This window comes from Equus caballus, chromosome 8 (assembly GCF_041296265.1).
Source record: "Equus caballus isolate H_3958 breed thoroughbred chromosome 8, TB-T2T, whole genome shotgun sequence".
NCBI classification, from domain to species: domain Eukaryota; kingdom Metazoa; phylum Chordata; class Mammalia; order Perissodactyla; family Equidae; genus Equus; species Equus caballus.
Window position 1 is genome coordinate 42,609,458 of NC_091691.1, and position 116,564 is coordinate 42,726,021.

The following is a 116,564-nucleotide window of genomic DNA, read 5'->3' on the forward strand; positions in this document are numbered from 1 at the left end:
GTCTCACAAGAACTATCTCATGGTTGGAAGGAGTGACAGAGTTAAGGAGGAAGGGAGGAAGATAACATTCTCAGCCCTCCCGCAGTGATTCTCACAGGACGACGTTATTAGAATTGAGGGCCACAGGCTGTACACTCATGATAAACTCAGTGTTATTTCACAGTCTCCGTTTTGACAGCCTAGTGGAGGGGGATCCAGAGAGGGAAAAGTTCAAGAGGACAGGTTGCCAGCTTGAGTGGCTTAAAGGGAGTGACAGATCTGAGGAATTCCGGGAGTAGAATTAGTTTCAAGAACGATACTACATTTGATGAGGAAAGTTGTTCCTTTGCTGAAGGTGTCCAGTGGCAGGCAGTTCTGTGGAGCTGAGAGGCAGAGGGGTCAGTGTGGAGCTGCAGAGTCGGAGGGAAGATCTCCGAGTCGAGGGAGCAGACAGCGGGCGGGCGGTGGGGCAGCCGGCCCCATCAGGCTGCTCCACACCTGGCAGGTTTTGAGTTCAAGTCGACAGACACGCCACTGGCTTGTAGGTGTTAGCATGACTCTTAGACCTTTTAGACTTTTCCTAACCAATTAAAAAATTCATTTTATATCCTTTTGTTTTGAAGTCTGTGCTTAAAGGATGGAGTCGGCAAAAACTCCAAGGTCCAGCTTTTGAGATGAACATTTTCAGTGCAGAAGCAGAGAAAGATTTCTGTTGTCCTGCGATGGTGCTGTGGCTCATTGAATGAAGCCTGGAAAAGTGCAGAACCCTCCCCAATCAGGGTGACATAAATTCCCTGATTTGATTGAAGATAGCCACTGAAGTTAGACACAGTCACCACTGAAATATCTTTATGGCAAAAATGACTATTTCCTGCCCTCCTAACTTACGTACTTCACGCTGCAGCCAGTGATGGTTCTAAAACACAAGTGCAGATGATTCATCCCTGACCCCAGTTCCATCCCAGCAAATAGCAAGGTCTTTGTGCTCCTTTGCCTGAGAGGGTTGAGTTACCCAGTAGGAAACAGGAGACAAAGACAACCTGCCTTTGGTTTTCCAGCAGCCTCACCTGCTCCAGCGATTCAGCTGGGGGAGGGGGGAGAGCCAGTGCCTTTGGGGCCCTGAGAGAGGATAGGAAGAAGCCTGGGTCTCCCAGGCCCTGGGGACTGTGCCCTGGGTCCTCGACATGCCCTAGACGAGGCTCGAGCTCTAGGACTGGCCCTGCAGCCCGCGCAGGAGGCCTGGCTCCTGAGCCTGCAGCTGCCTCCTTCTAGAGGTTTCGACTTACGGATATTAGCACTCCAGCACAGCCCAGCCCTCACTGACCTCAAACTTGCCTCTAGGAGTCCGTGACACCCAGGATAGGTGAGAGAGCCTCTCTCATGGCAGATGTTGAATGGGATGGGGCTCAGAGTCAGACGTTTGATTTAAAGAACATTAATGGGATGTGACACGTTGCACCCCGGGGTTTGCAGAATGGCATCTTTGTTCCCCAGCCTCATCACCTGGCAGCCCTGGCAGCCACACTGCCTCACACCTCCCTCTTTGTTTCCCTCCGCTCTGCTCGCTGCTGCCTGTCCCCTCCCTCAGCACACCAAGTTCGTTCTACCCTTGGGTTTTGCATGAGTTGCTTCCTCTGCTGTGTCTGCTTTTGTGCAGATTTTGGTTCCTTGTGCTTATTCAGGTCTCAGTTCAAACATCATCTCCACCACCATTTCTAAAGAAGCCGTTCCCTAGTCACCCCAATCCTATTATCCTGTTTTAATTTTTAATATCAGGTAACTCTCCAAAAGTACTTATCAGTTACTTGTTTATCATCTCCTCTCCTCTGCTAGCATGTGAAGCCCGTGAGGGCAGCGAGGAAGATTGGCCCTAAACTAACATCTGTTGCCAATCTTCCTCTTTTTGCTTGAGGAAGATTTACCCTGAGCTAACATCTGTGCCCATCCTCTTCTATCTTCTACATGGGTCCCCACAGAGCATGGCCACCAACAAGTGGTGTAGGTCCACGCCTGGGATCTGAACCTGGGCTGCTTAAGTGGAGCGCACTGAACTTAACCACTAGGCCATGGGGCTGGCCCCGGGACCTTGTTGCTCTTGTTTGTCACTGCCTTTCATGCAGCTACCCCAGCACGCTAAAGTGTGTGACCCTGGCAGGCACAAACTGCTGTGTGGGTGAATGAGTGATAGCAGATCCTGTCGTACTTGTGCTTCAAATGGCAGCTCCTCTTTGAACTTGGATCAAGGCCCAACTCCTCAGGGCCCGCAGTCTGGTCCTCTCATCCTGCAGGCCCGCCGCAGACCTCCACCTCACAGCCCAGACTGCAGCCCTCTGACCTGCTCTCAGTTCCCCTGTAAGTGCTGCCTGCTCAGCCTGGGGTGCATTTCACTCTGTGCCGACCCTCACCTCTTTCACTGACCAACTCACAAGGTTCTCAGCTTAGCCTTAAGTTGGTGAAAAACAGTCTACAAATATTTCCGTCTAACAGTTTAACAAGCCAACTCTCTAACGACACCTTAACAGGGCCCTCATTCAATGGTGGCTGAGTACTTAGACAACCAGTAAATTCACCAATAAGATGAACCAATTGAAAGTTCCAATTCTGCACATAAACTTAGGAAGATTGCAACTTAAAATCAAGTCTAATTCAGTTTCTCAACTATGTGCTTTAAATTGGATTTATGAGGCTTCACTCTAAGAAGCCAAATCCTCTGTAATGTTCAAACATGCCAATTCTTAAAAACACTGATAATGGGGTTTTGATTCTCTTACCCTAGATTCTCTAAATCATTCCAAGGTTGAAAAACAGGTTCCTATTAAGCAAAACAGTTAACTGGTTTCCTATGACCTCAGTAAGAATGGATACCAGAGAACTTGAAAAACGATAGAGGACAGATTAGAGAATAAGACTTGAGGCAAAATTTAGGCAGACATGGGGCTGGCCCCGTGGCCGAGCGGTTAGGTTCGCGCGCTCCGCTGCAGGCGGCCCAGTGTTTCGTTGGTTCAAATCCTGGGCGCGGACATGACACTGCTCATCAAGCCACGCTGGGGCGGCGTCCCACATGCCACAACTGGAAGGACCCACAGCGAAGAATATACAACTGTGTACTGGGGGGCTTTGGGGAGAAAAAGGAAAAAATAAAATCTTAAAAAAAAAAAAAAATTTAGGCAGACGTGCCCCCCCAAACATATGGCCTCCAGGAGGGCCTTCCCCTGGCAGAGCAGGACAAAGTATGTGTTCTTTATGGTCAACTCACTACTGAGAGGTGCAAGTTATTCCTCTGCCCCGGGGCAGAATGAATAGAGGCAGAGAAAAGCCCAGAGGTACACTAAATGATTTCCTACTCAGGAAGGAAATGTGAGGCTTAGGGAAAAAGTGTTCTCAACAAGTCACCCCATAACCCAAGTCCTTTAGGTTCAAATTATACACATTACCTACATCCCCCAACTTCCCAGAGAAGAGAAGTCTGCACTTCCCACCTAAGTCAATGACTGAATTGGACTTTGCATATCTTTCACTGGTAACATAGGTTTTTGTGTTTTTCTCCAAATACCCCTTGATGAAATCCTCAAGTAGGGAAATAGCTTTTGGGAAAACTCTCAAGAACCTTGAACCTGATGGAATCTTGCATCTTTTCCTATTCCAAAGATCAAACAACTCTTACAATGATACCATACAGAATTTGGGTTATCTCAGATGGCTTTGCCTAACTGGTGGTCCAACTTTGAGCTCTTTCTATAGAAACCTGTTACCACTGGGGATTTCCGGCGTTCTTTATTCTCAGGACTTTGTCTTGGCTGACCACAGCACACTGATTTTCTCCTTCCGTCCCTATTTGGGGCCTCTCATTTTTTTAGCAGCTAATGATAGAGACCTGAAGTAATTGTAGTTTAAACAACTAGGGTTTGTTTTTTGCTTTTCTCACATAACATGACGTCTGAAAATAGGTACACCAGGGCTGGAATGGGGGCTCCGCAATGTCACCAGGAAATAGTCTCCCGCTTTTTTCTCTGCCATCCTCAAGCTTGTTTCATGGTCTCAAGATGCCTTTTGGATCTCCAACCATCATATATACTTTCCAAGAAGGAGGAAGCAGATTAATGCAGAAAAGCTACACCTCCAAACCAAGTCAACGTTCAGGAAGCCCATCCAACAACTTCTGCTTGCATCTCACTGGCAACCACTAATTGCAAGAGTGACTAGGAAATAGCAACTGAATAAAAATCAGATTTCTGTTAGAAAGGAGAGAATGAAGTTGGGGAGAATGATAGGCACCAGTCAGTCTCTGCTGTGTGTGGGCAGCTACAGCATCCTAAACACCTCCCATTCACAGTACTTACCACTCTGTGTGGTAATTTCCTGTTTAGTTGGCTTTATACCCCCTCACCAGAATTAGGTTGTGTGTCTAGCATGAAAACACAAAACTAGCCCCTGGACCGGCTAGGAAAGCACTGGGTCTAGACAGAGTGGCAGGTGAAGAAAAATGAGATTTTTATGATTATCAAAAGGGGCATGACTGAAAATGCTCTAGGATCAAGCTAGCTAATAGCAATTTCTGAGTAGTTTGGTTCTGAAGAAGTACATATGAGTTGGGTAACTTTTTTCAAATGTTACCAAAGTGCCCTTTTTAATGGAGTTTCTTATTTAATACAGTTAGATTTTTCTCTGGCTGAATTTCTCTAGAAAATATCAGTGTTTTCTCATTTTCTCTGCTTGATTTGGAGGTGAAGTAAATTATTTCTTTTGAGCCAGAAAGCATATGTAATCCACAACTGGACCAGTTTGCTAAAGCTTCATTGCTTAATCTGTAGTGACTTTCATCCCGGAACAAGAGAGCCCAGCCTTGAGATATTTCCGTGTTAAGATCATGGACCAAGGACTTCTCTTTTGTTTCCGAAGTAGTCATGCAGGACAGAATTATCTAGAGTACTACTGTCTGATAGAAATATAATGCAAGACACAATGTAAATCACATATGTAATTTAACATTTTTTGGTAACAACATTAAAAAAGGTAAAAAGAGGAGCCAGCCTGGAGGCGTAGTGTTTAGTTCTCATGCTCTGCTTCAGCAGCCTGTGGTTCATGGGTTCACATCCCAGGCATGGACCTATACGCTGCTCTTCAAGCCATGCTGTGGCAGTGTCCCCCATACAAAAAATAGAGGAAGATTGCCACAGATGTTAGCTCAGTGACAGTCTTCCTCACACAGGTACACACCAAAAAAGTAAAAAGAAACAGGTAAAATTAATTTTAATAATATATTTTCTTTAACCCAATATATTCAAATTAGCATTTCAACATGGAATTCGTATAAAATTATTAGATATATTTTACATTCTTTTTTTGTATTAAATCTTTTAAGTCCAATGTATATGTTACATTTACAACACATCCCAATTTGGGCTAGCCACATTTCAAGTGTTCGATAGCCACGTGGCTAATGGCTACCATATTGGACAGCACAGATCTAGAGGAGTTAAACCACGTTAATACATTCTGTCATTTAGCTTGTTGATCTTCTGTCTAGTTGTTCTATACATTATTGGAAATTAGATATTGAAGTCTCCAACCATTATTGTTGTGTTGTCTATTTCTCCTTTCAGTTCTATCAGTTTTTGCTTAATGTATTTTGGGGCTTTGTTGTCAGATGCATATATGTATGTATATAATTGTTGTATCTCCTTAATGGATGGACCCTTTTATCATTATATAATTGCCTTCTTTTCTGTAATAGTAATTTTTGTCTTAAAGGCTATTTTTTCTGATGTTAGTATAGCTACTTCAGTTCTTTTTTGGTTACTCTTTGCATGGTATATCTTTTTCCATTCTTTTACTTTCAACCTATTTATGTCTTTAAATCTGATGTGTGTCTCTTGTAGACACCATATGGATGGGTCATGATTTTTTATCCATTCTGCCAGTCTCTACCTTTTAATTGGATTTTTTAAGCCATTTACTTTTTTTTTTTTTTTTTTTTTGCTGAGGAAGACTGGCCCTGAGCTAACATCTGTGCCCATCTTCCTCTACTTTATATGTGGGACGCCTCCCACAGCATGGCTTGTCAAGCGGTGCCATGTCTGCACCCAGGACCTAAACCAGCAAACCTGGGCCGCTGAAGCAGAACATATGCACTTAACCGCTGCACCGTGGGGCCAGCCCCCTAATCCATTTACTTTTAATTAAATTACTAATAAGGAAGGATTTATGTCTACCATTTTTCTATTTGTTTTCCATATGTTTTATGTCTTTTTTTCTTCCTATATTCCTCCATCACTGTCCTTTTATTTTTTGCGTTAAATATATATTTTCTAGTGTCCCATTTTAATTCTCTTGTTGTTTCTTTTACTATATATTCTTCTGAGTTACTTTCTTAGTGGTTGCCCTGGAGATTACAGTTAACATCTTAATTTATAACAATCTAGTTCAAATTAATGCCAATTTAATTTCAATAGTATATAACTCCATTTCTACCCACCTTGTAAAGAAAACGGGTATTTCCTTAACTCACTACTCTACTCCACTCTCTGTACTTCACTTCTGATACCAGATCCTACAGGTTAAGGGCTCAGTCCCACAGATTGTCCCTACTTCAAGTCCAGGTTGTCACCTGTGCTGACTGACCAGCTATAAATCAGAGGTTTCAACCACCCTCTCTTTGGGTCTATTAATTTGCTAAAGCACCTCGCAGAACTCAGGAAAACAGTTTACCTACTAGATTACCAGTTTATTTATAGAAGATATTAAAAGATAGGCAGCCTCAAGCTGCTATTGAAAGGCAGATGTTAAAAGAACCAGACTTAGGCTGGCCCCATGGCCGAGTGGTTAAGTTTGCGCTCCGCTGCAGGTGGCCCAGTGTTTCGTTGGTTTGAATCCTGGGCGCAGACATGGCACTGCTCATCAAACCACGCTGAGGCAGCGTCCCACATGCCACAACTAGAAGGACCCACAACGAAGAATATGCAACTATGTACCGGGGGGGTTTGGGGAGAAAAAGGAAAAAATAAAATCTTTAAAACAAACAAACAAACTAAAAAAATAAAAAAAACCAGACTCAGAGATACATATGGTGAGGTCTGGAGGTCCTCGACACAGGAGCTTTTGTCCCTGGGAAGGGTGGGAAGCACCACCCTCCTGGCACACGGATGCATTCTTATTCCCCAACCTGGAAGCTCTCTGAACCTTGTCCTTTTGGGTTTTTATGGAAGTTTTATTACATAGGCATGATTGATAAAATCATTGGCCATTGGTGATTGAACTCGGTGTCCAGTGCCTCTTTCCTCCCCGGAGGTTGGGGAGTGGGGCTGAAAGTTGCACCTCTCTTATCATAGGGTTGCCTCCCCTGGTAACTAGCCCACATCTTAAGGGGCTTTCCAAAAGTCACCTCATTGTCATAAACTCAGGTGTGGTTGAAAGGGGCCTGTTATGAATAATAAAAGACACAGTTAGTGCTCTTGTCACTTAGGAAATTCCAAGGGTCTTAAGAACAAATATCTATTTCTTATTGTATATCACACCCCTCCTTTGTGATTTTATTGTCATACAAATTACATCTTTATCCTTTGTATGCCCATCAACAGAGATTTATAATTATTCCTTTGTGCAGTTGTCTTTTAAATCAGATAGGAGAAAAAAAGGCATTTATGCTGTTTTTTATATTTACCTCTTTAGTACCTTTACCAGTGTTCTTTATTTCTTCATGTGGATTCTAGTTACTGTCTAGTGTCCTCTCATGTCAGCCTAAAGGACTTCCTTTAGTATTTCTTACAGGGCAGGTTAGGTTTGCAAACAGCAGAAACCCAATTTAAACCAGCTCAAGCAAAAAAAAAACCTGAAAAGCTCAGGGATACCTCGGCCGGAGCCTGGAGGAAGGCAGGGAATGGTCCCTCCTGCTTGCAGCTCTGTGGCACTCTGCACTGGGTGGGGCACCCCTGGAGCCTCCCCCACCGCAGGCTCCCTCCTGCAGTTGGCACTACCGGCAGATCATCACTATGCGGGTAACTCCAGAAGAGGCCCAGGTTGGGCTCACGATGGTCCAGGGGGTCCTCCCAAATCACATGGACAGAGTGGGGAGTAGTGGGTCTCCAAAGGAAGTACAGAAATTACTCCCAAAAGGGGGGCTTTGTGTAGAGCACAAGTGAAGACGAAAGGTCTCCACAAGGCCCACTGGAGGAAAAGCTTCAGCTTCGTTAGGTGTTCTCCTGACAGCGCCACTTCTCTACCAGGCCGACTTTAGAACATCTCTAGCTCAAGAACTTGAGACTGGAAGGTAGTGACCCGGAAGCCCAGTCACAGTAACGGCACCACTCTGGAGAGAAGCTCTATCAGTGGATTTCTCTGGAGTTGACCTACTTCCTGCCCTTCCCCATTTGACTCGTTTGATTCGCAGAGCTACCCCGACCACCTTCCAGCTCAATGCTTTTTCTTGCTTAAGAACCTGTTTCTGTTGCTTGCATCAAAAGAACACCATCTAATACTAAATTGCTTACAAAATGCATTTAAAATCAGGGTAGGGATACTAAAACATGTTATCAATGGTATAGTAACTAAAACATATTACTGGCATATTAACAGATATATCTATGTCATAAATAAGTCCAGGAATAGTTCCAAATGCATAAAATGTGAAGTATAAGATGTTACATGCCAGCAGGGAATTGTTATTAAATAAATGTGGGAACAACTGGATACCTGTCTTAGTTCAGCTGCTATAGCAAATACCATAGACTGGGTGGCATAGGCAACAAACATTTATTTCTCACAGCTCTGGAGGCTGGGAAGTCCGAGATCAGGTGGTGTATAGTCAGGTTCCTCGTAAGGGCCCCCGTCCTGGTTATGTGCTCACGTGGTCTTGCCTGGTGTGTACACACAGGAGAAGAGGTCTCCTGTCTCTTCCTTTCTTCTACAGGGCCATCCTTCTCATCATGGAGGCTCTGCTCTCACGACCTCACCTAAACCCAGTTCCCTCCCAAAGCCCATCCCCAAACACCATCACATTGAGAATCAGGGCTTCAAAATGAACTTTGGGGAGGTCACAAACATTCAATCCATAGTGTTAACCCTCTGAAAATGAATAAACTGGAATCATACCTCACACCTGATACCAAAATAAATTCCGTATCACTCAAAGATTTCAATATAAAAATCACACCACAAAACTACCCAGAAAAAGAGAATTATTTTTTAATCCTAGTGTGGGAGAGACTTTTCTAATTACAATTTAAAAATTTAAAAGCCAGCAAAGAGAAGATTGACATATTTACTACAAAGTCAAAATTTGAGTTTTGGAATTAAAAAAACGTAATAAACAATGAAAAAGACATATGATAAATTGGGAATTTGTTTTGATACGTCAGTAAGGTAGGGATTCAGAGCAAGTTGCCCCAACATGTGCCACTCTGCATGCAGATTATTATGAGCTGAAAACAATCAAGGCCGAGTCTCAGGAAGGACCTTTGGCCTTCTCCCTAACTGCCTAAAAGAATTTAGATTGAGGACCTGTTCCAGAAAGGGAGATACCACTGTAGATAACTACGGTAGACCTGAACTAGGTGTGGTAGACAGGGAGGAACCTAGCAAGGCCTGTTTGACCAAAGTCCACTCTGTGTCCAGTTGGCTTTAGATGGCCCAGCAAACATTGTTTACCAAACATTTACTCTTTTCATTCTTCTTTTGAATTGCCATCTTTCCCACTGAAATCCCAGATCCTTGCTCCCTTCTCCTGAGTCCAGAATGATGTGTTTCCTCATTTTGCCTGACTGTCTTTGGAATCTTTCATGGTAATGTGGATTTCTCTTATGTATGTAATTAAATTTGATTTTCTCCTGTTAGTCTGCCTTATGTCATTTTAATTATTCAATCAGCCAAAAGAATCAAGAAGGGAAGGGGGGAAATTTCCCCTTCCTGACAGTAAAAAAAGAATAACAATCTGATAAAAATAATAGTTGAAGTATATAAATGGACTATTTAAAGAACAGGAAATGCCAATGACTATTAAAAATTCTCAGCCTCTCTCGAAATTTGAGAAATGCAAATTAGAATATGAACAGATAAAATAAAAACATGAAATACCATTTTTCTCCTATCAAATTGACAATGATCAACATTTTTCATGTATGAAATTGACAGTGTTCAGTCATATAACAGGGGGCTGGCCCCATGGCCAAGCGGTTAAATTCACACACTCCTCTTCAGCCGCCCAGGGTTCTTTGATTTGGATCCTGGGCATAGACCTACACATTGCTCATCAAGCCATGCTGTGGCGGCGTCCCACATAGAAGAACTAAAATGACTTACAACCAGAATATACAACTATGTACTGGGGCTTCAGGAAGAAAAAAAAGTCATATAACATAACATGAAGGAGGGTGTGGGAAAACCAGTCATGTGCCATTTGTGGGAAGGCAATTTTCCACAGCCTCTTTGAAGGGAGGGTACATCTGGCACGTCTGCATTGACCTGGCTATTTCATGTCTAGGAATCTATCCTACAGACACTACTCACACGTGCGGTACAAGGTCATCCACTCAGCATTGTTTATAATGCAAAATACTGCATCTAAGTGTCTAACAGAAAGTTGACTAAATTACGGTACATTCTTATAATGGAATACTATGCAGAATAATGGGCAATTTCCAAGATATATTGTTAACAGAAAAAAGCAAGGTGTAGAACTATGGAGAATAGTCTAGAATTTGTTTAAAGCACAGAAAAATTTATGTACATATTTTCTTGTATACAAATAAAATGTCTGGAAGGATTCACAAGAAAACGAAAACATCGGCTGCGTCCAGGGAGGGGAAATGAGAGGCTAAGGGACGTGATAGGAGGAAACTTTCACTCTATGCTGTTTGGTATCTTTGAATTGTGAACCATGAGAAGGTATTACCTTTTCAAAAAATAACTACAGTTCAAATTTTAAAAAGACAACAAGTATTTTTCCTATAAAAATAAATTTTGCAGCATCCTCAAAATGGGTCCCTATGAGTGACTAGATACCCACAGTCTCTAATAAAAATGTTAACAGACGATGGGGTCAAAACGCTGTATCACCGGGAGTCTTGATCAGAACTGATAACTTCCACACTGTCGATCTAGTCATGTTTTTGATGGACAATGACATATATTCAGTTCTCAAATTCTAATAAATAGTTCCCAAATAGAATTTAAGACCTGAGGGATAAGATTTTAGGACAGACAGTCCTGTCGTTTTTGCCCTTTACTATAATGAGATTTACTTCTTTGTCCTTATAGAGAAGTTCAAGAGTGTAAATTCAGTTTATAGCACTCCTTTAAACAGCTGTGTTCCACTTCCTTAAACTAATCAGAACCATTAAAACCCTGGCAAGAAACGCCAAACCTTGATGTTAAAATTCCATGAGGATGACCTTTAAGAAGAATGTATGTGTGATCACGTAGAACACACTGACCGACGGCTCCCATCTGTTGCTGCATTTATAATCTGTGAACCTTCTGCCTTTCATGGCTTTTCTACATCCCTGTTCCTCCCGCCCCGGTAACGGGGCCTCCATTACATTCTTGACCTGGAATCTCCTTGCTATTGCCAGTTTTTAAAGAGCTCAGGACATTTGGCAGGACCCAGTGCTCCCAGGTGGGGAGGAGGAAGCCTGAGAGTGTAATCATTTCAAGGCAGTTGTTAATTTATTGAAGCAAACCTTGTCTATCGGAGTGTTTACAACTCTCCCTTTTGTGAGTTGCTCTGAATAGACATACCAGATTTCCTCCAAGGGACCTTTTTACACAAGCACAGAGTTCAGAACAAAGAGCTCCTTCCAGAAAGGCCCAGAGCACAGACTCTCAAGTGATTCCTGGGGCCAATGCACGACGCCAGGCATGCTCATGCTCCAGGCTCCAGAAATGGATCTGATCTCTTGAAAGAACACATTCTCTTTTTGATTCTTGAATGAAATTCAAGAAGTGCAGGTGTTCCACTATTCCGGAGACGAAACCCAACAGCAGAGCCTCTGCCTTCGCCTGTCGCTGCGTAGAGGTGTATACTGGAGAAATGAGGGCCACTCGCCCTGGCAGGGCGGCTCGTCTCCTACACATGGACCACCTCACATCTATGTCTTTGTGTTGAAGACTCCCCCATTCTTTCTCTCTCTGTGATTTTCAGATAAAAAGAAAAATAAACATCCCCACTGAAAGTAAGGGAAAAGAGAAAACTATTCTTCATTCAATGCTTGATTTTCCTGATAAGAATGGATTCGTAAAACAGATTGAAAAAACAACTCATAATTCAATCATTTTCATACTCAGATGTTTCTGCTGGGAAACCAGAGCACTGAGAGCAAGGCTGACAGTCAGGGAGGGGGACGCATCTCTGGATACCTCAAGCCCACAGCTGGGAGCACGCCATCGCTGTGCATTCTGCCAGACGTGTGTCCCTCGGGGTGCCTGCAGCGGATCTAGCGCCTGCCAGTGACGACCGCACTCCAAGGAGGGGTGCCGTGTCACTAGTGTGGAACTGCATTCTTTCTCGTCAGTCGCATTTTAGTTAGGTTAACATGTTGTGTGTGTTGTCTGATTACACCTTAAATTGCCCCACCGGCCACAGCACTGAGGAACTAAGTCAAAGTAATCCATGTGACCTTGGTCCCTTGCTAGTAGGACCCAGGAGCACAGCTATCCCAAAGCAGCCCAAGTTCCATTGACGGGGCTCAAAACGAGGCTAGGCACTAACAAGGCCGTGGATATTATCTCTTGGGTAGTAGAACCAGGAGCTGCTGAGAGAATGGTGGCTGGCAGTGGGGACCAGGCTGAAAGAATTACGTTGGGAGGACCAGCGCAGCCCTGATGGGTCCCTTGTAAGCAGCAATTGTGAAGGGACAGAAAATCTACATAGAAGCTGTGAGAGAGGGAATATACAGAAAGGGGTGTGACAAAGCTGGCCAGTCGCAATGGCAAAGCCAAGCCTCAATAGCACCGGCTCCTGCTGCTGAGACTTCTAGACCTGCCTTGATTCCAGAATAATCCTCAGTCCTGATGGTTCATGGCTCTTCTATATCCTTGTATTTCTTAACCTCTCTTTTTTCTTGAAAAATTTGTGTGTTTCTGTTCTTAAAGCCCCAAATGCTAAGTAATACAGTGTTCTCCTGGTCTCTTTTTCTCTACACAAATGGACTTACATACTTTTTCTTGGATCAGACTGAAATGCTATATTTTTAACTTGACAATGTATTGTGAGAATTCTCCTAAATATCACTAAAACTTTATAGAATTTCCTTGCAAAGTACCCAAACTTCTGAATAGCTGTCATCACAAAGCAAAGTCCAATGTCCTGCCATCCTACCGAAAAAATACCACATGCCACAGAAACCCACCATGAAGTTAGGTTCTTTCCAGGTCTGCCTTCCCTGGAGCCCCACCAGCTCCAGCCCTTGGGCACTTACTGCCTTCCCAGCAGGGCCCCGGTGAGTTCCAGCAACAGTTCTGGCTTTCTCAGTCGAAAACCAATTTTTCAATAGCAGATGCATATTGGAACTGTCAAAAGAACATAAAATGAGCCACAAAAAAAGCATGAGACATAACTTACAGTTCTACATGTTCTGTGACATTTTACAAGCAGCAAATCTGTCACGAAGATAAAAAACTGAAACAAAAACTCCGAGCATCTCATCTAACTCAAGCGAAGATGACCCCGCAGTCGGCCATCTCATAGGGCTGTCAAGAAATTGGCCTTTCAAACATTTTGTCACCTTCTGCCTACAGCTTTCATGCTCCTGTGACTTTATACGTCTGCTCCTGGAGCATTTATGGATGGCAGCTGCAGCCAGGAGGTGCTTTACTGCCCCTGCAGCCTTGCACCCAAGGCCCCTAAATCGGGGAGCCCCAGACCCTTTCAGACTGCATGGAGGCACCCCTGCCCCTCGAGCCCTCCGCGACCCAGCAGCATTCCTCGCATGAGCTGTGCATGGCCTCTCTCTCTGGCCATTGTGGACCTGCGCCAAGCTCCATTCTGATCTCTTTGTGGATGGGATGTGACCAGCATCGCTGCCTCACTGTTTCAGAGTTCCTTGATGGGAATGCACATGGGTGAATGCTGTGAACTAGGAGTTTCTAAAAACTGTCCGTTGTACTTGACCTGTGGCTGTTTGCTGCCGGCTGCTCAGGAGGCTCCTTCCTTTGCTTTGTCTAATGACACACGTGGCCCCCGACACGCAGCTTCTCCATCATTCCTATTTCATGGTTTGGTTGGGAGGCTGTCGCTGGGAGGGTTAAAATGCCATGATCCTTGTCACCATCCATGCAGTTTCTGCTGGTGTTCAACCCATACTTGTTCCTATCTCTTCTCCCTTTGTAATCTCTCTAGGGTCACCCAGAAGATTGCAGGAAATAAAGAAATCTGAAGGCTGTAATGCTGGCATTGTGCCATGGCAGCATGTCTTAGGTATACAGCAGGAAAGAAAAGAAAGAAAAAAGTTGCTCACTTCTCACAGTGTGCGCATCTGGAGTTACCTGTCAGCCACACATCCTGGTGGTCAGACGGGTTATACAATTATCAAAACTCCTCAGAATGAACACCTAATCCCTGTGCATTTGGCCATATGTTCCTCATGTCTGAAATTATTTTCAATTAAAATGTGAAACCAGACAACAATGCCACATCCTACTTACAACATTAGGAGAGGACGCAAGTAAATTAGCCTTTCCCATGGGCTCCAGACCCTGGGGCCATGTGTCCCTTCCCTCCCACTCCCTACTTCTCGCCATCTCTCACTTGGCCGATGCGTGGCCTGCCAGCTAGTCCTTCTGCCTCTGGTCCTAGCACCTTTAATCCATCTTCCTAGTGGCCACCTGAATGACCTTTGTAAAAGGCAAATATTTCCATATTACTTCTTGCTTAAAATCCTCAATCACTCCTCACCTGCAACCTAGAGGATAAAATTCTAGCTCTTAAGGGTGTACAAACCCTTCCTCCGTGAGCTGGCTCCTGCCCGCTCCTCTACCTCTTCTCCATCAGTGTCTGACCCCCATTTCATGCTCCAGGATGTAAACTGCTTATAATTCCCCACACGCCCAATTTGCCCCCTGCTGAAATGCCCTTTCCAAAATTATTAAATTAAAATTGGTGCCAGGATAAACACGTACTGTGCTTATGGGCTTCTATTAGTGACATTTTATATATTCTCATTAAATAGGGACATTTATCAAGTATTTTCTTTTTTTTAGGAGGACTAGCCCTGAGCTAACATCTGCTGCCAATCCTCCTCTTTTTGCTGAGGATGGCTGGCCCTGACCTAACATCTGTGCCCATCTTCCTCTACTTTATATGTGGGCTGCCTACCACAGCATGGCGTGTGAAGCGGTGCCATGTCCACACCCGGGATCCGAACCGGCAAACCCCGGGCCGCACAAATACTAATGTGCGCACTTAACCGCTGCGCCACCAGGCCGGCCCCTGTCAAGTTTTGTATTTGAGCCAGCTGTGATGTGAAGACGGAGGACTGGACTGGGCCACAGGCCATCATTTAAGCCCTAACTGTGCCCCTTACTGACTGAATGTCCCTGGGCTGGTCACTGAGGATATCTGAATTTCATTTTTTTTTTAATGTGAAACCAGGCTTACAAATATTTGCCTTAGAGGGGGAGGAACACATGAACCATTGGATGTAAGCATATTTTATAAACTCTTTGGTGCTACACCAATACATGCTAACTTAAGATGACTTGCATGCAGTGAGCAGAGAGGAGCAGAGTCCATTATGGGGCCTGGCAATGTTTTCTTGGGTGGGTTCTGTTCAAGAATGTCTTGGGGGCTGACCTCATGGCTGAGTGGTTAAGTTTTCATGTTCCGCTTCAGCAGCCCAAGGTTCGCCAGTTTGGATCCTGGGCACAGACCTACACACTGCTCATCAAGCCATGCTGTGGTAGCACCCCACATAGAAGAAGTAGAATGACTTACAACTAGGATATACAACTGTGTACTGGGGCTTTGGGGAGAAAATTTTAAAAAATAGGAAGGTTGGCAACAGATGTTGGCTCAGGGCCAATCTTCCTCACCCCGAAAAAAGCATAAAAAGTTTTTTAAAAGAAGAAAATGTCTTGAATCCTGGGAAGAATTTTCCACGGCCAGCTCTGGCATATCAAACACACTCTTAGCTGCTCTACCAAACACCATAAGGATTCCTTCTCCAGGGACAAATTTAAGAGCATGAAGCATCTGCCTTCAATTGTGGATAATGACTCATCTAACACGGGCACAATGTGCTCTAATGTGGACAGGTTGTGGGAAGAATTTAGGAGCCACAGTGAACAGAGTGCTGAACACAGGAGAACTAGATTCTTCTCTACCACTAGCTTGACCTCCCTGGTCTCGATTCCCTGCCTCCCAGGGCTTTACTAAATTAGTGCTTAGGGCCCTTCCAGTTCTTACATTCTGTATACGGCCAGATAGAATGGTGCAAAATAAGCACTTTGAAAGCTGAGTTTTGATTAACATCTATCTTAGGTGGCTCCAGCATCAACCAAGCCACAAATATTAATTGATCTACAATGTGCTCAGTATGTAGTCCAATCTGACCATTCTCACCAGAGATGGCATCAGTGAAATATACCAAGCTCAGTCTATCTATTTGGACGCTGATTTCTTAGGAGAACGCTCCCTTTTGTGGTACTAAGGGGTGCCTCCATTTAAAAGAACTAGTTATAAGATAGTGGCAGTCATTGCCTCTGGGCAGCAGGACTTGACTGGAGGGGGACAGAGAAGCATCATGACTTATTTCTTCCTAACTTTACTTTCTACCTTTTGAATTTTGTGCTTTCTTTTTTTTTACCAGCTATTCTTTAAAATAATCACATAAGTATTTACTGATGAAATGATTTGGTGTCTGGGACTTGCTTTCAAATATTCCAGAGGTGCAGGGTGAGGGGATGAAGCAGGGTCGGCCATGTACGGATAATTGTTGAAGATGGGTGATGGCTGCACGGGTGTTTCTTACGCTGTTCTTCCTACTTTGGAATATGTTTGAGATGTCCCATAATGAACATTTCAATTTGTTGAAAAGAACAATCAAAATAAAATCATATTCTGCAAAATTTTGCTTTATTTTCCCTTTTCCTTGAAAATTTTACTATATTGAAAACAAAAAGAAAGTTCCCTATGATGAATCAGTTAAATTATTCCAAGAGGGATTAGTGTGAGAAAACAGGAATGAGACTGGAGTCAGAGTTTGGCCCTTGCTATAGACAGAACGTTTGTGTCCCGCAAAATTCATATGTTGAAATCCTAACCCGGACGCAACGGTGTAAGGAGGTGGGGCATTCAGGAGGCATTTTGGTTGTGAGGGCCGAGCCTCATGGCTGGGATTAGTGCTCTTATAAAAGAGACCCCAGCAGGGCGCCCTCGCTCCTTTTCCATGTGAGGACGCAGTGAAAAGACGGCCGTCTGTGAACCAGGAAATGGGTCCTCACCAGAGACTGAATCTGCAGGAACCCTGGTCTCGGACTTCCAGCCTCCACACCTGTGAGAAATGAATGTCTGCTGTTTATAAGCCACGCAGTCCGTGGTGTTGTTCTGCAGCCTGCTTAATTCCTGCTGAGTGGCAAAGCCACTTAAGACAATCACTCTGGGACACGATCAGTCTGTGCCAAGGTGACGCCCAGGTCAGTGGAGGAACCCGTCCTCAGACATGCCAGGGCTGCCCGGGGTCACTGACCAAACAAGTATCTTCATTTGCTAGCACTTTTCTTGTCTTACTGACTCTTCCTTTAGGCAAAGAATGAAAGAGATTGGGCATTAATTGGATGGGGACAATAAAGTGAGATCAGACAAGCACCCAGGAAGTGCGTTCTCCTCTCTGAATTGAGAAAATGGGCTTCACACCCAACCGGAAGCTGCTTTTGTTTTTCTGACTTACTTGGCAGTGGGTGAAGGACAAGTATATAAACAAGGATTTGTGGCACTGGGGGAAACCGCTGAAATAACCCGGGCTTTGATACCAATTGTGTTAGTTTCCCATTGCTGTTGTTAACAAATTGCCACCACAATCTCAGCAGCTTAAAACAACATAAACCTGTTCTTCATAGTGCTAGAGGTCAGAAGTTCAAAATCGATTTCACTGGGTTAAGGGCAAGGTGTCAGCAGGGCAGGTTTTTCTGGAGGCTCTGAGGGGAGAATCCCTTTCCCGGGCTTTGTCAGCTTCCAGTGGATGCCCACATTCCTGTCTCGCAGTCCCTCCCTCCATCTTCAAAGGGCATCACTCCAGTCTCTGCCTCCTTCATCACGTGCCTCCCCCCCTGCCTCCCTTTTATAAGACACTTCAGTGATATCAGGTCCACCCAGATAATCCAGGATCATTTCAAAACCCTTAATTTAATCACCCCTGCAAAGCCCCTTTTCCATAGGAGGTAACATTCACAGGGAATTAGGGCGTGGACCTCTTTTGGGTCATCATTCAGCGACCAAACCAACCACAGCGCAGCATCTCCAGAAGCCCCTCGCTGGGGATGCAGATGAGTCACCCTTCTCAAACCGAGGTGTGTGCGCCCAGGGCCACTAGGGGCAGGGGCTGCCTCTCTTCTACCACTGTGGACACTGCATGGGAAAGACTGAGAGGCCTTGCTGGAGCCATTCCTCGCTTACAGGTGAGGAAGTGGAGGCCTAATGGCTGGCAACTTCTAATAACACGCAGTGGCAGAGCAGGCACCAGGTCGCAGCTCCCCTGACTCGTAGTAGTTTGCTGTGTGTTTGCGCCGGATGCTCCAGCGCATAGGACTGAAACAGCAAGAGCCGCCGGGTCTGACTTGGCTGCAGGAGCTGCGTCCCTGTGCTGTCTGGTCTGGTACTTCTCAGGTACCATTGCCTCAAAGACCTCAGTGGTGCCATAGGATCTCGGAAAGGCATATTTTATCTCATGGGAAATGAACAGGCATTTAGGGCCCAATTTGCCCATCTGCTAAATGCTTGATTCTGTTTCCCTTGGAAAAATGTTCAGCATTGTTATGGGATGAATATTTGTGTCCTTTAAAGATTCATTGGTTGAAGCCCTAACCTCCGATGGGATGGTGTTAGGAGGTGGGACCTCTGGGAGGTGATTAGGTTTAGATGCAGTCATGAGGGTGGAGCCCCCATGATGAGATTAGTGTCCTTCCAAGAAGAGGGAGAGACAGAACTCTTTCTCTCTCTCATGTGAGGACAGAGCAAGAAGGTGGCCTGCACCAGACAGCGAAGCTGCCGGCACCTTGATCTTGGACTTCCATCCTCCAGAAGCGTGAGAAAGAAATGCTTTTTAAGCCACCCCGGGGATCTATGGTATTTGTTATAACAGCTCGAGCAGGCTACGGCAAGAGGATTCTGATAAGACAAACGTTGACGTGTTTACAGGCATGCATATGGGAAAGCCATTGGTAACACTTACGTGAAAACAGTGCATTTGAATCTAATATCAGTTTTCCTTTGGAAGATGACGTCCTTCAGGATTTGACTCACTTGAGAAAGCAGGAAATCGACATTCTGGGTCTCCTCAAAAACTCAAAACTGAAAACGTGGACATTGGCAAATGGCCAAAAGAAAAAACTGTTGGAAGCAGACGCACAAAGGAGAATTGACAAGCTGCCTTATTTAACAGCACGAGCCATTTCGGAATTCACAAGGTCCCCAGAACTAGGTTTGCTTGACGAGTAATCAAAGCATCTGTGAAGCAGCAAACGTTGAAATCATGTCCAGAGCAAAAACGACATTTGCATGACGAACGCTGGAACGTTGCTTTAAACAAAGGCCAGTCCCCGGAACTTGACAGGAGCCCAGGAATGCAGAACAAGGCGGATACTTGGAGCAAGTGGGACCAGCGGCAAGATGGTGAACAGTCCAAGGGAACAAGTCTTCCACCTCTAAATACATTTTGCATTCTTAGCCCAGGGAATTTGGCCGTCCCTGTCTAACCTTCTGCGGACACTGTTGAAAAGGGAAGTCCCTTGTGCCGGGGTGTAAAACAGTGCCATCCAGTACATCTTCGAAGTGGCATATTGTGTCAGGTCTCATTTGTCTTAACTCTCTCCACGTGAGTAACATATAAACAGTTACTTTTTTCTTCTTTGCAATGTCTGATACAATCCATGACAATATTAAAAATGGCCACATTTGCAAATCACTGCTTCAGCCCTTTTTTTTCCCCCACTAAATTCATTTTCCTCACAAGGAGGTTAGATGTTCTGTCTGCATTTGATTTCACTACATTACCAGATGGAAGCTCAATATTTGCTTTCTAGGGGCCGGCCCGGTGGCACAGCGGTTAAGTTCACACGTTCCTCTTCTCGGTGGCCTGGGGTTCGCTGGTTCGGATCCCGGGTGAGGCCATGGCACCGCTTGGCACGCCATGCTGTGGTAGGCATCCCACATATAAAGTAGAGGAAGATGGGCACAGATGTTAGCTCAGGGCCATTCTTCCTCAGCAAAAAGAGGAGGATTGGCAGTAGTTAGCTCAGGCATAATCTTCCTCAAAAAAACCAAAACCAAACAAACAAACAAAATATTTGCTTTCTAGGGTCATACTCCTTAGATAGTATTTTTCATTTTTTTATTCAAATGTTGCCATATTAACAAAGAGTAACGATAAAAATATGCTTTGCAGGATACTTGTACATAGCTAATGGTTTCAGCAGCAACGATGATTGCCCCCCATTTTATATCCAAAGTTTCTAATTTTTCAGCTATTATATAAGATCTCTTTAATCCACATCACTCGACAGTGTAAACTAGAAAACTGATCATCTCTCAACATTTCAGTGTATGGTGCAGAAGTTTCTGTGTTGCTATTTTTCGAAAGCTGAGATAAGATTCCATGTTCTAAAACATGAACATGGACTACAAAGCTGTGTTCATATGCCATACGAGTTGGTCTCCCATCAGTTATCACCTCCCTGACCTCCTTTAGCCAGAGTTCGCTTGCGAGCAGATTCTTCTGACCACTGCTGAGCTTTGCAGAACTTCACAGCCGGTAAGACTAAATTGATCTGAGTGCTTTCCTTATATATATATATATTTTTTTTTTTTTTTTAAAGATTTTATTTTTTCCTTTTTCTCCCCAAAGCCCCCCGGTACATAGTTGTGTATTCTTCGTTGTGGGTTCCTCTAGTTGTGGCATGTGGGACGCTGCCTCAGCGTGGTCTGACGAGCAGTGCCATGTCCGCGCCCAGGATTCGAACCGACGAAACACTGGGCCGCCTGCAGCGGAGCGCGCGAACTTAACCACTCGGCCACGGGGCCAGCCCCTCCTTATATATTTATATATTTGAAGTGGTTCTGAAGACAGGCTGCCTCTAAACTTAATTATCTGGGGCGTAACCACCAAGGTGGAGAAAGCTATGTGCCTGCGTCAGGTCTCTCACATCGTTCTGCATTATTCTGCCTGATCTCTTCACTTCAGAGAGGATCCCCGGTCCAGGAAAGATGGCAAATTAAAAATTTATACATAAACCCACACACAGCTCATTTAACCAGCTAAGCCTCTATTTTTTTGTAATTACAAATTTAAAACACAAATTCATACTTGTAAAAAATGCAACAATATGGAAATACGTGGAATGAAAAGTGAAAGCTCCTTCACACACTCTCCTCTCATCTTGCTCTGCTCCCACAGATCCTTCCAGACCTCTCAGAGTATTTACAAATGTGGGAGAAAGACAACTCCCCACCCTAGCCCCATCCCTACCCTCCTGGGAAAACGGGCCCCGCCTTCCCTCGGCACTCTCCAAGGTCACGGAGCCAAAAGAATTTTATTCTGGAGCACTTCCTAGAGTGGAAAAGAGGTGCGATTTTACAAAGTAAGGGTCCGGTAGCAACCTCAGGACCAAAAGGAGAAAATCCCAAACACTGCTGCGCAATGGAGGGGCCAGTTTGGAGAAGCTGGGGGAGAGCGTTGTAATGGAGGGGCTGGAAGAGGCCATGAGAATCTGGGAGGAGTCTGCCTAGACAAAGAGGGGGCACCCGCGGACCACATCTTCCTAGGGAACAGACCCCTCCGCAGGACCAAGCTTTTCAAATTCAGGAGAAGAAGAGTTAGCAAGAACTTGAACCCTTCCGTACCTTATTTCCTTCTGTAATTGTGTCCATCCTACCCACCTTGGGTGGGGCTTGGAGAGACCCAAGGTGACCCTCTGTCACTGGGTCCTCTGGCAGGCTTCAGGAGACAGCCCCATGGCAACACTCTGGGAGAGGGAGAGCCACGCTGAGAATGTTCCCAAGCGGAACACGCTCGGAAGACAGTGTGGGGACCTTGGCTCCCTTGAGGGCGGGAGGACGCTGCCCTCTTTATGGGTTTACATATATACATGGGTGTATGTGTGTGTGTGTGATTCCATTCATTTTTTTAAAAACCATGCATACACATACATTTTTTAAAAAAAAACATGAATGAATTGATGTGGATCAAGGCTGCCCCAGGGAGAGAAGCCCAAGGCGTCCTGGCCCACGTGCTGATCTATATGACCCGATTCATGTCTAAAGTTATATGCCCACACAATAACCAGACCCCACCTGCACTGATACCGTTTTAATCACTTTTTACATGATCTTCCTTTTGTCTAGTAAAAATAAGCCACGTACCCATGCCTTATAAATTTAGCCCTGCCTTCAACACATTGTGGCCCTTCACTGCCCATGGGTCCTGCCCCCATGCTATTCTCTGAATAAAAGAGCACTGCTACCAGACCTTGAATTTCTTTTTCTGTGACTTGCTTTTTACGCTTAACATACTACACTGTTCCATGTCAGTGTATGCACAGCCATCTCATTCTTTTTAACATATATTGCCTGTCTTTTAAAATTAGAAGGTAGTTGTTTGTTTGTGCTCTTTTTGGGTTTTGTTGGTGGTGGTTTAGGATTAGGAGGCAGGCAATGAGAATGACCTGGAGAGGGCTGGAGAGACTACTGAGCCACCTACCTGCACATACTGTGACCTGTCCAGAAGGAGCCTTGCTACCAGCCAGGCTACGTCCTGGGAGGAGAAGAGCAGGACCTGATATTACTGGGTCTCAGCCTTGACATCTCTGCAAAAGAGGCTGGGGAAAATCTCCAAATTCCATCCTTCTGAGAGATGTTTCCGTTTCACTTTAGGTTTCCATAGCACAAGCCTATCAAACCTTCAAAGATGTTTTAATGCTGTTCAATGGCCTGCTCTTCCTTTATTTATTTCTTTTCTTTTCTTTTTTTTTGGTGAGGAAGATTGGCCCTTGAGCTAACATCTGTTGACAATCTTCCTCTTTTTTTCCCCCAGAACCCCAGTACATTGCTGTATATCCTAGCTGCAAATCATTCTAGCTCTTGTATGTGGGACACCTCCACAGCGTGGCCTGACGAGAGGTGTGTAGGTCCTCGCCCAGGATCTGAAGCCACAAACCCTAGGCCACTGAAGTGGAGCACGAGAACTTAACTACTTGGCCACAGGGCCAGCCCCACTACCTTTATTTCTTTTTTTCTTTTTTGAAAGAATGAAAGACAAACTTTAAGCATTGAGGATGTCAACTACATCCAGTTCAATGCCTTTATATGTGTTGCCAAGAAGCAAACACGTCAAAATGATCTTTGTGGAAGGAAAAAAAAACCTTACTTCAAATGTCAGTGGTGAGTAATGTTCTTGAAATATAATTATAGCCTTTGAAAATCATGTTTCTTAAAATTAATTGTCCCGAGGTCACAGTTGGGCTTCCCTTCCACAGAACTTTCAAACACCCTGAAGTATAATGCTAAGTGGCCACTGGTGTCCTGAGCGCGGCACTGACTCTGCTCCGGAGCCAGCCTGGGCGAGCTCCTCGGCGGCCGCGGGCCCAGCGCGGTGCCTTCTGTGCTCCTGCGTCCTGGCGGGAGCTTCTCCAGGGCAGATCGCTCTCCTGGCCTCAGAATCTGCTTGTTTTAACAACTGCAGAGACGTCAGGGGAGACCTACGAGCCAGAGGTTGCCAGTCGAGATTTGAATCTTCCTCAAGTTTGTGCAGAGGCCATTTCACCAAGTGCGGTTCTCTTGGTGAGAATGTTGATGTCCTTTTTAAATTGTAAGACTGTGTTTCCAAATTTTCCTCACCAGCCTGGCAGTAATGGAGGGCTCGTGTGAATGGCTCATCGCATGGAGTCTGAGATGGGGAAGTGGGAGGCCTGAAAATTCCACAGCAGCATTTCCCACTCCTGGGGAGGAAGCCCTCTGATGGGTCCAGGATGGTCTCAAAGCGGTGACTTCATGAATCAGATTTTTACAGAGGACGGTGTTTCCCAGCAGGGGGTTAACGTGGTTCTCTGTTAGAAGATAGAATGGTCGCTGTTTCTGTTTCAGTTTTTAAAAATAATGTAGTAATTGCTTTTTAAAATTTTCAACCTTAAAATAGAAAATTTGAGAGCCACCAAAGGTTTGTCCAGTGAGCAGATCAGATGCGCCGGCTCCCGCGGCAGCTGCCTGGGCTTTACCGCTGCGCAGGCGCAGTCGGCTCCTCGGGTGCCCTGGACCCTGATGCAGTTTTCATTCTGTTGTCCTTACTTCTGTACCTTTTAATTTAGTCTATATAAAGCTACTGCACAAAGTGGGGAGGCGGAGTGAAAAGGAAACTCATTGAATGGGGGAAAATATTTGCAAATCATATACCTAATAAGGGTTGACTATCCAGAACGTATAGAGAACTCCTAAAACTTAATAACAAAACAAAAAACTCCATTAAAAATGGGTAAAGGTCTTGAATAGCCATTTCTCCAAAGAAGATGTACAAATATCTTCCACTAGATCTATAATATGTATTTATCTGAGCACATCAAACTCTCTCTGATTCTTCAAAAATCAACATTAAAAGAGAAACAGTGAAAAAAAAAATCCAACTTGGCTTTTCACTGATGGAGAAAGAAAGTCTTCCATTCACAATGTATGATTTCTGAATAAATAATGACAAATGGCAGTTTGAAATCTTCTCTATCTTCTGATTTAGAAACTAAACAGAAAAATTATAAAAATAAACCACCTGGTGTTTTCTAACCAGAAACTGCAAGCATTTGAGATAACTCCTTTGGTCTATTTTTGATGCCATAATACAGATGCAGACAAGATTTTATCAACTTAATAGATATAAATTACTTTTTAAAAAATCGCAGAGTAAAGCGGGGTTTGTGTCACATCCCTCCCGTCCCAGGCCTCCTCTCAGAGGCAGGCTCTTGCCTGTCTTCTGTTCTGGTAGTTACCTTCATGATTCTAAATATTGCGTTCATATCGCTGCTTCTAGATTAGGTAGATATTATCTAACAACCCCCTGCTCCAAAAGATAAGGATTTAACCCACACTATTGCCCTTCTCTCCTCAATTTTTTTTTTTTTTATTTTTTTTTATTTTTTTTTATTTTTTTTTTTTTATTAATGTTATGATAGATTACAACCTTGTGAGATTTCAGTTGTACATTTTTGTTAGTCATGTTGTGGGTACACCACTTCCCCCTCCGTACCCTCCCCCCACCCCCCCTTTTCCCTGGTAACCACCGATCAGATCTCCTTATCAATATGCTAATTTCCACCTATGAGTGGAGTCATATAGAGTTCGTCTTTCTCTGACTGACTTATTTCGCTTAACATAATGCCCTCGAGGTCCATCCACATTGTTGTGAATGGGCCAATTTCGTCTTTTTTTATGGCTGAGTAGTATTCCATTGTGTATATATACCACATCTTCTTTATCCAATCATCAGTTTCTGGGCATGTAGGCTGGTTCCACGTCTTGGCTATTGTAAATAATGCTGCGATGAACATAGGGGTGCAACGGACTCTTGAGATATCTGATATCAGGTTCTTAGGATAGATACCCAGTAATGGGATGGCTGGGTCATAGGGTATTTCTATTTTTAACTTTTTGAGAAATCTCCATACTGTTTTCCATAGTGGCTGTACCAGTTTGCATTCCCACCAACAGTGTATGAGGGTTCCTCTTTCTCCACAACCTCTCCAACATTTGTCGTTCTTGGTTTTGGATGTTTTTGCCAATCTAACGGGGGTAAGGTGATATCTTAGTGTAGTTTTGATTTGCATTTCCCTGATGATTAGCGATGATGAACATCTTTTCATGTGTCTATTGGCCATATTCATATCTTCTTTTGAGAAATGTCTGTTCATGTCCTCTGCCCATTTTTTGATCGGGTTGTTTGTTTTTTTGTTGTTAAGCAGTGTGAGTTCTTTGTATATTATGGAGATTAACCCTTTGTCGGATAAGTGGCTTGTAAATATTTTTTCCCAATTAGTGAGCTGTTTTTTTGTTTCAATCCTGTTTTCCCTTGCCTTGAAGAAGCTCTTTAGTCTGATGAAGTCCCATTTGTTTATTCTTTCTATTGTTTCCCTCAACTGAGGAGTTACAGTGTCCGAAAAGATTCTTTTGAAACTGATGTCAAAGAGTGTACTGCCTATATTCTCTTCCAAAAGACTTATTGTCTCAGGCCTAATCTTTAGGTCTTTGATCCATTTTGAGTTTATTTTGGTGTGTGGTGAAAAAGAATGGTCAATTTTCAATCTTTTGCATGTGGCTGTCCAGTTTTCCCAGCACCATTTGTTGAAGAGACTTTCTTTTCTCCATTGTAGGCCCTCTGCTCCTTTGTCGAAGATTAGCTGTCCATAGATGTGTGGTTTTATCTCTGGGCTTTCAATTCTGTTCCATTGATCTGTGGACCTGTTTTTGTACCAGTACCATGCTGTTTTGATCACTGTAGCTTTGTAGTATGTTTTGAAATCGGGGATTGTGATTCCGCCAGCTTTGTTTTTCTTGCTCAGGATTGCTTTAGCAATTCGCGGTCTTTTGTTGCCCCATATGAATTTTAGGATTGTTTGTTCAATTTCTGTGAAGAATGTTCTTGGGATTCTGATTGGGATAGCATTGAACCTGTATATTGCTTTAGGTAGTATGGACATTTTAACTATGTTTATTCTTCCAATCCATGTGCAAGGAATGTTTTTCCATCTCTTTATGTCATCGCCTATTTCTTTCAAGAAAGTCTTGTAGTTTTCATTGTATAGATCCTTCACTTCCTTGGTTAAGTTTATCCCAAGGTATTTTATTCTTTTCGTTGCGATTGTGAATGGGATAGAGTTCTTGAGTTCTTTTTCTGTTAGTTTATTGTTAGTGTATAGAAATGCTACTGATTTATGCACGTTAATTTTATACCCTGCTACTTTGCTGTAGTTGTTGATTATTTCTAATAGTTTTTCTGTGGATTCTTTGGGGTTTTCTATGTATAAGATCATGTCGTCTGCAAACAACGAGAGTTTTACTTCTTCGTTACCTATTTGGATTCCTTTTATTTCTTTTTCCTGCCGAATTGCTCTGGCCAGCACCTCCAGAACTATGTTGAATAGGAGTGGTGAAAGTGGGCACCCTTGTCTTGTTCCTGTCCTCAGAGGGATGGCTTTCAGCTTTTGTCCATTGAGTATGATGTTGGCTGTGGGTCTATCATATATGGCCTTTATTATGTTGAGGTACTTTCCTTCTATACCCATTTTACTGAGGGTTTTTATCATAAATGGGTGTTGGATCTTGTCGAATGCTTTCTCTGCATCTATTGAGATGATCATGTGGTTTTTGGTTTTCATTTTGTTGATGTAGTGTATCACGTTGATTGACTTGCGGATGTTGAACCATCCCTGTGTCCCTGGTATAAATCCCACTTGATCATGGTGTATAATCTTTTTGATGTATTGCTGTAATCGGTTAGCCAAAATTTTGTTGAGGATTTTTGCATCTATGTTCATCAGTGATATCGGCCTGTAGTTCTCCTTCTTTGTGTTGTCCTTGTCAGGTTTGGGGATCAGAGTGATGTTGGCTTCATAGAATGTGTTAGGGAGTTCTCCATCTTTCTCAATTTTCTGGAACAGTTTGAGGAGAATAGGTATTAAGTCTTCTTTGAATGTTTGGTAGAATTCTCCAGAGAAGCCGTCTGGTCCTGGACTCTTATTTTTGGGGAGGTTTTTGATTACCGTTTCTATTTCCTTACTTGTGATTGGTCTATTCAGATTCTCCATTTCTTCCTGATTCAGTTTGGGGAGATTGTAGGAGTCTAGGAATTTGTCCATTTCTTCCAGGTTGTTCAATTTGTTGGCATATAGTTTTTCATAGTATTCTCTTATGATCTCTTGTATTTCATTGGTATCTGTTGTGATTTCTCCTCTGTCATTCCTGATTTTATTAATTTGCGATTTCTCTCTTCTTTTCTTGGTGAGTCTGGCTAGGGGTTTGTCAATTTTGTTAATTCTTTCGAAGAACCAACTCTTTGTTTCATTGATCCTTTCTATTGTCTTTTTTGTTTCAATATCGTTTATTTCTGCTCTTATTTTTATTATTTCCCTCCTTCTACTGACTCTGGGCCTTGTTTGTTCTTCTTTTTCTAGTTCTGTTAGGTGTCGTTTGAGGTTGCTTACGTGAGCTTTTTCTTGTTTAGTGAGGTGAGCCTGTATTGCGATGAATTTCCCTCTTAGGACTGCTTTTGCTGCATCCCAAATGATTTGGTATGTCGTGTTCTCATTTTCATTTGTCTCCAGATAATATTTGATTTCTTCTTTAATTTCTTCAATGATCCATTGTTTGTTGAGAAGCGTGTTGTTTAGTCTCCACATTTTTGCACCTTTCTCTGCTTTTTTCTTGTAGTTGATTTCTAGTTTAATAGCGTTATGATCAGAAAAGATGCTTGATATTATTTCAACTCTCTTGTATTTATTGATGTTTGCTTTGGTTCCCAAAATATGGTCAATCCTTGAGAATGTTCCATGTGCACTTGAGAAGAATGTGTAACCTGCTGTTTTTGGATGAAGTTTTCTATATATATCTATTAAGTCCATCTGGTCTAATTTTTCATTTAATTCTATTATTTCCTTGTTGATTTTCTGTCTGGATGTTCTGTCCATTGGTGTTAATGGTGTGTTGAGGTCCCCTACTATTATTGTATTGTTGTTGATGTCTTCTTTTAGTTCTATTAAGAGTTGCTTTACAAATTTTGGTGCTCCTGTGTTGGGTGCGTATATATTTATAAGTGTTATGTCTTCTTGGTGGAGAGTCCCTTTTATCATTATATACTGTCCCTCTTTGTCTTTCTTTATCTGTTTTGCTTTGAAATCTACCTTGTCTGATATTAGTATAGCGACACCTGCTTTCTTTTGTTCATTATTAGCTTGGAGTATTGTTCTCCATCCCTTCACTCTGAGTCTGTGTTTGTCTTTGGGGCTGAGGTGTGTTTCCTGGAGGCAGCATATTGTTGGATCTTGTTCTTTGATCCATCCTGCCACTCTGTGTCTTTTGATTGGGGAGTTCAATCCATTTACATTTAGAGTGATTATTGAGACGTGGGGACCTACCACTACCATTTTATGTCTTGTTTTCCGGTTTTCTTCAGTTTCCTTTGTTTCTCGTCCCATGGTTTAATCTGTTCTGATGTAGAGCTGCTACTCTCTGTTGTTGTCCTTCTACTTATCTCCTCTGCTCTTGGTTTTGTAGCCCCTTTCCTTTTTTGGATTTTTCAGGAATGAGGGTTTTCCTGAGGATTTCCTGAAGAGGAGGTTTTGTGGCAATGAACTCCCTTAATTTTTGTTTATCTGGGAAAGTTTTTATTTCTCCATCGTATTTGAAGGATATTTTCGCTGGGTAGAGAATTCTCGGCTGTAGGTTTTTGTCCTTCAGATTTTTGAATGTATCATTCCACTCTCTTCTAGCCTGTAAAGTTTCTGCTGAGAAATCTGCTGATAGCCTGATGGGGGTTCCTTTGTAGGTTAGTTTCTTTTGCCTGGCTGTCCTTAATATTTTCTCCTTGTCGTTGACTTTTGCTAGCTTCACTACTATATGCCGTGGAGTTGGTCTTCTTGCATTGATAAAGTTTGGAGATCTATTGGCTTCTGTCACCTGAAGATCCATCTCCCTCACCAGATTTGGGAAGTTCTCAGCCATTATTTCTTTGAATAGGTTTTCTGCCCCTTTCTCCTTCTCTTCTCCCTCTGGTATACCTATAATCCTTACGTTGCATCTCCTAATTGTGTCTGATAATTCTCGGAGAGTTTCTTCATTTCTTTTAAGTCTTGCTTCTCTCTCCTCCTCTGCCTGCAACAATTCTATATTGCCATCTTCCAAATTGCTAATTCTTTCCTCCATATTATCGGCCCTACTGTTCAGAGCATCTAGATTTTTCTTAATCTCCTCTATTGTGTTCTTCATTTCCAATATTTCTGTTTGGTTCTTCTTTATCGTATCAAACTCTTTTGTGACATAGCTCCTGAACTCGTTGAGTTGTCGGTCAGAATTCTCTCTTAACTCAGTGAGTATTTTAATGATGGCTGTTTTGAAGTCATCATCATTTAGGTTATATATCTCATTTTCTTTGGGATTGTTTTCTGTGTATTTGTTACTTTCTTTCTGTTCTGGAGATTTAATGTATTTTTTCATATTGCTTGATGATGTTGATTTGTGCCTCCGCATGGAGATAGAGTTTAGTTGCTCCTTTCACTTGTTTCAGCTGCTGCGGTGGGGGGAGCAGCTGTTTATACTTCACCAACCAGGAACCCTGTCCGTAGTTGCTAACTGGGCCTGGGCCCCTCTTCGTAGCCACAGTGGCCCTTTGGATTCCCTCCTCTGCCGTGGGGGCCGTCACGGGGGGCTTCAGGCTGCAGGGGCCTACTGTTGTTGCCCACCTAGATGCGCTCTCTCCTTGGGGTCTGCAACGGTGTTATGGGCTTTTCCAGCGGCCAGGGGTGGGATCACTTATATTTGTCGCTCCGTTGCTGTCGGCACCCACCAAATCTCACTTGTCCTCTATGGGTCGCAGGAGAGCTATTGGCATCTTCTACAGTCTGTGGTTAGTACACCTAGCTATGCAGCTTTTGCCCTGGGGTCTTCCAGCCTTGTGGCTGGCGGCTGGGTGCCTTCTACTGGTGCTGTGCAGAGGCTTTCCCTAAGGCTTCTGTGAGCCTGTAGGGTTTCCCCCTAGGCTACTAAGCTGGGTCTCTGGAACTCTCTCCAGCCCCAGTCCTCTCCGAGATCTCCGGCAATCCCTAGCCTCACCGGGTGGGCAACGGCAGCTGGGGGTCGCCCCGTCCTCTGGGCTTCTCTCCGGGCCTCTGCCGGGAGCTCTGAATGCTCAGCGTGGCCCCTCTGCTACCGGCAGACAGAGAGTTTTGTCTGCTGCCTGGCGGAGCTCCGGCGCTTCCCCTCCGGGTCGCCGGACCCGCCTTTGAAAGTTCCCCCGCCCCGGTCCTCTCCGAGATCTCCGGCAATCCCTAGTCCCACGGGGCGGGCAACAGCAGCTGGGGGACGCCCCGCCCTCTGGGCTTCTGTCCGAGCCTCTGCCAGGAGCCCTGAATGCTGGGCGTGGCCCCTCTGCTAATGGCAGACAGAGAGTTTTGTCTGCTGCCTGGCGGAGCTCCGGCGCTTCCCCTCCGGGTCGCCGGACCCGCCTTTGAAAGTTCCCCCGCCCCGGACCTCTCCGAGATCTCCGGCAATCCCTAGTCCCGCGGGGCGGGCAACGGCAGCTGGGGGTCGCCCCGCCCTCTGGGCTTCTCTCCGGGCCTCTGCCGGGAGCCCTGAGTGCTCAGCGTGGCCCCTCTGCTACCGGCAGACAGAGAGTTTTGTCTGCTGCCTGGCGGAGCTCCGGCGCTTCTCCACCGGGTCGCCGGACCCGCCTTTGAAAGTTCCCCCGCCCCGGTCCTCTCTGAGATCTCCGGCAATCCCTAGTCCCCCGGGGCGGGCAACGGCAGCTGGGGGTCGCCCCGCCCTCTGGGCTTCTCTCCGGGCCTCTGCCGGGAGCCCTGAGTGCTCAGCGTGGCCCCTCTGCTACCGGCAGACAGAGAGTTTTGTCTGTTGCCTGGCGGAGCTCCGGCGCTTCCCCTCCGGGTCGCCGGACCCGCCTTTGAAAGTTCCCCCGCCCCGGTCCTCTCCGAGATCTCCGGCAATCCCTAGTCCCACGGGGCGGGCAACGGCAGCTGGGGGTCGCCCCGCCCTCTGGGCTTCTCTCCGGGCCTCTGCCGGGAGCCCTGAGTGCTCAGCGTGGCCCCTCTGCTACCGGCAGACAGAGAGTTTTGTCTGCTGCCTGGCGGAGCTCCGGCGCTTCCCCTCCGGGTCGCCGGACCCGCCTTTGAAAGTTCCCCCGCCCCGGTCTTCTCCGAGATCTCCGGCAATCCCTAGTCCCCCGGGGCGGGCAATGGCAGCTGGGGGTCGCCCCGCCCTCTGGGCTTCTCTCCGGGCCTCTGCCGGGAGCCCTGAGTGCTCAGCGTGGCCCCTCTGCTACTGGCAGACAGAGAGTTTTGTCTGCTGCCTGGCGGAGCTCCGGCGCTTCCCCACCGGGTCGCCGGATGCGCCTTTGAAAGTTCCCCCGCCCCGGTCCTCTCCGAGATCTCCGGCAATCCCTAGTCCCCCGGGGCGGGCGTCTCTCTGGGACCCTCCGGGCGCCCCGAGCACCAGGCTGGGTCTCCCCGCCAATGGCGGGGAGAGACTCTCCCCGCGGGCTCAGGTGTGCAACTCCAAAGTTTCCCTCTGCGTTTAGGAGTAATTGCAGGGGGTTTAAGTAGGGTTCTGGTCACCTGTTTCCACCGTCGCTCCTCTGTTGTGTTCTCGCTCCTGCCCTAGATGTGTGTGGATCCTCTGGGGGCGTCCGTTGGAAGAAAGCCGCTTGCGGGTACTAGGCTGCCCGTCGGGGTCGGAGAGTTTTCACCTATTTCCACATCCTCCCGGAGGAAAGTCCGTCCGCCTTCCGATGTATAGTCGCGTGGGTGTCTCAGACGTCCTGAGATGCTGTCTGGATATCCTTTGTCAAGCGATAAGTGTCCAAATAATTGTAGACTCGAAGGGCGAGAGACAAAGAGGACTACTCACGGCGCCATCTTGGAATCCCCCTCCTCTCTCCTCAATTTTTGATAATTATTTTATTTTTAGTTTTTTAAAAATTTTTATTATCATTTGTTTTTTTGAGGAAGATTAGCCTGAGCTAACATCTGCTGCCAATCATCCTCTTTTTGCTGAGGAAGACTGGCCCTGAGCTAACATCCATGCCATCTTCCTCTACTTTATACATGGGATGCCTACCACAGCTTGGTTTGCAAGTGGTGCCATGTCTGCACCTGGGATCCGAACCGGGGAACCCCGGGCCGCCGAAGCGGAATGTGTGCACTTAACCGCTGCGCCACTGGGCCGGCCCATTTCTTCTTTTTTTAACTTTTGTAACTTGAAATAGTACACTTAGACATCTATTTCTTATTCTATTAATTTTATGAAATATTCCTTTCATCTCCAGGATGTAAGATTAGAATTCTCCAACTTTCACCTCTCAACTTAGGTTCCTTACTAAGGCTTCTGTGAATTGTCTATAAGTTAATTTTCAAAGTTGAAACCCATTAAACAGCATGTAAATTATTATCACTATGTAGGTATTATTAACTGCAGAGATTAAAAGAAGAAATGCTAGGGTTCTATTTTCTTCCGTATGTGGTCAGTGCCACACTCCAGTATCACCTGAAAGAAGTGTTCCTATAATCAGAAACAAAAAAGATTCTCTTCTCTAATACTCTACCAGCGGCTCAAAAATCACGCCTTCTGATTGTTGCTGTCTGACTGCAACTGTCCTCTACAACTTTCCGTTTCTCCTGAAGTTTCTAAGTGCCCTTCTTTTATCTTGTCAAAAAAAGAAACATGCCTTCTTCTTAATAGGCTTCTGGGTTAGTTTCACTCTTTCTTGTATCTCATGTCTTCCTTTTTCTTGGCTTTCCACTCACCTCAATGAAATATATCTTAAAAACTTCCTAAAAAGGCGTATGTGAGAGGTACATTTTAAAAATTCTTACATGTGTGCAAATGTCTTTATTTTATTTTCTCATTCAATTGATAGGTCGACTGTATATGGCATTTTAAATTGAAAATTATTTTTTAAATAATATGTCAGGATACTTTGACTTACCACTTCTTGCTCCAAAACAAGTTTGTCTGTTTATTTTCTTTATTTTTTATTCTTGATGAGGAAGATTTGCTCTGAGCTAACATCTGTTGCCAATCTTTCTCTTTTTTGCTTGAGGAAGATTAGCCCTGAGCATACATCTGTGCCAATCTTCCTCTATTTTGTATGTGGGTCACCACCACAGCATGGCCTGATGAGTGGTGTAGGTCGCTGCCCGGGATACGAACCCGCACGCCTGGGATCCAAAACCACAAATCCAGGCCACCAAAGTGGAGTGCACTGGACTCAACAACCATGCCATGGGGCCGGCCCCTGCTTATTTTCTTATATATCTGGAAATCCTTAATTGTTCATATTTACTCTCTGGCCAGCTACTATTCATGAAACTACCCTCCATGTAGGGTTCCATGACTACATGATGGCAGCAGGGACTTTTTGGCAGTCAGTCAGTTTCCCAGCAATGAGGTTCTCCGAAAGAAAGGAGAATCCTGAACCTGACATACTGGAAGCTTGGCAATCAGCAGGTCACAACTTCTTACCTCTGCATGTCACAACATTCTGTAGGTAGTAAAAGTGACAAACTTGTTAATGTATTAAAATCCCCAGAAACTTATAACATAACAAAAAGTGTTTTATGAGGATAAAAATTTTATTCAATAACAAGATAAATATAATAACTGAGAAATTTACTATTTCAAAACATTAGGCAAATGAATTAGTTTTCATGATAGAAATTTAAAAGTGACAAGGGAGAAAATATATATTAGGCAACTTTGGTAAAATAATAAATATTAAAACACTATGAAATGAGTGAAAAACTTTACATTGGCATTGTATTTTTGTATCTAGATCACTTTCTTAATGAGCCAACTTAATTGTTTGTATACCTGGTATTTATTCTAGATTTTTAATATTAGCCTATTAAATCTCTCATGATTTTCAGATAATTCCACTGTTAAACTTTCAAAAAGTACATATTTAGCTCCTAACAATTCTTCAAGGTTTTCCATAATTTTACTTTTTTATTTTTGTTTACGAATCGACAAATTCTTTAGTTAGAAGTGCTACTTTAGGTGGGAGATTCAAATTTGTGTCAGAATTAGATGAGCGTCAATAGTGTGATTGCTTAATCTGTTCTTCAATTTCTTTCCTTCTTACTCTTTCTAGAGCAAGACTGTTCTAATGAGGCCAATCCAATCAGTCTAGTCAGACCTAGCAGAATGTGCTATTCTAAAGAAGCAAAACGTAACAAACACACCACACTGTTTTTCTTACTTAATTAATGTTAACCAAATTACATGGCATATACCACTTGTTAAATTTTAAAAATCCAATTTGGCCGTATATTTAATGGATTTAGAAACTTAAAATAATTATGAAGGTTATAATATAGTTCTTAAAATTTTTTTCTTTATTGTTATACTTAAAATAACTTCTCTATTATACACCACACAAAAACTAAATTATCTATTTATCCATCTTCTTATCTAGCTAGCTAGCTACCTATTTATCTATATTCCAGGGCTGATTCTAGAATTTATATAAAAATGCAAATGACCTGGATTATCTAAAGGCATCCTGTAAAAGAAGAACAAGACTTAAGAACTTACTCTATCTGACTTTAAGATTACCATTAAGCTGTAGTAATCAGTGTGGTGCTGTCGTAATGACAGACGAATTAATGGAACTGAATAGAGAGCCTAGACATAGATCCACATTTATATAGTTACTTAATTTTACCAAAGCAGTTCAATGAGGAAGGGAAAGGCTTTTCAATAAATAATGCTGGAACAACTGGATATTCATATGGAAAAAAACTTCCACCTCTACCTCATCCTTATCCAATAAATAATTCAAAATGCACCATAAACCTAGCCTTAAGGGCTAAAACTATAGAGCTTTCAGAAGAAAACATAAAAAACGTCATGACCACGAGGTAGGCAAAGATTTCTTAGAACCCAGAAAGTAGTAACCTAGAAAGTAACAAAATCAAAAACGGATGAATTAGACGTCAGCAAAATTTTAAAAATCCTCCCTGAAAGGCACAGTTAAGAAGATAAATGAGGGGCCAGCCTGGTGGTGCAGCAGTTAAGTTTGCACGTTCCGCTCCGGCAGCCCAGGTGCATCCCAGGTGCAGACCTACGCACTGCTTGTCAAGCCATGGTGTGACAGGCATCCCACATAAAACAGAGGAAGATAGGCCAGATGTTAACTTAGGGCCAGTCTTCCTTAGCAAAAAGAGGAGGATTGGAGGCAGATGTTAGCTCAGGGCTAATTTCCCTCAAAAAAAAAAGAAGAAGATACATGAGCAAACAAGAAGACTATTTGCAGAAATATATATTCAATAAAGGATATCCATGCAGAATATATAGAGAATTCTTACAACCCAATAATAGAAAAACAAAAAACCTATTTTTTAAAAAAAGCAAGAGATTTGAGCAGACACTTTACAAAGGAAAATCTACTCATGGCCAATAAGCAAATGAAAAAGTGTTCAACATCATTAGTTATCAGGAAAATGCAAATTAAACTACAATTAAGTTACCACCACGACTACCCAAATGGCTAAAATTAAAAATACTGACCACGCCAACATGGCAAGTGATGAAATAACAGGAACTCTGGATCATCGTTGGTGGGTGTATTAAATGATTCAATCACTTTGGAAAAAGTGATAATAGTTAGACAAACATCTGCCTTATGACTCAGCAGTTCTACTCTTAGGATTCTACCCAAGACAGGTTCCAAATGTGTTCACAAGAACTTGTCCAAGAATGTTTTGTTGGGAGACAACTCTCCATGGGGCTCTGGTTTTTTGCACGTCGTGTGAGCAGCTGCCTTTGTTCTAAGCTGTCTGTGCACAGAGAACAGCCTTGGAAGATAATGTCCCTCCTGGGCAATCATAAAAAATTCAACTTCCCTGAGCTCCCGTCTGTCGGCGGGATGTAATTCCGTATGCAGATACCATTTGGCCCTGCTCCGTCACCCTGTGGAACTGGCGCTTAGGGAACTGGTGCAAATACTGATAGTCTGGCTACCACTACTGCTGGGAGCAGTAAAACCTTTTGCACCTGACTCAGGAGCCAGCATCCATGAAACTGCGAAGGGCTAGCTTGTTATTCTGCAAGTAGGGTGAAAACCTCAGACGCTGCACAGTTCTTGGCATGTTCATGGCAGCTTTTTTTCCTAATTGCCCTAAAGTGGAAACAACCCAAATGACCGTCAGAGGGAGAATGGATAAAACGTCTTGCGATATACTTAAATGATGAAATACCACCCAGCACTAAAAAGGAATGAACTGCTGAAACACACAACAGGAATGACTCTCAAAAACAGGCCGAGTGGAAGAAACCTTACACAAAATAGTACTAGCTGTATGATTGCACTTATGTTAAGTTCTAGCATAGGCACAACTCACCTACGGCGTGAGAAATGAGGACGGCAGGTCTTTCCTGGTGAGGCTGACGCTGGGGCTGACGAAGAAAAGGCATGAGGGAACTTTCCTGAGTGATGAAAATGCTTTCTACCTAGACAGGGGTTGGGTTGAGTGTTTCAGTTCTTGCAAATAAGCTATAAATCCAGAGAGAAAGAGAGAGAAATGAAAGATGATGGGAAATTTTCTAGCTTAGCATTAATAGAATTTTTTAAATGTGTCCGTTGGTTACATAAAACTTTACCAATAAAGAAAAAGGTATCTTTTAAAATTCTCATGGACAAGTTTATTAGTGACGTGACCGACACAAATCACTCCCTCAGTCCATCAAAATTCTAATAAGCCAATCAAAATTTTATTAAATAATTGACATTTATTATACATTGTCATTGTGCAAGTTTAAACAGTTCAAATTTATGACACTGTTGTTTATTATATTTTTTATATATGGTATATATATCTTTAAATTTATGGCATCATTTTGATCATATCTGTAATGCTTTTAATGTGGAAATAAATTATTACATTATTTCCTTTGGAAAAAATATAATTTACTTTGTATCACCATTCTCAGCAACACATTTTGGAAAAGAGAGGTACTCCTTGTATTTTTAAGTAAAGCATTATGTTAAATGAGTTTTTAAAGTGTCTTACACCTACATCATATGTGAGGAAATTGGACTAGAACACCATAGATCTCTTCAGCCCAATATTCTGCTCTTTGCTCTGTCTCTTGAGCAGTGAAAATACAAATTACAGCTGCTTTTTTTCCAAACTGAAAGCATCATTATTTTCCTCTTTCGTAATGCATCATTTTCATAAATTGTTCGAACAAGACAGAGACAGTGAACACATTCTCATACACATTCTGTGCAGATAACGAAGTTAGCTGTTTGCTGTATGTCATGGACATCTTTCATGCCAAAACATAAAGATACATAGTATTTTTTTAAAGATACATAGCATTCCACTGCCATGGCTGTATTATAATTGATTTAATCAGTCCCTTGTTGATGGACCTTTAGGTTCCAGTGTTTGCATTACAGAAATAGCAACATTATAAATATTCCTGTGTATGCCTCACTTGTCCTATTATAACCTTGGAATAAGTTTTTGGGTCACAGTTTATGTATATTACAAACTTTGTTAGATATCGAATTTCTCTCTTGGAAGGCTGTACCAATTTAGTCTCACCAAGAGCGTAAGCATTTTTTAGCTACTACTTCAGCTTCTAGAAACCTGCAGCTTCTAGCTTGCAAAGGAAAACATTTAACAAAGGAATTCTTAAATATTCATGAAAGGGACATTTCTTTCTTTCTTTCTTTCTTTCTTTTTGAGGAAGATTAGCCCTGAGCTAACATCTGCCACCAATCCTCCTCTTTTTGCTGAGGAAGACTGGCCCTGAGCTCACATCCATGCCCATCTTTCTCTACTTTATATGTGGGACGCCTGCCACAGCATGGCTTGCCAAGCGGTGCCATGTCCACACCCAGGATATGAACCAGTGAACCCTGGGCTGCTGAAGCAGAACGTGCAAACATAACCACCGTGCCACCGGGCTGGCCCAAAGGAACATTTCTGATGCTTTATTTACCAGACAGCCTCCCAGCCATTTCAAAGACTATAAAGGCTATTTCAGTTGATAACTCCTTTGTTGTTATTACACCCACACATAAACTTTCCAGGGAGATGGTAGCCACCTTATTTTTAAAAGTCTATCTAGTTTTAAAAGCTTTCAGCAGCCATTATAAGGAAATCTTTTTGATGGCAGACTTCAAAGCCTTGTTTTGGTTAGGGTTCTTTTCTTTTTGTTTCAGTTTCAGTGAAAAGATGGAATATCTGATTCCTTCACTTGAAAACTAGATTTTCAGTCATCAAAGGCATGTCTCTACAAGCATAGCTGACTCCAACAGGATTGAGTCACTGCGTTCATTAAGCAAGGGATGACGTCTCTCCTCCTGTTTGGAAAGTCCTGTGCTAGGCAGCAAAGGAAACAGGGAGAGAGAAGAGAAGGATTGGGAGACAGGGAGGGGCAGAAACCTAAGATCTATTTGAAAAAATGGCAAAACAAAACTGTTAAGAGCTTCAGGCAGACCAAGAGCTGAAAGGAACGTTTTCGGTTGAGTCACAAATGGCATATCCATGTGGCTGCAACCAGAACCATAGACACATCAATGAACCAGAAATTACAATGCTCCTTTAACGATCCTGTGCCAAGTAAACTAGTTTAGGCTTGGTCCAATCCAGGCAGAGCTTCGAGAGGTTTAGGAACGTGCCCAAGGTCACCTGTAAGCAGTTAGTGAACAGATTCCAGACTCAGCTCAAAAATCTCTCTGACTTTGGGGCTCATTTCACTGCCTTGGTTCTTTTTTTTCCCCCAACTTAAAATAGAAGTTTTATTTTATTTTACTTTTATTGAGATATAATTGACATATATAATATTATATTAGTTTAGGTGTACAACATGATTCGATATTGGTACATATTGCAAAATGGTCATCACAATAAGTCTAGTTAACATCTGTTTGGTTTTTTTTTTGAGGAAGATTAGCCCTGAGCTAACTGCTGCCCATCCTCCTCTTTTTGCTGAAGAAGACTGGCCCTGAGCTCACATCCATCCCCATCTTCCTCTACTTTATATGTGGGACGCCTACCACAGCATGGCTTGCCAAGCGGTGCCATGTCCGCACCCAGGATCCGAACTGGCGAACCCGGGCAGCCGAAGCAGAAGGCGCACACTTAACTGCCGCGCCAAAAGGCCGGCCCATAGTTAACATCTGTTGATGAAAATAATCCATAACCAATCATTAAATCAAAATTGCAGTGAGTTTATTATGAGCCAGATCTGAGGACTAGACTAGCCCAGGGTTTTCCTTCCTCAAGGAAGAAAGGGCACCAAAGAAGTGGGGTATACATAGTGGTTATATACCATTTTGGAACAAAGAGCATACATCACATATGATAGGAATATCCCTTTACAATGGCCACAAGATTGCCTAGCCGGCACAGCACAGCTATTCACACAGCAGGTAGCAGGTCTGCTGTCTCAGGTCTGTTGTCTCAAGCTGAGTGGTCACCGGTGAGCACAGCAATCAGTTCCTAGCCTAGGGAGAGATGCTTATCCTTAAGGAAATGCCAATGTGGGGGAAGTTGCATCTTTATCTTAAAGCCATTTGCTCCTGTCTTTGGGACACAGCAAATGCTTAAAGTAGATATGCAATGCATGCTCAATGGCCACATCAGGCCCTTTTGGAAAAACAAGGTCAGGCTGAATTAGTTTTACACCAAATGGCTTCCTCATATACTCCAATATATCCTATTGCTTGCCATTTGTTAATCAGATGCATCACCACATATAATACAATTGTTTTCTTGTGACGAGAACTTTTAAGATCTATCATATTAATTTATACGACTGCCAGAACAATCTTACAAAGTAGTTAGCATTAGGACCATTTCTGCAAATGACCTAATTGAGGTAAGAAAATATGTTCATGGAGTCGAAGTCAGCAAAGTATGGCCCATAGGTCAAATCCAATCCTTCATTTGTTCTTCTAAATAAAGAGTTCTTGGAACATAGCCACACTCATTTGTTTACATATTCCCTATGGCTGCTTTTGCATTACCACAGCAGAGTTGAGTGGTGCTAGCAGAGACCATGTGGCCCCCCAAAAATGTAATAAACTTACTCTCTGGCTCTTTGAGAAAAAGTTTCCTGACCCTGACATACGGTAGGAAGTAAAGCCTATGTTCAGACTCAGTTCTGTCAAATTCCAAATAATTTGTGCCCCATTACCTAGTCTAATTGTACCTGCTCATTGTGTATACAGATTTTTGCAAAGTTTTTGACAGTATTTCTCTTATCCTCGTGGACACGTTAGAGAGCTGTGGCTTGGATGATAGCACAATTACATGTTGATTCATGTCTGTGGGGAAAATGTCATCCCAACTGAGCCTGCCTTGTCAGTCACAGCTAGGTTTTATATATACATATTAAATACAGTTTATGTACATATTTATGTTATTTTGGTGGATCTTCTTAGAGTTGAGGGGAGGTTGCTTAAGGGACTGGCAGAAAACCTGAAGGAAATTCTTTCTTGATTGCCAATCAAAAGCTGGCCAAGCTCAGCCTTCCCATGAAAGCAGTATAACTTAATCAAGTTCTCTTGTTATAGGTTGAGGCAGGGAAAGCTTGAATAGGATTCTATGTGGTAATGTATTGGTCAACTTCCAATTAAAGGCAATAGCTTCTAATTCCTTCCTAAAATCCAATAAAATGGCAATGAAGGGATTTTTAAAAATAAAAACCATAAACCCACAAGGGCAAAGAGAATGAGAGAAGAGAAAACAATAATGACATTTGGAAGCTAGAAGACAGATTAACTGCCTTAGGAGACTCACGAAAGACGAAATCTAAGCTGCCAGTAGGAAAGCCAGAAAGCAAGCCAATTTACTGCAAAATTCTCCAGAAGCTCAGAGATGAAAGGCACTAGGCAAAAGGCTCAGGAACTAAAGCCAGGAGAATTTGTTGAAAGTCTTTTTTTTTTTTTTAAAGATTTTATTTTTTTCCTTTTTCTCCCCAAAGCCCCCCGGTACATAGTTGTATATTCTTCGTTGTGGGTCCTTCCAGTTGTGGCATGTGGGACGCTGCCTCAGCGTGGCTTGACGAGCAGTGCCATGTCCGCACCCAGGATTCGAACCAACGAAAAACTGGGCCGCCTGCAGCGGAGCGCGCGAACTTAACCACTCAGCCATGGGGCCAGCCCCTGTTGAAAGTCTTTTGAAGAGTTAGACCCCACATTCTATCCCCACTCTATATGTTCATCCGTATGTCTCCACTCCAAACCTTCTTGCCTCCAATATTCCAGTCTTCTTCTTTCCAGATCCCTGACCAGTCAGCCAGACAATCAGATTGGGTGTAGGAACTGGGCGAGAGATTTTTGGGGAAGAAATTCATTCAGCCTCTGCTGGTTCATACTTACCCTTTTCGTGAGTATAGATATCAAGCAGCAGCTTATCAGCTGCCTGTTTATTCCTCCTGTTGCAACACTGTGCTCTATTAACCATGTCCACCACTCCCTGCTGGTTGAGCCCCATTGGCTGTCCCTTTGACTATAGTAATGGCAGCCTCCAGCTGCTGGAAGTTAAGTGCTGCCACCTGGCCTCTGTTACTTTGCGGCCCCATCTTCCCCATGGGTATTGATAAGTACAGCCCTGTGCTCTCCTACTACCATCTCTGACCTACAGAGGAGAAGACCACAGAACTCCTTAGTAATGCTGGTGCCCCCTCTAACAATCGCATTTCTAATGACCTTGATGAATGATGCATCCTGGGATTCTCCTGCAGAACATAATCCTCTTGTGGGTCTTCTGGCTGCACATAATATATTCATTGCAACAGGCCCACTTCCCTCAACCTTTTTATTCTTTCCTCTACCATCTGCCAGGGAAACTCAGACATTCTGCTTCACTGAGTGTTGGTCATTGTTTTTTGCAAGCTTTTGTGTATGTGTGTGAGGAAGATTGGCCCTGAGGTAACATCTATGCCAGTCTTCCTCTATTTTATGTGAGACGCCACCACAGCATGACTTGATGTGTGGTGCTTGGTCTGTGCCCGAGATCCAAACCAGCAAACCCCAGGCTGCTGAAGTGGAGCGTGTGAACTTAACCACTACACCACCAGGCCAGCCCCTTTGCAATCTTTTAAGAGCTGCCTGAGCATCAAGTTTACCCTATTCCTTAGGGTCTTTGCTGTGTTGTTAAATTTCATGTCTTGAAAAGGTGCCCCAGCATAATAAATTCTTGCTTATCCTGTCTTCTATTCTGACCCCCGTGAACAAGAACCCTCAAAATCCAGTCCCAGGGGTACTCTTGTGGCTCCTGCCAGTACATGTCAGTCAATTCAAGCAACTCTTCTGGTGGAGTCTCTGTCCTCCACTATCAGGCCCAGCATGTCCCTGTCCAGGTTATGCTGGGATTTGACCCTAGTTATTGTCCTGGTGCCCGGGACAGGTGGTGGGAGTAGCTCCTGAGGTATATACGTGTTGTGTTGTCAAGGAGAGACCTGTGCAGTGATTTCCAGCATAGTGGAAGTATCCGCTTTTACTACAGAAGGGTGGAACATTTGAAAGTCTTAAGGTTAAGAAGGGTCTCCAGAGTAAACATCTTCGATGGCATACATCCAGTTGTCTCTATTCCATATTTCGGCATCCCAGGTAGGACTTTGACCGTACCATAACAGACTTGTCTTTGGCTGAGAATTCAAATATCCCTGGAGCTCATCTGTACCTGCTCTTCTACTGCAGGAGATAAGGGCCTCTTTGTGTGCTACCAAAAAGGCCTATGACTCTTGGCATTTATGGCACTCAGTCTCTAATTATCCCTATGCAGGGCATTAATACAGCTGATCAGCAACCATCCAACTCACTTGTCATGGAAAGCATTTTTTCCCTTGTATTTCTCAAATTCCTGAATCATTTTATCTGCAAGAGTGTTCTCCTCTCCCCAGACATTTCCCCAGTTCACTCCTGGTAAAATCTTTAGCAACTGGGTCACACTCTTGTGCCAGGACTATCTGTGCCCACCTACCATTCAAGATAGCATCCTCAACACTTGCCAAGTGGTGAGTCAATGAATCCCAAATCCCATCTTTCCATCTCTTTTCTTAGATCCCAATTTCTGTACAATTTGCAATAGTCTGAGTCCTCTGAGAGGCAAATGCCAGTATGGGACAAGACATGCAAGAGATTTATTAAGGGGAAACAACTGTGAGAGAAAATGAGGAGACTGGGAGAGCTATCAGTCATGACTCAGGTATGACCTCTGTAAAGGAGGAAGGGATGGAAGGAGGGAGGGAGGGGAGGAGGAAAGGAAGGAAGGAAAGAAGGAAGAAACTAGGAAGGAATGTCCATAGGCTATAGTGCAGTTCTAAGAAAGTTTTGGCAAGGCTATGGGGAGTGTTCAAGTCAAATACACCCACGGGGGGAATCCTGCATCTTGTAGGAATGGGCTTGCCTTAGTATTCCTGCCACTCTTAGTCATTGACTGGGGAGCAGCCAACTTGGGAAGTATGGCCTTAGGAAGAACACAGACATGCATTCGGAGCACAGCATCTGGGACCATCAGTCAATTAGGATCCCTACAGTCAGAGATCCAAGAGGTACATTCCTCAGCTGCCATACCTCATGTGGCAAAGGAAAAGGGGGAAACTTTCTTTACAAGAATTTTTAATTTCCAGCTGTATTGCGATATTATTGACACAGAACATACATAAATTTAAGGTGAACAATTTGATGATTGCTACATGTATATATGGCAAAATGGTTACCGCAATAAGATTAGTTAACACCTCTAGGGGAAACGTCTTTTGGAGGAAACTAGCAGTTTGACACATCTAACAAAATGGCCCAGCCAGACCACCAGACAATGAACGAGGTCCACAAGTCCCAACCCTACACATATGTACAATGTTTTTAGTTCCACACTTTTAAATATGTTTAGATAGCCAAAGGTCACTGGACATTTGAGGAAAATCTCTAATATGAAAATCAGGGACCAAAACAAACACAAACAACGACCCTAAAACATCAAAATCACACCTGAAAAGAATCAGGGATTATACAAAGAGAAGAAAACTTTAATATATATATCATTGCTAGCCTCAGGAAGATAAAATAGGTTATTACATCCAAGAATAGGACAGGATTCTATGTGAAAAAATTAAGACAACAACAACAAAGCCGTTGGAAATTAAAAGTATGAGACCACAAATGAAAAACTCAATAAATAGATTGAAAATATAGTTGAAGAAATTTCCCAGAAATTTAAGTAAAAAGACAGAGAGATAGAAAATAGGAGATAAAGACAATAAAAGTAGAGGAACAGTATAAAAATTCAACAGCAAATTATAGGAGTTACAGAAATAGAGAACAGAGAAATGGAGGGGCAAAAATCATCGATGAAATAATTCAAGAAAATATCCACAGAGGGGCCAGCCTGGTGGCATAGTGGTTAAGTTTGCACATTCTGCTTTGGTGGCCTGGAGTTCACTGGTTTGGATCCTGGGTGCGGACATGGCACTGATTGTCAACCCATGCTGTGGCAGGCATCCCACATATAAAGTAGAGGAAGATGGGCACGGATGTTAGCTCAGGGCTAGTCTTCCTCAGCAAAAAAGAAGAGGATTGCTGGCAGATGTTAGCTCAGGGCTAATCTTCCTCAAAAAAAAAAAGAGAAAAGAAAATATCCACAGAACTGAAGTGCATGAGTTCCCAGATTGAAAGGGCACATAAAGTGCTTAACCTACACAAAGAATAAAACTAATTCCAGCTCAAGACATATGATTATGAAACTTCATAAAACCTGGGACAAAATAGAGAATTTTAAAGTACTTTTTTCTTAAACTCAAGTACCTTTTTTTTTTTTTTTACACAAAGGATCAAAAATCAGAATAGCATTGGATTTTTCCACAGCAACACTAGAAGCTAGGAGAACCGTCTTAAATATTCTGAGGTAGAATGATTTCCAATCTACACCTGGTCAACCAAGTCAATTAATTGTCAGCATAAAAAAGGTATTTTAAGATATGGAAGTTCTCAAAAAAATGAATCTCCACACATCCATTCTCTAAACGTTTCTGGAGGATGCGCTCTGCCAAAATGAAAGAGTAAACTGAGAAACAATAAGACAGCCCAGGACAGAAGGGATTTGTGATGGGCTGGATTGTGTCCCCCTCCAACTCATATGTTGGAGTCCTAACTGCCGGTACCTCAGAACGTGACTGTATTTGAGGGTAGGTCCTTTAAGAGGGAATTAAAGTAAAATGAGGTCATACGGTGTGGCCTTAATCCTATGCGATTGGCGTCCTTATAAGAAGGGACTGGCTCAGAGGGAAGACTGTGTGAAGGCACAGGGAGAGGAAAGTCACCTGCAAGCTCAGGAGAGAGGCCTCAGGGGAAACCAACCCTGCTGAACCTTAATCTACAACTTCTAGCCTCCAGGACTGTGGGAAAATAAGTTTCTGCTGTTAAGCCACTCAGTCTGTCTTTGTTATGGCAGCGCTAGTAAAACAATACAAAATCCAATAAAAAAGATGAAGAGAATGCCCAGGATGATGGCAAAAGGAACAACAGAAGAGGACAGCCCACGTATGCCTAGAGAGCAAGCAAAGGAGATAGAAGCAAGTCAGAAGTCTCTGGGAGGGATGTCTTCGAGAAGATGAAATTAATAGAACAGCTAGTATGTTTAAATATACTGAACATACAACTGAGAGGGAATCTGAGAACAAAATACTGATGAGTATGTAGAAAACTAAGCAAGTAATCAATCAAACAAATAAAAAGGAATTATCAACCCTTCAGAAAATAAAAAGTTGTGCAGGAACAGAAAGGTAATCATGGCACATTACATGATGTACCTGTGAACAGCATTGGCACAGCCTTAATCTGTCAACACTTAATACTGATCTGACCACTGATCTAATACTGTCAACACTTAATACTGACCCAAATTATCGTATTGACTACACTGAGGACAACAGGAAGTCTACGGAGTCTTCCCACTTCTTCTATACTGGTAGATCAGTTGGTAGGGCCAAAAGTGGAAAAATCAAGCGTCAAGAGATGCGAAGGGTCTGAGATTTTTACCTTACTTTAAGCGATCAAATTAGAATGGATGCTGACAGAAGACATGAGACTCCTGGGTGAGAGACACAGTACTTTGTTACTCATGGCACAGCAAGCAGTACGAGCTTCATGATCACATTCGTTCCCCTCACCTTCAGTCCCCTGGGAGTGATGCAGAGTGGCCCAGGTGGATGCTACATATGCAACAACTTTACATTACAGCTGAGGAATCTTAGCAGACCCCAATATTTTATAATGAGTCACAACCTGCCCACCTTTGCCCCAAAGGGGACAATCTTTACTATACTAGACAACAAAAAATCATGCTCTCCACTCTGGAGAGAAACTGTCTTTTCTAACACTTTGCTATACAGACAGCCATGAAAAGATAGCTCAGGAAAAAAGGTGTCAGTATCTCTGCTTGGGAGACATTCAGAAACACAAGAAATAGCAGTATAAATGCACTATCTAGCAATATAGAGGTAAATAGCAAAATAATCAGTTAAAAGAGTTGAAATTAATTTCCCCTTGGGAGTGGATATTGGCACTGGGACGTGGAATTAGGCAGATGATTAACATTTTCATCACAAGACTAGAAGATCTATATGATGCTTTAAACTATGCGCACGGACAACTGATAAAAAAGACTGCAAAATTTTAAAAAATATTATAGAAGATAATCACATACTTTTATATGTAGAGATTTATCTAAGATTGAAACTAAAATTCATAAACTCAAGTTCCAAATTATTAACAATCCAGATAACCTCACTGTTATCACTCATAACTTTAAAGAATCAAATGTTATATGGTCATGTGTCACTTAATGGTGGGGATACGCTATGAGAAATGCGCCATCAGGTGTTTCTGCTGTGCGGACATCATAGAGCGTACTCACACAAACCTAGATGGTAGAGCCTACTACACACCTAACCTGTATGGTACTAACCTTATGGGACCACAATCATATACATGGCCTGTCATTGATCAAAATGTCATTATGCGGCACATGACTATAATTTAAATTATGATATAAATTTTATCATTTTTTTCCAGAAACGATTAAACAAAGCATTGTCTTTGCAACGTATGACAGAATAGAAATAACTTTGCTATATTGTATGGATGCTTGTAAGGTAAGTTTTTTTTATCTGAATCAGCTTTGTAGTTTATTTACTTCAGGAAAATTTTAGGATTAGAGTGGACTGCAGGGAGGGCAGTATTCACCCACTTTCAACAAAGCAGTCAACACGATAATCCATTCTATTTTTTCTTCTATATTTAGTATATAGTGATACTAGGGGAAAAAACTCTACAAGTTGAGCAAGCTCAATTAGCAAAAAGGTTTACCATGTTTTCTTTTGAGGAGGGAGACTGACAAGTTATGTCAAAAACTCAAGAGGAAAGGGGAAAATTTAGAGATAATGCTATCTCAGCTTCAGCAAGAAAGAGAGAGAGGTAAGAATTTGGCAGAAGTATAGAGGCACAAAATAAATCATTTGCCAGCACCACCCCTCCAGCCAAATTTTGAGTGACATCATTTAGGATAGCTTCATTGCTAACTTGAAGGATTACAGAGAACACTCAAACATGATGATAATTCAAACGTAAGGACAAACTGCTTTCTAGTATTAACTATAAATTGTTCGCTATAATCTGGGATTTGTATAAATATAGGGTTAAATTCAGGCAGACTGGCTCTAGAATCCATGCTCTTAATCACTATGAGATATAAATATGTATTGAAGTGAAAATACATATATATTTAACTTAAATGTACAGTGCTTGGCACAGAATAGTCATTCTATAAATAGCAAGTGTTATTATTTCACACAGAGGAAGAAGACATACACAGTTACAGGGCACAGCATCTAAAAATATAAACTTAGTGGCGTGTTTGTTACCACATGGAGAGAGTCTACCAGAAAATGAACCCAACATGAAGAAAGAAGAACCAAAAGATGGTAAACGAGAGCCCTGATGATGCATTTGAAGCTCTAGAACCAGCTGTGCCTAGAGTCAGGATCTTGGACTTCTTGGTTATGTGTGCCAATAAATTCTCCTTTTTGTTTAAGCAAATTTGAATTGGATTTCCATCATCTGCTACCAAAAGAATTCTAACAACCTTACTGAATAAAAGTTTATTAAGCATCTATTATGTGCCAGGCACTCTTCTAGTCATCAGTTAGAATGGTAAACACATTAACAATTTTTGTTCTTGTGCTTACTTCCTCAGCGCTAGCCAATTACCTAAGAGACAACTGGTTTAGCGAAAGGTGTCAACTCACAGTAATGTACGGGGCTTTGGAGGATATACAATCATTCCTTCAGGAGCAAAGGAGATTCAAGAGTTCTTGTCATAGATGGCAAACAAATGGCCACAAATTCTTTTCAGTGCCTCCCATCTAGTGGAGGAGTCTATTTCTCCATCTCTTAATTCCTTAAATCTGGGGCTTGGCGTGTGATACACTTTGGCCAATGTGATATTAGTAAATGACACGCAAACCCTTGAAAAGTGCTTGTGTACTAAGAACGCAGGCTGGCCTTTTGAAAGATGAGAGACCACTATAGAAAGAAGCTCAGCCATCCCAACTGGCACAGGTGAGCCAACTTCCACCTGACCCACCAACTGACTACAATTGCATGAGCAGCAGAACAGTTTAAAGCCACTAAGTTGTGTGATAAATTGTTGCAAAGTGCAAAGCTGAACTCATACAGTCCTGACACTTGTTTTTGTAATAAGTTCTAAATATCATATCTTTTAAATGTATAAAAATAGGACATTTCAATTATGTAACAGTGCTGTGACTCGGTGAACAGTTTAGGGATCGAGTCTCAGGTGCCAGTCCAAAGGGTACCGGCACCAGGGGTTGGATGCTTTTACTCTGTTTATCCAAGGATGGGTTTGTCTTTAGAATATTTTATTCAATTCTTATATCTTTTAAAAAAATAACAGCATTATTGAGATATAATTCACGTACCATAAAACTAACTCCCTTAAAGCATATGACTCATGAAGGATATCAATCTGTACTTCTATTTTCTTGTGATGTCCTTGGTTTTGGTACCTGGGTGATATTGGCCTTATAAAATAAATTGGGAAGTGCTCCTTCTTCTCTATTTTCTAAAAAGGTGTTATTAATAGCTTTAGTGTTTTTTTTCTCCCTAAAATATGTGATAGAATTCACCAGTGAAGACATTTGGGCCTGGGCTTTCTTTGTGGGAAGATTTGTATTTACTGATTCGTTTTTCACTCTGATAAATGTCTATTTAAATTTTCTATTTTTTTCTTGAGTTAGTTTTGGTAATTTGTTCTCAAGGAACTTCTTCATTTTCATCTATTTTTAAAATTATTTGAATTATGATGTCATAATGTTCCTTTTCATTTCTGTAAGGTCTATAGTGTTGTCCCTCTTTTCATTTCTCATTTTGGTAATCTGTGTCTTCTCTCTCCTTTTATTAGTCAATCTAGCCAAAGGTTCATCAATTCAATCTTTTCAGAGAACCAGCTTTTGGGCCTTTTGTCTATTTTCTGGTTTTTTAATTAATTGATTTCTTCTTCTTTTCTTCTCTCCTTCTCCTTCTCTTTCTTCTTTCTTCTTCTTCTCTCCAAAGCCTCGCAGTACACAGTTGTATATTCTAGTTGTAGGTCCATCTGGTTGTGCTATGTGGGATGCCACCTCAGCATGGCCTGATGAGCAGCGCTGTGTCTGTTCCCAGGATCTGAACTGGCAAAACCCTGGGCTGCCAAAGTGGAGCGTGTGAACTTAACCACTTGACCACAGGACTGATGCACAGTCCTCTTTTTTTTTTTTTTTTTTTTGGTGAGGAAGATTGGTCCTGAGCTAACATCTGTGCCAATCTTCCTCTATTTCGTATACAGGATGCTGCCACAGCATGGCTTGATGAGCGGTGTATAGGTCTGCACCTGGGATCCGAACCCATGAACCCCAGGCTGCTGAAGTGGAATGTGCAAACTTAACCACTATGTTACCAGGCTGGCTCCCATTGATTTATTTCTATTTTGATCTTCACTATTTCCTTACTTCTACTTAATTTAGGTTGATTCACTCCACTTTTGCTACCTTCTTGCAGTGGAAGCTTAGATTATTGTCTTCCTTTTAATACAAGAATTTAATGCTATGAATTTCCCTCTAAGCTTGGCTTTAGCTGCTTCCCTTGAATTTGATATGTTACATTTTTATTTTGATTCGCTTCCAGATATTTTCTAATTTTCCTTGTGATTGCTTCTTTGGCACAAGTATTGTTCAGAAATGTGTTAATTTCCAAATATTTGGAGATTTCTCAGATTTCTTTGTGTTGTTGATGTCTAATTTAATTCCATTGTGGAAGCAGAACATATTTTGTGTTTTGAATCTTTTAAAAATTTACAGAACCTTGTTTTGTGGCCTATTGTATGACATCCTGGACAATGTTTCATTTGTGCTTGAAAAGAATCTTTATTCTGTTACTGGATGCAGTTTCCTGCATATGTCAAATATTTCAAGTTGGTTGATAGTGCAGTTCAGGTCTTCTATACCGTTGTTGCCTTTCTGTCCTGTTCTATCAATTGCTGAGAGAGGAACCTGAAATCTCTACCCATAACTGAATTGTCAATTTCTTCCTTTAGTTTTCATGACTTTTGTTTTACAAGCATTAGAATTTCATTCCTTTTTAAGGCTAAATAATATTCCACTATATGTATACACCACATTTTATTTACCCATTCATCCATTAGTGGACACCTGGGTTGCTTTCACCTTTGGTTATCATGAATAATGCTACTACGAACATGGATGTACAAATATCTCTTTGAGTACATGATTTCAATTCTTTTGGGTATATACTCAGAAGTGGGATTGCTGGATAAAATGGTAATTCTATTTTTAATATTTCGAGGAACCATCATACTGTCTTCCACAGCAGGTGCATCATTTTATAGTCCCTCCAGCTGGCAAAGCCATAGATTTTTTACCTCCCACCACAAAATGAGTCCATCCCCTCTGGCAGCAAAGCTGCTAGTTTTCTTGGCTAGCCCCATCCACACTGGTAAAACTACAAATAGGGCAACAAAGGAGGATAGAAGTAGCCCCAGGCAAGAAGGTTGTAGACATCTACTGTTCCTACTGGAATTTCTAGAAGTTTTTCAAGAATAGATGTTTCTCAAATTATTGTCTGTGTTTGATTTCCAGTGCCTTGCAATGGTATTTTTTGACAGTTTTGTCCAGTTTTATACTTGTTTTGTGTGCAGAGGAGTTGCTGACCATGTCACGTAGCCATAGCTGAAAGTCTCTTCCATGGTTTCTTTCTAAGTAGGAACTTGTATTAGTCAGGATCTTTCAATGTCATGTAAAAAAATCCAACTGAATTGGTTAGGACTTTTAGAAGTTTGAGTCACAGAAACCTGGTTTAAACAATACAGGAAATTTATGGCTCACAACTGATAGAGGATTGTCTATAGGATAGGTCAAACAGGTGAGATTTGATAGTGTAACTCTAACGATGCCATCAAACACAGGGTTGTTCTCCTTTCCAGTACTCATTTGACAGTATTGACTTCATCTTCAAGCTCTACTGGCGCCTTCCCCCTAATCCCTACCCCTTCAGGCTTTCTCCTTGTAGGAGCCAAAAGATTGCTACATTTCCAGACCTCATATACTTACACCATACCAGAAGGGCAAGGATGCTGCAGTTTACTAGAAACCCAAACTCAAGTGTCTGTGGGGCTCATTGGTTCTGAATGGGTTCCACAACCATCTCTGAAACTCTCAGCTACCAGAGAGAACAGTTATGCTGCATGGCTTAAACAGGAAGAACGAATGCTCAGGAGACAACCAACAACCACACAAATTAGCCCTAAATAATAATAAATAAATAAACGTATTGGCTCACCCAGCTAGGCTCACATACTCAAAACACTTACAGAAGAGCTATACAACATCCAAGCTCTCTCAAACTGAAACCAGTCTTCATGCTGCCATCTCTCGGTTTCTCCCTTTCCATTGCCGCTCCCCACACCCCGCCCTTGGCTTCATTCATTCCTATCATAGACAGGCCACTTTATGTTGTGAAGAAGGTGGCAATCAGCAGTTATCTCAGTAAAACGCTCCCTCCTCCCCCCGCCCCCCCCCCCCCCCCCCCCCCCCCCCGCCTTCTCTGTGTCCATACAGCAATTTTAAGCAAGGGCTCAATAATCGTCCAACTTGGGTCAGTGCCTATGTCTTGGCCCAATCTGTGCAGCCAGAGGCAATGAGTTTCCTAACTGGCATGGTAACATGCCCAACCCAGCGGTCCGAGGACACTGTTCTGTTGCCAGAAGGGCAATAAGCAAGCTTTCAAGCAATCTGAAAACAATGGCTACCACAGATCACCTTGGTATCTAATTGTGGGAGGCTCTTGAACGCCAGGCTGAGGCGGCTGAACTTCACCGGGCAGGAACTGCAGAGTACAAGGGAGAGACCTATTGTCAGCTTAGAGGAAAGCTGATGTGCGGGTATAGTGTAGGGTGGATTACAGAGATCAATCTAAATATGTAGTGAAGTTCTAAAGATAGTATTGCACTAGGAATGGGAGCGATTGGGAAGGACCATCTCTATCCCCAATCGTATTTACCGTAATAACCAGATCACTTCAAAAGACTTCCACCCTGGCCGCAACCCCCCCTCCGCCCCCCACCCCCCCCGCCCCGGATTTCCAGCCACTCATTAGCAGAACAATTCTTCAAGCCTCTGTGAAGGATTTCTGGAGGAAATCCAGTTATTTCCAGTCTTCTTCGTGATTCAGCTCTACCTGCAAGCTAAACATGCGGCCAGGCAGTTCTAATCCAGGTGTTCCTTTGTAAATGTTGAGCCAAAGAGGGGACGGACGACAGCAGGCCCGCCGCCCCGCAAGAACCAAAGGGGGCCCTAGTCAACGCCCATTTTGGGAATTCTGAGCATGGTCCCGGCACAGAGTTTTCTACCAGTCTCTACCCAGAGGCCCACGGCGCTTCCTTTTACCACCCTCATCCCCAGCAAAAGACTCCCCGCCCAGTGCGCGGCCAGGGAGATGCCCCACCCAGCGGCAGGCTGGGCCGGCCTCCCAGGCTGGTTTGGCTGGTTAGGACGCCTGAAGCCCACTGGCACAAAAGCTCTGAACTCCAGTAGCTGATGAACACGCCACAGCCTGGCCCCAGCGTGGAGAGGAAAGCTCTTTCCTTTCTCAAACCACCGCAGGAGCGGCCCCCACCCATCTTCACCGACAATCACTCGGGGTAGGTGTCTGTCCCACCCAGTCCCCCAAGACCAGGGACTGCGCAGGCGCTCGTAGACCACCAGCGGCATGTTCTCTCGCGCGCTCCCTCAGTCTCTTCAGCCAGCCCCTGGGCCGAAGGGAACGCGGTGCTTCCTGGGTGTGGTAGTGCGCTTCCTCCAAGAAAGGCGCTCCCGTAGACCGGCGCTGGGTTCCTAGAACTACATCTCCCAGCGTGCCCCGCGCGAGGGCACAGGGCGTTGCCCTTGCAGGCCTAGCCGTCAGCGCCGAGAGGAGGACCCGGGAAGCCGGTCTCGGCGGGAGGAGGGAATGCGCGTGCGCGCTGGGCCGGCTCGTCCTGTTCCGTCCCAATCATTGTAAACAGGCGGAGGCTGGGGCGGGGTGGGAATGGGGCACCCGAGGCCGGCGAGGGGCGCAGCGCAGGAGGTGGCTACGGTGGCTGCGGCGGCAGCGTGAGCGCGAGGAGGCGGCGGCTGCGGCGGGGCGGGCGGTCGCGCGGCGGCAGGCACAGGTCAGCGACCGGCAGGGGCGGCGTGCGGGGGTCGCGGCATGCCCCTCGCGTGCCCGGGCAGCCTCTCTGCAGCCGCCTCGCCGCCGCGGCTGTCAGGCAGCGTGCGGGGCTGGGCGCTCGCCGTGCCGGCTGGAGTTGGGGTGGGGGGCGTGGCTGCCCCTGGGGCGGGTTCCTGCCGGCAGCCCTCTCCACAGGCTCGCCCCTCTGCCGTCTGTGCCTCCAGCTTGCCGGCCGGGCCCCCTCGGGGCATCGCAGCTGCGATTTGGGGCTCTCTGGTCTGTAGGAGGAGAGTCGGCAACCGAGCCCTCCGCGCCGAGTCTGCAGGCCTCAGGGCAGCGCTGGGGCGCCCCGGAACGGAGCAGAGGGGGCTCAGTCTTTTACATAACCCTCCTGTGTTCTGGTCGTACCGGAACGTGGCCCCGGGCCCAGGGCTTGCCCGGTGGGCCGGCGGAAGGCTCTTGACGTTCCCCGGCGCTCGCTGGCGTGGAGCAGCGGGGCTCCTTGGGTGCTGCGGTCTTTAGTTCAGGTTTCGGTGCGAAGGGACGGGCAGATCTGGAGTTGAAAATTCGTTTCACAACTCATTTTCGAGTATGCTTGTGCCGAAATGCCCTTATTGAGGTCATTGTATTTTTTTTAATCGTTGTGAGAGTAAAACAGGTTTTACTAAATATTCCACACCTTAGTCTTACCTGAAGTAATTATGCTGTTTCAAGTTTTGAGGTTCATTCCTGCAGAGCCTCCCTCTTGAGCAAGCAACATGTTTCCTCTGAGGCCTAGTGGAGTTCTTGAAGATAATTAACATGTCAATTCGAGGTATTTGGAATGTGCGTGAAAAGAGGTGCAGTCGTTTGGACCTTGAGTTACACACCATCTAGTCTCATTGGAAGAGCTTTCACTGACTTTTTGGCTTAGTGGAGTGGGCATGTTCAAATGCTGCAGCGCTTTTGGGTAGCATTCCATCATACCTGGCAGTTATTCACAAAGTATTTAAATGGTGACAAGGAACCGGCCCTTTTGGTTTGGTGATCGCGGAGGCGGAACTTCTAATGAATAGGTAGGACTGTGGATGAGGAGGATAACCTCACTTTCTGTCTTTCGAACTATCCTGGCGATTTGAAAATTCCTTCCTGAGTATCCTCCTGACAATGAGTAGTTACTGTAGCTGTATTGGCAGTAGTAGGGGTAGGAAGGAAGTTGGTAGAGTGGTTCCCACTTTTCAGGGTGACCCCTCGATCCAAGTGGTGTAGGCTAATTTGACAGTAACTGTTGAGAAGTAATTCTTTAAACAAAGTATCTTGAAACAATGTACTGTAACCTATTTTGCTGTCTTCAAGATGTTATTTCTTATTTTAGATCTTTCAGGGACCATTTCTCCCCTAATTTAGAAAATAGAAATGGTTTCAGAAAATGCCCGTTAACGTTAATTTGTCCGGTTTTATTTGCACAGTTGTTTGCTTGGCAAGGAGAGACTGGGCCCAGAATGTACCCTGGAAGTATGTCGTTTCTTGTTTGAAAGGAAATTCCTGCTAGAAGCTTATGTTAGTATTTGTGGAGGGAAGAAGGAAAAATGCAGATCGTTTAGTTGAGAGGAATTGCTGTGTTGCAGGTACTGTGCCTTGTGGAGAGGACTTAAAGGTACTTTCAAGGTGGCAAGACTTTATCTCTTACTTGAACTGTTAACAGCTACAATATGTTTTTAAGATTGCTTTGGTTGGAGAAAGTATGCGAGTATGGTGGGTGTACAAAGGCAGTAGTGGTCAGTTTCTTGAGGAAAGAGGAGACTGAGGAGGGGGCAGTGGTAAGGAAAGACTATACAGGAAGTGATGAAAACAGTAAGTTTATACAGGCATAGGAAGGATGGGGATTTAGGTAGAAGGAACAGTGTGAGCAAAAGCATGGCAGTCTAAACTTACGTAACGAATTGTAGAATTGTAGGATCTGCAAGTATAGCTACTGAGAGTATAGGGTGGTGGCAAGACATGAAACTGGGGAGGTAGGCAGAGACCAAATTCTGTCTTATATGCAGTCGAAATAATTTCAACTTTATCTCATAAGCAATTAGGAGCCAGTGACAGGATGAAAAAGAGAGACCTGAGCCAGATAAACCCATTTTTAACTCCCTGTTGTGTGTCAGGTATTATATTAGGTACTTTATACTTTATGTCCTTAAACTTAAAGAAGGCTTAGGCATGACTGAGGCAGAAAGTGGGGGGAAAGGCACATAAGGCAAAGGGAAAGCTGGACATGACGAGAGAGAGAGTATGGAACACTTTTAAGAGTGGAAAAGTTGTTCTCTACAGCCATAGCATTGATTTTATGGTGGTGAGTAGCAGAAGATGAGGCTGAGGCTGCACAGATAGATCCTTAAGTATCTATGGGTTTCAGAAGGTTTTTTTCCTATAGATAATAATAAGCTTTATGGATTTTCATCAGGAAAGAGACATGATAAGGTTTTCATTTTAGAGAGATCATTCTCGTATTGTAGGGTGTAGATTTCCGAAAGGAAGGAAGGCAGATAAGGCAGGATGCAGAAAGATTGATTAGGAGCTTTTCATAAAGGTTGAGGTGAGAGGTGAGGGTCTGAACTAAGGCAGTGTCAGTGGAGATCCAGAGGAGTAAGTTCATAGCACAGATATTTAGAAGGTAGAATCCATAGGATTCAGTTACAGTCGAATTTGGGGAGTGAGAGAGAAACAGTAGGATAAGATGGCTTGGGTTTTAAGGTGGGTGATTGACTAGCCCATGGTAAAGTACCCTGAGACTGGGAGCTCAGGAAGGGGAGCAGATTGAGGAGGAACAGAATTTTACCTTGTGGATATGTTGAGTGGGAGTTACCTGTGAAACATACAGGTGGCAGCATCGGCTGCAGAGTTGGGTGTGGGTTTTGGGGTACGACAGAGAGGTCTTGATAGGAGGGTTGCCAGGCTATGTTATAGGGGGTAGCTGAAGCCTTTGATTTACGTAACACCAGGTAGGAGGAGTTTACTGATGGACAGTAGTTCTAAAAGTGAGCGATGGAGAACAACACCCAAAGCCAGAGAGAGGAAGAAGGACTGGAAAAGGAAATTCCTGAGTGGTTAGAGATGTTGAAAAATCGTGAGGAAATGTCATAGAAACCCAAATGGGACCATTTCAAAAGGAAGCTATTCTTCACAACTGACTCTCCAGAAAAAATAAAAATTCTAAGAAAGCAAGCTACACTTCAATTGCTCTGAGAACTGGAGTAAAACAAGAATTACTAGGAGTCTGTTGAATTTGATAACTAAGTGAGAGCAGTTTTGAAAGCATTCTGCGTAATGCTGCCATATGGGGAAGGAGCTAGGTTTCATTGAACTGGGGCATTAATGGGAGGCCAGAGAGCAGAGAAAGCAAATGGAGATTATTTCAAGAATGAACAAATAAAGTCTTAACTGTGAAGGGAAGAATATAGGGAAGTGTTAGCAGAGGATGGTGGGGAGGGATTTTTAACATGGCAAAGACTTAGCCTGTTTTTTTCCTTATATCCGTTTTATTGCAGTATAGTTCGTATAACATAAAATTTATCCTTTTAAAGTGTACAATTCAGTGGTTTATGGTATATGAACAGAGTTGTGCAACCATCTCTATGTTAAATAAGAGTGGCGAGAGTGGGCATCCTGGTCTTTTTCCTGTTCTCAAAAGGATGACTTTCAGTTTTTCCCTGTTGAGTATGATGTTGGCTGTGGGTTTGTCATATATGGCCTTTATCATGTTGAGGTATTTTCCTTCTATACCCATTTTATTCAGAGTTTTTATCATAATTGGATGTTGGCTTTTGTCAAATGCGTTCTCTGCATCTATTAAGATGATCATGTGGTTTTTATTCCTCATTTTGTTAATGTCGTGTATCACATTGATCGATTTGCGGTTGTTGAACGATCCCTGCGTCCCTGGTATAAATCCCACTTGATCATGGTGTATGATCCTCTTGATGTATTGCTGTATTCGCTTTGCCAATATTTTGTTGAGGATTTTTGCATCTGTGCTTGTCAGCAATATTGGCCTGTAATTTTCCTTCTTTCTGTTGTCCTTGTCCAACTTTGGGATCAGGGTGTTGTTGGCCTGGTAAAATGTGTTAGGAAGTGTTCCATTTTCTTCAATTTTTTGGAATAGTTTGAGAAGAATAGGTACTAAATCTTTGAATGTTTGGTAGAATTACCCAGAAAAGCCATCTGGTCGTGGACTTTTTTTGGGGTTGGGGGGAGGTTTTTGATTAGTGTTTCAATCTCTTTACTTGCGATTTGTCTATTCAGATTCTCTGTTTCTTCTTGGTTCAGTTTTGGCGGGTTGCAAGAGTCTAAGAATTTACCCATTTCTTCTAGATTGTCCAGTTTGTTGGCCTATAGTTTTTCATAGTATCCTTTGGAATCCTTTGTATTTCTATGGTATCCATTGTAATTTCTCCTCTTTCATTTCTGATTTTATTTATTTGAGCCTTCTCTCTTTTTTCCTTGGTGAGCCTGGCTAAGGGTTTGTCCATTTTGTTTATCTTCTCAAAGAACCAGCTTTTAGTTTCATTGATCATTTCTACTGTTTTTTTAATTTCAATTTCATTTATTTCTGCTGTAATTTTTATTTCCCTCCTTCTGCTGACTTTGGACTTTGTTTGTTCTTCTTTTTCTAGTTCTGTTAGGTGTAGTTTAATGTTAATTATATGAGATTTTTCTTGTATGTTAAAGTGGGCCAGGGGCCAGCCCTGTGGCTGAGTGGTTAAGTTTGTGCGCTCTGCTGCAGCAGCCCAGGATTTCGCCGGTTCGGATCCTGGGCATGGACATGGCACCACTCATCAAGCTGTGCTGAGGTGGCGTCCCACATGCCACAACTAGAAGGACCCACAACTAAAAATATACAACTATGTACCAGGGGGGCTTTGGCAAGAAAAAGGAAAAAAAATCTTAAAAAAAAATAAGTGAGCTTGAATTGCTATGACTATCCCCCTCAGAACGGCTTTTGCTGCATCCCCTATGAGTTGGTGTGGTGTATTTTCATTTTCATTTGTCTCAAGATATTTTTTAATTTTTCCTTTAATTTCTTCAGTGATCCATTGGTTGTTTAGTAGCATGTTGTTTAGTCTCCACATATTTGTCACTTTCCTAGCTTTTTTCTTGTAGTTGATTTCTGGTTTCATAGCATTATGGTCAAAAAAGATGCTTGATAAGATTTCAGTCTTCTTAAATTTATTAAGGCTTACCTTGTTCCCAACATATAGTCTGTCTTTGAGAATGTTCCATGTGCACTTGAGAAGATAGTGTATTCTGCTGATTTTGGATGGAGTGTTCTATTTACATCTGTTAAGTTCATCTGGTCTTATTTTTCATTTAGTTCCACTGTTTCCTGTTGACTTTCTGTCTGGTTGATCTATCCATTTATGAAAGTGGGGTGTTAAGGTCCCTACCATTATTGTGTTGCTTTTAATATCTTCTTTTAGATCAATTAATAGTGACTTTATATACTTTGGTGCTCTTGTCTTAGGTGCATATATATTTATGTGTTGTGTGGTGTTGGTGGAGTGTTCCTTTTATCATTATATACTGCCCTTCTTTGTCTTTCATTGTCTTTTTTATCTTGAAGTCTACTTTATCTGATAGAAGTATGGCAACACCTGCTTTCTTTTGTTTGCCATTAGCTTGGTGTGTTATCTTCCATCCCTTCACTCTGAGCCTGTGTTTGTCTTTAGAGCTGAGATGTGTTTTCTGGAGGCAGCATATTGTTGGGTCTTGTTTTTTAATCCGTCCAGCCACTTTTGTGTCTTTTGATTGGAGAATTCAATCCATTTACATTTAGAGTGATTATTGATATATGAGGGCTTAATGCTGCCATTGTATCACTTGCTTTCTGGTTGTTTTGTATTTCCCTTGCTTCTTGTCCCATGTATTTTGGACTGCCAGTTCAGTTTGGTGGCTCTCTATGATGATTTTTTCATTATTTACCATTTGTGTTTCTCTTTTGATATTTTGTTTAGTGGTTACTATGAGGATTGTCTAAAAGTTCTCACAGATGGTATGGTCCAATTTTTGATAGCCTCTTATTCCCTTAGTCTAAGCAGGTTCCACCCCTTTCCTCTTCAATAACTAAGTTATTGTTGTCACAACTTATTCTGTTTTGTGTTGTGAGTTTGTGGTTAAAATGAAGTGATTATATTTATTCTTGATGTTTTCCTTCCTTTTATCTTTAATGTTATAATTAAGTGTTTGCTAATCTGTTCTGATAGAGAGTTGCAATTTTCTGATTTTGTCTGCCTGTTTATCTCCTTGCTCAAGGCTTTGTAACCCCTCCCCTTTTTTTTTCAGCTATGAGGGCCTTTTTTTTAAAAACAAAAAAAAAGATTGCCTCCTGAGCTAACATCTGTTGCAAATCTTTTTTTTTTTTTTCTCCCCAAACTTCCCCAGTACATAGTTGTGTATGCCAGTTGTAGGTCCTTCTGGTTGTGCTGTGTAGGACACCACCTCAGTATGGCTTGATGAACGGTGTCATTTCTGCGCCCAGGATCTGAACCAGCGAAACCCTGGGCCACTGAAGCTGAAGTGTGCGAACTTAACCACTTGGCCATGGGGCTGGCCCATATGAGGGCCTTCATGATCATATCTTTTAGGGGGGTCTTATGGCGATGAACTCCCTCAGCTTTTGTTTATCTGGGAAAGTTTTTATTTCTCCTTCATATCTGAAGGATATTTTCACTGGATAGAGTATTCTTGGCTGAAACTTTTTGTCTTTCAGAATTTTGAATATATCATTCCACTCTCTCCCAGCCTGTAAGGTTTCTGCTGAGAAATCCACTGAAGGCCTGATAGGGGTTCCTTTGTAGGTTATTTTCTTCGGCATTGCTGCCCTTAATATTTTTTCTTTGCCATTGACTTTTGGCAGTTTTACTAATGTATGCCTTGGAGAAGGTCTTTTTACATTGATGTAACTAGGAGTTCTATTAGCTTCTTTGACTTGTAATTCCAGCTCCTTCCCCAGATTTGGGGAGTTGTCAGCTATTATTTCTTTGAACAGGCTCTCTGCTTGTTTTTCCCTCTTCTTCCTTGGAAATGTCTATAAACCTGATGTTGCATTTTCTAATTGAGTCAGATACTTCTTGGAGAATTCTTCATTTCTTGTTAGTCTTATTTCTCTTTCCTCCTCCATCTGAAGCATTTCTGTATTTCTATTCTGTAAATTGCTAATTCTGTCCTCCATAACATCAACTCTGTTATTTAAGGACTCCAGATTTTTCTGTATCTCATTCATTGTGTTTTTCATCGCCAAGATTTCTGATTGTTTTTTTCTTTATAGTTTCAGTCTCTTTTGTGAAGATTTCCTCTGTTCATTAGTTTTGTTCTTGATTTCATTGCACTATCTTTCTGAGTTCTCTTGTTGAATTTTTTGTTTCTGTTTTTCTTTTTTTTCTTTTAGGAAGATTAGCCCCGACCTAACTACTGGCCAGTCCTCCTCTTTTTGCTGAGGAAGACTGGCCCTGAGCTAACATCCATGCCCATCTTCCTCTACTTTATACGGGGGATGCCTACCACAGCATGGCTTTTGCCAAGCAGTGCCATGTCCACACCTGGGATCTGAACCAGTGAACCCCAGGCCGCTGAGAAGCGGAAGATGCGAGCTTAACCACTGTGCCACTGGGCCAGCCCCTCTTGTTGAATTTTTTTATGAGAGCCATTTTGCATTCTCTGTCATTTAGATTGTAGATTTCTGTCCCTTCAGGATTGATTTCTGGTGTTTGTCTTTTTCCTTCTGGTCTGGAGTATTAATATACTTCTTCATATTATTTGCTGGGGTGGATTTGTGCCTTCTCATTCTAATAGTATCTGGTCGCAGATTCCACCTGCTTCCCCCAGGGCAGGGGTGGGCAGGAACTGTGTATACTGAGTCCGCCATGATCCCTGTCAGCTGTGTCTCTCCCAGTCTGGGCCACTCCTTGGGACTGTAGCAGCCCTATGGGTCCTCCTACTGAATGGGAAAGTCATCACCTGGGGGCTCAGGGCTGCCTCCACCTGCTTCCAGAGTCCTACCAAGACACATGCCCCTCTTTGGGGCAGCAGTGGTATTATGGGCCTTTGCTGCAGCCAGGAACTCATTTGCCCAGGCCTGCAGATCTGCCACCGTCTCCTCCTTGGTCACACCAGGAGGAGGAGTACTATTGTGCTTGGTAGGCAGGGCCTCCCCACTGGATCTGAGCCAGAGCCACTACTTTGGACCACAGTGGTACTGTGTGCTCTCCCACCAGATGAGAAAGCGATCATGTGGGAGCTTAGGGCTGCCACTGTCTGCTCCCACAGTCCCACTCAGATGTGCTCCCCACTTCCAGGCCACGGTGATGCTATGGGTGCTGTGGCTGGGAGAGCAGTTGCTCGCATGTACTGGGTTGCCTGGGGGCCAGAGAGTGCACACCTGTCTCCACCACAACCCCAGGGGTAGTCCATCCTCCTTTATATGTACAGCTTTGTGGGTTTCTCAGGCATCCTGATGTGCTGTGTGAGTATCCTCTGCTGATTGATCAATGTCCATTTAGTTGTAGTTTGAAGGAGGAGAGACAAAGGGAACAGCTCGCTCTGCCGTGTTGCTGATGCCCAGTTTTTGCCAGTTTTTTAGGTGCTTTTTGGAGGGGTGGATTTTTGGAGTTCCTTATTCTACCATTTTTGACAATATCACTCCATCTATTTATTTTTGCTCCATTTACTTTTGAGCTGCTAGTATCACTATAGTTCAGGTGAATTTATTGCAGACAGCATGTAGTTGGGTCAGTATTGTCTTTTTCTGTGTTCTTTGCTTCATTTTTGAAGGATTTTAGATGCTTATAGAGATGCAATATAATAAAGGTCTTTTGGCCATTATAAACAGTGCTGCAATAAGCATCCTTCTACTGATGTCATTGCTTACTTTTGTGTATTTGGGAGATAAGGTTTTAATAGTAGAATTGCTAGGTTAGAATATTAGTTTTTGAAAGATGTTGCTAAATTCCTGTTCTGAATGGATCAGTTTATACTTTTACCAGCAATGGATGAGCTGTCTCTTTCTTCACATGCTCACAATACTGGGTATCAAACTTGTTCATCTTTATAAAATTGATGGGTGATTGTGAGTGTCTCTTTAATTTGTTATTCTTTTTTTTTTTTCTTCTTAAGGAAGGCTCTCTCTCTTGTTTTTTTGCAGAGGAAGATTCACCCTAAGCTAACATCTGTTGCCAATTTTCTTTATTTTTCTTCCTCTCCCCACTGCCCCCCACAGCCCCAGTACATAGTTGTGTATAGTTGCGAATTATTCTAGTTCTTCTTTGTGTGCTGCCACCATAGTGTGGCTGCTGACAGACATGTGCTGTGATTCCGTGTCCTGGAACTGAACCTGGGCCACCAAAGCAGAGTGCACCACACTTTAACTGCTAGGCCTTCAGGGCTGGCTGTCTCACTTTTTAAATACCTTTTTTGTGTGCTTTGTATTCATATCTTCTACTGTTTGTTTGTTTTCCTTTTTTCTTTTTCTGTTAATGTTGTGATATATTTGTCGTGTCCAGTGCCAATATTTTTTTCCAAGCGTTTTGAATTTGTTTATGGTGTTTTTAAAATGTAGTTAAATTTTCCTGAGAGTCTTTTCAAATGGAGAATCAAGGAAAGAAAAAGCAGTAAAACTCTTCCTTTCTCAGGCTGTTATATGAGGGGGAAATATACATTAGAAAATCTCAAGTGTTTTTTTGTTTTTTGTTCTTCTCCCCAAAGCCCCCCAGTACCTAGCTGTACATTCTAGTTGTAGGTCCTTCTGGTTCTGCCACATGGGATGCCACCTCAGCCAGGCTTCATCAGTGCTTGGTCCACACCTAGGGTTTGAACTGGTGAAACCCTGGGCCACCGACGCAGAATGTGTGAACTTAACCATTTGGCCATGGGGCCGGCCCCAGATAATCTCAAGTTTTATCCAGATATTTTTATACTCTTTCTTTTGTATAGTTAACAGCACAACTAAATGTTGAATAGTAATTGTTATTACTACCCACTAAGTACCTGCTGTATACCAGGAATACCATTTTGTTTAATCTTGGCAACGCCTTACCAGATAGATGTCAGTGTCCTGCTTTACAGATAAGGAAGTCTAGTTTGTGAAGGGTGGTGGCTCTTAGTCAGAACCTTCGTCTGTGTTCCTGTAGGAGCTAGGGTTTGAACCCAGGTCATCTGTCAGACGCCAAAGCTTGTATACTTCCTGTTGACCAAATTTTCTCTCTATCAGTATATTTCCCAGTTTCTTTGTAGAGGGATGGGGGCCTGGGTGAGATAGAAATAATATGATTGTGTTTTTAGTTGAAAACATTTAATATTTAGTTTACTTTTTGAAAAAGATAATACTTACCCATGGTACATACAGGTAAAAAAGCATATCTCCTCTACCCTTTTTCCTCAGCCCTCAAAGATACCACTGAAGGGATGGAAACGTAATATTTTCTTGTATATCCTTGCAGAGATATTTTATCCACGTACAAGTAAAGATGTATGTGAGACATGCATACATTCTATTCTAAATAGTCATAATGTAGTACATGGAGGAAGGGAATCAGGATTTGTTGAGTAGTTACTGCTAGGCACGAGGCCTGTTTCTTTATGTTTGAGTGAAGTCCTTCAAACTGTTGAGAAATCTTGTACAGATATTTAAATATGAAGCTTTTGTATAGAGGTTATTGAAAACAAAAATACTAGTAGACCTCATTTGGAACTGCTTTCAGAGCTGATACCTTTATGTAATGAAGCCTGACAGTTCATTATCAATTGAAAGTTAAATTAATTGAAAAGCGCTAAAAACTGAGAGCCAGGTATTGTAATAGGTTGAGAATAAAACTGCATACCATTGCCATTGTTTAAAAATGAGGTGTGTTTGTCAGTTATAAAAACAGTGTTTTTGTGTGACTGAGACTTTCCCCTTAATCTTTTTATAAATACAGATCTTTTGCCAGCCTGCCACAGGTAGGTGCCTTTAGATAAATATATTTGGGTAAGGAACTACTGTCAAGGAAAAGAGAGACAGGGGCTGGCCCGGTGGCACAGCTGTTAAGTGCGCACGTTCTGCTTCTCAGCGGCCCACGGTTCGCAGGTTCAGATCCCAGGTGCGGACATGGCACCACTTGGCAAGCCATGCTGTGGTAGGCGTCCCACATATAAAGTAGAGGAAGATGGGGATGGATGTTAGCTCAGGGCCAGTCTTCCTCAGCAAAAAGAGGATTGGCAGCAGATGTTAGCTCAGGGCTAATCTTCCTCAAAAAAAAAAAAAAAAGGAAAAGAGAGAGAGTGGAGATGAGGGGAGAAAGCTTGCCTCTCCCCTACTGGAAGAAAGCTGTTTAAGGAAAATTCATAAATCAAAGCTGTATATTTAAGACAACAATTTTTAGTATTCCTCCTAAAGTAGGAATAGTGAATCAGGAACTTTGCCTTTCTGCTTGGGGAAATTATGGGAAAAGAAAGTGTAAATATACAACTGAAGAAAAAGCTCACCTCAGTTCATTTTATTATCCCACCAGTATGATAACAAGCAATTGAAAAGCGGCAGATAACATTCTAAGTTTTTCAACTAAGTTTAGCATTTTTTAAAAAAGAGCATATTATGACATTAGATTTTGCTTTCTTAAGTTTTCGTCAGGCTTTTTTTTTTAATAAGACTTTATTTTTTTGAAGCAGTTTTAGGTTCACAGCAGAATTGAGGGGAAAGTGTAGAGATTTGCCATATATCCTCTGCCCCCACATATGCATAGCGTCCCCCATTATCAACATCCCTCACCAGAGTGGTCCATTTGTTACAACTGATGAACCAATACTGACACATCATTATCACCCAAAGTCCATAATTTATATTATGGTTCACTTTTGGTGTTGTACATTGTGTGAGTGTGGACACATGTATAATGACATGTATCCATTTTTATAATTTCACACAGAGTATTTTTACTGACCTAAAAATCCTCTGTGCTCTGCCTGTTATCTTTCTCTCTGCCTCTTCTTCCCCTCAACCCCTGGTATCTGCTGATCTTTTTACAGTCTCCATAGTTTGCCTTTCCCATGTAGTCATATAGTTGGGATCATAACAATGTGTAGCCTTTTAGACTGATGACTTTCACCTGGTGATGTGCATTTAAATTTCCTTCATGTCTCTTCATGACTTGATAGCTTATTTCTTTTTAGCACGGAATAGCATCCCATTGTCTGGATGCACCGCAGTTGATTTATCCATTCACCTACTGAAGGACATCTTGGTTGCTCCAAGTTTTGGTAATTATGAATAAAGCTGCTTTAAAAATCATGTGCAAGTTTTTGTGTGGACATAAGTTCTCAATGGATTTGGGTAAATATCAAAATACTAAGGAGCATGATTGCTGGATTGTAGGAAAGAATTTATTTAGTTTTGTAAGAAACCACCAAACTGTCTTCCAAAGTGGCTGTACCATTCCTCTTGCTCCACATCCTTCCCAGTGTTTGGTGTTGTCAGTGTTTTGGATTTTGGCCATTCTAATAGGTGTGTAGTGGTATGTCATTGTTTTAAGTTGTAATTCCCTAATGACATATAATGTGGAGCATCTTTTCATATTCTTATTTGTCATTTGTATATCTTCTTTGGTGTGGTGTCTGTTTTGGTCTTTGGCCCTTTTTTTTTTTTTTTTTTTGCTGAGGAAGATTCACCCTGAGCTAACATCTGTGCCTGTCTTCCTCTGTTTTGTATGTGGGTTACCACCACAGCATGGCTGCCAGTGAGTGGTGTAGGTCCGTGCTTGGGAACCAAACCCCAGCTGCCAAAGGAGACCATGCTGAACTTAACCACTAGGCCATGGGGCCGGCCCTGGTGCATTTTTTTAAATTGGGGTGTTCTTTTCTTATTGTTGAGTTTTAAGAGTTCTTTGTATATTTTGGATAACAGTTTTTTATCAGGTATATCTGTTACAAATACTTTGTCCTGGTCTGTGGCCTGTGTTCTCATTCTTTTGGTCTTAACTCTTGATTTTTATGTTCACTCTCCCCCTCTTCCTCCTTCCCCTTTCTTTTTCCTTGCAAAATATTAACTAAAGCAACTAAAGTGTATGTCCTATAGATTGTGAGGCTTTTTCAGATTAAGGTCTTACTGTTTTTTTATTTTTGCAAAGCTAGTGTGTGCGTCCATCAAGAAGTATAAGGTTTGGTTCTCTCTGTCTCTCTTTTTTTTTTTGCAACATTCACTGCCATTGATGATCATTGCCAGTATCCATTCTTAAATTACTTATTAAGTGGTGATATTCTTTCATTCTTTGTTTATTAGCAGGAAGATTTTGATAAAGAGCAACTTGGCTGCATCAACACTTTATATAAGAAATTCAGGATAAATACTTTTTTTCCCGTTTATTTACCAGCTATTCAGAATTATGAGATGGTCCTCTAGCATCCTCCAAAGTGACCAATGAATTTTATTTTTGAGTATCATTATGAACTCATGGATTTAAATATACACATTTTAGTTCATTGCAGTTATTAATTTTATTGGTGCTCACATTGTGCTGTTTGTCCCGTGGGGGCTTCTTTTAGTTGCCTCTTGAGTCCTTTTGTCTTGATTCCAAGCATCTTTATAACTTCTTATTTTTTTCGTGACATGATGTTTCAGCCTCATCTTGTCCACATCTTACTCTTAGACCTGGTGTCAGCCAAATGGGAATACCTAATAGTTCCATGTATTATGCTGTTAGGTTCACACAACTTAATATGTATTTATGTTTTAGCAATTCAGTAGCCATTTGGAGTAATAGACACATAAGTTGAAAGAGAAAAAGGTTTTATTTCTCTCAATTAAAATGAATGGTTTGTGTGTGCCTGTTGGACACTGAACAACTTCTGATATCTTGCAATCAGGTTGGACATCGCCACCCTTGTTTCTTGTTCCATGTTGATTTTCATGGGGTACTTTTGTTTAAAATTATTGCAGCTACCCCAAAAAACGCAGCTTCACAAAGATATGTCGTTGAAAGTAGTCTAGCGTAGTCTGATGTTGAAACTGAGCTACCTCTGGTTAGCAGTTTGTCCAGTGTCTGACAGACGTCGAGTATTGCCGCTTCCCTCAAATGTAAGATCCCTGTTGCTCCCCTGGGCGTTGCCCACCGTGCTCCGGGTGCCTCCATGCATTGTTGGGGACCATGAACTCAACGCTTTTATCCAGTGTCTGTTGTAACCAATGGTGTGCTTTTTAAAAATGATTATTAAATAAAGTTTGTCGGTCCTTCCTCCCCAGTTAAATTCTGATTTAACACTTACTTGAGAATAGATTATGTGATTATGAAATATGGCAGGAAATAGGGCTGCTCTCCACAACGGATATACCATCCCTTTAAAAATATTCTTTTTCACTAAGTTCCAAATGATATTTATTCTGATTTTTTTAATAAGAAAACTTCTTTTGTCTTCTGTATTGGAGTGACTGCTAGTGATAGCACTTTTGATTTGTTTCCAGGCGAGAGTCCAAGGCAGGTTTCCCCTGATACTTAATATATGGATATGCTCTTTGATTTGGCAGCTGTTTGTCGAACTGAGTCGTTTCTCTCCCACAGTTCCCCTTGTAGGCAGCAGGGGGAATTATTTCTGTCTGCTAGGTGCTGTATGTCTTGACTGCTCATTTTCCAACATCTGTTGTTCTAATCCTCAGTTTGGACTTTCACTTTAAATATTGGACGTAATCTGTGCTCTTTAGATTTTAGTTTCATCTCGTGGTTGGTTTTACATATTGCATTATGTCAAGTTATTTCCTAAAATAACTTATTAATTTTTGTATTTTCTTGTCAGTAGTCATTTAATAGTTGTTGTCAGCTTTAAAAAGGTATTCATACTCATAGAATTTCACGTTTTTTCAGCTATTATACACATATATGTTGTCTTATCCATATAGTTTTAATTAGTGACACTGAGAATGTTGGGAACGTGACTGGAAAACATTAAATCACTGTGTCGTTCAGTGAATTTCTGTGAATGGCATATGGGACGCTAACTAAAAGCTCATTCGTTTGGATGAGCACCTGGCGGTAGCAGAGAGACTCAAACAGAGATTAAGTCTAGTAATATGTGAGAAGGCACAGAAAAGAAACAGGAACCCAGCGGCCGGCCCAGTGGCGCAGGGGTTAAGTTCGCACGTTCTGCTTTGGTGGCCTGGGGTTCGCTGGCCTGAATCCTGGGTGCGGACGTGGCACTGCTTGTCAAGCCATGCTGAATCAGGCGTCCCACGTATAAAGTAGAGGAAGATGGGCATGGATGTTAGCTCAGGGCCACACTTCCTCAAAAAAAACCCAACAGTAACCCAAATAAAAAGAGTTAAATTTCTGTTAAAATACAGCCCTAAACAAATGTTAGTAGATTGGAAAGGACTAATTATATAAGAATTAAATTGGGTGACAGTCGGTCTGTGGGGATGTGCATGAGAAATTATTTTCAAGCCTGTAAATGTCAATACTAGCTTGCATTTACTGGGTACAGGTCATAAACCTCAAACATATTATAGAGAAGATTTCAGTGTTGATATGAAACCCTCTAAACCATATCTGCTTAGTCTGAAGGATTATTTCTGTCCCATTTCAGCTTGTAAACTTAAAATCTTTTTGTCTTGGGTAGTAATATTCATATTTTAAGAGAAAGCCCTTTTTCTCTATTTTAAAATATGATTTGCAATTTTCTTTTTTTGTGAGGCATGATTTTCTCTTTTTATGTTTTTAAATTTTATCATAGTGATTCATAAGGAATGTTTAAGAAATCACGTAGTGCTGGTTTAAGAAATCACAGCGTGAGGGTAGCAGGCCTGAGACTGCTGTCTTTGGAAGGGCCTGCTTACAAGTTGGCCCTCGGCGGCCACCAGGGAACTTGACCGGTAAAGTTCTCTGCAGTATTTAAAACTTCTCCTGAAGGATCAGAGTGGCTCACTGTGCCTAAACTGTTTATAAAAACCATGTGGTTTGTGCCGAATACCTGCTTTCTTTCTGGGAGTCTGGTCTTAAGGAGCTGCCTGCAGGCCACACTTGACACACATCGTTACTGTTACTGGAAGAATTCAGCTCATCCCTGGGCTCTGCGGCACAGGACTCTAGGAAGCTTGCGCCTGGTTCCCTCCAGACTTCACCACATGTGCCTTGCCTTTGCTGTTTTTGCTTTGTATCCTTTCACTGTAGTAAATCTTGGCCATGAGTACCACTGTGTGCTGAGTTATGCAAATCCTTCTAGCGAATCACAGATTCTGGGGGGTTCCTGAGGACTCCAGCAAGGTACTAAAAAACTCACAATGGAAAATGCTAACCTTGTTCTTGCACCCCTCTCAGTCTTAGTTTTCTCTTTTAGCTCTTTCTTTTGTTGTTTATTTCCTTATTTCTAAATAATATGCTTAGACTACTATTTCTTCCTATACCAGTCTTGGACATTATCTGTTAACTAGCTGTCACGGTAGATGAGGGTTTAGGTCCCTCATCTCCTTCCCCGAGTTTCTGCCTTCAGGCCTTTCACACCGTCACAGTGTTTGATTAAATCAGTATTCATTGTTTTCATTACAGTAATTAGACAAATATTGTATAATACTGAGCCAGGCAGTAGACTACAATTTCATTTTCTCATCTACGTTTTTCTTTCTTTTTCTTTTCTTTCTTCTCCCTAGAGCCCCCCAGTACATAGTTGTGTACTCTAGTTGTATGTCCTTCTAGTTGGACATGTGGGACGACGTCTCCCCATGGCCTGATGAGCGGTGCCGTGTCCGCACCCAGGATCCGAACTGGTGAAACCCCGGGCTGCTGAAGCAGAGTATGCAAACTCAACCACTCAGCCACAGGGCCCGCCCCCTTTTCCTTTTTCTTAGAGTTAATGGTTGTCTCTTATTTTTATTTGCTTTTTTCACTCTGTTCTTATAACAAATTTATTCCAAAAGCACCAGCAGCTCCTGAACACATTGTATTGTACTTTTCCACATGGTCAGATAGCTGTAAATCCCATTGTCTCTGGGAACCCTTCTTCCCAAGGACTGTGTCACTTGGTGTTCATAAGCCTGCTTTTCCTGGAACTTGCTTTGCTGCTCTCCAGGGTTGCAGCTCAAGTTTGGAATTCTTGAGAATGTGTATAAGAAATACATTTCTTGCAACTGTATGTCTGAAAATGTCTTCATTCTACCTTTACACTTGAATGGTTGGAATTAACTTTCATTCAGAGTTTTGAAGACAGTCCCTTATTGTCTTTAAGTTTCCATGTTCCTGTTGGCGAGTTGGTCCTGACCCTTTGCATTTAAGTGTTTATCCTGTTCCCTACCCCTCAGAGATCTTTTGGTATCATCTTTCTACCCTCTGTGCTCTGAAATTTCATAATGTGCTTTGTTGTGTGTCTCTTCATTTATTGTGTGGGGCTCTTAGTGGTCCCTTATGATCTGGACACTCTTGTTCTTTAATTCTGGGAAAATTTCTTTCCGTATCCTTTGAAGAACCAGAATGTCTTATGTGTGCAAATATTGCTTACAAATGTAACATTCCCAAGGAGTAGGTTAATACTGGTGAGTGTTCAGTGTGTAATGTATTAATGAGTCAGTGTTTGGATTCCCTTGTAGAGATTTAGGCTAGAGACTTTTAATTTACAGATTATTTTTCAAAACCATAAAAATGAGGACAAGTTGCTTCTAATGAATTTTTACCTGTATTTATTAATAAAATACTGAATTTGTGTAACTTGTAAACTAGTTAAGCAAGCTCTTGGTTTTCTGGAATAAGCCTTTTTCTGTGTAGATACTATCAAGTTTAATAAACATTAGATTTATTCTCGAAAGCTCATTTCAGGAGACTTTAATTTAGCAGTCTTTCTTCCCTACTTATATTGCTTTGTCCTTTTGCATGGGTGAGTGATTCTTATAATGTGTACTGATTAAGACTGGTACCTGAGCAGAAAAGACTATTCTGAGAACAATGTAAGGCCATCCCTGGTGACCTAGTGGTTAAGTTCAGTGTGCTCTGTTTCTGTGGCCCAGGTTCACTTCCTGGGTGTGGACCTACACTGCTCTGTTAGTGGCCATGCCGTGCTGGCCGCTCACATACTAAAAAATAGAGGAAGATTGGCACAGATGTTAGCTCAGGGTGAATCTTCCTCAGCAAAACACACACACACACAAACAGTGTATATCCTGGTTCTTGGGAGAAGTGAATATTTTTAAACCGTTGTTTAGTTAAGTTTGAGTCTAGTTTTATGAAACTTTCTTTTTTTTTTTTTTACCTCGATTGTAACCGTTGTAACTGTTCCTTTTCCTTGAAATATTATTCAATTCCAAAGGTGTAGTTGTTTTTGGTTTTAAAGTTAAATTCTGGATATGTGGTTTTTTGCTTTACATGCTAAACACTTTTTGTTAGATGCTGCAGAAGTGACATTTTTTACCTTCAGTTTTCTCTGGAAAGAAATTGCTCTTTTACACAGGAACTAGCCACAGGCCTTCATTTGGGAAAGACTGGAGATAGACATTCCTATTGTGGTGATTTGGGGTATGCGAGGTGGTAGGATGTTGGCTGTAAAGATGGGAGTAGCAACATTTGAAAAGGAAGATCCCTATTTTTAATGGCTCATGATCACAGTCATCTCTATATAGCATCCATGGCTTTTTTCCCTTCTGAGAGATTTTATTGAGATGTAATTTATATTCAGTGAAATGTACAGTTTAATAAGTTTTAACAAATGTATGCATACATACAACCCACGTGCCTGTCAAGATATAGAACAGAGCCTTCAACCCAGAAAGTTCTCTTCTGCTACTTTGTATTCAGTCCCTGCCTCTTCCTCACACCCCCACAACCACAGTTCTAAATTCTTTTGACATGGAGATGAATTTGCCAGTTCTAGAACTTCACAGAAACAGAATCGTACAATATGTACTCTGTTGTCTGGGTGTGCTGTCTGGAAATTTATCTGTTTTGTTGTGTATACGAGTAGTTCCTTTAAAAAAAAGCTAATATTCCATTGTATGAATATATTACAGTTTGTTTATCCCATCTCATTGATGGAAATATAGGTGTTTCTAGTTTTCAGCTGTAACGAATAGAGTTACTCTGACCATAAGTCTTTTTGGGCATACATGTTTCCATTTCTCTTAGGAGAATACTCAGGCGTGGAGTTGGTAGGTTGTACGGTAAGGGTGTGTTGAACTAAAGGATACTGCCAGACACTTTTCCAAAGTGGTTGAACTGAACGTTCCCAACTTCCTGGTGCCCCACATCCTCACCAACATTAGGAATCGTTCGTTTCAAAGTTTAACCTGTCTAGATCCTGTCTATTGATAGCTCATTGTGGTTTCAATTTACATTTCTTTGATGTTTATTGACATGGAACTTTTTTCACGGGCTTATTGACCATTTGTATTATTTTCCTTTGTAAATTGTTTGCTCAACTCTTTTTGCCCATTTTTGTTTTGGATTGTTTGTCTTGTTGTTATTGAATTGTAGGAATTCTTTATTCTGGATATAAGTCCTTTGTCAAGTATATGTACTGCAGGTATGTTCTCCAAGTCCTTGGCTTGACTTTTCATTTTCTTAATAGTGTCTTTTGATGAACAGAAGTTTTTGCTTTTGATAAAGTCCAATCTGTCAATTTTAAATTTTATAGTTAATGCTTTCTGCTCCCATCTGGAAAATTCTGCCTACCCCAAGGTCTCAAAAGTATGTTTTATTTTATAAGTTTTATATTTTTAGCTTTTAAGTTTTAGGTCTATGATTTATCTTGAATTACATTTTTTTAGATGATATGATGGAAGGGTCTGAGCTTTTCTTTTTTCCACATGGCTGTCCAACACCATTTGTTGGAGACTTTCCTTTCCCCCATGAATTCTTTTGGAACCTTTGTTGAAAATCAATTGACTACATACATGTGGGTCTCTCTCTGAATTTTCTTTTTTGTTCCACTAATCTGTTTATGTTTACTCTGATACCATAGTGTCTTGATTACTTTAGCTTTAATAACTTTGTTCTTTTTCACAATCGTTGTAGCTATTCTAAGTTCTTTGCATTTCTAAGAATTTTAGGATGGCTTGTCGATTTCTTTCAAAAAGCTTTTTTTTTTTTTACCTTATTGATAGTGTAGTTTACATGCCATAAAACGTATCCAGTTTAAAGTGTACAGTTCTTTGTGTTTCGACAACTGTATATACCTATGAAGCTACCACCACAACCATAATATAGAACATTTTATCACCTCCAAAATTCTCTTGTACCCCTTTGCATTCACTTTTCTAGCGGACCAAATCTTGCCCAACAGCACCAATGATTGGCTTTCTGTCCTCTTCCTAGTGTGAATGGGGATGGGGCCATTGATATTTCTCTGGTGTTTGGCTGGAGTAGACCATTATTATCTAAAAATTTTCTGTCTTGCAGAGCATCCTCTTTCCTACTGGTCCTTTGGCTAGAGAGAGCAGGCTTTGTTGTGTTGGGTTTTTTTTTCTGTGTCCATTGGTGTTTCTACATTTCTGTCTTCTTGAGCTCCAAGTCTGCGATGTAGAGGCAGAGAAAAGAAAACTCAGGGACACAAGACTGTGTTGTTCCTCAAATCCCAATGTCCCTAACTCATCTGCCTTCTTCGCTCTACCTTTTGAGTCTGTTGTCTTTTTTTTTAAATCCAGTATCCATGATTTTTAATTGTGTTTACCAGAAGGAATAGGGATAAGTACTCTTTCTTCAATGCTTAACAAATTTACCTCCATTCTCCTCATGCCTCAGAAATAGGAATTTCTAATTTGTTGTTTTATTTTCTTACCTTTGGCTACTTATACTTAAATTTACCATGGGCTATTTGAGGCCTTTCTTTACTGCCCTTTTATTCAGTGAATAGGCTTGCTATAGCTCCCCAATGCTCAAAACAGTGTGTCCTAATGCAGACACATTGTTGTTTCTTATGAAATCATCCTGCGTCTAATTCAAGACCTGTTAATCTCAAATTCGTGTGCCTGATGCACAGTAAACCAGTTACCACTGAGACATTGGTGCTTGGAGATGGAGAAAGGTTTATTCGAATTGGCCAGAATGAGGTGGGAGAATGGGTTCTCTCAAATCTGCTCTAACAAGAGAAGAAAGCAGGGGGAGTTTATAGAGCTAAGGGACTTGGCAGGGAGAATTTCAGAGAAACAAAGGGGTAATCTTTCACTCCAGAGAAGCCCTTGGGCAGTCTGACTTCTGGGTGTCAATGCCAGCTGGGGGCTGGTCATCTGGTGACTGGAACCTCCCCAAAGGCATTCTCTTTTTTCTGTAAAACAAGCTCACAAATGCTCCCTGAGTCACCCCTCAAGTTAAACAGGAAAACCGCAAATTGACAAAATTAACTTGCCTTCATGTGTGTCCGGTTGGGAACAAGGTTGAAGGGCAGTCATGGTCTTACTGAATATATACCGTGACCCTCAGGTACTCGGCTTCAGTGCCCACTGTCTTCATCTATCTCTCTACAGTAACCCTCAGGTACCTGGCTACGTATTTTAGCCCTCACTCCTTCATATCTGCTTTTAGCTGCTCCCCTTTCTTCCATTCATTCCAAACTATAGGTAAATCAAGTCAACACATATTTCTTTGGAGTGGTTTTTGCAAGATAGTCTATTAAATGTTTTATGAACAAACCTCTTTCATCAATCTGGTATGGAGACTGAATAACTGTAATAAATGAACTAGGAGAACATGTACATGTAGGTATAAGTTACCAAATGCTGTAGGAACACAGAGGAGGGAATCATCAAAATGTGTCTGTAGAGGTGACATCAGCATCATGGCAGAGTAAGTTCTTCTGATAATCTCTCCCCTCCTTCATACAACAAAAAGGACATTCATACTCCAACAGAGGACATCCAAACACCACACAGAAAATGACGGAGTGACCCAGGCACCCGTATGGTGGAGGGCAGAGAGGCTGGAGCCCCCCTTGGAGGAGATGGAAAGGGGTAAGAGAAAACTTTGCTCCTGCCCCTAAAGACTGTGATCCAGGACCACAACCTCCAAGAGGAAAGGAATGGGGGAGGAGACATTCACGGGAACATCAAGGAATGGGGGAGGTGACTTTCATTCTACTGGGGCGAAAGCTTTTGAGGGTGGTGACCTCATCAAACCGAAGCCCCAGGAGAACAGAGTGAGAAAGTCCAGACAGCAAGCAGGACAAAGCGCACCTCCCCCCACCTGCCCTGCACCCACTCCACTGCCTGGGATCTCGGCTTAAGGCAGCGGGCTCAGAATACATGGCTGTTGACCCCCACCCAGTGGCGATAGGCGGTAACTGTGACAAAATAACACCAGGATGTGAAAAACCAGAGCCACTCCCTATAGCAATGTCAAACATTATAGTAGATCTCTAGACCAGAGAGAAAATGACGAGTACCCAGAAATCAGACCTGAGGACACAAGAGTATGTAATCTAAATGACAAACAATTCAAAATAGCTATCATCAAAACACTCAGTGAATTAAAAGAGCATGTAGAGAAACAATTCAGCGAGTTCAGGAGCTACTTCACAAGAGAAATTGAAACTATAAAGAAGAATCAATCAGGAATATTAGAGATGAAAGACACAATAGAAGAGATAAAACAAAGTATAGATTCCCTGAACACTCAAGCAGATATCATAGAGGAGCATATCAGTATAATTGAGTATAGACATGTTGAAATGCTCCACATAGAGGAGGAGAGAGAACTAAGGCTAAAAAAGAAATGAAGAAAGTCTCCAAGAAATAGCTGACTCAATTAGGAAGTGCAACATAGGAATTATAGGTATTCAGGAAGGAGAAGAGAAGAAGAATGGAGCAGAAAGCTTGTTCAAAGAAATAATAGCAGAGACCTTCCCAACCCTAGGGAAGTAGATGGAAATCCATGTGGAAGAGGCTACCAGATCTTCTAAATATGCCAATGTAAAAAGATCTACTGCAAAGCATATAGTAGTGAAACTGGCAAAAGTGAATGACAAAGAAAGAATACTAAGGGCAGCAAGGCAGAAGAAAATAACCTACAAAGGAACCTCTATCAGGCTCTCAGTGGATTTCTCTGAAGAAACGTTAGAGGCTAGGAGAGACTGGAATAGCATATTCAAATCTTTGAAGGACAGAAACTTTCAATCAAGAATACTCTATCCAGAGAAAATATCCTTCAGATATGATGGAGAAATGAAAACTTTCCCAGAAAAATATAAGCTAAGGGAGTTTGTAGCCATGAGACACCTCCCTACAAGAAACCCACAAGAATGCCCTCATACCTGAAAAAAAAAAAAAAACAAACAAACATGGGAGAAAGGGGTTACAAAGCATGGAGTGAGGAGATAAACAGGTAGACAGAATCAGGACAGGACAGCAAATATTCGAGTATAGCATTAAAGACAAAGGGAAGGAAAACACCAAAAACAAAGATAATCTTGTCATTTTAACCACAAACTTATAACCCATGATGGAATAAGATGTGAGAAAAACAACTTAGGAGAGAAAGAGGAAAGGGACTGAATCAGTTTAGACTAAGGAAATAAGAGGCCATCAGAAAAGGGACTATCTTATCCACAAGATCTTGAATACCAACCTCTGGGTAACCACTAAACAAAAAAGGAGAACAGAGACACAAATAATAAATAAGGAGAAAACAAAGAAACACAACATAAAAAACTACATAACTCGATTGGTAGACCAAAATACACAGGACAAGAAACAAAGGAAATGCAGGAGAATGGGAAAACAAGTGATAAACTGGCAGCATTAAGCCCTCAGCGATAATCACCCTAAATGTAAATAGATTGAATTCTCCAATAAAAAGACACAGAGTGGCAAGATGGGTTAAAGAACAAGACCCAGCAATATACTGCCTCCAGGAAACACATCTCAGCTCCAGTGACAAACAGAGGATCAGAGTGAAGGGAAGGAAGACGATACTCCAAGCTAATGGCAAACAAAAGAAAGCAGGTGTTGCAATATTTGTATCAGACAAAGTAGACTTTAAGATAAGATAGGTAAAGAGAGACAAAGAGGGGAAGTATATAGTGATCAAAGAGACATTCCATCAAGAAGAAATAGCACATAAATATGTATACACCCGACACAGGAGCACCAAAGTACATAAAGCAACTATTAGCAAACCTAAAAGAAGACATTAATAATAACACAATAATAGTAGGGGACCTCAACACTGCACTCACATCAATGGATAGATCATACAAAAAATCAACAAGGAAACAGAAGAATTAAATGAAACACTAGACCAGTTGGACTTACTAGGAATATATAGAACACTGCATCCAAAAACAGCAGAATACACATTCTTAATTGTGCACAGAACATTCTTAAAGATAGACCATGTGTTGGGAAAGAAGGCAAGCCTCAATAAATTTAAGAAGGTTGAAATAATGACAAGCATCTTCTCAAATCACAGTGCTATAAAGCTAGAAATTAATCACAAGAAAAAAACTGAGAAAAGAACAAAGATGTGGAGACTAAACAACATGCTGTTGAACAACCAATGGATCATTGAAGAAATTAAAGGAGAAATTAAAAAAATATCTGGAAGAAAATGAAAACATACCATACCAACTCATGGGATGCAGCAAAAGCCATATTAAGAGGGAATTTCATCTCAATACAGGCTCACCTTAACAAACAAGGAAAATCCCAAATAAACAATCTCAGACTGCACCTAATTGAATTGGAAAAAGAACAACAAACAAAGCCCAAAGTCAGCAGGAGAGAAATAATAAAACTAAGAGCTGAAATAAATGCTATTGAAACAAAAAAGGCAGTAGAAAGGATCAATGAAACAAAGCTGGTTCTTTGAGAAGATAAATAAAATTGATAAACCTTTAGCCAGACTTACAAAGAAAAGAAGAGAGAAAACTCAGATAAATAAAATTAGAAATGAAAGAGGAGAAATAACAGATATCACAGAAATACAGCGGATTATAAGAGAATACTATGAAAAACTATATGTCAACAAAATGGACACTCTAGAGGAAATGGATAAATTCTTAGACCATTACAACATCCCAAAGCTGAATCAAGAAGAAATATAGAATCCAAATAGACCAATCACAAAGGATTGAAACAGTAATCAGAAGCATCCCAAAGAATAAAAACCCAGGACCAGATGGCTTTCCTGGGGAATTCTACCAGACTTTCAGAGAGGATTTAATGCCTGTCCTTCTCAAGCTAGTCCAAAAAATTAGGGAAGATGGAATGCTTCCTAACACATTCTATGAGGCCAACATCCCTCTGGTACCAAAGCCTGACAAGGACAAGACAAAAAAGGAAAACTACAGGCCAGTATCACTGATGAACATAGATGCAAAAATCCTCAACAAAATATCGGCAATCTGGATACAGCAATATATCAAAAAGATTGTACATTGTGATTAAATGGGATTGATACCAGGGATACAGGGATGCCTCAACATGTACAAATCAATCAATGTGATACACCACATTAACAAAATAAAGAATAAAAACCACATGATCATCTCAATAGATGCAGAGAAAGCATTTGACAAGATCCAACAGCCATTTATGATAAAAACTCTTAACAAAATGGGGATAGAAGGAAATTATCTCAACATAATAAAGGCCATATATGACAAACCCACAGCCAGCATCATACTCAATGGGGAAAAACTGAATGCCATCCCTCTGAGAACAGGAACGAGACAAGGATGCCCACTATCACCACTCTTATTCAACATGGTACTGGAGGTTTTGCCAGCACAATTAGGCAAGAGAAAGGAATAAAAGGAATCCTAATAGGGAGTGAAGAAGTGAACCTCTCACTGTTTGCAGACGACATGATCTTATATATGGAAAACTCTAAAGAATCCATCGGAAAACAATTAGAAATAATTAACAACTACAGTAAAGTTGTGGGGTACAAAATCAACTTACAAAAATCAGTTGCATTTTGTATATTCAAATAATGAACTTACAGAAAGAGAACTCAAGAATATAATTCCATTTATGATTGCAACAACAAAAAAGGTACCTAGGAATAAATTTATTTAAGGAGGTGAAGGACTTATACAGTGAAAATTATATGACATTATTGAAAGAAATAGATAATGACATAAAAAGATTCCATGCACATGGATTGAAGGAATAAACATAGTTAAAATGTCCGTACTACCCAAAGCAATCTACGATTCAGTGCAATCCCAATCAGAATCCCAATGACATTCTTCACGGAAATAGAACAAAGAATCCTAAAATTCATATGGGGCAACCGAAGACCCCGAATTGCTAAAGGAATGCTGAGAAAAAAGAACAAAGCTGGAGGCATCACAACCCCTGACTTCAAAATGTACTACAAAGCCATAGTGATGAAAACGGCATGGTACTGGTACAAAAACAGACACACGGATCAATGGAACAGAACTGAAAGCCCAGAAATAAAACCGCACATATATGGACAGCTAATCTTCAACAAAGGTGCCAAGAACATACAATGGAGAAAAGACAGTCTCTTCAATAAATGGTGTTGGGAAAACTGGACACCCACATGCAAAAGAATGAAAGTAGACCATTATTTCACACCATACACAAAAATAAACTCAAAATGAATTACAGACTTGAAGGTAAGTTCTGAACCCATAAAATTCATGGAAGATAATATAGGTAGTACACTCTTTGACATTGAACTTAGAAGGATCTTTTCCAATACCATGTCTTTCAGACAATGGAAACAAAAAATAAACAAGTGGGAGTTCATCAGCCTAAAGAGCTTCTGCAAGGCAAGAGAAACTAGGATCAAAACAGAAAGACAACCCACTAACTGGGAGAAAATATTTGCAAACCATTTATCTGATAAGGGGTTAATCTCCATAATATATAAGGAATTCAGACAACTGAACAACAGAAAAACAGCCCGATCGAAAAATGGGCAGAGGATATCAACAGGCGTTTTTCCAGAGAAGGTATACAGATGGCCAATCAGCACAGGAAAAGATGTTCAACATCACTAATCATCAGGGAAATGCAGATCAAAACTACACTAAGATACCACCTTATGCATGTTAAATTGGCTATAATCACTGACTAAAAATAACAAATGTTGGAGAGGGTATGGAGAAAAGGGAACCCTCATCCACTGTTGGTGGGAATGCAAATTGGTGCAGCCTCTATGGAAAACAGTATGGAGATGCCTCAAAAAACTAAAAATAGAAATATTGTATGACCTAGCTATCTCCCATTGGGTACCTACCCAAACAATATGAGATCAACAATCCAAAGTAACATATGCACCCCTATGTTCAGTGCAGCACTCTTCACAACAGCCAAGACATGGAAGCAGCCCAAGTGCCCATCAACTGATGATTGAATAAAGGAGATGTTGTGTATATATACAATGGAATACTACTCAGCCATAAAAAAAGGCAAAATCAGGGGCCAGCCTGGTGGCACAGTGGTTAAGTGCCCACGTTCCGCTTCAGCGGCCTGGGGTTCACCGGTTTGGATCCTGGGTGTGGACGTGGCACTGCATGACAAGCCATGCTGTGGTAGGCATCCCATATATAAAGTAGAGGAACATGGGCATGGATGTGAGCTCAGGGCCAGTCTTCCTCAGCAAAAAGAGGAGGATTCGCAGCAGTTAGCTCGGGGCTAATCTTCCGCAAAAAAAAAAAAAGACAAATTCATCCCATTTGCAACAACATGGAAGGACCTGGAGGGAATTATGCTAAGCGAAATAAGCCAGAGTGAGAGAGACAAACACCAGGTGATTTCACTCATATGTGGAATATAAACAAACACATGGACAAAGGAAACAGTTCAGTGGTTACCAGGGAAAGGGGGGTGGGGGGTGGGCACAGGGGGTGAATGGGACCACCTATGTGGGGACAGACAAGAAATAATGTACAACTGAAATTTCACATTGATGTAAACTATTAGGAACTCAAAAAAAAATTTGTCTGGCATTTTGTTATTCCTATCCCTGCCCTTTCTCCTCCCCGTGTTGTTGCTTCCTGGCTTGGGCATTGGTAATGACTCCCTCGTCGAGTCTGAGCTCCTCAGCTTGGCATTCAGGTGACATTCAGTTCAGATCCCACCTTGTCTTTCAGTTCCATTGCTCCTTCGCAGAAACTGCCCCCACCAGACCAGTCCTCCCACCATTCTCATACCAGGCCCCGTATTCCTGCTGTATCTAGCCGTGCCGTGCCCCTTGGGTTAAATGTACTCTCTTTTCTGTATGGATACGTAAAGAGCAGTTTAGTGGAAAGAATAGGTGTTTTGAGTCAAACAGACTTCAGATTTATCTTTTACTTGCTGTGTGCCTTAAAGTGAGTTACTTCAGCCCTCTGAGCGTTAGTTTCCCTGTTTGTAAAGTTGGAAAAATACCTCTTTTCTCACAGAAGGTACTAAGGTTAGTTAATGTACATGAAGGTTCCGAAAGCCACAGGAACTCGGAGAAAATTTGGATTCCCTTTCTTTGTTTCCTTAATTAGAATTTAAGGCTTAGAACTAGGTTAATTTCTTCTAATCTTTGTTCTGTGAGCAGTACACAACATGTTGAGAACATTGAGGAGACTAATTACTTGGCGAAGTAAACATACGAGTGCTTCTGGTATCCCCTGTGTCGTGTTAAATGCTGGAGCTCACAAAGTACTGGGCAAGACAGATGCCTGCGTAGGTAATTAAAACACAGCAGGTGCATGCAGTGCTAACGGTGTATTCGGGAGCACAGAAAAGCAGTATGGAAGGCTGGACTGGATGGGGTGGGTTGTGAGGGAAGGTTCCTGGAGAGGATGATGCTGGTACTTGATCCTTTTTTTTTAACAGCTTTATTTAGGTATAATTTACATACCGTAAGATTCACCCACTTTAACTGTATAATTCAGTGATTTTTACTAAATTTACAGGTTTGTGTAACCATCACCTCAATACAAATCTAGACTCCATCACTCCAAAAAAATTGCTCGTACCCATTTGCAGGCTTAGTGTTGAAGATGAATATAAATTGGCCGTGCAAAAGTACAGAAGGAGGACTGGTCTCCAGGGAGTGAAGGCAGCGTGTGCAAAGGCAGGGGAGCGTAAAATAAAGTGCATGTGTGTGGCTGGGGTGCCTGGCAGCAGTTTTCTTTCTGTTGTATGAAGCTGTGCTCCCTCCCTGCAGCTGTGTCCAGCTTCCTGAGCCTTTGGAGCTCAGTTTCCTCATCTGTAATGTACAGCTGTGTTGCTGGTTGGACTCCAGCTCTCTCTAAACTCTCAAATCCTGTGATTGCCAAAACTTAGGATGCCTTCAACTAAAGGAAAAATAGAATGTACATTTAAAAAGTAATGGCCAAAAGTCAGGGCCTATCAAGAAAAGCAGAATTATAGTGATGCTTATGGATCCTTTAAAGGAACTTTCTTCTGTTTTTTACTGTTTTTCCTGATTATACAAGCAATAATGCATACTGGGTAGAAAATTTATGAAATATAGAAAAGTAAGAAGAAAAATTGGGTCACTTTATAATCTTACAATTCAGAGGTGATCATTATTAATGTTCTCTTGTTCTTACAATTGTTTTGCATATGTATTTAAATGTTTAAAAATCGATATTGTGCTGTAAATAAAATTGCTTTTCCCCGCATTATTAAATATTGTCAGAAACATGATTTTGTAATGCTGCATGATTTTTATGGGATAAAAAAACATGACCATTCAATTTTTTTTTCCGAGGAAGATTAGCCCTGAGCTAACATCTGCCGCCAATCATCTTTCTGCTGAGGAAGACTGGCCCTGAGCTAGCGCCTGTGCCCATCTTCCTCTACTTTATATGTGGGACGCCTACCACAGCAAGGCTTGATGAGTGATGTGTAGGTCCACGCCTGGGATTCAAACTGGTGAACCCCAGGCCACCGAACCAGAGCATGCAAACCCAACTGCCATGCCACCAGGCCGGCCCCCTGACATTTTTTTAAACAATAATAGTAATAGAAGTAATAAATTGACGTATAAGGTTCAAACTATCTAGAAGGGAAAAAATTAAAAAATCTTCTTCTCCCTCCCCTTGTACCACTTCCAAGTTAACAGTGGTTAACTGTTTCTTATTTATTTTCAGAAATTGCGTTTGTGACTTTATATTCCAATGTTTGGATAAGTCATGATTTAATGGATCTTCTGTTGATAGTCATTTAGATTATTTTGTTTTTGCTTTTACAATGCTGACGTGAATATTTTCATTTGCACATCTTTGAAATCTTGTAAAAGTATATCTGAAGGATAAGTTCTTAAAAGAGAAATTCCTGGATCAAAGAGAGTATATCTTAAGTTTTATTTTATTTTATTTTTTTAAAGATTGGCACCTGAGCTAACAACTGTTGCCAATCTTTTTTTTTTTTTTTGCTTTTTTCTCCCCAAATCCCCCCAGTACATAGTTGTATATTTTTACTTGTGGGTCCCTAAATGTTAATACATATTACCAAATTGCTTTTCAAAAATGATTGCGCTGTATCTGCAGACAGCTAATCTTTGACAAAGGAGCCAAGAACATACAATGGAGAAAGGAAAGTCTTTTCAATAAACGGTGTTGGGAAAACTAGACAGCCATATGCAAAAGAATGAAAATAGACCATTATCTTTTGCCATACACAAAAATTAACTCAAAATGGATTAAAGACTTGAAGGTAAGATGTGAAACCATAAAATTCCTAGAAGAAAATATAGGCAATACACTCTTTGACATTGGTCTGAGGAGGATCTTTTTGAATACCATGTCTACTCAGGTATGGGAAACAAAAGAAAAAATAAACAAAATGGGACTAAATCAGACTAAAGAGCTTCTGCAAGGCAAAGGAAACCAGGAACAAAACAAAAAGACAACCCACCAACTGGGAGAAAATAGTTGCAAATCATATATCCAACAAGGGGTTAATGAAAATATAAAGAACTCACACAACTCAACAACAACAAAAAACTAACCTGATCAAAAAATGGACAGAGGATATAAACAGACATTTTTCCAAAGAAGATAGATGGCCAACAGGCACCTGAAAAGATGTTCAACATTATTAATCATCAGGGAAATGCAAATCAAAACTACAATGAGATATCACCTTACACCCATAAGAATGGCTATAATCACTAAGATTAAAAATAACAAATGTTGGAGAGGTTGTGGAGAAAAGAGAACCTCATATGCTGCTGGTGGGAGCGTAGACTGCTGCAGCCCCTATGGAAAACGGTATGGAGTTTCCTCAAAAAACTAACAGTAGGAATACCAAACGACTCAGCTATCCCACTACTGGGTATTGATACAAAGACCTTGAAATCAGCAATTCAGAGAGACTTATGTACCCTTGTGTTCATTGTAGCATTATTCACAATAGCCAAGACATGGAAGCAATCCAAATGCCCATCAACTTGATGAATGGATAAAGAAGATGTGGTGTATATATATATACACACATATATATGCAATGGAATACTATTCAGCCATAAAAAAGACAAAATTGTTCCATTTGCAACAACATGGATGGACCTGGAAGGTATTATGTTAAGCGAAATAAGCCAGACAGACAAAGACAAACCCTGTATGATTTCACTTATATGTGAAAGATAAACAAACACATGAACAAAGAGAGCAGATTAGCGATTACCAGAGGGGAAGGGGTTGAGGGGTGAGCATAAGGGGTAAAGGGGCACATATATATGATGATGGACAAATAGTAATGTACAACTGAAAGTACACAATGTTATCAACTATTGTGATCTCAATAAAAAAAAGTGTGCTAATTTATACTTCTACCATTAGTAGATATCTGCATGAGTCCCTGTTTGCTCACTTCCTTACCAACAGTGGGTATTATACACCTTTTTTGTTCTTTGCCAGTCTGATGTTGGAAAAATGATAACATTGTTTTAATTTATATTTTTAAATTATAATTGTATTTGAACATTGTTTTCATATAGATATTACTCATTTTTCTATGAACTACTTCTCGTCCTTTGTGTATTCTCTTGATTTGTTTAGATTTTTGTTCACTTGTAAGAGCTCTTTGCTTTTGATGAGAGAGAGAGGAGACAGAATTGCAAACGCACTCATGTGAAAGACAGGACATCTTTCTTTTTTTGACCCACTTCACCCATTTCTCCCACCCCCCAGCCTTTGCCTCTGGCAACTATGAGGCTGTTATCTGTATCTATGAGCTTGTTTTTCTTTTTATATTCCACATACAAGAGAGGTCATATGGTATTTGTCTTTCTGTCTGATTTATTTCACTTAGCATAATGCCCTTGAGGTCCATCCATGTTGTTGCAAATGGGAAGATTTCATTCTTTTTTATGGGTGAATAATATTCCATTCTGTATATGTGCCACAGTTGCTTTCTCCATTCATTCATCGATGGACACTTAGGTTGTTTCCATATCTTAGCTATTGTAAATAATGGTGTATTGAGAAAACACAGGTGCATATTCATTCATTGTAGCATTGTTTATAATTGCAAAATATTGGAAACAACTTAAATGCTCATACATAAGAGAATAGTTAAATAGATTGTTACTTCCAGACAATGGAGTACTTATGCCGCTGTCGGGGAAGATCTCTATGAACTAGCATGGAGAGTTTCTAGAATACATTGTTAAGTGAAAAAATTAAATGCAAATCAATATTTATAGTATACTATCCTTAGTCTAAGAAAGAAGAGGACATTAGAAAATTATGTGTCTGCTTGTTTATTCAAAAAGAGATACAGGAAGGATAAACTGGTGAGATTGATTACCTATAGAGGGTAGGTGGAAGTAAGTTGAAAAAGATGAAGGGAAGAAAAGGGAAAGAACCAATGAGGCAGAGGGACATTTCTCTAAGAATATCTCTTTGCGTAGCTTTGGCTTTTAGAATGATGCTGTGTTTCATGCATGTACAAAAATAAACAAGAACGGGGCAGAGAAAAAAAATAATGTTGCATTGAACATGGGGATGCATATATCTTTTCAAGTTAGTGTTTTTGTTTTTTTCAGATAAATACAGAGAAGTGGAATTGCTGGATCATATGGTATTTCTATTTTTAACTTTTTGAGAAAGCTCCATACTGTTTTCCGTAGTGGCTGCACCACTTTGCATTCCCACCAGCAGTGTACAAGGGTTCCCCTTTCTCACATCCTCTTCAACACTTGTTATTTCTTGTCTTTTTGATAATAACCATTTAAACAGCTGTGAGGTGATATTTCACTGTGGTTTGGATTTGCATTTCCCTGATGATTAATGATGTTGAGTATCTTTTCATGTACCTATTGGCCATCTATATGTCTTTAGAAAAATATCTGTTCAGATCTTCTGCCCGTTTTTTAATCAGATTTTTTTTTGCTATTGAGTTTTATGAGTTTTTTATATATTTTAAATATTAACCCCTTATCAGATTTATGATTTACAAATACTTTCTCCCGTTCAGTAGGTTTTGTTTTTCATTTTGTTGATGGTTTCCTTTGCTGTGCAGAAGCTTTTTAGTTTACTGTAGTCCCACTTGTTTATTTTTGCTTTCGTTGCTTTTGCTTTTGGGGTCAGATTCAGAAAATCGTTGCCAAGACTTATTTCAGAGAGCTTACCACCTGTTTTCTTCTAGGAGTTTCATGGTTTCAGGTCTTACGTTCAAGTCTTTAATCCATTTTGAGTAAACTTTTGTGTATGGTGTAAGAAAGTGGTTGAGTTTCATTCTTTTGCTTGAGACTGTCCTTTCCCTCTTGTATATTCTTGGCTTCTTTGTTGTAAATTAATCTACCATGTATATGTAGGTTTATTTCTGGGCTGTCTATTCTGTTTCATTGATCTATGTGTCTGTTTTTATGCCAGTACCATACTGTTTTAATTGCTCTGCCTTTGTAATACAGTTTGAAATTAGGAAGCCGGATGCCTCCAGCTTTGTTCTTTTTTCTCTAGATTGCTTTAGCTGCTTGGGATCTTTTGTGGTTCCATACAAATTTTAGGATTATATGTTCTATTTCTATGAAAAATGCCATTGGAATTTTGAAGGGATTGCAGTGGATCTGTAAATTGCTTTGGGTAGTATCAACATTTTGACAATATTGATTCTTCCAGTCCAGGATATTTCAAAACAGAATATCTTTCTGTTTGTGTCTTTCTCAGTTTCTTTCATTAATGTTTTGTAGTTTTCAATATACAGGTCTTTTACCTCCTTGGTTAAATTTATTCCTAGGTATTTTATTCTTTTTGGTGCAATTATAAATGGGATTGTTTTCTGAATTTCTCTTTCTGATAGTTTGCTATTAGTGTATAGAAATGCAATGGATTTTTGTGTATTGATTTTGTATCCTGCAACTTTACTGAATTTATTTATTAGGTCTAACAGTTTTTTGATCGAGTCTTTAAGGTTTTTTTGTATATAATAACGTGTCGTCTGCAGATAGTGACAGTTTTCCTTCTTCCTTGCAGTAGGAATGGATGCTTTGCATTCATTTGCATCCCTTTCCTGCATTCCACAATTTGGTTTCCATTTTTGTTTGTCGCAAGATATTTTTATTTATTTATTTTACTTTTGATTTAGTTTGTACCCTTTCACCAATCTCTCCCCATTTCCCACACCCCCAGTCCCTGGTACTCTCTATTTCTATGAGTTGGACTTTTTTAGATTCCAGATGTAAGTGAGATCATACAGTATTTGCCTTTCTCTGTTTGGTTTATTTCACTTAGCATAATATTCTTTGAGTATTTTTTCTTTAAAAATTTTTTCTTTTATTTTTTTCCTTTTTCTCCCAAAGCCCCCCAGTACATAGTTGTTTTTTTTAGTTGTGGGTCCTTCTAGTTGTGGCATGTGGGATGCCACCCCAGCATGGCCTGATGAGGGGTGCCGTGTCCTCACCCAGGGTTCGAACCGGTGAAACCCTGGGCCACCGAAGCAGAGTGCACGAACTTAACCACTCGGCCATGGGGCTGGCCCCTGTTCTTCAAGTTTATCCGTCTTTCACAAATAGCAGGATTTCTTTCTTTTTTTTTCTATTTTGTTTTTTATTGAAGTTATGATAGTTTACAACCTTGTGAAATTTTAATTGTACATTATTATTTGTCAGTCATATTGTAGGTGCACCACTTCACCCTTTGTGCCCCCTCCCCCCCCCCCCTTTCCCCTGGTAGCCACTAATCTATTCTCTTTGTCCACATTGTTTAACTTCCCCCTATGAGTGGAGTCATGTAGAGATTGTCTTTCTCTATCTGGCTTATTTCATTTAACATAATACCCTCAAGGTCCATCCATGTTGTTGCGAATGGGATGATTTTATTCTTTTTTATGGCATAATATTCCATTGTGTGTGTGTGTGTGTATATATATATATATATATATATATATATACACCATATCTTCTTTATCCAGTCATCAGTCGATGGGCACTTAGGTTGCTTCCGTGTCTTGGCTATTGTAAATAATGCTGCAGTGAACATAAGAGTGCATGAGTCTCTTTGAATTGCTGATTCCAAGTTCTTTGGATAGATAGCCAGTAGTGGGATGGCTAGGTCATATGGTATTTCTATTTTTAGTTTTTTGAGGAGTCTCCATACTGTTTTCCATAGTGGCTGCACCAGTTTGCATTCCCACCAGCGGTGTATGAGGGTTCCTTTTTCTCCACAACCTCTCCAACATTTGTTATTTTTTGTTTTGGTTATTTTACCCATTCTAATGGGTGTAAGGTGATAGCTTAGTGTAGTTTTGATTTGCATTTCCCTGATGATCAGTGAGGAGCATCTTTTCGTGTGCCTATAAGCCATCAGTATATCTTCTTTGGAGAAATGTCTGTTCATATCTCCTGCCCATTTTTTGATCAGGTTGTATGATTTTGTGTTGTTCAGTTGTGTGAGTTCTTTATATATTATGGAGATTAACCCTTTATCGGATATATGATTTGCAAATATTTTTTCCCAATTGTTGCAAGATATTTTTTGATTTCTCTTTTGATTTCTTCTTTGACCTATTGGTTAAGTAGCATGTTTTTTAATCTCCACATATTTGTGAGTTTTCCAGATTTCTTTGTGTAATTAATTTCTAGCTTCATCCCATTGTAGTTGGAAAAGATGCTTGATATGATTTCAGTCCTCTTAAAATGTCTTTGCTTTTTAAAGAAATTAGCTATCAACATTTGCAATTTTTCCTCCACATTTACTCGTCTTTTGACTCTGTTTATGGTCAGATTTATCTGTCTTGTCACTTGGCTTGTGGATTTTTAAATGTGCAAAATAACCTTAAAAATGAGTGCAAAGAGAAACAAGTGATTGAAATAGTTTTTCAAATGAGTATCATAAAGATCTTAAAGGGGAGTAAGAACTAATCCAGGTAACTTTTGAACACAGTAGTTAGGCTTTTTTTACCCTCCTTTCTCTGTAAAGGAGAAGAAAAGTGTGAACAAATCTTGAGCTCTTCTTATGTTTGTTTTTTGTAGTGTCCCTTCTAGTGAAACTATTTTATATTTTGGATTGGGTAAATGAGGATTCCTTTGTTTCTTTGAACATAACTGCACTACAAAATAAAATAGTTGTTATCAACATATGAACTCGCTAATAGGTAATGTAGAATTACAGTTAATGCTCTATAATTGTGGGAATCATTAAATAGATCACTTTGACTGTATTGTAATTTTAATTATGACACCAAACTACTCATATGTAGTTATATAAATAGTCTTTGTAATTTATTATTCATAGTTGTTTGGTCATAACTTAAGGAAAACGCAGTTGGCTCTTCATATCTGTGGGTTCCGCATTTGTAGAGTCACCCAGCTGCAGGTTGAAAAGCCTGTGATGGTTGCACATGTACTGAACGTGTGCAAGCTTTTTTTCTCTGTCGTTATTTCCTAAACAATTATTCCCTAAACAATACAATAGTGTAACAACTATTTACAAGGCATTTATGTTGCATTAGGTATTATAGATAATCTAGAGGTGCTTTAAAGTATATGGGAGGATGTGTGTAGGTTATATACAAATAGTCTACCATTTTATATAAGGGACTTGAGAATCCGTGGGTTTTGGTATCTGCAGGGGGTCCTGGAACCACTTCCCTGCAGATACCGAGGGGCGACTCTGGTAAGTTTCTGTGTTGGTTAGCAATCCAAGTGAAGCCTTTTAAAATGGTGAGTTCTTTTTAAAGGAACTCTCTGTTCTACTTTGAGAACTTGATTTTCATTTTTAGAGGGGGATTGTGAAGAAAAGTATCTTTGATTTATAAATGCAAGATTAATTGCCGTCATATGTGTGTGTGTGGTGCTTTTGTCTTGGTTTGTTAGATGACCGTGATGATCTTTTCCCTCTGTGCAGGTGGAATGGATAGGTAACAGAGAAGCCGTCTTCACTGTCTCATCAGGGAGGCAGAATGACCGAGTGCTTCCTGCCCCCCACCAGCAGCCCCAGTGAACACCGCAGGGTGGAACATGGCAGTGGGCTCACCCGAACTCCCAGCTCTGAGGAGATCAGCCCAACTAAGTTTCCCGGGTTGTACCGCACTGGCGAGCCCTCGCCTCCCCATGACAGCCTCCACGAGCCTCCTGATATAGTGTCTGATGATGAGAAGGACTATGGGAAGAAAAAAGGAAAATTTAAGAAAAAGGAAAAAAGGAGTAAGTGCCATTTTTCTCCATACTTCAGATATATTTTACATAAACTTTAATCACACGGACCTGCTGTCTTCCGGAAATATGTCCAAAGATTCCTGTTTGACATTCTTTTATTTTTCAGGGTCTCAGTTTTTGTGGTACTAGAGTTGTGTTTTCGGATCTTAATCTCACAAATAAAAATACTGAATTTCCAGAAATGATAAAGTTTTCTGGTGGAAGTTTCTTAAATTGGTCATTTAAAATAATGTATAAAGAGTAGATATTGGAATTTGGCCCGTATAGAATCTTACTTTCTTGCCTAGAGTGTGTAGGCCGATTGGGGTGCACTTTATTGGAACTGTGAAAAAGTATTCATTTATCGTAAGCAAGTCCTATGATGCATTGCATTGATGGTTCCCATTCAGTAGAGAGTGTGAATCGTTTAAGCATAGCTCTTTAGGCTGTTAAAAGCAAGTCAGGTGAGTTTTTAAGTGTTGTTTTATTTTGAGTTTCACAGTATTTTTATGTTAATTTGTTTTTGAAGCATAACATTCAAATAGAGTGCACAGATTGTGTACATCTTTATGAGTTATCGCAAAATGGATATGCCGTGTAATTACTGCGAGGATCTGGACGTAGAGCCTTATCTGTACCCCAGAAGTTCCCTTTCTCTGCCCCTTCAGAGGGCATCCCCACCCCTCCCGAGGGCAAGCTTCTTTCAGCACAGCTTGATACTGCCTGATTTTGAATTTACATGAATGGAAGCATATTTCCTTTTCTGTCTATTTTCTTTTGCCCAATATTACATTGGTTAGATTCATCCATATTATTCCATGTGGCAGTAATTTGTTCCTTTTTATTCCTGGGTTTTGTCTCATTGCATTAATATGTAGAATTTACTTATCCATTCTACTGTTTTTGGTCTTTTGGGTTGTCCTCAGTTTTTGACTGTTATGTAGAGTGCTTCTTGGAACGCCGTTGTATGTGTTTAGGCAGTTCCGTCATGTTTATGCCAGGGAGCGGGACCGCTCTCTATAGGCCCTGCTTATTTCAGCATTAATAGAGCCTGCGAAACAACTTTCCGGAGTGGTTGTGCCGCTGACACTCCCACCCGCAGTGTCTGAGGACTCCCCTTGCTTTCTGTCACGGTATCACGCCCTTAAGATTTCTGCTGTTTTGTTGGTGTGGGGGGTTTGGTATTTAATTAAAGGGTAATTTATGAAATGTCTTTAATCTTTGTTATAAAATAGCTTGTAAGGTAGCTGGCTAAAGAAAAGAATAGGAGAGTTATAGATAATAAAAAAACAACAGCAAAACCAAACTAGGCTAACTCTGCTGTGATACAAAGCAGTTGTCAGTGTGTGTGAACCAGCGCTTCTGCTGCAGGGAAGTGGGCTTGGGGGTTCGGCCATCATCCAGAGATTAGGCACTTTCCTGATTCTGTCCTCCACTCAGATGAGGCTTCAGCACCTGCTGCATCTCCAGAAAGAACTTAACAGCCAGTGAAGGGGAGGGAGTGTGAGAGCGGAATGACTGGAGTGGCTAACCAGCCGTGCAGTTGTGTTGTGGTTTGAGACTGCCTCAAGTTACAGGGCCAAGTGGGAAAAAATCTAAGCTGAGTAAAGTAAGTTAGAAGACATTATTCAGATGACAAAAGAATGCTCTATTTTATAGAAGGATTCTTTCCGTTAGCCCTCTCTATAGAGGCTTTCCTGTGTATTTTTAGTATTTGCTTTGCCAAAGTCCCACTTACACACGTTTATAGTCACGCACCACCTGATGTTTCAGTCAGCAATGGACCACGTACCTGACTGGGGTCCTGTAAGATCAGTACCATGCAGCCTAGGTGTGTAGCAGGCTGTACCGTGCAGGTTTGTGTGAGTGCCCTCTCTGATGTTCACACAAAGATGAAATCGCCTAACGACGTGTTTCTCGGAATGTGTCCCTGTCGTTAATCGCCTAACGACGTGTTTCTCGGAATGTGTCCCTGTCGTTAAGCGACACATGTCTGCATAAAGTAAAACCAATTTCAGCACCTGCTGTTACAAGGATGACTGGCTCTCTGCATGTTGCCCTCTTGTGGTCTGGAGATGTCACTGCAACATCTCCTTTTAGCTGAGAGGAAACCCATTTCATTGCTGGGAGTGCCCAGGAGGGATTGGCCACGAAGTGGAAAGCTAGGTAGCTAGTGCCAGGTGACACTTTTTTTGGTCCAGTTTTTAGAAAGCATATAGACAGGCTGACATTAAACAAACGTATAACTTATACTCCCTGCATTTCTTTGGCAGCTGAAGGCTATGCTGCCTTTCAGGAAGACAGCTCTGGAGATGAAGCTGAAAGTCCTTCCAAAATGAAGAGGTCCAAGGGAATCCATGTTTTCAAGAAGCCCAGCTTTTCTAAAAAGAAAGAGAAAGATTTTAAAATAAAAGAGAAACCCAAAGAGGAAAAACATAAAGAAGAAAAGCACAAAGAAGAAAAACATAAAGAGAAGAAGTCAAAAGACTTGACAGCAGCTGAGGTTGTTAAACAGTGGAAGGAAAAGAAGAAAAAGAAGAAGCCAATTCAGGAGCCAGAGGTGCCTCAGATGGATGTTCCGAATCTCAAACCCATTTTTGGAATTCCTTTGGCTGATGCCGCAGAGAGGACCATGATGTATGATGGCATTCGACTGCCAGCAGTGTTCCGTGAATGTGTAGATTATGTAGAGAAGTATGGCATGAAGTGTGAAGGCATCTACAGAGTTTCAGGTATTGGGGACATGCGCTTAACTTGGTGGTTTTTAAAAATTAACTTCACTTCCATTTTTCAAAGGAAGGAAAAATACTAACTTGTGAGGAAAATTGTGACAAGGCTCCTAAAACTTACTCATTTCCTTGATTCTTCCAGTTGAACAAAAATCCCCCACACTCTTTGTGTGTCTGTGTGTGTGTGTGTGTATGTGTGTGTTTTGGCAGTTTGCTTTTTTCGTGATACTCCCTTTCATTAGGAGGATTTACACATGAGTTATTCAGTTTCCAGCAGCCTGGAATGAGTCGAAATGAAGCATGTGAGTTGTGACCCTTAACTTGGGTGCACTCAAACCTTGCTTAATTCTCACCTTCTTCCCTCTCCAAGCAGAGCCTCAGTGTTGTGAGGGAGATCACCAGGAGAGGGAAGGATATCTGGCTTAAGGGTGATTCATGGCCAAGAGACACATTTATTGACACAATCATGTAATATATTTCCTGAGTTCAGCTAAAGGACGTGGAATGTTATTTGCTAAATGTTCAGGCCCCAAATGTGAATGCTTCTGTCAGCCATATGCAGCTATTACATATATTGGTGAAATTGATTTTCCATTTATCTGTGTTCCATATTGTTGTCAGTGCCATTGAATTGATTCTGACTCCTAGTGACCCTGTGTACAGCAGAGCGGAACCCTGCCCAGTCTTTCTGTGCCATCCTTTCACCTTCCGGTGCTGTATCAGACAACGCTCTGCTGCTCTTTGTAGGGTTTTCACGGTCAGTTATTTTGGAAGTGGCCAGGTCCTTCTTCCTAGTCTGTCTAGTCTGGAATCTCTGCTGAAACCTGTCCACCATGGGTGACCCTGCTGGTATTTGAAATACCAGTGGCATGGCTTTCAGCATCACAGCAACATACAGCCACCACGGTATGACAACCGACGTGTGTGTGTTCCCTGACCGGCAGGGTGGTGTGTTTCCAGACTGGGAAATGAACCTGGGCCACAGCAGTGAGATTGCCAAATCTTAACCATTAGACCGTCAGGGCTGGCTCTATGCTCCATATGTATGAAAAGTTAAGTTTCATACTTGTTAAGAATGTAATTCATATTGAGTGTCTAAAATCAAGCAAACTGTATACTATTAAAAGTTAAAAGATTTTATTTCTTGCAAAGCAGATTGACTTTTGTATTGGTATAGGATGAGCGTCCTGACTTTTGGTGACATCTGTGTTCCAAATCATCACATTCCTGTAATTCAGTTTCTTGGTACTAGAGATCTATTTTATAAAATTCATTGTTGGTTACACATATTTTCATGATGAGTTAAATTATACACATTTAGATATATAAAGATTAGAATTAGTTTTTCCCTTTAGTTGGTTCATACACATTTCTAGAAGGTAGGTTTGATATTTAAGTTTTGTTGAGAAATGGCAGGCGTTTTTGCTAATTGGGGAAACCTTTACATAATCCTGTAGATAACGTTATCATTTAAGACTCTTTTGGCTAAAATGCTACAAAGAAAATAAAATAAATTAGGCATTGAATTTGAAGTTATAACTCCTTAGTAACATAAAAATAAACACATTTAAATGAATTTGAAAATTTGACTTTTAAGAATAATTTATGATGAATTGATCTTTAAAGATTTAAACAATACTAACATAGCTGCTTCTCTCACGTGATTTTGATAGGCATAAAGAAATTTTGTTTTAGGTGAAAGTTTCTCTGAAGAGTTTCTACAGCTTTGTTCAAGGGACGCTTTTGTCTTTGCCCTGTGTTTTGTCTGCGATGTCGGCGTCCTTTTGGAGAGTCAGAGCTGCAGGACCCCGCTCCCTGTTGGCATGTCGGAGCCTCCTGGGAGCTGCCCCTGATGGAGGCCGAGCTCCTGCGCTGAGCAGTTTTTTCCTTGCTTTTTAAGCTCTTGCAGCGTGCTGCATTCAGCACAGTGGGCTACACAGTTATGGCTGTGGCTTTTCTCTTTCTGTGCTAATAACAATATTGTTTTCTGCTGGAGACTTTTGGTTCTCACTTATTCATATATTAGTTCCAGTTTTAAAACTAATGTGTCATTTTGCATATGCTCTTTCTCTGCCTGGGATGCTTTCTCTGAAGAGTCCAGTTTTTAGAATGAAAACATTTTGATAATTTCAGAGTAACAACAAACCAAACACATATTCTAATTGTTCTCTTGCGCGATTTTCTGGGTAGGCACTATTGGGGGAAAATTAGATATGTATTAAATATATATGAGAGAGAGAGGAGATCTTTGCCAAGAATTTCAGTTAAAGTTATCACTCACTATGTTTTACTCATATTGTCGTAAAAGTAAGAAAATAGGAATTTTTTTCTAATTTTTCTGCCTCAAAATAAAGATTGTACAAAAATAAGATTCAGATTGTTATTTTCACATTTGGAGTTATTGATTTTATTTTGTCAATGCTGGATAAGTTACACATTTGTTGTAATGCCATTAAAAGGTTATCACACCAAGTAGGAATGGCAAAGCCCAGATGTAAGCACTATTGATTGTAAAATGCTGTGCAGATTAGACAACACAAGGATTTGCATTTACCATTACAATCTGTCAGCCTTGATTTGCGGCTTATTTCAAATAATTGGCCTGAAGTTTTGAGTATTAAAACAACAGAAAGCTACTTTGTATTCTTACGAGCAATCATTGTCACTGAATTATGTCACTTAAGTGCAAATTGTACTAAAGACTTAAAAACTTATATAATGTTTGAAAAACATTCATTGTATGTGTCAGTGTTTGTTTCTGTCCTGTAAGAAAAGCAAAACAATTTTTTTTTTGGTGAGGAAGATCAGCTTTGAGCTAACATCTGTTGCCAATCTTCCTCGTTTTGCTGGAGGAAGATTGTCACTGAGCTAACAACATCTGTGCCAGTCTTCCTCTATCTTGTATGTAGGATGCCACCACAGCATGGCTTGATGAACAATGTGTAGGTCCGTGCCTGGGATCCAGACCCACGGACCCCAGGCCGCTGAAGCAGAGCGCACGAACTTAACCACTACGCCACCAAGCCAGCCCCCAAAACAGTTTGATTTTAGAAACCCAGGTTTCACTCTTTTTTTGTTCCAGCTCTCTTCCAGATTAAGAAAACAAGTAAAGAATTCAAATTTAAAAATAGAAATTAGATGGAGTTTATTTAATGAGGAATAATTTTCAAAGGGTTTGTTTCGATAGAGAACTCACCTTTTGCATTTATGATACGGTCTTTATTTAACAAAAAGGTAATTACCTGCAACTTTTTGGAACGTGCTTATGTACACCAAGTGGAGTTGTGTTTTATGTTATCAGTCTCGTGACCAGTTAGGGAAAACAGTTAGCTGCTTGTGTAGAGCAAGACTTATGCTTGGATTATAGTTTAATTTTTTTCCTGAATTTTTACATATCTTTAAATTAAAAACAAATTTTTTTGCCTGAATCCATTGGCATATTTGCTTCCTGTGTCCATGGTGGCTCTTGACTTTTGTTCTAGATATTGAGGTTTTCTCTTATCATTTAGCTTTTGGTTCAATGCACCCTCCAAGCTCAGTCTTTTATATTGTTTGCAGAGGAATTGTCTGACTCCTGTGCAGATAAATGCTTCGTAACTAAAAGTTTGTTATTGTCAGGTTGGCTCTTCTCAGATCTGCCCCCAGGGGTGGGTGCAGAGGTGGAGAAAGCTGTGAGTTTGATTTTTTTTTCTCGATATTCTCTTTCTCTTCTGAATTTGAATGTTTTAAGGAATTAAATCAAAGGTGGATGAGCTGAAAGCAGCCTATGACAGAGAGGAGTCTCCAAATTTGGAAGAATATGAGCCTAACACTGTAGCCAGTTTGTTGAAGCAGTATTTGCGGGACCTTCCAGAGAACCTGCTCACCAAAGAGCTTCTGCCTCGCTTTGAAGAGGCCTGTGGGAGGAGCACGGAGAGTGAGAAAGCGCAGGAATTCCAGCGCCTGCTGAAGGAGCTGCCGGAGTGCAACCAGCTCCTGATTTCCTGGCTGATCGTGCACATGGACCATGTTATTGCAAAGGAACTGGAAACAAAAATGAATATACAGAACATTTCCATAGTGCTCAGCCCAACTGTCCAGGTACATGGCCGTCTCTGCACACGTGCTCTCTGGTGCTGGCCCTGGGGAGTTAGGGGAACATTCTTTCTTGCTGAGTCACATTCAAAGCAATTAGCCAGTGAAAGTAGATAATGAATTAGCCTGAACATTGGTCTTTTTCTTTCATAATGTGGACATTGTCGACATAAAAGATAATGAGCATATTTGCCCACTAGCTTGTAGCTATGTAATTTGAATGTTGTATAATCTTTGATGTGAGTTTATTAACCAGTTCCTGATGACAGTGATCTGTCATTAGTCGAGAAGGACCCCATAGTACCTGCAGTTACAGAGTTCATCTATAGAATTTTTTTTTTTTTAAGGAAGATTAGTCATGAGCTAACTGCTGCCAATCCTCCTCTTTTTGCTGAGGAAGACTGACCCTGAGCTAACATCCATTCCCATCTTCCTCTACTTTATACGTGGGACGCCTACCACAGCATGGCTTGACAAGCGGTGCCATGTCCGCACCCGGGATCCGAACCGGCGAACCCTGGGCCGCTGAAGCGGAGCGTGTGCACTTAACTGCTGTGCCACCGGCCCGGCCCCAAATCTATAGAATTTTTAAGATTTCGGTTATTTCTTCAAATAGCGTTATTGCTTAATTATATCACACACACATATGAGACTCAGGTACAAAGGGGCCTCTCGTTATTTGGTCAGGGGTTTAACCTGAAGGTTTATTTATAAAGGTAGATCTTAGAGAAGCATTTCAGAGACTCTGAGTCTGAGGAGCCGTTTCAGGGAATTGGGTAGTGTGGTAATTGGTGTCTCTTCGCAACGTGAATACTTGGCCTGCATTTATTGCTGCTCATTTCCTGCTGATGGCGAGTGTATGTTTTCCTTTAATTAGATTATTGATATTTTACTCAGGCCAAACACAAAAGGCAAAAAAATGAGATGATGGTTATGTTTTTTATTTTAAGCCCTCTTTGGCCAATATACTAGGTTATTATCAGTCATTGTCTGTTATAACACACTTTTATAGGATGTATTTATTCTTTCATTGCTCATTGGCTATATTTTGGAAGCAAAATGTTTCTCACATTTCAGGTTTATCACTCATATTGGTCAGGATCTCAGAGTTTGGTGAATATTACATTGTTACTTAATATTACTATATAGGGGTAACAGTATCACAGAAGATTGAAGTGTATATTGTAAGAGTAAGATTTAGGTAGGAAATAATTTCTCTCCTTAGCTTCCCAGCCAGCCTAATGCCATGATCTAGCATCTGAACCTCGTACTTACACCCTGGCCGTGCACGTCTGCCCGGAGGCGTTCGCGTCTGGAGTGAAGACTCTCGCTGTCAGCCCAGCTTACAGCTGCAAATGCTCTTTCTTCCTTCCCATTCCCCGGGAGAGCCAGTGGTGTTAAAAGTTCTCAAAATAACTTGAAATAAGGAACATGAGGTTTTTTTGATCAGTTAATATTGTAGTGCTAAAAAAGAACAAATTGATGGTCATCAGCTTCTGCATCCTTTTCCTGGCTTTTTTCCCCCAATTACTTGTGGTGCTTGAGTACATGACTTAGTTCATATTTTTCCATTCTCTAAATTGGTCACTAATTAGCAAAGCATATCTAGTCACTACTGAGGAAAACTTTAATTCACATATCCAGAATTAAAAGATGTGCTATGTGATAGACAGAAATTAAATGAGGTGAAATGGTAATTTTAGTGGATTTCTTGCAAATCTTTTTACTTTTTTCTTAGATTAGCAATCGTGTCCTGTATGTGTTCTTCACGCATGTGCAAGAGCTCTTTGGAAATGTGGTACTAAAGCAAGTGACAAGACCTCTTCGATGGTCTAACATGGCCACCATGCCCACACTGCCAGAGACCCAGGAGAGCATCAAGGAGGAGATCAGGAGACAGGTGTGTGTGCTGAGCCCTGCGCCTGAGCCCTGAGGGGCCCACCTCACTCCTACCCTTTTGGAGACATGAAGATGATGATGGTGATGATGATGATGATGATGATGATGAGCTCTTGTTCATTAAGCACTTTCTGTGTGTCTGCAGCTGTTAGGCACATTCTTCATGGCACACCGAAGCCAGAAATTTCCATTTGGCCTATTTCATGCTAATGAAGTCAGAATATCATGGTAGAAACAGCACAGGTTTTGAAATCAAAAGACCTGGCTTTAATTTCTTGCTCTGCTCCTGATTGACTGATTTTAGGCAAATTGCTTAATGTCTTTAAGCCTCAGTGATCCCATTTTAAAATGGATCCTCTCATAGGTTTCATGTGAAATTTACCATAAATGAGATAATGCATTAAAGATGCTCAGCTGGTGCCAGGCCCGTTGTAAGCAGTCGAGAAATGTTAGTTTATCTGGACAAGGTTGCTGTTCCCTGCTGTATTTTACAAATAAGAATACTGAAACTTGGGCGAGTTAAATAACTTACTTTGTGTCACATGTTTACTAAGCTGTAGAGCCAAGATTTGACCCCAAATCCAGTGCTCTTCCACTATCTACTTTGATAGAAGAAACGGTGCCATTTGGGTGTATGTGTGTTTGGCAAGCTGAGTAAGAAATTCAGGGCTACACAAGAAATTTACTTACATTTGATGATTATTCCGTCTTTTATTTGCATACGCGTTATCAAATCCCTCCTTGCTTTTCTTCCCTTTTATCTGCTCCAAGCTCCCCTTTCTTCTTACTTGATGATGTGTTGGGGGAAGGGACGTGAGTGAACTGCTGTTGAACCAGTGTAACAATGAATGAGCCTAATGCTGAGGCATAACAAGAAGAGTGATTTGTCAGTCATATCCTTGAATAAGTAATTTGTGCCACAATTTTATTCCTTTAGTGATAATTGAAAAATAGTTAATTCTACATCTTTAGAAATTGCATGTGGTTTTATTTTAAGATAAGACGTGGAATACTACTCAGTGTGTGGTGTATTGTTTTCTAGGAGTTTCTTTTGAATTGTTTACATCGAGATCTGCAGGGTGGGATAAAGGATTTATCTAAAGAAGAAAGACTATGGGAAGTACAAAGAATTTTGACAGCCCTCAAGAGAAAACTGAGAGAAGCTAAAAGACAAGTGAGTGAATTTATTTTTGGTACATCATGTTTATAATAAAATATAAAAAGAATGTGCTGGAATCTTTTATATACTGTTTCAAGTTATTTTAAATATACAATATATACATGTCTCTTGAAGTGAAGTTCCCTGATGGGAAATTTACTCCCTCAGATGTTCCCAGTTCTGGATGATTGATCCTTCAGCTCAGTCTCAGGGAAATGTTTAATTTAGAAAGTTGGGTTTTTTTGTTAAACATGATTCTACTAAAAGATGTTTTCTCATTTCCTGCTTGGTCGTACCTGTGAACAGCGCTTTCTAAGCATGAGCGGCAGGCGGACAGTGATGCATCTCCAAGTCTGCTGGGGGATTTGAGGCCTTGGCGGCAGCTCTTTCAAAGCTCGTGGAGGTGCTGCAGATCAGGAGGGATTTTCTTTTCCTAATAATAGGAAGCGTGGCAGGGGACTCCTGATAAGTTTGGGGGTTGTGAGTCGGACTTTTGATCTCCCCTCTAGTTTAGTGTGTGTTGCTTGGCTCTGGGACTCTGAGTTTCCCAGCCACACCACAGCTAAGATCCCAGATCTCTGGACCCTCTTAAAACCTGCATGCAGATTCAGTGGCAGGTTCGAACAATGCTTCCAAGGCACATTAGTTAGCATTTATCAGACTGAGAGAACGTGACTGATGGCGCGTGACCATTGTAGTTGTGCTAAAAGACAAAGACAACCACGCACTGTCGTTGCTTTGAGGTTAGATGTTTGCGTTTATGTGGAGGATAGCTTTGTCAGAAAGGAAACGTCCACGGGATTTTTACATGTGCATTCCAGGACTGGCAGAAGCCCTCTGTGTGTTTTTCTTCCTTCTTGTCTCCTGCTTACCAGGTTATCTATCTGTTGCTTCCTCTGCCTGTTTATTGTTAGTGTTAGTAGTATTCCCTTCATGATCCAGCCTGGAATCGGGTTTTTGTGACTGACCAACCAGGCCACGTGGTTGTGATTGTTGACCATGTGGCATTGCCCATCAGCCTTTAGATGGAGGGTCTGTGACCTAGAACATGGCTGATGTGGGTTTGGCTTTTGTTTCTCTCGCTTCTGTATCTCTCTTGGGTAAAGGGATTTTGATGTAGCAAACCAGAGCCAACACAGGAAGAGATGGAATGCCTTTACTTGACCAGTTTTCTTGATGCTGTCTTTTCATGCCTGCTCATTAATTCACAAAAAACTCAGAAGGTTCTATCAAGTTGATTTTAGCATTGAGGAATAAATGGCTTTTAAAGATAGAAGTAATATAATTCATTATATTAACAGACTAAAAATAAGAAAAACCACAAGATGATGTCAATAGATGCAGAAAAAGCACTTGGCAGAATGCAACACTTATTCATGATAAAAACTCTTAGCAGACAACTTAGCCTGATAAAGGACATTTACAAAAAAGTCTATGGTTAATGTTATAGTTAATGGTGAAAGTCTGCTTTCCACTAAGATTGGGTGTACAAGGCAAGGATTTCTGCTCTCACCACGTCAGTATTGTATTAGAGCTGCACTCTAGCCATGCAATAAAATGAATAAAAGGGGAATACAGATTGGAGAGAAATAAGTCTGTATAATGTAGACAACATGATCGTCTGTGTGTAAAATCCTAAGGAATCTATGAAAAAAACCTAATAGGTGAGTTTAGTAAGGTTGTAGGATACAAGATCAGATATACAGAAGTCTGTTGTATTTCTTTATATTTAAAGCAATGAACAATTGGTTATTAAACCGAAAAAGGAAAAAGAAGACCTAAGTAAGTGGAGCGATATATCTCAATGTTGTTCAGATGTTAGGTTTTCTCAAATTAATCTGTAGGTTCATTCCCAGTCAAAATCTAAAGAGATGGTTTTTGTAGAAATTAACCAGCTCTCCACGTGGAAATACAAATGACCTAGAATAGCCTAAATGATTTTGAAAAAGAACAGTGTTGGAGCACTCACGCTGCCTGATTGTAAGACTTCTATAAAGCTGCAGTAATCAAGACAGCAGGTATCGGACAGGGCAGATGTATAGAATAGAAAGTTCAGAAATGGACCCACACATATATGCAATCAATTTTCAACAGAGATGCCAAGACAATTCAGTGGGGAAGGGTTTTCTTTTCAACAAATGGTGCTGGAACAATTGGATACCTATACGCAAAAAAAAAGAACCTTGGCTCTTTCCACACAACATATACAAAAATTAACTCAAAGTGAATTATATTCTAAAATCCAGAGAAAACTTGCAGAGGAAAACAAAAAATCTTACTGAGGCAGTAAGTAAGTAACAAATTACTAAGGCAGTGATTTCTTAAATGGGACACAAAGCTCACAAACTATGAAAGAAAAATTTGATAAATTATATTGCATCAAAGTTTTAAAATATGCTCTTCAAAAGACACTGTTAAGAAAACAAATAAGCCAGAGGCTGTGACAAAATATTTGCAAAAAGCATGTATCTGATAAAGGACTTGAACTAGAATATATAAAAAACTCTTAGAACTTAATTAGAAGACAACTCATATTTTCTTTTAGATTTTAGTTTTTAGAGCAGTTTTATGTTCACAGCAAAATTAAGAGGAAAGTGTAGAGATTTCCCATATACCTCCTTACCCACTGTGTGCATTATCTCCTCCATTATCAACATCTCCACCAGAGTGAAACGTTTGTTACAGTAACAGTTCAATTTTAAAAAGGCAAAAATTTGAACAAGTACTTTACCAAAGATGATGTACAGATGGCAAATAGCACATGCAAAGATGTTCAACATCATTAATCATTAAGGAAATGCAAATTAAAATCACAATGAGATGCCACTACACACCAGCCAGAATGGCTAAAAAACTAAGTGTTGACAAGAATGTGGAGCAACTGGAATTCTCATATATTGCTCTTGGTAATGTAAATGGTACAGTCATTTTGGAAAACAGTTTGGCAGTTTCTTACAAAGTTAAACGTGGTTACCATATGACCTAGCAATCCCACTCCTAGGTATTTATCTAAGAGAAGAAAGCATATACCTGCAGAGAGCATATGCAAGATGTTCACAACAACTCTAGTTAAATAGCTCAAAACTAGAAAGGACCCAGATGTCTGTCAGCTGGTGAATGGATCAACAAATTGGGGTACATTCATATCAAAGCATGTTACTCAGCAAACTACCAATACAAATGACAATATAGACGAATTGTAAAAGCATTATGCTTTTAGGTAAAAAAGACTACTTACTGATTGATGCAGTTTATATGACACTCAAGAAAAGGGAAAACTATAGCAATGGAAAGCAAGTCAGTGGTCGCCAGGGGCCAGCAGAAGGTGGAAGAGCCCAAGGGTACTTTGTGTGGTGATGAAAATGTTCTGTATCGTGATTGTGGTGGTAGTTACTTGACTGTATGCATTTGTCAAAACTAATTGAATTGTATGCTTAGAATTGACCCCCTCCCAAAAAAAAGTATCACGGAAAGTAATTTATGTGAAAGGGTTCCAGAAATGATAAGCACGTTAACCAGAATTGAACATTTTCCACAGTGAAGCCATAGACAAAGATCCACATGTTATTTTCCAAGCCCAGTTAGCAAATGCCCATCTATCCAGGTGGTTCATCTGACTGTTACTGTTATTTTTTCAATTCTAGGAAATGAGAGGGAAACTTCTAGAATGGTGAATGGTGTGAATTTGTTGCGTATGTGTTATATATAGGCTAACCAATTCTTTTTCACGTCTTACTTGACAGGAGTGTGAAACCAAGATTGCACAAGAGATAGCCAGTCTTTCAAAAGAGGATGTTTCCAAAGAGGAAATGAATGAAAATGAAGAAGTTATAAATATTCTTCTTGCCCAGGTAAGCTAAATTCTTTTTCTCTATTTGCAGGATTCTCTTTTTTTAAGTAAAAATTGTATATATAGGCACACGTCGTTTTATTGCGCTTCACTTTATTGCACTTGGCAGATAATTGCTCTTTTTACAGGACTCTCCACCAGCAAAAAGATTGTGACTCATTGAAGGCCCAGATGATGGTTCGCATTTTTTAGCAATAAAGTATTTTTTAATTAAGGTGTATACGTTATTTTTCTAGACATAATGCTGTTGCATACTTAGTAGACTACAGTATAGTGTAAACATAACTTTTTTATGTACTGGGAAACCAAAAAAATTTATGTGACTCACTTTATTGCAATATTCACTTTATTGTGGTGGTCTGGAACTGAACCCACAATATCTCTGGGCTGTGCCTGTATTTAAGGTGAACAACATGATGATTTAATCTACTTATACGTAGTGAAATGATTGCTACAGTTAAGCTACCAACATCTCCCCGTTTCCCCCACCCTCAAGGTAACCACTCTTCTACTCTCTGTGTCTGTGAGTTCAAGGTTTTTTCTTTTTGGTGAGGGAGATTAGCCCTGAGCTAATATCTGTTCCCAATCTTCTTCTTTTTGCTTGAGGAAGATTGTCCCTGAGCTAACATCTGTGCCAGTTTTCCTCTACTTTGTATATGGGATGCCATCACAGCATGGCTTGATGAGCCATGTGTAGGTCTGTGCCTGGGATCCAAACCCTCGAACCCCAGGCCACCAAAGTGGAGTGCACGAACTTAACTGCTATACCACCGGGCTGGCCCCTCAACTTTTTTTTTAAGATTCTACATCTAAGTGAGATCATACAGTATTTGTCTTTGTCTGGCTTATTTCACTTAGCATAATGTCCTCTCAGTTCATCCACGTTGTCATAAATGACAGGATTTCCTTCTTTCTCATGGCTGAATAATATTTGTGTGTCTGTGTGTGTGTATACATCCCATATCTTCTTTATCCATTCATCCATGGATAGACACTTAGGTTGTTTCCATATCTTGGCTATTGTGAATAATGCTGCTATGAACCCGGAAGTGCAAATGTCTCTTTAATATCCTGTTTTCGTTTCCTTTGGATATATATATCTAAAAGTGGATTGCTGGATCATGTGATAGTTCTAGGTTTTATTTTTTGGGGAGCCATCGTACTGTTTTCCACAATGGCTGTACCAATTTACATTCCCACCGACAGTGTACAAGGGCTCCCTTTTCTCTACAGCCTTGCCAACACTTATCTTTTGGTTTTTGACGTAACAGATATGAGGTGGTATCTCATTGTTTTGATTGGCATTTCCCTGATGATTAGTGACATTGAACATCTTTTCATATACCTGTTAGCCATTATGTATGTCTTCTTTTAAGAAATGTCTATTCAGATCCTTTGCCCATTTTTTAACCAGGTTGTTTATTTTCTTTCTATTGAGTTGAGTTCCTTATATATTTTGGATATTTACCCCTTATCAGATACATGGTTTGCAGATATTTTTTCTCCTTCCATGGGTTGTCTCTTCACTCTGTTGATTGTTTCCTTTGCTGGGCAAAAGTTTTTCAATTTGATGCAGTCTCACTTGTCTGTTTTTGCTTTTGTTACCTCTGCTTTTGGGGTCATATCTAAAAAATCATTTCCCAGATCTATGCCAAGAAACTTTTTCCCTATGTTTTCTTCTAATAGTTTTGTTGATGCAGGTCTCACACTTAAATCTTTAGTCAATTTTGAGTTGATTTTTGTATATGGAATGAGACAAGGGTTCAGTTTGATTCTTTTACATGTAGAAAACCAGTTTACCAACACCATTTCTTGAAGAGTCTGTCCTTGCTCCATTGTGTGTTCTTGGCACCTTTGTCAAAGATCAATTGATCATAAATACGTGGATTTATTTCTGGGCTCTCCATCCTGCACCATTGGTCTGTATGTCTACTTTTATGCCAGTACCATAGTGTTTTGATTATTGTAGCTTTGTAGGATATTTTGAAATGAAGTAGTGTGATCCCTGCAATTTTGTTCATTTTGTTCTAGAGATGTCATTGAATCCGTAGATCACTTTGGGTAGTATCAACATCTAAACAATATTATTTCTTCTGATCCATGAACATGGGATATCTTCCCATTTATTTGTGTCGTCTTCAGTTTCTTTCATCAGTGTTTTATAGTTTTCAGTGGATAGCTCTTTCACCTCTTTGGTTACATTTATTCTAAGTTGGTTTTTTTTTTTTTTGGATGATATTGTAAATGGAATGGTTTTCTTAAATTTCTTTTTCAGATAGTTTGTTGTTAGTGTATAGAAGTGCAACTGATTTTTGTATGTTAATTTTGTATCCTGCAACTTTACTGAATTTGTTTATTCTAACAGTTATTGGGTGAAGTCTTTAGGGTTTTCTGTATATAAGATCATGTTGTCTGCAAAAAGAGACAATTTTACTTCTTTCCAATTTGAATACCTTTTATTTCTTTTTCTTGTCTAATTATTCTGGCTAGGACTTCCAGTACTGTATTGAGTGGAACTACTGAGAGTGGGCACCCTTGTCCTGTTCTTAGTCTTAGAGGAAATGCTTTCGACCTTTCACTGTTGAGTATGATGTTATCTATGGGCTTGTCGTATATGGCCTTTATTATGTTGACCTATGTTCTTCTTATATCCACTTTTTGAGAGTTTTTATCATGAAAGGCTATTGAATTTTGTCACATGCTTTTTTGCATCTATTGAAATGATCAAACGATTTCTATTTTTCAGTCTATTAATATGGTGTATCACATTTATTGATTTGCATCCCAGAGATAAATCCCACTTGATCATGGTGTATGATCGTTATAATGTGTTGTTGAATTTGGTTCGCTAGTATCTTATTGAGGACTTTTGCATCTATGTTCATCAGGGAAATTGGCCTGTAATTTTCTTTTCTTGTAGTCTTTTCTTCCTCGTCTGGCTCTGGTGTGAGGGTAATGCTGACCTCTTAAAATGCGTTTGGGAGTGTTCCTTTCTCTTCAGTTTTCTGGAAGAGTTTGAGAAGGATTGGCATTAATTCCTCTTTCTATGTTTGGTAGATTTCATCTTTGAAGCCATCTGGTCCTGGTCTTTTCTTGGTTGGGAGATAGTTGATTACTGATTTAGTCTCCTTACTTCTGATTGGTCTGTTCAGATTTTCTGTTTCTTCATGATTCAGTCTTGGTAGGTTGTATGTTTCTAAGAACTTATCATTTCATTTCTTCTTGGTTATCCAGTTTGTTGGTGTATAAATGTTCATAGTTGTCTCGTATAGACCTTGTATTTCTCTGTAAAAGCTGTAGTGTTTCCTCTTTGATTTATAATTTTATTTGGGTCCTCTCTTTTTCTCTTAGTCTAGCTAAACGTTTGTCAAGTTTTTCTTTTCAAAAAGCAACTCTTAGTTTCATTGATCTTTTGTGTTGTTTTTCTAGTCACTACTTCATTTCTGCTCTGATCTTTATTTTTTCCTTCCTTCTGCTAATTTTAGGTAGAGTTTGTTCTTTTTTTAGTTCTTTGAGGTATAAAGATAGGTTATTTGACGTCTTTCTTTTTTTCTTAATGTAGGCATTTATTACTATAAACCTTGCTCTCCAAATTGCTTTTGCTGCATTCCATAAGCCATGGTATGTTCTGTTTCCATTTTCATTTGTCTCTAGATGTTATGTGATTTCTTCTTTGACCCAGTGGTTGTTCAGGAGTGTGTTGCAAGACTGTAAATGGTCATTTTATATCACAATTTGAGAAGCTCAACTACAGAGGTGTGACTCTTCTCACCAAACTTGTAAGATGGTTCAGCGGCTTTAGAGGACTGTGCCTGTTGTGTTTGGCCCTACCTTAATGTGGAGTTTGCTGAAGTACTCAGCTGGGGAAAGGAACTGGCTTCTGTTGAGTGAGTGCTGCTTACTGGACACTGTTCTAGATGCTTTATTTCATCTCATCTCATCCATACACAGATCTGAGTTACCTATAACGTGCCCTAATTTATAGATTAGTGGTACTTGTTCCATTTTAATGAGATTGGACTTTAATAAATATTTTTAAAACATATTCTTCCTGATGTCACAAATTTTGGGATCCTTAAAGTGTAATGATACAGATTTTAACTGATAGTTGTTGCTAATAACAGCTTTTAGATATTTTAGATATTAGATTTTATTCTTTGCAGGTGAAAGTCAGATGTTGGAGATGAATTGTTTTATTATTCCCGCACTGATTTGACAAATAGCTGTTGAGTATCTACTGTATTCCAGGCATAGAGCTCAAGACGAGCTCTTTTCTTTCTTTCTAAATTTCTCAAGTTACCCTTATTCTGTTCTAGAAGTTCCCAGAGTTTAACCAGAAAGGAATGAAGTTCTAGGCTCTGACATTGTGTTTTCAGAAACTCATGTATGTGGGATACCTAAAGCCTTACAAGTTTCAGTCCTTTTCTGTCACTTCTGAAAAATACATTGTTTTGCCAAGCAGGAACACATAGCTCTTCCCCTGAAGAGAGAAGAAAGTCCCAGATTTAGTCTTTCTTTTGGAGGTTTTCAATCTGGTATTTTCTGGGACACGAGGTTAGCAGGCGTGCCGAGCTGAGGAAAGCATCTCTGTTTAGAAACAGCTGGGGAGCACCGCACAGCCCCTCCAGGAGGGTCTCCGTGCGCGCTGGGGGCTCTAGAGCTTGACCACAGCGTCTTTCAAGATCGACCACAGGTGCTTATCCTCAGTACCTATTTGGAAGGAAATGCTGTAGACCCTTTTCTGCCTCCAACTCCCAATTTCCATAGCCTTACATCTCTGTTACCACCTAAGTTTTGTCTGCTCTGGTCTCTAGGTTGGAGGAGCTTGGGCAGATGGGGATTTTTCCCCGTGGGTGATCCAGTCAGTTTTAGAAATGTATATTCTGTTAAAGCAGAATATTTACTATTTAAATATTATCTCTGGGGACATGAGTTGAGGAGGACAGTGGCTTGTGGTGAGGAGAAAACATTTCTCCTGTGAGCCTCTTTTCTTCACTAGATGTGCTTTAAGGTGACACTGACACCAGCTGCGCATCTCCTGGGTCCTTCTTTCCTTGGTGACACTATCAAAGGCCACCTTGGCCCTAAAACAGACTGCCTTTACTGAGAGGTGGGAAGACACTCAGGAAGGGCTGGGAAGCACAAACAGACTTAGTCACCTGAACTTGGGCTTTGTGCCCAGTGTGTAGCCTCACAGGGAGTCTTTGCAAAACCAGGAAATGGCATTCCTAAGCAGCATTTTATGTCGTGAGAAGAATCCAGTCATTCCTCTCAAATAGCTTAGTTTACATTTTCTCAAAGAAGCCTTTTCTTCACATTAAGGAAAGAGGATATTTTTTGGTTGTGCAGTACAGCAAGCTTTCTCATAACTTGTGTGTTAGGTGTATGGGGCTAAAGAATTCACGGAGACCTAGGAGACCCCCCAAAAAGTGACATTTCCCAGACTCAGACTCTGAAAAGTGTTCACCAGTGATCATTATTGTAGGAGAATGAGATTCTGACGGAGCAGGAGGAGCTTCTGGCCATGGAGCAGTTCCTGCGCCGACAGATCGCCTCAGAGAAGGAGGAGATCGAGCGCCTCAGAGCCGAGATTGCCGAGATTCAGAGGTACGAGAAGCTGAGGATTTGGCATTTCCAAGAATATTTACTTAAATATAAGCTTAACTGTTTCAGCTCTTGAAGGATTAGGCATCTGAAATTAATCATCTTTAAGGTTCTTACTTAGTAAGTCTTAAGAATGGTGTTATGTTGAGTAGACTCATGAGAACCTGGGAACTCTGAAAGAAGGGAGGTGACAGACAAGCATACCTTGCTCTGCTGGTCTGTAAAGTTGTCCTTGGCCTCTCGCCCCTGCAGTCGTCAGCAGCACGGCCGAAGCGAAACGGAGGAATACTCCTCTGACAGCGAGAGCGAGAGTGAGGACGAGGAGGAGCTGCAGGTCATCCTGGAGGACCTGCAGAGACAGAACGAAGAGCTGGAGGTGAGTCCGGGGAAAGATCACCAAAAACACCACAGCAATTCTAGAAACCACATCGTTTCTGTAGAAACCACATAGTTCCCCTTAGAATTGCTCTTCTTTTCCTTGGTAACCAACTGGGAGGCTGAATAGAGAGGGATACCGGGGGACATCTCACCAAAGCGCACGAGCTGACTTCTCGCCGAGCAGGTGGCACAGATGTGGCCTCCTCAGGCTGTCCTGAGGTGTGGTGACCTTTGCTGGCTGTGCTGTGCCACACAGTGCCTCCTCTCCCACCTCAAGGAAAGCCTCACCTGACTGCTGGTGTGAGCAGCTCGGCATGGTCTGGTCTGTGTTCCCAGAGAAGACGAACAGGACGAGAAATGCTAGTGGAAGAAGGAGAAGTCTCCTGAGCCTCCCTGTGGTAAAATGAGCGGCAGGGTTCTCTCTTGGTCTCAACCCATAAGCCACACACAGGCAAGAGGGAACTCGGCCCTAGGGGACCGGGACACAGCTGCACAGTGAAGAGAGCGTGGTGGGTGTCGGTGGTCTTGATCAGAATGTCCCTTCTTACCCTAAATAACAAAGTCTCTAGATGTTTCCCCTGAGGTTGAGAGAGAAGCCGTTCTCTTCTTAGAGAGGAGTCTGAGAGCAGTGGGGCCTCTTGCTTCCCTCGTTCAGGTGCGCTCAGCTGCTGGGGGAGCCAGAGCTGCCCTCCGCAGAGAAAACTAGAATTCCCCACGAAACACCCCTACAAAAGCCCTCTCCGCAGACCCTGCGCCCAGAGTGCAGACAGGACGCCTGCTGAGGCCCAAGGTCACGATTCTCGCCACGGCGGGGGGGTGTCAGGGAAGCAGGGCAGGCGCTGAGACCTGGGCCACCAGGTCACTTCCATGCTCCAGGAAGGTCTCACCTTAGCACCTTACTTTGCTTTCTTAACATTTCACAGATCATATTAAAATCCTAAGGGGGAAAGCATCCCAGATTTACAGTACTTGGGATGTAGGCTAAGCTGCTGTAACAAAGAGTACTCTCGTGGTTTGAACAAGGTAGTTAGAGCTGTCGTCGGGTGGACATGCAGGTCTGCTATCCTCCACACAGGACTTTTTCCACTTGGGGTCCAAAGTGGCGGCTCTGAGTCTTGCCCACTCTTAGTCAGCAGGAAGGAGAAGGGCATCAAGGAATGCCTGTTATCGGGACGAGATGCACACATGGAACCCAGGCTTCGGGCCCCCTTTAGCGAAGGTCAGTCACGTGGCCTCGTGCCTGGGGGTGTGGGGTTAGCTCCTGTTTATGTCACTGCAGCTTTGCTGAGCGATGCAGGTAGTTTAAACTGATCGTGCTTTTCTGTGGGTTGACTAAGTAGCACAGTTCAGATGGAAGATAATGCCATTCACACAAGACAAAGGACATTCACTTTTGAGACAAATCCAGGATTTTGTCCTGTCTCTAACTCCCCCTCTAATTGCTACTGAAGTCACTTGTACCTTCCCCTTAATTAAGGGCTAATCAGGAGCCAATTCAAAAACATAAATCTATTTTAAACAGTAGAATACTTAATATTAGTAAAATAATTATTTTCTGTTGGTACATTCATGTTTTCCAGATGTATTTACTCTTTTGTAATTAGGAGAGTTTATGTTCTTGAGTTTTATCCATTCTGAGTCACGGTGTTTATGTGCCTCTGGGCATATTTGTGTTCGGTGTCTTATTTCACACCTGCATTGACTAAAACAAAAATAGATTCTTACGTAGGATACCCCACTGTTCTCTGCTCCTGAATCTTCGTCCTTTTGACCTTCTTGCTTAAGTGACAACTGATATTTCTGTTATTCCTCAAGATAAAGAACAATCATTTGAATCAAGCAATCCACGAGGAGCGAGAGGCCATCATCGAACTGCGCGTGCAGCTCCGCCTGCTCCAGCTGCAGCGAGCCAAGCCCGAGCCGCAGGCGCAGGACGACACTGAGCCCGAGCGGCGCGGGGGTGCCGTCCAGCCACCCAGAGACGGCGCCCCGGAGACAAAAGCAGCTAAAGAGCAGCCAAAGGCAGGCAAGGAGCAGGCCAAGCCATCGCCGAGCAGAGACAGGAAGGAGACGGCCATCTGAGCGGCCCGTGCGCGTGGCACCCCAGACCCAGCAAGACTGTGCATCTTACTGTAAACGCGGGAGGCAGAGCCACAGCTCTCGGCTGTGCATTCTATAAAGACGTCTTTTCTTCTCAAAGACTCTTCCCTCTCTCACACGTATGACTTCTCCGTGTCGGGCTCAGGTTACACGGGAGGACAAAGCGGTGGACGCATTGTGGGCTTGTAGGGGACAGATGAGTTTTCCAGATAGTGTCAGCTTATTTGAAGATTAATTTTCTTTGTTAACTTAAAATAACTATTTTAACCCTTGAGTGGCTTCTTTTTAAACCAAAAATCATCTTTCTTTGCTTTTTTATTACGGCAGAATCAGGATCTCTTTCTCTCGTTCAAGGTAGGGGGGACCAAACAAGGTAAATACTGTTCCTGCCTTGTGGCTCGCCCCGTAGTCTCGCCCTCCAGGATCTCTGCTTACCTAGTCACTCTTGCTTGTGCCTTTTACACCTTTTCGGTGCAGATTATAAATGGGGAGCTGCCTCCTATTTCCTGACTGGCCAGAATGGCTCTTCCTGGGGTTACCATTACCCACCCTTGTCACCTTCTCCTTTGACAGTCCTAAACCACAGTCCATGAACCCGAGTCACCAGGACGGCCTAGTTGGTCTCAGACAGAGCTGCCTGTGGAGCCTGCCCCCTGGCCCTGGGGCAACGTGGCCGGTGGAGGAGCAGCCGCCTCGCTCCTTTGGCTCTTTCCGGCTCCTCACGGCTAGCGATCGGCAGGTGCTCCTCACTGGGTTGGTTGGTGGCAGCTGCCTTGGCCTAATGCACCCACACAAAGGATCTGTTTCTCAAACCAGAATCGTCAATGTGACTGACTTCCATTAAAAACAGAATGACTTAGATTGCTTGCTTGGGCTGGAATGTAAACGTCTCTTTGCCTGAATAAGCCATATATTTACTGTTAAACAAGTTTTCAATTCTCCATGTCGTCTCAGTGAACCTGCTGAGGACTCCCAATTGACGAGATTGAGCAATAGAAAACCTCCTTTTAATGCTAGCTGTGATCCCCAATCCTGTTTTCTTGCTTCTGTCACTTCTCTGGTGACCTGAGGCGTCTGGGGGGCCAGCTCTCAGGCACCTTCGTTCAGCCGCGCTCTGTCCAAATAAATGGCACCCATGAGGTGGGTCAGCTCTCATGGCTGTGAAGACAAACCCCACACACGGTGATGGAAACAAACCCCACGAGGGCTCTGTCCTCTCCTCCTAGTTAGTATTTATTTTCAGCACCTGTTTGATGCGGTTTTTTATCCTCTACCTATTGCACTGTTGTGACTTGTTGGCCATTATTTGATTTTTGTACGAAAAAAGCTTTGTTATAGAAATCAGCATACTATTTTTTTAAATCTGGAGAGAAGATATTATGGTGACTGAAAATATGGTCAGGTGTCAAATATAAATGTGTAAAGCCTTCTTGCTGTCCTGTCGGTCATGTTACATTCATTTTATATTTGCTGGCAATATTGAAGGTTTCTTTTTTGTTTGTGTAAACTCTAATTTCTATCAAGGTGTCATGGATTTTTAAAATTAGTATTTCATTACAGTTGTCTCAGCGTTGGTTAACTAATTTTGCCAGGACCATTATTGATCAAGCAAATAAATTCAACAGCCATTTGAGGAAAAAAAGTTTGTTTTTTGTACACATTCTTTCTTTGAAATAGTTGAGTGCCCTGTGGTGGGCAAGGAGTTGGTGTGATACTTGTTTAAGGTGAACGGAACGTACTGGTATAACTTACTTGTGTTCCTCAGCCAGGCGGAAGTGATGCCCTCTTGTTGGTTCCTAGAGGTCACAGCAAGGTCCTCCTCCGTCCTCACACCAGTGGCTGCCGCTGGGGAGCATGTGTGTGCGCAGTCCGGCTGGCTGCGATTGGGTTTGCAGCTGCTTCTGTGAGTGACATCTCGCTTCCAGTGGAAAGTGAGCTTTGACCCCTAGCACGACGCACAAGTCAGTTGGCCCAACTTGGCAAAGAAGTGGGTTGGTTCTTGCAAAGTGACTTTAGGGGATAACAGGGGTCTATTGGGCAGATTACCTAATTAGTGTTGATCAGGCCATTCCTAATTAACTGGCTTAAGATTTCATTTCTGGGGCTGGCCCCGTGGCCGAGTGGTTAAGTTCGGGCACTCCGCTTTAGCAGCCCAGGATTTCACTGGTTCAGATCCTGGGTGCAGACATGGCGCTGCTCGTAAGCCACGCTGAGGCAGGATGCCACATAGCACAACCAGAGGCGCTCACAACTAGAATGTACAGCTATGTACTCGGGGACTTTGGGGAGAAGAAGAAGGGGGAGAAAAAAAAGATTGGCAACAGATGTCAGCTCAGGGCCAATCTTTAGAAAAAAGAAAAAAAAAGATTTCATTTCTGGGAGAGCTGAAACTGTAATTAAGTCTCTAATTACATAGTGATGTGGGTTTAGCATAAATGACTCTGTCTTGGGCTGTTGTCTCTTTTAACAATTACCCCCTTTTGATCAGACTCTCAGCCTAACTGAGAGAGGTGATCAAAATTTAAGGCATTAGAGCTACTCCCAGCTACTGCTCTGTAGTTGTCGTAGTTTTTGCTGAATTGCTGTGTGGCATTCACAGGT

The 116,564-nt window shown here is 41.5% G+C and overlaps 1 protein-coding gene and 1 long non-coding RNA gene across 3 annotated transcripts; one reads left to right on the forward strand and one right to left on the reverse strand.

Annotated features, from left to right (window-relative positions):
- The first annotated feature begins 53,949 nt into the window (after positions 1–53,949).
- On the forward strand, positions 53,950–115,605 carry RALBP1 (ralA binding protein 1). Of its 2 annotated transcripts, none has more exons than XM_023647458.2 (10): positions 53,950–54,168; positions 91,881–92,179; positions 94,444–94,902; positions 98,630–98,979; positions 100,712–100,873; positions 101,915–102,046; positions 105,775–105,882; positions 111,367–111,488; positions 111,738–111,861; positions 113,679–115,605. In XM_023647458.2, the coding sequence occupies exons 2-10, from the start codon at positions 91,936–91,938 to the stop codon at positions 113,943–113,945; spliced, it is 1,968 nt and encodes a 655-aa protein (XP_023503226.1). In that variant the 5' UTR covers positions 53,950–54,168; positions 91,881–91,935; the 3' UTR covers positions 113,946–115,605. The 2 variants fall into 2 exon arrangements, with proteins under 2 accessions (XP_023503226.1, XP_023503225.1); XM_023647457.2 differs by lacking the exon at positions 53,950–54,168 and adding an exon at positions 54,398–54,678.
- LOC102148251 (uncharacterized) lies at positions 98,976–111,834 on the reverse strand. Its single transcript, XR_290745.4, has 3 exons — positions 111,690–111,834; positions 101,563–101,732; positions 98,976–100,437 (listed from the first exon to the last, which is right to left on the reverse strand). It is a non-coding gene; the product is annotated as an uncharacterized lncRNA (long non-coding RNA).
- Positions 115,606–116,564: the final 959 nt, after the last annotated feature.

Coding starts and splice junctions, on each gene's coding strand:
- RALBP1 (XM_023647458.2), top strand. CDS start 91,936: ATGACCGAGTGCTTCCTGCCCCCCACCAGCAGCCCCAGTGAACACCGC. Junction 94,903..98,629: donor AGGCATCTACAGAGTTTCAG/GTATTGGGGACA, acceptor GAATGTTTTAAG/GAATTAAATCAAAGGTGGAT. Junction 98,980..100,711: donor TGCTCAGCCCAACTGTCCAG/GTACATGGCCGT, acceptor CTTTTTTCTTAG/ATTAGCAATCGTGTCCTGTA.